The following is a 138,277-nucleotide window of genomic DNA, read 5'->3' on the forward strand; positions in this document are numbered from 1 at the left end:
TTCATTCTCACTTTCGCTTAGTTGATTTTCAAATTCTTTCACAATGAACTTGTGTTGTAAAGAAATAACAGAGGGCCAGGCGTGGTGGCTCACGCCTGTAATCCTAGCACTTTGGGAGGGCGAGGCAGGCAGATCCCCTGAGGTCAGGAGTTCGAGATCAGCCTGGTCAACAGGGCGAAACACCGTCTCTATTAAAAATACAAAAAAATGAGCTGGGTGTGGTGGCACATGCCTGTAATCTCAGCTACTTGAGAGGCTGAGGCAGGAGAATTGCTTGAACCCAGGAGGCGGAGGTTGCAATGAGCCAAGATCATGCCACTGCACTCCAGCATGGGTGACAGAGCAAGACTCCCACTCACAAAAGAAATAATAGAAGGATAAAATGTTTACAAAGCAGGAGCTAGAGCTGTGGTATCTGCCTGGATCCTTGAGGGCATTTAACTGCTTCCAAGTTCATGTGCAAGTCACTTGGAGAACCAATAATCCAACCAAAGGACTAAGAGGTTTTGGGAGCTTTAAATAAGGTTGTGGAGAAGTCAGTAATCACCCCCTACCCCTCCCCTGCTCCTCCAGTGCGAACTTCTGTGATTACTTCTCTCTCCTGAGCAAACATAGCCAGGTGCCCGCTCCCAGGGGCCTTCCTGGATTTCATGAGGCCCATCCTCTCCTGATTCCTATTTGTTCCTCAGGCAGGCTACAACTCTGCTGATCAGGCTGGGCCTTGGTAACCAGTCATCAAGCTCTGGTCATGTTCCTGAGAAGCCACCTGTCCATCTTGATCAGATGTGGGTGGTCACCAGTCCCAGCCACCCACTGGGACACTGGTCATCTTTGAAGGAATGCTTCCCCCTCAGCCTCATTGTGTTTCTGGTGTGGTGAGTCACTCTGGTTTCAACCCTGAACATAATCTTATTTTCAGGTCGTCGGGGCACTACCCAGTCACTCCCTGATATGTAGTAATAGTAAATAAAAGCTACCAAGGATTGGTGCTTATGTACTGAACACCATGCTAGGTGTGGGGTTTAAGCCTCACAACAAACTGTGAAGCAGGTATTTTTATCCCTATTTTACAGAAAAGTTAGAGAGGTTGACTTGCCCAGGAATATGCAGCAGGTAAGCCTCGGCCCTTAAACTAAGACACTGTCTCTGTAATCCACGGGTCTTCTTACCTGCATTTTCTTTTCTTTTCTTTTCTTTTTCTTTTTTTTTTTTTTGAGACAGAGTCTTGCTCTGTCGCCCAGGCTGGAGTGCAGTGGCGAAATCTCAGTTCACTGCAACCTCCGCCTCCTGGGTTCACGCCATTCTCCTGCCTCAGCCTCCCAAGTAGCTGGGACTACAGGCGCTCGCCACTACGCCTGACTAATTTTTTGTATTCTTTAGTAGAGACAGGGTTTCACTGTGTTAGCCAGAATGGTCTTGATCTCCTGACCTTGTAATCCGCCCACCTCGGCCTCCTAAAGTGCTGGGATTACAGGCGTGAGGCACCGCGCCCGGCCCTTACCTGCATTTTCTATGTCCCGAAATTAAGTCTAAGTTATTCACTGAAGTTATGTTATTCATTTACGTTCATGAAGTTAGCAAGTGGGAGGGGCTAAAATCTGAACATTTCCCTGACACCCTCCCCTTTTTCCCACTTGTGCTCTATCCTCACTCTCCCCCCACCCACTCGTATTCTAAGCTGCAGTGAACACTTCAACTCTTGACAGTTCTAAGAACCTGTAATAATGTGCTGTCTTGCCCTGGGGCCTTTGGACAGACTGTTCTCTCCCATGCATTTGGCTAGCACAGCCTAATCTAGACACAACCTCCTCCAGGAAGCCACACCTGACCACCGTAGTCTAAGTACCCTCTTAGGAGCTTCCTTGGTTCACTATTGCCTGTATTGCATGGCATTGCGGTTGCCTGTCTTCTTTTCTTGCTCCTTCGCCTGCAAAGCCAAAGGCCAAAGCAAGGACTGCCTCTTGCTGTTAGCAGCCAGCACCTTAGCTGGCACAGGGTAGTTACTCAGTAAGCATTTGTTAAATGAATGATTGGCTCTAAGAGCTGCATTCTGCTTTTTTGGAGGATACAGCTTGAGTGTACTAAGTGGGAGGATGCAGGTGATGACGGAAATGTGGCTTCCTGCAGGACCTGGGCAAAGGCTCTGGGGTCATTGGGGGCTCAGGGTGCTGCTGTTAAAAAACCATGGTGTCCCTCTTGTTGAACCAAACTCTCAGGCTACTGTTTTCTCACTCCTAGTCAGAGACAAATGTGTTCTGAGTGACTGGAGTCATAGCTCAGAGCACCAGGAGCTGGTTTAGGGTGGGGTGAGGGGCCGTGGCCTTGGGGCTCTCATTTCTGAAGGCCCAGGGCTCAGGGCTGGGGGGAGGGGGGAGGAGTGGCAGGTCCTGTCCCCAGGAGGCTGCAGTCACTGGGGGAGAGACAATGGGGCTCAGCATCTGCTCCTCCCTGGGAGAAGGGACCCTTCAGTGAAAAGCCAGGGAGAGCAGGGAAGTGTGGGAGGAATTGATGAGGAGAAGGGGTGGAGCCAAGGAGATGCAGCCGGGAGGAAGGAAGGGAAGGGAAGGAAGGGAAGAGGGAGGGGAGAGGATCCAGGCTTTCCTTCCTCCGGGTGACCTGGTCCTGAGCCGCAGCTTCCCCTGCATTGTTCCCTGCGTTTGCTCTCGGGGCCCACCAAGACTTCACGTTTCTTCCCCTACTGTAGCCCCAGTCCGAGGGCCCGGCATCCAGCAGGTGCTCAGTACTTACTTGGGAAAATGAGAAATGTGACCAACTTTGCTCTGGGAACTTTCCCCCGTCTTCTCCCCAGTCCTCCGGAGAACCCGAGGACAGAGCAGGTCTTGGGAGCACGCCCGGGCGCCCCATGAATAATTGACCCTTCCTGGCGGCACTGCCCGGCTCCGTCCGAGGGCTCCGGACCCGCCCTGCGTCGGAGTCGAGAAATGGCTCGGGGTGGCGGGTGTTCTGAAGGTTGGAGGCCTGGTGTCCGGCCTGCGCCGGAGCTGGAGGGAGGCCAGGCTGTGCCAAACCCCGCGGCCCCTCAGGGAGCAGAGAGGGACCTGACGGCCGCGCTGCCAGCGGCCACGCCTCGGCGCCCCCCAACACTGCGCCCCGGGACCTAGGCCCAGGCCCTGGGCTCGGGGACCCCGCCAGCCCGCCGATCCCAGCAGCTTCCCTGAGCCCCTTCCCCACCCAGGCCCTGGCGCTCGGAGCCCGCGCCGCTCCCTCGAGTCAGGCCGTCCAGGGCTCTGCTAACAGCTGTTTAAAGGCTTTTGCTGTTCAGTGCTCTGCGGGGATGTTTGTTCCAAGCCCATCTGCCTACTTTAAAAATACATAAGTGAAGCACACACACCCAGCTTGCCACCTCTGGCTGGGGAGGGGGCGGGCTCGGCGGCCCTCGCTCGCACTTCGGAAGGAACCGGCGCCCAGGAGCCGCACCCGTGCCCCACACCCCCACCGGCTCTCCTCTCCAGAGGACGCCCCTGGCTTCCCTGGGGAGGGGGGCGGGGCGCAGGGCCCCCGGGCCCCCTTTGTACCGGACAGGGCCGGGCCCCCCATTTCCAAGCGAGGTTCTGCCTCTCCCCTCTCCCCCGCTTCAGTTAATCTTTGTTCCCCTTTTCTGCTGAGAGGAGAAAAAAAAAAAGAGAAAGAAAGAAAAGAAGGAAAAAAGGCGTGACTTGATTTTCAAACGAAACTCCCACAGCAAACAAAACCCTTTTAGAGAAATAAGAAAGGAGGAAGAAGGAAGAAAAGAGGGAAGAAAAAAACAGGAGAAAGAAAACCCTTCAGGCTTTCAATTCGAGTGGGAGAGTTGAACCGAAAGAAAGAGAAAGAAAGGAAGAAAAATCCTCTGCGGTAGAAAGAGAAAAGAAAACTTGGGCTGACAAGAGGGGGGTGTTGGGGGTGGAAGGAAGTGAGAAAACAAAAGAGAGATAAAAGGGCTGCTTTTCTGTTTCTCTCTTCCTCTGCGAGCTGGCTTAGGAGGAGCTGTTTTGCATCCCTTCACGTCAGCCCTGCCTCATTCCCTTCTTCCAGGGAGGGAGAGAGCGCGAGGGAGAGAGCGAGCGAGAGGAGGGGGGAGAGAGAGAGAAAGAGAGGAGCCGGAGGGAGGGCGGCAGGAGCAGGCGGCGGGCGCGCGTGGAGGCGGGCGGCGGGCGCACAGCAGCAGCCCGGGCGGTGGGCAGTCAGGAGCCCCCGGTCCGGCCCGGCCCGGCCCGCCGAGGGCCCCAGCGCAGGAGCCGCGCCCGGACCCAGGGTGAGTGTCCCGCGCGGCCCCCGGCCCCAGCCCCAGCCCCGCAGCCCCGGGCGGCCGGCCGGCTGGGGCGCGGGGGGCGCGGGGGTGGGTCGCTGCGGCCGCGGCCGACCCGCCCCCCGCCTCTCCCTGGGGACGGCCGCGCGCAGGCCCGCGCCGCGCTGCAAACATGTCGTCTTTTCCTTTCACTTCCACATTCCCTCATGCCGGAGAGCTGGAGGGAGAGAGGGAGAGCCGGGGAAAGAGGGAGAGATGGCGTCTGGGGGTGGGGGGGAGGGAGAGGAGGGGGAGGGGGAAGGGAGAGGGAGGGAGCGAGCAAAGAGGGCGAGAGGGAGGAGAGCGCGCGAATGAGAGAGAGAGGGAGAGAGAGAGAGAGAAGCAAAAATGAAAGGAAAGCGTCGCGGCGGCGGCGGCGCGGGAGGCCCGGGAGGCGACAGCGGCGGCGGCGCTCGGGCCCGCACGTGGGTGTCCCGGTGCTGGGTGCGCTCCCCCCCACACCCGGCCCGGGACTCAAAGTTTCACCCCCTCGCCGCCCCGCCCCTACGGCTGCCCACAAACTTTATTCTCGGAGCGGGTGGGGTTGCTGCGCGTCCCAGCCGGCCGGGGGTGGGGGAAAGCTGAGCGCGCCGCTGGGGAGGCTGGGGGCGTCCCCGAGGGGCCACCGGCCGCCGCAAGCTGGGCGCCGCGGGACCCCCGCCTGGATGGCGTCGGGGCGCCGCGGGCCGGGGACTCAGGACCAGCGCTCGCTGGCTGGGGGCGTGGGGGTGGGGGGTGGGGGTGGGGGTGGCGGGCGGGGTCCCCACCGCCCGTCTTGAGCCTCCCGCGGCTCAGCCCCCCCTTCCTCCTCGTCGCCTTCTCTCCGTCTTCTCGCGGTCATTTTCCTAATTGGATGGAGCTGTGGGGCGTGATCACCGGCGTCAGATCGGGGCCCTCAGGCTACCAGGTGGGCGCGCGGGCTCGGGGACCGACGGGGCAGCCCCAGTCTCCCCACACTAGGCGCGCAGATCCCGCAGATCCGGCCCTTGGGCCACCGCCCCCTTCACCGCGGACTTGCTAACTAGTGCGTATCGGGTTTTTTTCCAACTTGCCTTTTAAGATGACTTTTATGGGCGCTGCAACTGCTTCCCTCCAGTCTGAGCTGTAGTTTGGAAAGATTTAAGAGGCCAGGGAGGTGCTTGTGTGGATTTTAACTAACCCGAAAGGGTCATTCATGTATCTCTAGGCTTTGCGAGACGGTTAGGGCAAGTCGTAGCAGTATCTTGGGTGCCTTTTCTTTTTTCTTTTTTTCTTTCTTTCTTTCTTTCTTTTTTTTTTTTTTTTTTTTTTCTTGCTCTGTCGCCCAGGCTGGAGTGCAGTGGCACTGCAACCTCCGCTTCCCGGGTTCAAGCGATTCTCCTGCCTCAACCTCCCCAGTAGCTGGGACTACAGGCGCACGCCACCACGCCCGTTTAATTTTTGTATTTTTAGGAGAGATGGGGTTTCACCATATTGGCCAGGCTGGTCTCAAACTCCTGACCTCGTGATCCGCCCGCTCTGGCCTCCCAAAGTGCTGGGATCACAGGGACACCTCGAGGTGCTCATCCTACCGGGTCTGAAGGGAGCCTGCTGGGCAATCCAGTGAGGGAGCAACGTCACGGCCCACCCTTGAGCTGCAGACCGAGTGCCCACCTGCAAAGGGCACCCTGAGCACCTTTCTTGCTGTGCAAAATGGGAACTCCCGGCCGGTATCGACTTGCAGGGTACATAACTAGTCCCTGTGGGTGCCTGGGAAATTCACAAAACTCTCCACAGGTGTGCGGAGAAGGACTTTGTGCTCTTGGGGGTCACTCAGCCAGCTTTGAAGCTGCCCTCTCAGTCCTGCATTTGTACACGTGTAAGTAAAACCAAAGTTCATTTTTGCCAAGTAGAGTACTGGGGGTCTGTGTCCCTATTGCGTCTTCTTCAGGGGGCCTAGAGAACCAATGGGGCCACATGGAAGAAGGGAAGAAGAAAACTGTTCTTAACTCATTAGATAAGAGAGAATGTATTCCTAATGTGATCAAAGCCGATGGAGCTATCTGGTTTTGACTTCAGAAACCTAGAGTGGCCATTCCTTTCTCGTTTGTTTTAAAGAGAATGTTATTTTCTATACTTTCTCGGTGGTTTTATCAGCTGACCCTCAGGACTGGGTAATTCCATGCCGGATACGTGCCAGTCTCGGAGCAGAGCCTCTGATTGGTCATCTGTAGCTCCAGAGAGGTGCCCATCTGGTGCCCCAGTGATCTTCTGGAGCTGGCTTTCCTGCATGAGTGCCGTGGGGATAGAGCTGCTTTCTTTTGGGTAGGGGGAATTGGATGTTTGGGTCACATTTTCTTTCTCTAGCCTGGCCTGGTTGCCTGTGTCTAGGTGGAGGGGGCTGCAGGGAGTTGGGGACCCAGGCTCACTTGCTTGTCTTCTCCTCAGAGCTGATACCTGGGTGAGTCTTCAGCCCACGGTGTGTGGTCAGCGGGTCATTTTTTCAGGGCTTGGGTCATTTCCATTCCAACCAGGCATTTCCTACCAGGGAGACTTATTTTAGGCTCACTGTCTAGAGACAGGGAGACAGACAAGGTCTGGAATGGTTTTTGAGTTGGAGGAAGGGAGACTAATGGGACCACCAGAGATTTTGCACTTCTATTTTAGGTTTGCCTTGTGGCCCAGAGATATTTCTAGCAGAGTTGTGTTTGGAAAGAGGCACAACTTCTTTCTAGAAGGGAGTAAATAAATAAATAAAAGGAGGAGTCCAGCGCATCTTGGAGGAGACAGGTGAAGGCTCCCTGGCCCCACCAGTGCTAATGCTTGGCACAGGCTCATCATCTGGCTTGCTGACCCGTCCCATACCCCCATTCCTCAGGCCTAGCCAGGGCCTAGCCCAGGGCAGGACTCATTGTGTTGAAATAAGGGATCTGTGAATGTGCTGGGTCTGGTGTTAACGGTGGTTGATCCCAGCCCTTTGACTTCAAAGCTGGAAGAAGACCTTAGAGATTGTATGAAAGCAACTGAGGCAGGAAGAAAGCTCTGTACCCAGGATTACACAGTAAGTGGCAGAGCCAGCACTCAAACCTGAGCTTTCAGAACCTGTTCCCAGTGCTGTTTCTACAAGGCCACTGTCTCTGCTACTGCTGGGGATCCCGAATCAAGCTCACTTCAAAGAATGTATCTATGACAGCATGAAACCGTGGGCTCGTGCTGCACACATGAGACGCAAATGGAGCGCCTAATTTTCCAGATGTGTTACACAAACTATGCTGGAGGATGTGACTGGCCAGTGAGACAACTAGGGGGAACTGGGTGATTCAGGCTGTTTCAACACTGACTTCTTCAAAGTCCAACAATCAGAGAAGCAGTTTAGTCATTGGGATTTTCTCACATCACACCATTTTTTGATCTGGAATGCTTTCTTCGTACTTTGACTTGTATGTGATTTATTTAGGATTGGTTAGGAGAGAAGAGAAGGAATGTAAGGACCCAAGACCTGAACTGATATCTGTCTGTGGGTTAAATGTACTACAACGTTCGTGAGGGTAGACGTCTTTGCTTTGTTCATTGCTGAGTCCCTGTGCCTAGAATAGGGTCTCATCCATAGTGGGCCCTCAGTAGATACTTGCTGAATGAATGTACTGGACATTAGGAAAGGATTTACCTCCCAGAAGGAACCCATGAATGACACAGGCAGGGACAGGGAGGTGATTGATGGGAGCTGCAGAGTTGTGCTGTGAGTCATTGCTTCAAACAAGCTCTAGACAGGTGAGGCAGGAGGGGGCTGGGAAGAGAGGATCCTGAATGAGGTGGAGCCCCTGGGTGGAGACTTGTGCAAAACAATAGGTTTTTTTAGACTTTTTTTTTTTTTTTTTTTTGGAACGGAGTCTCGCTCTTTCACCAGGCTGGAGTGCAGTGATGCAATCTCGGCTCACTGCAACCTTCACCGCCTGGGTTCAAGTGATTCTCCTGCCTCGGCCTCCTGAGTAGCTGGGACTACAGGCGTGCACCACTACACCCAGCTAATTTTTGTATTTTTAGTAGAGATGGGGTTTCACCATGTTGGCCGGGATGGTCTCGATCTCTTGACCTCGTGATCCGCCCGCCTGGGCCTCCCAAAGTGCTGGGATTACAGGCGTGAGCCACTGTGCCCAGCCTAAAACAATAGGGTTTGAATTGGACTCAAGATATAGAGAGAATAATAATAATCATGTGTCTTAGGCCAGAATTATGCTACGTGCTTTGTGTATTTGTCTCTGTTAGTCCTTGCAGGTGCTGGCTCTTGCATTCTTATTCTCATTTGGCAGAGGAGTTAAATAACTTGTCCAAGGGCACAGAGCTGGTATCTAAATCTAGGCTGTCTAACTTCAAACTTTGCCTCCCAGGAACAACAATGTGGTCATATATCTCTGCCCATGCCAAAGAGTTGGGCGTTCAGCACTTTGGGGTTCCTTGAAAGGACAGCAGCAGAAAAACTAAAGAAATTGTGGGTCTGCAGCAGAGGGAGGCTGGTCAGGGAGTGTGCCTGAAGAGGGTTCACCCAGTGAGGCCTATAAGGGAATGCTTATTTTAGGGGCCTAACTGTTCCTCAAGCAGAGTGGCTATTGTGAGATCAGGGCTATTTTGCACTTGATAAAGATGTAGGAGATCTTTTTATGGGCAAAGATTGCTTTTCAGCTTAAAGTTTAGTTGTCATATATTTGAAACTAGTGGGAATTTTAAAGCTAAGAAATGTCCTTGTTGGCCTTGATACCACCAGAGGCTGTTTCCCACATGTGTAAATGTTACCTGCCTACTCCAGGATGCTGGCCCAGCCTGTTCCAGACCACAGCAGCTCCTCGTTCATTGGCAGTCTGTGATGTGCTAGACACTGTGCAGGTCCTGTCCTTGTGAAGCTTTCAGTCTCCCTGGGAGGCAGGCATTAAACTAATAATTACACAAATACTCTTTAATTACAGTTGTTATAAATGCTTCACAGGAAAAAGTACGGAGGCATAGAAGCCAGTAATCATGGAGAGGGGGAAGGGAAGCTTTCCTGAAGAAAGGGCATTTAAATAGCCACCTGCAGTGTGGATGAAGAGGCTTTAACCAGGGTGGTACAGTTCATTAACCTTGATGTGAACCTTGCGACTCCATATGTGGTCCATGGACCAGCATCAGCATTACCTGGTAGTGAGTTAGAAATGCAGAGCCCCCGGCTTCTCAGCAAACCTACTGGATCTGCATTTCAATTCACATGCATGGTAATGTCTGTAAAACACTGATGGACTCAAAAGTACTGAAATGAGAGGTTCTCAGCTTCGCTGGGAGCTCATTGGGTGACCCAGGGAAAGTCACCCGGGGTGACTTCTTTGATCTTTGGCTTTTTCCAGTTTGTGCTGTCTCCCTGCTTGTTGAGGGTGACCCACCCCTGTATTGCTGTTGGCGGAGACCCTGCAGACACTAGTCCATGCTCTGGTCTGACTTCTGTAAGCACTGAAGATGGGCTGAACCATCAGAGCTTTTGATAAGGATCAGAATAATTCCCTAAAAGTGTGTGGAGCTGCGCACAGGGATTGTCTTAAGGTGACCCTGGGAGGATTTGGCCTGAAGCAAGAGAAAAACTGGCAAGGGTCAAAAGGGCTTTGGGGAAGAAAGGTGTAATGTTTCTGCCAAAAGCGAACCTAAAACGGGGAGAGAGAGGCACCTGCTCAATAGTTCCATGCATGGGAACATAATACTTTTAAGAATTGCCTCAGAGTTTTATCCCTGAGACTGTCACATTACTGTAGAGAAGACCAGAGGGTTGAAATCGGGGGTCCTGGACTCTTGCAGTGTGTGGGTGGGCTTCGAGGGTCAGGGATACTTGAAACTGTGCAGAAGGTTACATGTGTGCGCTTTTCTGGGAAGAGGACCCATAGCTTTCACTGGCCAGCTCTAAGAATTAGTCGAATGTCTTACTTGACTATCCTCACCCAGCTCTTTTGTTATACAGCACATACTATATGCCAGGCATAATTGTAAGCACTCTACACATACTGTTAGCTCATTTAGGTTGAATACCTTTCTGGAGGTCACAGATCTAGTAAGCCTCAGAGCTAGGGTTAGAACCCAGGCTCTGGGGTCCCAGAGTCGCTGGTTGCAAAGCCTACCCTGGTAACAGGGCAAGCAGGACTAGGGGTGAGCTCTTTTTGGTAGCACAGATGAACAGGCTCACCCCCACCCCCACTTTACAAGTAAGCGTCTCCCCAGTTGTTCATGTAAAACAGAAAGGATTTTCCCAAGGAAGCACGTTGTGAATAGCTCCAGGTTGCCAGGCTAGCCCATGAAAGCCTGTATCACTATTGAGCCCAACTCATGCTTGTTTGCAAAGAAAGTAATTAGAAAATAAAACTGCTGCTGCACTAAAGGCTAAATTAAAAATTCTAGAATTGGAAAGAAGGCACTTGAAGAATTGCACCCTTAAATTAGGGAGGTAAGGTGGCAACAGGAAATTGGGGTTGATTCTGAAAGGGAGGGATTAAAGGATGTTACAGCCAAAGCACAGCCAAATATATGTCGAATCAGCAGCTTCAAAAGGTAAAATAACTGTTTTTTATTACCTGCTAATTAATGTGTATAGTTCACAGACCTGACCCTTCCCCCATCCCTAGTGCCTACCCCAAGTACACAGGCCTTTTTTCTTTTCTGTCATTCATTTTTTATTATTTGAATTTTTATCCAGTATGTGTTATCTTTATTTTATATATAATATATATGTGTGTGTGTGTATATATATATATATGTAAGTGAAGTAAAAGAACTATTAGAAGTGGGTTGGAGGCCAGACACAGTGGCTCATGCTTATAATCACAGGACTTTGGGAGGCCCAGGCTGGAGGATTGCTTGAGCCCAGGAGTTTGAGAACAGCCTGGGCAACATAGTGAGATCCTGTCTCTACAAAAAAATTTTAAAAATCAGCCAGTGGCATGTAGCTGTAGTCCCAGCCACTTGGGAGACTAAGGTGGGAGGATCGCTTGAGCCCGGGAGGTTGAGGCTGCAGTGAACTGTGATGGCATCAGTGTACTCCAGCCTGAAAACCCTGTCTCAAAAAAAAAAAAAAAAACAGTGAGTTGGTCTCTTTTGCAATCACCATTGTAAAGGAGTTTCTGATATTAACTACATATGCTCTATTGTGTGTTTATTTCTGGGAGAACTAAGAAAACTGTTGGAAATGTGAGGATTTTTAGTGTAGTGGGAAGCTGAGAATAAGTGTATCACATTGCGACCCAACTATTTTCCCTTTCTTCTTTCCCTGCCCCCAACATGTTATGTATATGGAATCGAAATGAAGTTAGAGTGGTCACTACAGAAAGCAGGAATGTCTACCCTTCACATTTAAATAGGAAACTATAACTTTTGTGATAACTCTTGGTTATGTGTGGTTTCGTCTTCTGGATGGTACCTGGAATGACATCCTGGGCCCCATCCCATTCTGGGTGGGACAGCAAGGATGCGGGCTTCCAGACTGGGAAGGCTGTCCTGCATGTGTTTGGTAAAAGACAGTGGCTAAACTTGGGGCACATCAGAATGTCCTCACAAGGACCAAGTCCAAGCTGGCCCCTTGAGAAGCATCAGGTACCCTTTGGAAGCTGGTAGTGCTGGTCAGTTTAATCTCACTCTGTGATGTCTGATCCTCGGGCCCTGGGCTCACAAGCCATCGCTTCCCATCATGGCTCCATTCTCTAGCTGCAAATCACAAGATCATTTGTAGACTTGCCAGTACCCAGAAGCAGGTCACCTCTGAAATTCAGAACTCTTCCTGTCTTCCCACTACACAGCACTCCTTGAAGCAGCCCTGCCCATCCCTTCCCCAACCTGGGAAATCTGTGCCCACTTCCCTGGTCCATTCCCCATGTGCCCACCATCAACCCCACTGCTTGTTCCTCTGTGTCCTGCACTGGCTTGCTCCCTAGGTCTGGGCACCCCACATCCTCCTATGCCTTAATTCTCCACCTACAGCTACAGTCAAACACCTCTCTCCCCGTCCCCAACCCCAACCTGTGTCACTTCTCTTTACCTTAGGATTTCACGAAGAGTCCACTCCGTCCCCACTTCCTCTCTCCCCCTCTCCTCCTTGCCAGCTCAACAACAGTGGAGCATTTCACCCCAGCCCACTCTCACTCCAGCTGGCTCTCCTAGAGGTCCCTGGCCACCTAATCATGCCCGGTGGCCCATCTTGTGAATTCCTTTTACCTGACTGCCTGGTGGCCCATCTTGTGACTTCCTCTTACCTGACTTCTCCATAGCAGTTACTATCATGAACAGTCTTCTCCACCTTGGGTCTGGCTCATCACTCTGGGTCCTTTTCCTGTCTCTCATCTGCTTTTTGTGCCATTCTTTCCTCTTGCCATGCTTTGGTGACTTGGTCATGGTTCATTGCTATTTACTTACCTACTACGACTGTGGTTTCAGCCTGTATAGGCCTCTTGGCCATGATCCCTGTCCTCATGTCTCCCATAGACAGCCTAGGGCTGGATTTCCTTTTGTTTTTAATCTAGTCTGATATCTATGCTCTTTAACCAGAGAGTTCAAGCCATTTGCATTTGTTATGGTTTTGGAAATAGATGGATTTCTTTTCTTCTTCTTCTTGTTCTTTTTTTTTTTTTTTTTTTTTTTTTGAGACAGGGTCTCACTCTTGTCACCCAGGCTGAAGTGCAGTGGCAGATCTCAGCTCACTGCAACCTCCGTCTCCCATGCTCAAGTGATCCACCTCAGCTTCCCAAGTAACTGGGACCACAGGCATGCACCACCACAGCTGGCTAATTTTTATGGGTTTTTTTTTTGTTGTTTTTTTTGTAGAGATGGGGTTTTTCCATGTTGCCCAGGCTGGTCTTGAACCCTGAGCTCAGGCTATCCACCTGCCTCAGCCTACCAAAGTGCTGGGATTACAGTGTGAGCCACTGCACCTGGCCAAAACAGGATGCAGATTCCTTTCTACCATCGTGTTTGGTGTTTTCTGTGTGTGCTTTTCCTGATTCTTCTGTTCATTATTTCGAATTGATAGAAAGTTTTTTTTTCTTTCCTTCACTCCATTTTTTCTCTACTGCTTTGAAACTTATATACTATTTTTTAAAATTTTTTATTTTTAGAGGCAGGATCTTGCTCTGTCATCCAGATGGGAGTGTAGTGGCAGGATCATAGCTGACTGTAACCTTGATTTCCTGGGCTCAAGTAATTCTCCCACCTCAGCCTCCTGAGTAGTTGGTCTTGAATTTGAACTTATGTTCTTGAACTTCTGTTTTTTATTATTTTTTGTTTCATTTTGTTTTGTTTTGTTTTGAGATGGAGTCTTACTCTGTTGCCCAGGCTCGAGTGCAGTGGTACAATCTCGGTTCACTGCAACCTGTGCCTCCTGAGTTCAAGTGATTCTCCTGCCTCGGCCTCCCGAATAGCTGCAATTACAGGCGTGTGCCACCATGCCTGGATAATCTTTGTATTTTAGTAGAGACAGGGTTTCACCATGTTGCCCAGGCTGGTCTTGAACTCCTGACCTCACGTGATCCACCTGCCTCGTCCGCCCAAAGTGCTGGGATTACAGGTGTGAGCCACTGCGCCCGGCCTAGCCTCCTGAGTAGTTAGGACTACAGGCACGGAATCACCACTCCTGGCTGTTTTATTTTTTAGAGGCAGGGTCTGGCTATGTTGCCCAGGCTGGTCTTGAACGCCTGGCTTCAAGCCATGCTCCTGCCTTGGCCTCCCAAAGTGTTGGAATTACAGGTGTGAGCCACCGTGCCCGGCCTGAAACACAGACTGCGTAATGTTCAGTTGGTGTCTGTATGTTTTTTTCAAACAATGTAAAGACCTTAGAATGCTTTATATAAAGTCACCACTGTCCCTCCCCACATTCCATTGTCATACAGTAGTTTATGTTTCTGTCTTTAATCCCATAAATTGGACTCTAATTTTAATGTTGTATACACTTAATCCTTTGTTTTTATTTTTCACATATTTACCTTTTACTCACATTTTTCCTTTCATCTCAGGTCTTCTTTCTGGGATCAGAACATCATGTGGCAAAGGTCTTTTAGTCATAAGCTTTCAGTTTCTGTTTGGCTGAAATATTATTTCATCCTTATTCTTTTTTTTTTTCTTCTTCATCTTTTTTTAGTCTAGAATATATATAATAATGGCTTTATCCTTACTCTTAAAAGATAGTTTTGCTGGGTATAAAACATTAGACTGACCATTATTTTCTCAGTATTTACGGGCATCATTCCACTGTCTTTAGACTTTCATTGTTGATATTAAGGAGCTGGGGGCCAGGCGTGGTGGCTCACGCCTGTAACCCTAGCACTTTGGGAGGCCAAGTCAGGCGGATCATGAGGTCAAGAGTTAGACACCATCCTGGCCAACATGGTGAAACCCTGTTTCTACTAAAAATACAAAAATTAGCTGAGTGTGGTGGCGTGTGCCTGTAGTCCTAGCTACTCAGGAGGCTAAGGCAGGAGAATTGCTTGAACCTGGGAGGTGGAGGCAAGATGGCGCCACTGCACTCCAGCCTGGCACCAGAGGGAGACTCCATCTCAAAGAAAAAAAAAAAAAAAAGAAAGTTGGTAGCCCAATTATTGTTCCCTTAGGTAAATTCTTCTCTGAAGTTGTGTATTTGTATGCTTATGTTTTGTACTGTGCAATTCACTGTAATGTACTGAGGAGTGGATTTTATTTTATTTGGCTAAAGATTCACTGGGCTTCCTGAAAGCAAAGATTGGTGGCTATCATCTGTTCTTTTTTTTGTTTGTTTGAGACAAAGTCTTGCTCCGTCACCCAGGCTGGAGTGCAGTTACACAATCTCGGCTCACTGCAACCTCTGCCTCCCGGGTTCAAGTGATTCTCCTGGCTCAGCCTCCTGAGGAACTGGGATTACAGGTGCCTACCACCATGCCTGGCTAAGTTTTGTATTTTTGGTAGAGACAGGGTTTCACCATGTTGGCCAGGCTGGTCTTGGACTTCTGACCTCATGTGATCTGCCCACCTTGGCCTCTCAAAGTGCTGGGATTACAGGTGTAACCACTGTGCCTGGCCAGGTGTTGTGTGATTTTTGATTGCAAGCTTATGTTTGCTAGGATTCTATCTGTGAGAATTCTTTGAGGTATAGGATGAGTGTACCTTCTTCCAGGGAGGATGTGTGTTTCCTTCTGCTACGTACCTGAAGGCCCTACAGATGGATTCATTTCTCTATAATTCTTAGCTTGCAGTTTTGACAACTAGAACCTAAACCCACATAAGAGCCTGCCAATGACCACAGATTCTCAGAGGAACCTTTTTTTTTTTAAACCCCACCCACAGCTAACACTAAGATTACTTCCTTCCTGAATATATATCACCAGACGCTCCCCTTTGTCCCATTGTCACTTTATTGCCAAATGCCTTCTCTCAATTTTTGGTCAAAGTCCTAATCATTTCAGGCCCAATTAAAAACTCAGTATCTCCTGAGCCTTCCCCACACCATATGTTGCAAAATTATCTTTCCACATTCACAGGCCACTGTTGCATTACCTATTAGTCTGTGAGTATACGCGTTCGGACCCCATGCTGGATTCTGAGCTTTTTGAAAACACAGAGCTATATCATTTATTTCTGGAGCCCCAGTCCCTGGCTCACTGTTGCACAGAGTAGTTGTTCCATAGATATTTATTAATCACATCGAATTTATGGCAAAACCAGTACTTCTCTTCTTTTTGAATAGTAATAATAAAAAAAAAATCACAAGCACTAACCTGCCCCCTGGTCTTAGACAAAGCCAGTTCACCTCTTTGGATCTCAGTATCCTTAGCTGTAAAATGAAAGGATGCTCTGAGGTCTCTACTTGTTCTAAGACACTGAGATCCAGTGCAGCTGTGTGGCTGTCAGTCACAATACCATGGATCAACTCTTGACTCACAAATTGAATGAAGGGATGGGAGGGCTGTGGTGAGAAAGGGTGTAATTCTGAGGTAACTGGGCATGAGTTGGAAGAGAGGAAGAAGAAGGGACTTCAAGATGGGTTAATATAAAATAAAGATGGCAGAACCAGGCATGATGGTGTGTCCCTGTAATCCCAGCTACACTACAGGCTGAGATGGGAGGATCAGTTGTACCCGGGAGTTTGAATCCAGTCTGGGAAACATAGTGAGATCCTATCTCTTAAAAAAAAATGGCATTTAAGAAATTATGACTTGATTTAACTAGGTGGCTATCTAAAAAATTAACGCATTAAAGCAATATAAATTTCAGTTGGGTTATAGATGCTAAATATTTTTTTAAATGAACTTGGAGAAAGTACTTTCTAAGAATGACTTAAAACCCGGAAGTCATAAGAGAAAAAATTAATACATTTGACCCTATGCGTGTAGAGAATTTCTTCATGGCAGAATCCATCATAAAATCAAAGGAGTCTCCCAGTTCTCAAAATTGGGAAAACATTTTTGCAACATATATCATAGAGCTCATTTCCTTAATATCTAAAGAGTTCCTACAAATCAGTAAGAAAAAGACCATCAACCGAATTTTTAAAGCAGGCTAAAAACACGGACAGTTCACAGAAAAGGTTCTGAACCATATGAGAATGTGTTGAGCCCACTAGCAATAAGAGAAACACAAGTTTTCTGTGGAGATGTGACGGTGGGGAACAGATACTCGCATAGTTTTTGATAGAAGTGTAGATCAGTACAACTTTTACATGAGCAATTCCACTTTTGGAAATTTCTCTTTACAGATAAATTGTACAAGTGTGAAATGATGCATTTTTTTCAAGGTAGTTAATTGCATCATTGCTTGTAAAAGGAAAAGAGAAAGGAAACAACCAGAATGTCCATCACTAGAGAACTGGTAAATAAATTATCCTGCCACCATACAATGCAATTCTTTATTATTATTATTATTATTATTTATTTTTTTGTTTTGAGATGGGGTCTTGCTCTGTCATCCAGGCTGGAGTGCAGTGGCGCAGTCACAGCCCACTGCAGCCTCAACCTCCCAGGCTTAAGCGAACCTCCCACCTCAGCTTCCCAAGTAGCTGGGAACACAGGTGCATGCCACTACACCCAGCTAATTTTTAAATTTTTTGTAGAGATGAGGTCTCACTGTATTGCCCAGGGTAGTCTCAAACTCCTAGACTCAAACAGTCCTCCCCCTTCAGCCTCCCAAAGTGTTAGGATTACAGGCGTTAGTCACTGGGCCCAATGCCATACGATGCAATTCTGTGCAGTTGTAAAGAATGGACTCGCCCTATGTACCAATGTACACTATGTACCAACTAAGACATTTTAAGTGAGAAAGTGAGGGATAGAATGCCTGGTTATGCAGTAGCTCTGCAAAGATAACTCGGAGGCTGGTAACAGTGGTTTCCCACAGTGGGGGCAAACTTTTTACTGTGTATCTTCTTCTGTATTTTGAATCTTGTACCTTGTGCACATACTACCTAATAATTTTTTTTTAAAGAAGGAAAAAAGGATGAGTAGAAAGAGAGGAGGGTAGGCTGAGGGGGAGAAGAAGGCTTTCACCTTTGCTCTGCGTTTTCACATAGACGATTTCAGTTTATACTCTCCAGAAACTGGTGCAAGGTTATCGTTTTTAGACCAAGAAACTGAAGCTCAGAAGTCTGAAATGACTTGCCCAAGTTCATGGAGAGAGTTAGCTTTGGAACCTGGCATGGAATTCAGTCCTGACTCCAGAGCCATTGGGCTCCTCTCTGTCAGTTTTCTTTTCTTGCTCTCTTCTTATATTTATTTTACTTTTTTGAGACAGAGTCTTACTCTGTCACCCACGCTAGAGTGCAGTGGTACGATCATAGCTCACTGCAGCCTCAAACTCCTGGGCTCAAGTGATCATCCTGCCTTGGCCTCCCAAATAGCTGGGACTACAGGCATGTACCACCATGCCTGGCTCATTTTTAAATTTGTTGTAGAGCTGGGGTCTGTGCTGGTCTGAAACTAATGACCTCAGTGATTCTTCCACCTTGGCTTCCCAAAGTGCTGGGATTATAGGCGTGAGCCATTGTGCCTGGCCTCTTCTTTTTTTTAACCAACATTTCACTGGTCAAGGACAAATGGCCATACACCATGGCCTAGACCCATCTCTGCAAAGGGAGTGACTGTAAAGAAACTTCCACTCCCGCCTCTGCAGCTAGCTTGTGCCTATGAGCCAAAAGCTCAGGCAGTAGATGGTGAAGGCAAGCCCAGAGCCCAGCCAGCCACATCAGACACATCGAGGAGGATTAGGGATGGGCTCTGCAGTCCTGCCTTTGAAGTTCCCAGCTTTTATCAGAATGTCTGAACCTTAGTGTTATGTCAAGGGAGCTTTTATTTCTGTCTATAAACTGGCCTCAGGTAGGTGCCAGCTGTTGCCAGGTGCCAAGGGAGCATTTCCTGGCTCCCTAAGCTGGTGCCTTCACTTTGTTTTATGGCAGGGAACTTTTTAGGGGTAAAGGCATTGGTACTTGGAAGATTCTGGGAGAATAACTTTTAAAAAATATTTTTCTATTCAGAAGTGCCATTGGATGGCATCTCTTTAATTAAAGGGACGGAGAGGTGCATTTTTATTATTTGTTTCCCAGAACTACCTGTGCTGTTTTTCAAAGTAGGGTGTTGACTGCTTCCTCCTTGCTGATGAGAAATGCTGTATGGAGAACAAAGCTGAAAGTGTTGGCCATATATAATACGAGGCTGTAATTTATAGGCTATAGCTTCACCAGGGGAAGAATTTGATGTCTTTAAGAGATACAAAATCATCTAGCTCCAGCTGTCCTTGTGTGTGGTGCCACATTTATTTTCTAACTTGGAGTCATCATTCTTTTAAGAAAGAGGCAGGGTTCTTTTGGGCTGAGGAATGCTCTCGGGAGTAGGAAGTTTTCAGGATCTGCGGGCCTGAGCTGGCATGTCCAACATCCTGTCACTATACTGCTTGGCATCTTACAAGGGATGCATCCTAATGACCCACCCTGTCCACTTTTGTTTGGTTGCTTGTTGAAGGTAGGAGTGTCTTGAACAGCATGGTGCTGTTCCCCTGTAAAGTTTATACCCATCAGTGCCCAGTTGTTTGCAGAATTCGAGAATGGATGGGAAGCACCCAGGAAACGGTTCCCAAATGGATGCATTTTGATATTTGAAGTAGACTTTAAAGCTTTTGGCTTTTGATCATAAAGGGACCGGAAACATTGAGACACCTTACCACTGCTCCTCAGGTTTTCCGGGTGCTTGAATAATTAGGGCCATGCCCTCTGGAATCTCCTTCCTTGGGCTCCAGGGCATCTGTCTTAGCAAAGGCTAGCTTCTCACTCACAGTGCGCTGTGAGTGCTCTGGACGTCCTCCCCAGCATTCTGTTCCATCATCATCTTGTGTTCTGTCTCACTATCCAGAAAAACTTCTGTGTAACATCAGCTGTGTTCTTTCGCTTCAATTACAGAGCTTGTTGGAATTTCTCTTCCAAATCCCTGTTTTGGGGTTTTGGGGCTTTTTTTTTTTTTTTTTTTTTTGAAATGGAGTCTTGCTCTGTCGCCCAGATTGGAGGACAGTGGCGTGATCTCGACTCACTGCAACCTCTGCCTCCCGGGTTCAAGCGGTTCTCCTGCCTCAGCCTCCCGAATAGCAGGGATCACAGGTGTGTGCCACCACACCCAGCTCCTTTTTGTATTTTTTTTTTTTTTTTTGAGGCGGAGTCTCGCTCTGTCACCCGGACTGGAGTGCAGTGGCCAGATCTCAGCTCACTGCAAGCTCCGCCTCCCGGGTTTACGCCATTCTCCTGCCTCAGCCTCCCGAGTAGCTGGGACTACAGGCGCACGCCACCTCGCCCAGCTAGTTTTTGTATTTTTAGTAGAGACGGGGTTTCACCGTGTTAGCCAGGATGGTCTCGATCTCCTGACCTCGTGATCCGCCCGTCTCGGCCTCCCAAAGTGCTGGGATTACAGGCTTGAGCCACCGCGCCCGGCCTCCTTTTTGTATTTTTAGTAGAACCAGGGTTTCACCATGTTGGCAGGCTGGTCTTGAACTCCTGACCTCAGGAGTGCTGAGATTACAGGTATGAGCCACCGCAACCAGCTGGGGTTTTTCTACCTTGGTGGTAAAAATTAATTTCCTTTCGCCACCTAGATGAACAAATCTCAGGTTAGGAACTGGCCTTTTTTCCCCTTCTCTTTGAATTCACTGTCTAAAGAAACAGCCACTGCCCTTTCCCTAAACCAGGACGGAGGTCATGTCTGCTTTGCCTTTTTGCACCTTGGCCCCTGCCTGCCCCTTACCTCCCGGCTCCAGCTATAGTGACTGGAAGGGCCCGCACAGGAAAGCTGGGCCCTGGATATTCATGGATGTTGCTGGAGGATGTGTCTCCCTGCTGGTGGCTCTCACTCTTCCTGTGCTCAGTAGGGCCTTATGGAAGATTCTAATTCCCCTGTCTTGGAAACCACCTTGAAAATATTCTTAAATATTCTTAGGTGGATTTAAGATGTCTCTCTCTAGTGTTTTTTTGTTTGTTTGTTTGTTTTCAAATCCAGCTAAGATTTGAAAGCCCAAGGAATGAACAGTCTCTTGGATTTTGTATCTCTTCCTTTTGTTTTTTAGAAAATAGCTTTTATTGATTTCTTTTCTTGCTACAAAGAGGTTGATGATTATTGCAGAAAATTTAGGGACTCAAAGTAGGCAAAGAAGATAAAAACCACCTATAATTATTAATATTTTAGTATATTGTATAGCCCCCCCAGAATATTTTTCAGTTTAAAAAGATGAGATCATACTGTTTATACCATCTTATTACATTTTTCTTTTTTTTTTTTTGCTTTTACTTTACAACATGTGATTAAAATTTCCATCAGGTAAAGCAGCCTCCGTCAAGTCAGTTTAAAGGGTTGTATAGTTCTTTTTTTTTTTTTTTTTTTGAGGCGGAGTCTCGCTCTGTCGCCCGGACTGGAGTGCAGTGGCCGGATCTCAGCTCACTGCAAGCTCCGCCTCCCGGGTTTACGCCATTCTCCTGCCTCAGCCTCCGAGTAGCTGGGACTACAGGCGCCCGCCACCTCGCCCGGCTAGTTTTTTTTTGTATTTTTAGTAGAGACGGGGTTTCACTGTGTTAGCCAGGATGGTCTCGATCTCCTGACCTCGTGATCCGCCCGTCTCGGCCTCCCAAAGTGCTGGGATTACAGGCTTGAGCCACCGCGCCCGGCCTGTATAGTTCTTTTGAACAGATGGACTATCATTTATTTAAGCAATCTCCTACATGTAGCTTGTTTCCTCTGTTTCTGTCTTGTAAAGAATGCCGTGGTGAACATCCTTGGGTATATTTGCCCAGAAACTTGATTATTTCCTTGGGATACATCTCCAGAAGAGAATCACTGGGCCAAGGCTGTTGATCTAGATGGGTAAATTGCCCCCTGCACGCATTGTATCATATTTGGATTCTGTTTAACCAAATACTAACTCCTATTCTTTTAAACATGGTTGTGAGTCTTTCAGACCTCTGTTTCCTAATGTTTCTCACAGGTCATACAAGTTGGCTGAGAGTAAATGGCAAGGAAGGGCCTGAGAGACTCTGGGCATAGCTGACCTAGGAAAGGGAGTCTATCATCCTGGCCCCTCGCTTTACCATGGGAGTGCAAGGGCTGGGCCCCGAGACCCTGTCTTGCCTCCCGTGACCCCAGGAAGCTGCAGGCCTGTGGTTCCCCAGGGAAATCTTCTCTGGTGCCAGCCGTTAGGGTGCCCAGGGCAGAGAGCTGGCTTTGAGGATTCCAGAGTCTATCAGAGAACTTAGGCTGGTCTTTCTTCCAAGACAATGCTCCTAAACAAACATCCTGCCCTAATCCAGAGACTAGGTTGGTGCTTATGCGGGGGCGGTAACTGGGGGAGCTGAGGATTTCCTGTGCAGGCCTCAGACTCTGGCCCAGGAGTCCAGGCCAAGGAAGTGCCTCTGCCCAGACTTTCAGCCCCTTGAAGCCCAGTTCTTCGTCATCACTTGGTGGGGGGAACAGAGGGAAGTTTGATGGAATTACTGAGGAAGTAGCATTTACGTGGTCTAAATCGGACCTTCCTGTTCCCACTCCTGACCAGCTCTTCCTCCTTTTCCGCTCTCTTCCTCCTGCGTGACAGCGCATTCTTCATGGCGCCCCTGGGGCCCTTCCTGTCTGCTGAGCTGCTTTCTTCCCTTTTCTCTCCTGCTGGGACCTAGACTGGTGCCCACCTTCAGGACTGGGCACATCCAGGCACCTCACTGCCCCTTCCCTCCTCCAGCTCTGCTCCCAACCCCCCTGCACCCTTCCATCCAGGCAGGGCTGTCCCAGCTGAGGCCCCAGCCCAGCCCACCCTTTTTTCTCAGTTCTGCCAAGAAGGCCATGGGGGCTGGTGGAGGCCCGAGCTGCCTCCCCACTGGGAGACACAGCATGCCAGCTGCTGCCCGGATGGGTTACAAAAAACAAAAACACAAACTCCAGCCCCTTGAGATGAGGGACGTTTCGGTTTCTGTGAACCTGACGACTCATGTGTGTTGGAAATGAGAGGCACAGGTTGGGAGAGGGAGGCTGCGTGTTTCCCCTGGGGTGGGCTTTGTTTAAATTTTAATATGCTCTTCCTTTTTCTCAAAGTGTCAGCAACGGCTCCCAGCTCCTTTGTCATTTTAGCCCCGTTATCTGTCTAGTGGATGAGATCTCTTATCTGCCCGGTCCTCCCATCCTCCCTGAATGGTGGGTTCCTCACCGCCTCCCCGCAACTTGTGACAGTGTTACAGATCCCGTTCTGCAACCTTAGATTCAGATGAAACTTGTCACTTTGCTTCTTTAGTTGACTAAGATTTGGGGAAAGCAGGACTCCATTTGTGATACTGTTGGACCCACCAAGAACACGAATAGTGGGCAACTTTGGTGTCCTGTGAGAGAGGGTGTGGCACCCCACCCTTAGCAGCCTGGGGGGCATCAGCTCCAAGGGTGAGGGTTTCAGCCCTGGGTTCCTTGCGATGGAGTCAAGTGTTTGCTCCAGTGTGTGTTCAGACTTCTGACCTGGCCCCGCCTCAGCCTTGGGGAGCTCTCTCAACTGTGTCCTTTGTTGGATGGAAATTGCATTAGACGCAGAAACACAGAGCTTCTCTTTTCCCCACAGGTAGGTGCAGATCTGAAAGATCCCCGCAGATGCGGCTTAGAGGCAAGGGGAGGACCTCATCCTTAAGTCACGGGGCTCAGGATTAGAGGACCCATGGCTTTCAGCCTCGGCTTGCCATCTCCTAGCCTTGATGACCCACAGCCTCCCCGAGCCTTGGTTTCACAGCCTGTGAAGTGGGTTCATGAGCCTGCTTTTCATAGTTATGCCGCGTATTTGTATATAACCCATGGTTATCACTATTACCTGCAGACCGTGGGGCTATGAAGTCAGGAGAAAGGCCTGCACCATCCTGAATCCTCTGTTCTCTGAAAAATCTCCCTTTGTCATCTCTTAACTTCATTCAATCAGCAAACATTTACCAACTGCCCACCCATGTGCTAAACTCTATCATATTAAGGTGAATGGCATGGTCTTTCTCCCCAATGAGCCCCCATTCCAGAAGGGGTACTAGATGTTGGATATAGACACAAAAGCACAGGAAGTTAGCTCTTCAAATGTGTTGGAGGGGTGGGGGCTGTAGGGAAGACTGCTTGGTGGATGTGGTGTCTAGCTGAGTCCTAGCAGACAAAGGAGGGATGGGGGACCAGGCGTGGTGGCTCACACCTGTAATCCCAGCACTTTGGGAGGCCTAGGTGAGCAGATCACCTGAAGTCAGAAGTTCAAGACTAGCCTGGTGAACATGGCAAAACCCTGTCTCTACTAAAAATACAAAAATTAGCTGGCCATTGTGGCGCATGCCTGTAAGTCCCAGCTACTTGGGAGGCTGAGGCAGGAGAATCGCTTGAACCAGGGAGGCGGAGGTTGCAGTGAGCCAAGATCGAGCCACTGTACTCCAGGCTCGGTGACAGAGCGAGACTGTGTCTCAAAAAACAAAACAAGGCCGGGCACAGTGGCTCATGCCTGTAATCCCAGTACTTTGGGAGGCCGAGGCGGGCGAATCACCAGGTCAGGAGTTCAAGACCAGCCTGACCAATATGGTGAAACCCCTTCTCTACTAAAAATAGAAAAATTAGCTGGACATGGTGGTGCGTGCCTGTAATCCCATCTACTCGGGAGGCTGAGGCAGGAGAATCACTTGAACCCGGGAGGCAGAGGTTGCAGTGAGCCGAGATTGCACCACTGCACTCCAGCCTGGGGGCAGAGTGAGACTCCGTCTCAAAAAAGACAAAACAAAACAAAAAGGAGGCATGTGGGACTCAAACATGCAAAGGCAGCAGGGGACACGTTTGAGGAGTCAGGGGGGGATTGTGGATGAGATGGCAGAAGATGAGGCTGCAGGTGCCCCAGTGAAGCATCTTGTTTTCCGGGAACGCTCACCGCCTGGGCATGGCTTAGGTAAGGGGTGGGAAGGAGGGTTGCATCATGTGGCCAGGGAAAAGAGCCACAGACATCCTTTCTCTATAAACCTGGCCCTTACCCCATCCCTACTCAGGTGGGGACCAACTGAGAATGTGTCAAAAGGCTCGGGCTTCATCCTGAAGCCTGGGAGGCCACCAGTGGGTTCTGAGCAAAGAAACAATATGGCGGATCACTCTGGCATAAGCTGGGAGACTTGGGGCTTGTGTTGTTAAATCCCTATGGGGAAATCCATTTGGAAATGTTGACCTGAGAGATGAGAAACCCCTTGAATACATATGGCACTTTTGCTTGAATTCCTTTTCATTTTGCCTAGAATTTCTGCTTTGCACCAGCTGTTTACAGATACTTTACAAAAGTACATTAATAGGCTTGATTGTGTTTCTTAAAACTCACTGAGAAGTAACCCCAAGTAAAATTTTTCCACTGGGGCATGTTCTTAATACATATTTATAGTTACTGAATCCATTTGAGAATGTAGAAAGCTCTTTTGAAATGTTGCAGGAGTACATGACATCTTCAGGTTGGGTTTTCCCCAGTACTGGCAAGGGGAAGAGAAGGAGAATTAATGTCTGTAAAGAAGCTGCTATAGGCCAGACACTGATCTAGATTCTTTGAATTCAGTGACCCACTGAGAAATAGCATTCCTCTCCCCATTTTACAGACAGGGAAACTGAGGCTTATGAAGGTGGCTGCTTTCCCAAGGCCTCACACCTATAAGGGGTGATAGTGGGATTTGAACCCAGAGCGATGAGTCCAAAGCTCACACTCCATCCATTGAATGACTCTGCCACCCAGCTCCTAAGACCTGCCAGAAAAGTAAAGCAGGAGCTACAGAGGTGGTTGAGCCACTGGAGAGCCTGGTAGCGTCTAGATAAAAATCAGAGCTAAAACACTGGCTTATTTCCATTCTCCCTGCACAAGTTCTTCTGCTGACTGACAAACTGGAAGCCAGCTGTTCTCTGGGTAGCACTTCCAAAGAGTGATGACTGCAAGCTCTTGGCTACATTCTGAGTTGGAGGTTCAGCCCACTGCATGGAGCAGCAGGTAGGAAGTTGGTACCTGTAGGTGGCATCAAATTGAACATAAACACACTTGTAGGAGAACCAGGCATGGTGGCTCATGCCTGTAATCCCTATGACTCAGGTGGCTGAGACAGGAAGATCCCCTGAGCCCAAGAGTTCAAGGCTGCAGTGAACCATGATCACACCACTGCACACCAGCCTGGGTGACAGAGTGAGACCCCAACTCTATTAAAAGCAAAATAAAACAAAACTATGCTTGCCTGGGCATGATGGCTCACGCCTGTAATCCCAGCACTTTGGGAGGCCAAGGCAGGTGGATCATCTGAGCTCAGGAGTTCGAGACCAGCCTGGGCAACATGGCAAAACCCGGTCTCTACCAAAAATACAAAAAATTAGCTCGACATGGTGGCACACACTTGTAGTCCCAGCTACTCGGGAGGCTGAGATGGGCGGATCACTTGAGCCTGGGAAGTGGAGGTTGCAGTGAGCCAAGATCATGCCACTGCACTGCAGCCTGGATGACAGAGTGAGACCTTCAGAAAACAAAAGGCATGCTTGAAGGTGACAACCCAGAACACCCAGCCATGGAGTAGGGATGGGGTAAGGGCCAGGTTTATAGAGAAAGGATGTCTGTGGCTCTTTTCCCTGGCCACATGATGCAACCCTCCTTCCCACCCCTTACCTAAGCCATGCCCAGGCGGTGAGTGTTCCCAGAAAACAAGATGCTTCACTGGGGCACTGGGCATCCCAGCATCTCTGCCCATCACTGCAGTTCTTTTGGCCCATGCCATATTTCATTGGCCATCTTAACACATCCCCCTCAGAAAAGGGCACCTCGGTCAGGATGCTCTTCCCCTGACTTTCTAGGAGTGTCTTCCTCCCTCTTGACTCCTATGGACCCAGACCCCACCAGACTGTGTTGGGGGTGGGAGGGTCATTGGATGCCAGCTGAGACAGCTGATGGCCCCCCACCTGTGCTCCTTCCTCCCGTCTGGTCCAGAGGATTCAGATCCATGAGGATGGGCGGCAGAGAAACAGAGGAGGAAGACCCCATTGCAAGACGACTCCCAGTAATGGCAGTAGATGTGTGGGGAAGGGAGCGCAGGTGGCTGCAAGGCCGTGGCGCCTGGGCAGTGCATTTGCCCGTTGCCTGCTTGTGAAATGATGGGTCCCCAGGAACTACTCTGTCTGTGGCTTCCTTGCCACGCCCCCTCTTCCTCTCATACTTTATCATCTCTGCTGCCTCTCCCTCCACCTGCATCCTTGCTTTCTTCTGAGGGTGGGCAGGTAGATCCCCCTGCTAGATCAGGCTGCTACATCTCCCTGGAGTTTTTGGCCACCTCCTCTCCAGAGCTGCCGGTGTTGGGGTGGGTGGCAGGAACTGATAGAACATCCAAGGTGAACATCGGCCACCCTTTCCATTAGCAAGGGCCCGCACCGGGGATTTGGCCAGAGTTCCTCTGAATTCACTTAGTCTCTGGCAGTTGACCTTGGGTTGAAAATGCAGTTTTTTGAGTGGGCTTTAGAGATCATGTTGAGGAAGAAAGAAAATAGTCTGCACGAATATGTTGCTGTGGTTGGATTTCACTGGCTATTTTTCATATACCTGTCTTTTCCCTGTGAGAGAAAACTCAGCCATGACAGTAAGTGGGGGAAGCTCATTTGAGAGTAGGGGACGTGGAGGGATGAGGGCAGTTCTCTGGGGTGCCCCTGAGAATGAATTTCCTCCACCAGAGCCGGGGTGACCAAGTCCCTCACAAGGCCACCGTCTTCAGGCATCAACACTCTTTTGGGTCTAAATCCAATTACTCCTCAAGTTCTTCTTTGTGGCTTCCTTCACTCTCTGGCCAGGGGGAGCTTTGCAGAACTACTGTTCTAACAGCAGAGCATGTCTGTGACGAGACCTTGGGCAAATACATATTTAAAGAAATCTTATTATTAAAATAGTCAACCTTATGGCTTATGTAGAAAATCTGATAAATACAGACGACAGTAAAGATAGTACAAATTGCCCCATAATCTCACAAGCTGGAAATTACCAACACCATTTAGTACTTTTGTGTATTTCCTCACAGCCTTTTTCATTGCATGTATGTGAATACACTGCATTTTAAACATGGTTACAAGCACATTGAACTTTATATCCTTTTTCTTTTTCATTTGACATAACATTATGGCAAACAAAAACTTTAAAAAAGCACATGGGCTTTACAAGTGAGCATATGCTTTGCAAACATTTCTGTCAGCTACCAGTAACCAACTGCAAAAACTCACATTCTACCCAAAACAGAAATTGTGCCAGTCGGGGAGTCCTTTGATCACCATGCAGTAAACCTCGCCAAAATATTGTAAATTTAAACAAACTAAAACTAAAACCCAACCACTTGAAAAAATTTAAAGCACTTAAATTGCTGTTGGTTCAAGGAAGAAATAAAGAATGTACTGACAAATATTTAGAAAGCATTGAGAACTAGAATGCCACATACCCAAACCTATGGGAGACAGCTGGCACTATTCTCATAGCCTTAAATGCTTTTATTATTAAAAAGGGAGAGAGAAAAAGCAAATAAACTAAGCATTCAGCCTGAGTGCTTAGGGAAAAAAAGAATAAAAACAGCCCCTAAGGAAAACCGGAGGGGAAAAAAAATAGTAAACATAAAGGCAGAAATAAATGAATTAGGAAACAGAAACACAGTAAAATTAGCAAACATATCCAAGAACTGATTCTGTTTTTAAACAAACAGTAAAGTAGACTAACCCCTGGCAATTCTATTTGAGAAATAAAAGGGAGAAATGAAAAAAAGACAAACAAACAACAAAAACAAGGGAATGAGAAGGGACATTGCAATAGATACAGAGGAGATTTTAAAATAATAGAAATTTATGCAAATCATAGGCATAATTTCAAAATCTCAATTAAATGCATGCTTTTCTGAAAATTTATATGTTGCTAATTGAGAAAAATTTTCAATCCTTATCAAAGCACTGCCCCTCTACCCACCAAAGACACTGGTCCCAAGTGTTTTTGCTAGTTAATTATTTCAAATTTGATAATACTGATAACGCTAAGCTGTTCCATAGCTTAGCAAAAGATGGAGAGCTCTCCAATTCATTCTACAAAGCAAAATAAGCCTGATATTAAACATGGCAAGGAGACTATTTTGAAGCATAAAAATGCTGGGTAGGAAATAGAATTCAATAATATATTAAACAAGTCATCCACCATAACCCAGTGGGGCAGGAGGAAAGAATAGTCAATATTAGGAAAGCTTAATATAGTGACTACATCATGCTAATGCATTAAAAAAGTAAAACCGTATTGTTTCCAATATGTGCTGGGGAAAAATGATTAAATTGAACAACCATGTCTACCTAATCAATACAGCAAAAAAAGGAACAGAAGCGTGCATTCTTAGCATAATCAAAAATAATCTATTTCAAACCAATAACCAATTCTATAATTAACTTAAACACTAGAGGCATTCTTGTAGAAACCAGTAACAAAATAAGGAGGCCTGCCATCACCATCACTATTTAACATTGCTTTTTAACACTCTAGTCAGCATCATAATACTGAAACAGAAACATGTAAATATTATAAAGAAGTAAAAGTATTAAATAACAATAAGTACAATTTACCCTCTACGAAATCATAGGCTAGAGGTTGATTTCCAAAGTTTAGAACGAATAGCAGAAATCATCAAAAAATTCAACAGATTTGACTACATTAAAAAATTGTAACTTCTTTTTCTTCTTTTTTTTTTGGAGACAGAGTCTTGCTCTGTCACCCAGGCTGGAGTGCAGTGGCGAGATCTCAGCTCACTGCAACCTCCACCTCCTGGGTTCAAGTGATTCTCCTGCCTCAGCCTCCCAAGTAGTTGGGATTACAGACATGCGCCACCAACCTGGCTAATTATTGTATTTCATATTGGTCAGGCTTGTCTCAATCTCCTAATCTTAAATAATCCACCTGCCTCTGCCTCCCATAGTGCTGGGATTATAGATATGAGCCACGTGCCTAGCCACTGATATTTTAATTCTGCCAAGATCCTATATAGATTAGTTTTTAAAAATCAAGATTTAAACTTGAAGGCCTTGCTCATGCCTGTAATACTAGCACTTTGGGAGGCCAAGGCAGGCTGCTCATTTGAGGCCAGGAGTTCAAAACCAGCCTGGCCAACATGGCAAAACCCTGTCTCTACTAAAAATACAAAAATTAGCTGGACATGGTGGTGCATGCCTGTAGTCCCAGCTGCTCGGGAGGCTGAGGCATGAGAATCACTTGAACCTGGGAGGCAGAGGTTGCAGTGAGCCGAGATTGTGCCGCTGTACTCTAGCCTTGGTGACGGAGTGAGACACTGTCTCGAAAAAAAAAAAAAAAGATTTAAACTTGAAGACAATATGCACAGACAATATAATCAGCAACCAAATGCCTGACCTAAAGAAAATGCCAAATGGTAAGCTCCCTGAGGCTAGGAACCAGGTCAGTTCTGCATAACAGATACTATATTGAGTTAATATTTGTTAACTCTATTGAATTAATATTTGTTGAAGAAATTAATGAATTCAGTACAAGTTTTGAAAGTATACCATTTTTAACTTTTTAAATTAGAAGAGTTTTTGGAAGATTTTGTTATGAAAGAATTTCAACTATTGAGAAAAACTGAAAGAATATTACAGTAAATACCCTTACACCAATGGCTGAGATGTAATAGATGTTAATGTTTGCCATATTTGCTTCATCTGCACAGGTATATTTTTTTTTCCTGAACCATTTTGGAGAAAGTTACAGAGCACACATCATTTCTCCCTTCAATACTTCGGCATACAAATCCTCAATCACCCATAACTTAGCAATCTGAATGCAGGGTATGGGAAGCTGCTGCACTGTGCTCCAAGGGTGTCTCTGCAGATTGTCCCAGTCCTTGAGAGGGTATTTAGGAGTCATAGACATGACCTTCTGATGTGTAAGAGAAAAGAATACATGCATTTATAATTGTGTATCATGCCCTGTGCTGGGAATTTACCAATAGTCTCCTATTTAAATCCTTTTTACAATTCTACCCATATTATGGGAAATTGAGGTTCAGAGAGGTTAAGTAACTTGCACTAGTTGACACAGTGTCATTATTCACCGAGTCCCTTCTGACACCATCAAATTATATGATATTTGCCTCTTCCCTTTATCTTCTCTGTGCATGAATGCATGGAGGTGATTTGTTGGGCAGTGTGGACAGACTGGAAGCAATCTGAATGTCCTCCAGTGCAAGAATTGGCAGGCAGATGGGGATCTGTGTGAATGGTCTATGAACATGGGTGATCGATTACAAACATGCAAGTTGGAAAATCGCTTGTGGCATCCAGGTAAGGGAAAACCAGTGGGACACCAGACTGTATACACTGATCAAAACCATGTGAAAAACACATGCATGAAGAGGACCAGGAAGAAATACACAAGAAGTGGTTACATTAGGGTGAGAAGGTGTATTCATGTTTTTCTCTTCCATCTTTCTTTCTCAAACCTTTTGTAACGGGTGGTTTTATTAATTTTATAATGGAAAATGTTAATTTAAAAGCAATTTATTTCCAGTTTAGTAAGCTCATGGCAGGGAAAGGCTGTGCTCTGTTTATTGCTGTTACTTTTTCCCAACACCTACTCCCATGCCTGGCAATTATGGAGATAATAAATGTGGGTGTGGAACGAGTGCCCACTGGGAAACCTCTCAGAGGACTTTGATCCAGGAACATATTTGCACAGGGTTTCCCTCAGCAGGGGAAGGTTTCCCCGGGAGAGCACCAGCCAGGTGTCTGTCATGGGGTATATTTACAGGGTGGTGAACTCTTCTGGTCCAATCAAAAAGGCCCCAGCAATGAGTAGGGGCCATTCTGGCCATTTGGCATCACCAGGGCAGTTAGTGCTGATACGAACCACAGAGAATGAACAAACTCCAAGTCAAACCAGAATGGATTTTATGTCATTCTGGGACTTTCAAACTTGATAATAGACCAAGTATAGTGGCTCACATATGTAATCCTAGCACTTTGGGAGGCCAAGGTGGGAGGATCGCTTGCAGCCAGGAGATTGAGACCAGCCTGGGTAAGGTAGCAAGACCCAGTCTCTACAAAAAAAAATTTTTTTGTTTTTGTTTTTGTTTTTGTTTTTTTGAGACGGAGTCTCACTCTGTTGCTGGGGCTGGAGTGCAGTGGCTGGATCTCAGCTCACTGCAAGCTCCGCCTCCCGGGTTCACGCCATTCTCCTGTCTCAGCCTCTGAGTAGCTGGGACTACAGGCGCCCGCCACCTTGCCTGGCTAGTTTTTTGTATTTTTTAGTAGAGACGGGGTTTCACAGTGTTAGCCAGGATGGTCTCGATCTCCTGACTTCGTGATCCGCCCGTCTCGGCCTCCCAAAGTGCTGGGATTACAGGCTTGAGCCACCGCGCCCGGCCTTTGTTTTTTTTTTGAGACGGAGTCTCAATTCTGTCATCCAGGCTGGAGTGCAGTGGTGTGATCTTGGCTCACTGCAACCTCCACCTCCTGGGTTCCAGTGATTCTCCTGCCTCAGCCCCCCAAGTAGCTGGGATTACAGGCACACGCCACCATGCCTAGCTAATTTTTCTGTTTTTAGTAGAGATAGAGTTTCACCATGTTGGCCAGGTTGGTCTCGAACTCCTGACGCCCACCTCGACCTCCCAAAGTGCTGGGATTACGGGTGTGAGCCACCGTGCCTGGCCAAAAAATTTTTTAGTAATTAAAAAGATCAAGCTTGACAATCAAGATCATATGAGCAGTTATTAAGTGCCAGTGTAAGTGCATTTACAGACATTCCTCATTTAATTTTCATAACAACCATTAGAATTAGCTATCGGCCAGGCACAGTGGCTCACACCTGTAATCCCAGCACTTTGGGAGGCCGAGGTGGATGGATCGCCTGGGGTCAGGAGTTTGAGACCAGCCTGGCCAACAGGGTAAAACCCCATCGCTACTAAAAATACAAAATTAGCCAAATGTGGTGGCACATGCCTGTGATCCCAGCTATTTGGGAGGCTGAGGCAGGAAAATCGCTGGAACCTGGGAGGCAGAGGTTGCAGTGAGCCGATACCACGCCATTGCACTCCAGCCTGGGCAACAAGAGCGAAACTCCATCTCAAAAAAGAAAGAAAGAATTAGCTATTAGCTCCATTTTATAGATGAGCAAACTGAGGCACAAAGGAAGGAGGGATGGGTTTCAGGGCCAGTCTTGGTTTTGCCAAGAACTTGACTTTAAGCAAATCATAAGCCTTCTGGCCTTTCATTTCCTCGTCTCTGAACAAAACAGCTGGCAGGAGTTGAGTGCTTATGTGCCAGGCCCTGGCTGAACACTCTGAACATGTGTGCACAGAGTGTGTGTTAACCAGTGGGGGAGGGGACACCAAGCAGGCCCAGCTGGGTGGGAATATGAGGCCACCTTCCCAACGGGGCAGTCACACATGCCCAGCAGGAAAGGGCCGTATCTGTGCTGCAAAGAGGATCATTTCAGATTAAAAAAAAAAAAAAATTGACTGGGCGCAGTGGCTCACGCCTGTAATCCCAGCACTTTGGGAGGCTGAGGCGGGCGGATCATGAGGTCAGGAGATTGAGACCATCCTGGCTAACATGGCGAAACCCCGTCTCTACTAAAAAAAATACAAAAAATTAGCCAGGCGTGGTGGCGGGCACCTGTAGTCCCAGCTACTTGGGAGGCTGAGGCAGGAGAATGGCGTGAACCTGGGAGGCAGAGCTTGCAGTAAGTGGAGATTGCATCACTGCATTCCAGCCTGGGTGACAGAGCAAGACACTATCTCAAAAAAAAAAAAAAAATTGCTTAATAGATTGTTTGGTAACAAACGGATACCAACAAACACGAAATCTACTTTTCTTTTTCTTTCTTTAAATAAACATTTGAATTGGAAGCTTAGGCTCATCTCAAGAGGTTGTGGACCCGACAGTTGGTGGTGATGGGTTTTGTTCATAAATGAGAATGATGGTCGTGAGTTTAGTCCAACACATTGAAGTGAATGAAAAAGAACACATAAGCTGCGTGAATATAGTGAGTAATCATAGACTCTAGGGATTGAAATGTACCCTGGGGGGATCCAGGATGCAGCATCGCCCAGGAGCTTATTAATAGAAATGAAGTGTCTCTCACAGCACCCTAGACCTGCTGAACCAGAATCTGCATTTTAGCAAGATTCCCCAGGTGATTCCTCAGCACATTTGAGAAGCATTCCTCTCATTTGTCCTGTCTTCTTTGAGGAAATCGGAAGACTAGAGAGGTTAAGTGAGGACACACAGGAAGTTCTAAAATACTGTAACTCTGGTCTCTCAATGCCAGGTCTTTGCACAGCACTTGCCCCATGGGAGAAACCCAGTTGGTTTTGTTTTTGCTTGTTTTGCATTCCGAAGACCAATTCTTGTGAGCCACTGGTCATAGCCCATCTCGCTTGTTTTCATGCAGTGGGGGCATCTTCAGTGGCCACGTCATCTCTTACTCTCTGCTGGGGAGCTTGTTAAAATGTAGTTGCCTGGGTCCAGCCCCAAATGCACTGGATCTGGGTAGATGGGAACCAAGTGCCTGCATCTTAAAATACCCTCAGATATTCCTAGGTGCTAGTGTTGTTACGGCCAGCCTAGGCCAACTATGAACTGTTACAGTGGCCTTTTATTCTGAAATTAAACCTGCAGATGCTTGGGCTAGTAAAAACTAAAGCCCATTTTCATCTGAAGGAAGCCATCCAGTTACGAACATTATATTGTGTACTGAGTATTGACTGTGAATTTCTTTTTTTTTTTGAGACGGAGTCTCGCTCTGTTGCCCAGGCTGGAGTGCAGTGGCGCGATCTCAGCTCACTGCAACCTCCGACTCCCAGGTTCAAGCAATTCTCTTGCCCTCAGCCTCCCGAGTAGCTGGGATTACAGGCGCCTGCCACCACGCCCAGCTAATTTTTATATTTTTAGTATAGACAGAGTTTTGCCATATTGGCCAGGATGGTCTCAAACTCCCAACCTCAGGTGATCCTCCTGCCTCAGCCTCCCAAAGTGCTGGGATTATAGGCGTGAGCCACTGTGTCCAGCCACAGTGAATTTCTCATTAACAGAACGTTCTCTTTAAACCTCAGTTCCGTGGAACTCAGCAGATTACATGTGGTTGATTGTAAATTCCAGGACACTTAAATGTATTATTTTCTATTTTTAAGAGAGAAGAGAGGCAGACTGGATGAACTTGGAAAATTAAATGGCCTCCAAAAAGTAACAAGAATGTGTGTTTGGGGCCAGGCATGGTGGCTCACGCCTGCAATCCCAGCACTTTGGGAGGTCTAGGCAGGAGGATCGCTTGAGGTCAGGAGTTCAAGACCAGCCTGGCCAACATGGCGAAACCCCATCTCTACTAAAAATACAAAAATTAGCCGGACATGGTGGTGGGCACCTGTAATCCCAGGTACTTGGGAGGCTGAGGCAGGAGAATTGCTTGAATCCAGGAGGCAGAGGTTGCAGTGAGCTGAGATTGTGCTACTGCACTTCAGCCTGGGCAACAGAGTAAGATTCCATCTCAAAAAAAAAAAAAAAAAAGAATGTGTGTTTGGCCTGTATAGTCTTAGCTACTCGGGAGGCTAAAGCAAGAGGATTCCTTGAGTCCAGGAGTTCAAGGCCAGCGTGGACAACATAACAAGAACTTGTCTCTAAAAAAAAGAAAAAAAAAAAGTATGTGTTTGAAATTTGAGGCTCTGTGACTAGAATTTTCATTTAAGAGGAAATATATATCTGCGTTTAAACTTCTTTAATTTATCAACATTCTTGTGTATTCTTAGGCTAGTGCCCCACAAAAGTACGGGCCATGCACCAGTGCTGTTCTGGACAATGTTAACCAACCAAGAGGAGGAGCTAAACACAGAAAATGGGATTGGTGTTTAGAAATTTCTGTAGTTTGACATTGGCAGGATGACATCCAAATGGGCGATTGGTGGCTTCATCTCGAACAGGGTGTGGGACAGGGTGGGCACCTTTGACCCCACGTGGCAGGACTCAGGACTAAACTGCCTGTTGATGTTAGATCTGAGAGGGATTAAGGATTAAGATGAATCAAGCTGACCTTTCACTACAGAGTTTGAGAAGCACTGGGGATGTTAAAGGTTGGGAAAGTTTGCAGCGGGAGGTGTGCTTTTAAGCTTAGGAAGTGGAAAGCGGGAGAAGAGTTGGACAGGCAAAAGACTTCTCACTCCCACTTCACCCTCGAGATCCCAACAGACCAGTTCAGGCAGAAAGGGGTTGGCTCCTAGACTAGCTGGCTACTCCACGTTGAGCCTTGTCCCATAGGTTCCTTTTTCCTGTTTTTTAGAGACAGGTTCTCGCTCTGTTGCCCAGGCTGGAGTGCAGTGTTTGTTCACAGGCATGACCATAGCTGACTGCAGCCTTGACCTCCTGGGCCTGAGCGATCCTCCTAGCTCAGCCTCCCAAGTAGCTGGGGCTTTAGGCATTCGTTACCATGCCCAGCTTGTCCCATAGACTTGGTTTGACTCTGGTCACAGAGCCTGAGGAGAAATTCTTTGATTCAAGGCAGAGCAAGGTGGTTTAAGAGATGGCCTTCTGAGTCCTGCCTGGCCTGGGTATGGAAACGTGGGCACTACCAGCTGTGCAAGCTTGGCCCACTGTCTTTCTTTGCCCCTCAGAGTTTAGAAAACGGGAATGGCTGGACGCGGTGGCTCAAACCTGTAATCTCAGCACTTTGGGAGACCGAGGCAGGCAGATCACTTGAGGTCAGGAGTTCAAGACCAGCCTGGCCAACATGGTGAAACCCTGTCTTTACTAAAAGTACAAAAATTAGCTGGGCATGGTAGCTAGCACCTGTAGTCCTAGCTACTCGGGAGGCTGAGGTGGGAGAATCACTTGAACCCAGGAGGCAGAGGTTGCAGTGAGCCGAGATCGCACCATTGTACTCCAGCCTGGGTGACAAAGTGAGACTGTCTCAAAAAAAAAAAAAAGAAAAGAAAACAGGTGAATGACAGTCATTCCTGGAGGGGTTCTTCTGCCAGATATAAACAAGATATCACATACAAGAGGCTCCACACACAGTCTGCACTCAGGAAAGGGAGGAATTCTTTGTGTTGTTTTGTCTATGTTATTTGAAAAAGTGGATTGCATTGTGGGTCCTCAGGAAGTTGCCAGCTGTCCTTCCTGTTTCCAAATTCCTGTGTGTGTGTGTGTGTGTGTGTGTGTGTGTGTGTGCGCGCGCGCGTGCGTGTGTGTTCTGTGCCTGTGGTGGTGGTGGCCATGGTGTCGGCAGCAGCAGGGTTGTCAGGAAACAACCATCGGTTTCCTGCTGATTAACTCAGTTCCTGGAGGGCCCTCCCTGGCAGCAGGGGAAGCCTGGCAGCTTAGCTGGGCCTCCTCCGGCCTCTGCCTCACCCGCCTGCTCTTCTCGCCCTTTCCAAGAGGCCTGCCTGCCCTCCTGCTACCCTAGGGCCCAGGACACCCTTGCAGGCCTTCTGAGCCTTCTTTGTTCTGGCCATGGGTGGGGCACCCGGCCCCACCTGCCTCAGGTTTTGCCTGCAGGTGCATTTCCTTTGCACACCTGGCACCTGTCGGGGACTTAGACCTCTTCCACGTCGCCCCCAGGTCGGGCTTAAGAGATTTGGATCTTTTGAGTTGCAAGCCCTTAGAAAAGATGCTGTGATGCTGTTATAGCCCTCTGTTCACTCAGAGAAGGAGGCTTGATGGCAGGGGCCCCAGGGCTTCCCTGCTGGTAGAAGGGGTGTCTGGAGGGCCTCTGCTTTCAGTCATCAGAAGGAGGTTCTGGCAAGGAAAAGAGGCCTATACAGTACTGGAATTTTGGATCCCTTGAGTGAAGGACCAGGCAGAGAAGGGGAGCACTGCTGGGGGATGTGGGGTGCCTGGCACAGGCCCGTGGCCATGGTGATTGGCCGCATCTGCCTCACTTCACGTGGGGACTTGGCAACCACACAGTGGCCCTGGGGCACGGTGTGGGGGCTGAGACATGAGGCAGTGGTCTTGGTCTCAAACACCCCCGCTTCCGGCTGCTGGGTGCCAGTGACTTGCTGTGGCTTCCTGCCCTGGCTCAGCATTGGCTATCCAGCTCCTGCAGCAGTGACATCTCCACTCCGGACCCATGAGCCCATCAGCTCCTGGGTGTGGACAGGTTTGCACAGTTGCCCCTGCTGCCTCTGTAGTGAGCTGGCTGCAGAAGGCAGGACTCCCAGGGCTGAGAGGGTGTTAGCAGGCTGGCTTTTGGGCCTTAGCACCATCGTGCTTCTTATGTTCTGGGAGAGGGTCAGGACCATGTTGTGCCTAGCATCCGGCAGACCCTGGTAGCTCCTTAAATGATAATGCTTTCCAGCACTCACATATCTCATCTGAGTTAGGCTGGGCTCTCTAGCTGGGGTGGGAAGCCCTGCACTTCCTAATACCTGGTGGCTGAGTCAACAACACGGGGACGTGTATTTGGATAGCAAACAGCGATCAGTAGCGGAGCCAGCCCACTGCCTTCCTGCACCCGCCTTCTAGCAAAAATGTCCTCTGGAAAGGTCAGCCAGGACTGGCTACATAATTTTCAGGGCCAGGTGCAAAATGAAAACGCAGGCCCCATGTTTAAAAATTAGTAAAATTTAAAGAACAGCAGAGCACGAAACCAAGTGCGGGCCCTTCTACACGTGAGGCCCCAGGCAAGGGCCCCGGGCAGTGGCACCGTTGCACATCCCCAAGGCAGCCTGGAGTCAGCATTTCCCAGCCTTGTGAAGTCCTGATGCTTCCGAGGGTGGAGGGATTGGGTCCTCTTTGGTAGAAGAGCCGCTTGGTAGAATATCCTGAGACGCACTCGCCCCACCCGGCCCCACAAGCAGCTTTCTCAAGGGCTGGAGTGACTTCCACTTCGAAGCGCAAGCACTTCACCTTCTCCTTTTTGTTCTTCTCTACCCTGTTTCCTTCTTTCTTTGTGAACTCAGAAAGCTTTGAGACTCCCCTCCCATTCCTCCTTTCTTCCCCTTCACTCTTGCCGCCCGCCCCCCACCCCCATCCGCCTCTGTTTCTCTCTTCCTCTTTCCCTTGCTTTTATCTGGGGGAACCCCTTCACAGGTTTGCTGTATAACATTTCTCTTCCATTCACTTGGCGCCGTTCAATTTTAATGTTCCTTTGAATGACACCAGGCGAGTGCTCCTTGGGTTTCCAAAGCCTCTCTCTGAAGTGGCTGGAGCCAGCGTCTTCCCCACCGAGGGACGTCCCTTCAGTGGCCTCTGGCTCTGTCCAGATGGTCTCTCTCCATTGGGAGCCTGGAATGAATTCTCATTGTGAGCATTCATCACTAACCACCTCCTCCCCACATTCAGCTGTCAGTTCTACTGGCCACAGTGGAAAGAAAGCCAGCTCCATTATTTCTAGTGACAGACCTGGCCATCATTCCCAAGGTCTGTGGCTCCCATGCAGGCCTCGAGCTGGGGGTGGGGCAGGGCATGGGAAAGGGTTAAATAGATAAGCTCAAGACACAGTCCTGGCCCTCCTTGTCCTCTTCACACAGGAACCAGAAGGGTCTTCAGCAACATGCATGGGATCATGTTACTTCCTGGCTTCCCATGCCTGAGAATGGCATCCAGACATGGCCTTCAAGGCTCTGTCTGCCCCATCTCCAGCCACTGTTCCCAGTTCCACGTCAGGGAATTCTCCGGCCCTCCTGGAGAGGCAGCCCAGGTTGCTAAAGAGGCACTTCAAGCACATTTCAAAGAATGCAATAATTCTGGAGAGGTAGGGAGGAGGAGAGCAGCACAAGCAAGGGCCGCCTTCAGGGTCAGGCTAGAGATGGGAGGTCAGGCATGGTGGGGAGGAGGGGAAGTGGGACTGGGTTCGAAGCCTGACTCAGCTTGGAGGACCTGGCAGGGGCTCGGGTGGGGGGGCGGGGGTGGAGCATCTCAATCCTGGTGCACACTGAAGTCATTCGAAGGGCTTTTAAAAATTATCAGAGTTGTTCCAGGTTCATTCCCTGGGTGGGCCACACACTGTTTTTAAGTTTAGCTCTCCAATCCTTCTTCCTGGTCCTCCCCTCCCCTTGGAAGAAAGTCCCTGGGGCTAGGTCCAGCCTGAGTGTTGGCGCTGGCATTTGCCCTCCCAGGGCCACCGGGACTGGGAATCCCCAGGAGGGCTTTAGAAAGTGTCAGGAACTGCTCTGTGCACTGGGGCTTTTCTCCAGTGATGGGAAGGCTGCCTTGCTCAGTCAGCCCCAGGCCCCTGGACAGAAGGAACTAGGGGAGCACTAAGCACAGATGTCCCTAGAGAGTCTGCTGGAAGGGACCTAGTTCAGAAGAGGAAAGTGAGTCTCAGTCACCAGCGAGTACCACCACCAGGTAGCAGAGCTTGGGCTTTTCAGCTTTGGACACCACTGGCTAGGATGGAGTGAGGGCTGAGCTGGAACACTTCTGAGGAAATGATCTCCGACCCGAGCATGCCACGATTATGAGAGCATCTTCAGCACTCATAAGCATCGCAGGCTGGATCCCTTTCTCTGACCTTTGGATGTGGCGTGCCAGAATCTGTGCTTAAAGATGAGGGAGGCCAGGTGTCTGCCCTCAAAGAACTCTGGATCTCGAGGGGGCAGTGGGCCTAAGCATAGAATATTCTAATACGGTCCCTAGGCTTCCAGAGCTATAAGAGACAGGCTTGAGCAGGGAGAGACGAATTCCCCGAAGGAAGCCTTGATGAGGAGGTGAAGAGACAAGTGAGGGTCTGGTGTCTACTCCCTTTTAACCACAGGCCTGGCCTTCCAGCCAGGGTGCTGTACCAAAGTGAATGCTGGGGCCGCTGAGTGGTGCCTAGGCACTGATTTCCTCTTGACCTTCAGTCGGCTGAGGTAGGTGGGTCTGTGGATGGTTTGGACCAGCCTTGCCCAATTACCCCAGTATATGGTCCAAATATGATTTTCTAGGTGTGCCATGCAGATCAGGAGCACTGTCGCAGGCCCCTTCCTCTATCACCAGTGCATCACTTTCATTGTGGAGCAGGTTGGGGAACAAGCCAAAGGCTGGCCCCACAGACGCAAAGAATAAGTCACAACTCACCCACGTGGTGTGTTTCCTCCCAACTCCTTAGTTGGAATTTTCAGACTTGACAGAAACGTTAAGAACCTTCGTCCAGATTCACTCATTGTTGCCATTTTGCCACCTTTTCTTTATCACACTGTCTTTCACGTGGTTTTGCTGAGTCATTTGAAAGTGAGTTGCAGACAGCCCACCGTTGAGTACGTCAGCAGGTATATTTCAGGAGTGTGGACTTCCCCATTTGCAACCACGGTGCCATCATCCTACCTAAGAAATTACCATTGTCCAATAATATCCAATCTACATCCCATTCATATTTCCCCAGTTGAACTCCAAAAATGTGTTTTGTATGGCTGTTTTCCTGATCCAAAAAGCTTCATGCATTACATTTGGGTGTTGTGTTTCTTTACCTTCTTTTAATCTAGAACAGCCTCCCTGCTGTGTGTGTGTATGTGTGTGTGTGTGTGTGAGAGAGAGAGGGGGAGAGAGAGAGAGAGAGAGAGAGAGAGAGAGAGAGAGAGAGACAGACAGACATTGGCTTTGAAGAGCCCAGGAAGGCCAGCTGTGTTACACAATAGATTCGTGTAATCGAATATGTTCAGGTTAAGTTTGCATAGTTTCAAAACTTGCCTGATAATTGCTTCATTGTGTCCAGGAAAATCCTAATGCAGAGAGGCTATCTCTTTGGCTCTCTGTCCTTGTGTGAGTCGTGGGGTATCCTGTCCAGCCACCTAGAAAAAACGATGGCTTTGGTAACATGACATGTTATGTATAAAATGCTTCCTGCCAGGTGAGGTGGCTCACGCCTATAATCCCAGCACTTTGGGAGGCCAAGGCGGGTGGATCACTTGAGGCCAGGAGTTCGAGACCAGCCTGGCCAACATAGTGAAACCCCATCTCTATTAAAAATACAAAAATTAGGCCGGGCGCAGTGGCTCAAGCCTGTAATCCCAGCACTTTGGGAGGCCGAGACGGGCGGATCACGAGGTCAGGAGATCGAGACCATCGTGGCGAACACGGTGAAACCCCGTCTCTACTAAAAAATACAAAAAAAAACTAGCCAGGCGAGGTGGCGGGCGCCTGTAATCCCAGCCACTTGGGAGGCTGAGGCAGGAGAATGGCGTGAACCCGGGAGGCGGAGCGTGCAGTGAGCTGAGATCCGGCCACTGCACTCCAGCCTGGGCGACAGAGCAAGACTCCGTCTCAAAAAAAAAAAAAAAAAAAATTAGCCAGATGTGGTGGTGGGCGCCTGTAACCCCAACTACTCAGGAGATTGAGGCAGAAGAATCGCTTGAAACCAGGAGATGGAGGTTACAGTGAGCTGAGATCGTGCCACTGCACTCCAGCCTGGGTGGCAGAGTGAGACTGTCTCAAAAAAAAAAAAAAGTGCTTCGATGTGTAAAGATGATTTCACTGGGAGGGCAGATATTCTCTTCATTTAGTGGGTGGGATTCTTTTTTTTTTTTTTTTTTTTTTGAGATGGAGTCTCGCTCTGCCACCCAGGCTGGAGTGCAGTGGCCAGATCTCAGCTCACTGCAAGCTCTGCCTCCCGGGTTCACGCCATTCTCCTGCCTCAGCCTTCCAAGTAGCTGGGACTACAGGCGCCCGCCACGTCGCCCGGCTAGTTTTTTGTATTTTTAGTAGAGACGGGGTTTCACCATGTTAGCCAGGATCGTCTCGATCTCCTGACCTCGTGATCTGCCCGTCTCGGCCTCCCAAAGTGCTGGGATTACAGGCTTGAGCCACCGCGCCCGGCCTAGTGGGTGGGATTCTGAGAGGTCGAGGCTATGCCCAGGTCCGCTCTCTCAGGCAAAAGTGGACTAGAGCCCTGCCTTGTGACCCAGCGTGGGGCTCTCTGCAGTGACAGCTGGGAGTCTTGCCCCACGACTGTATGACAGGTGGTCTCACCTCATTTCACTCCTGGATCCAACGTGTGCTTGGCTGAGTGCTCAGCCGAGTATTGAATGTAATTTAATACAGTCCAATCCATCTTGATGACTGCAAGTCATGAGTAGGAGCCCTCGGTGCTGAGCTGAGGTATGGAGGTGTCCGAGCTGCTTGCCCCATCCCTAATGGCCCCAAACTATCACTGGGTCATTTTCAGCCTGCATCCTGGCCAGCCATCGTCGTAGCCTCCAGCAGCGAGTGGCACCCCTTTCACCTCCTTGGGTTCCCTCTGCATCTGCCATGGTCTGGGAAGCTGGATAACCATGCTTGTTAGAACTGAGTCCAAAGCCTCCAAGCAAGGGGCGCTGTCCCATAAAGAGAAAAGTGCCTGGGACACCAAAGGCCCCTCTTCAAGTCACCCACATCTGTTTCATTCTGGACTCTCAGCTTTTTGATATGCTCTGCAATTCTCTAGTCTTTTGGGGGAAATTTGAGGTGTCCAGAGAAGAGATCTCTGGACAAGTGTAATCTTGCTGTCACATATGAGGAAAGACCATAATGTACAGCAGAGGTGCCTGATAAGGAAACAGCACGCGGTGAGAGCCAGAGCCTGGGGGCACTTTGTGGTGGCCATGCTGCCGGATGACCATGCCAGCTTGGGCTGTGGCTTAGTGAGGACACCCAGGTCTCAGGCCTGTGCACTGTGGCCACTGCCTCCTATGCATGTAGATCATGCCACCTTAGTTGAGGAAGTTGTATCTGAGGATCTGGTCCTCAGCTCTAGGCAACAGCAGGAACCCTGGTACCCAGATCCCCCAGTCTCCAGGGAAGTGTCCTTAGTGCTCCGGATGGGGTTGTTAAAGCCACATGTGAACACTCTGCAGATTTTCCCTGCGAGGTACAAGCCCTCCAGCCTCTTCCACCCAAATGTGTCACCATGGGCAGCAGCTCCCTGAATTCTGTTCTTTCTTGAAGGAATTTCTGTTCCCATCAATTCGTAAGCACAGTGCCCCTTCTATTTCTTGGCTCAATGCTCTGGGGAGTTCACATTGATCTCAATTTGACTTAACAGTGACACCTTTACCAAGCCTTTTTTGCTTGTTTGCTTGCTTTGAATTTTGTTTTTTATCAGAGTAATATATGCATCTTTTTTTATATCAAACAATACTGATGGGCGTCTAGTGCTAACACAGTAGGCCCCGCCCCACCTCACTCCCGACTCCAGCCCTCCAGCTAGTTAACCATTTGCAAACTGCTTACTTCCTCCTTCCTGTTATTTACCTCCATGTTCTGAAATAATATGTTACTCTGATTACTTCTTGATTTATCAATTTTGGACATTATCTTTTGCCTCCATATTCTTGTAAGTGAGGACTCATCTCTCCACCACCCTATCATTCCTCCTCCTCCTCCTCTCTTAGTATTATCATCAGGTCGCAATTTTGGGTTAAGCCCACAGTGTAAATACTATTCACTGCTAAACATGTCACTGGACTACTATTACTTCTTCAAAAAAAAGAGTTTATTATTGTTTCTGTTGTTCTCACTGCATTACTTTTCTCTGTGCTTCTGATTCCTCCTAATATACCAACAGATTAGGAAAACATCATTGGATATTTATCTGTTGGTTCACTGATCAATTCTGTTTTTTTTTCTAGACACCTAGGTATCTTGCCAGTGAAATTCTTTTCTTTTGTTTGTTTGTTTCTTTGTTTGGTTTTTAGAGATAGGGTCTCACTCTGTCACCCAAGCTAGAATGCAGCAGTGTGATGACAGCTCCAACATCTGGGCTCAAGTGATCTTCCCACCTCAGCCTCCAGAGTAGCTAAGACTACCAGCATGCACCATCATGCCTGGCTAATTTTTTAATTTTTTGTAGAGGTTGGGTCTCACTATATTGCTTATGCTGGTCTCAAACTCCCAGGCTTAAGCGATCCTCCTGCCTTGGGCTCTCAAAAGTGCTGGGATTATAGGTGTGAGCCACTGGGCCTGGCCACCAGTGAAATTCTTTAAATCTTTTTCAAAACAAATGAAAATTTTGTTCACTTTAATATATTAAAGTAACTCCATACCACCTCCTCTGAAAGAGCTTCTCTGACCCCCCCAGCCTCTCTAAGGCTGCCCCTCCTCTGTTCTTACACACCAAATTAAAATTGCCTGTTTTCTTGCCTGTTGCTCTCACAACACCGTAAGTTCTTAAGGGCAGGACTGAGTCTTGTGCACTGCCATCTCCCTAGGAACGCACAGGAGCTGGCTGGCACATGGTAGGTGCTCAAAAAGTATTTGTGGGATTTGCCTTTGTAAAATGGAAGTGCAAGGGTGATTTTATAGGCTGCTGGTGGCTAGGTTAAATATCTGCCCCATGCCTCTTTGTTTTTTATTTTTTTTATTTTTATTTTTTTTGAGATGGAGTTTTGCTCTGTTGCCCAGGCTTGAGTGCAGTGGCATGATCTCGGCTCACTGCAACCGCTGCATCCCAGGTTCAAGTGATTCTCCTGCCTCAGCCTCCCAGGTAACTAGGATTACAGGCGCCCACTACTACATCTGGCTTATTTTTGTATTTTTAGTAGAGACGGGGTTTCACCATGTTGGCCAGGCTGGCTCGAACTCCCGACCTCAGGTGATCCACCCGCCTCAGGCTTCCAAAGTGCTGGGATTACAGGTGTGAGCCACGACGCCTGGCCCCTATGCCTCTTTGTATTTTCCATGCCCCCCTTCTCTCCAGCCTCCTTGTTGGGTTCGGAGGCCCTCCTGGGGCCTATTCCAAGAAATAACAGCCTTTTCCAGATAAAGATAGCAAAGGAAGGGTTTTCTTTCCCTGATCCATGTGTCTCCCTGCATCTCCTCCAGGCAGCATTAGGTTGGCCCCAAGCACCTCAGGGCTCTGGACTGGTCCTTGTCGCTTTATAATCCCAGCCCACACCACTGAGCTCGGCACAGACTGAGTGCTCAATAGATGAGTAAGGTTGAGACTCGCTCAATCAATCAGTCAATAAACCAATCAGTCTTCCTCCACTCAGCCTCTCTGCTCCCAGGCATTTCTCATTATCTACCGTTTGGATGATCAGAAGGAAAAAGGAGCCTTTGCGTAAAGGTGACCCCATTTCAGGTTTCCTCATGACTCGATAGGTACTGAGAGACAGCAGGAGAAGGGAAGACAAAGAAGGGGGACGGGGAACGCTCACCTGTGAGCGCAGAGGGACATTTTGGGAGACACTCGGTCACTAGACTGAGGGCTGTGTGTGGGCATTTGCCGGCATTATCTGGTGTGTAACTGAGGCCCAACCAGGAAGGACAGGAAATCTAAATCCAGGTCAGGGCACGTATATTGTGCGTAGTCTTCGGGTCTTGGCTAACTCAGGAAGGTGCTGGTCTGCAGTGACCCGTGATGTAAGAACACGCCTCAACGTCCACAGAGGCCCTCCCCTGTGAGTGACATAGACCCAACAGCTGGTGGCCTGTAAAAAGAGCCAACCTACCCGCTCACCCTCCTGGAGTGAGGGCCCAGCCCGAGCAGGCGGCAGGCTTCCTTGGAGCAGTCCCTCGAGGGGACAGCCCATCCCAGGGCTGACTCAGAATGTCCTTCACCGCACACATCCACCGGGGACCGTGCACCTCCTGTGTGCAGGCAGCCGGAGAACCAGGTGGACATGGCCCAAGCAGGGTGAGTTGCCATGGCTTTCACCTCCAGCCAGAGGAGCTGTCTCACTGAGACCCCTCTCATCTGCCCCCCGCTACCTGGTTAAGGGCCCAAGGGCTCTGAGAGAGGAGAATCTGCGGGCACCCAGAGGTCCGAGCTGCCTTTGGAGACCGAGCCTTGTGCACAGCATCACAGGCTCTCTCCCTTGGCTCACCCAGGACCCTATGGGAGGAGGCCACAGCCGGGCGGCCAGGGCAGGGAGCAGCCGACCCTGTAATAAAGCTGATGGGAGCACTCCCCTTGGGGCTGTAGCCTGTTTGGGGGAAGCCTTTACAGCAGCTCTTTGATGTTTCTCCAGTGGAACTGAATTTATTATTTGTACTTTTAGAAATTAACTTGCAGTGTTCAGCCTCTCCCTCCCCAGAAAGGAGAGAAGGAGAAAAGAAGAAAGGGTTTGCATTGTCACCGTGATTGGCACCGCCTGTGAATGAGGGGTCACTGCTTCAGGCTGCTCCTTTTCAAGCACGCCTTTCTCCCCTGCACGCTGCATTCACGCTAGAACATTCTTTCTTTCAAAGCTTCTGTCTTTCTCTCCCCTGCCTTTTGTGTCTCTGCCTTCCTTCCCTTCACTTTTGCCTTTCATTCCAAGCCCTCACCACCTCCCTCGGGGTTCACTGTCTTCTCCCTCTCTTTTTCCCCCTTTTTCTTCTTCTATTCAGTTCCTTTTTTTCCCTCTTGCCTCTCTCTCTCTTTTAAATTTCTTTTTTCTTTTTCCTTTTGAATAGTGCTTCTGTTTTCAAGGGAAGAGACCAGTAGAGAAGTGGGTTTATTTGAGGAAGGGAGAATAGTTTTTTTCTCCATTGCTCTAAATGTGTAAAACAACAACAACAACAACAACAAAACCTGTTGAAGGCACTGTTTTCTTTTAGGCTCCTGCTTTAAAGAGGGAAGAGTGTTTGGGGGTCTCCACCAGCTGGAGGGACCTGTTTGTCACACAGGAGGAGTCCTGAGTGGGTCAGCAGGGATAGGTGACTGAAGGCCTGGGGTAGGACTGGCAGGATCTAGACATGGCCTTGGGATCCCTCCCTTCTGCCTGGCCCAATATGGGGCTCGAGGTGAGGGTGAAGGCAGAGATGGATGTGGTCCCATGGGCCTCCCCACTCTGGCAGAGCCTGGTGTCACCATTCCCTGCCAAGGAGGGCTAAGTGGCATCCGTGTGAACATGACACAGGGGCTGAATGTGAGGAAGGGGGCCAGTCCACACTACACAAGCTGGACCGATGGCCGAGCTGGATAGCCCTCACCAAATAAGGGGCCCGCCACCTTGGGTTTGGCAGCCTGTGTTGACACATCCTTTGTGGCAGGGACACATGTGTCCCACGCATCAGAGGGATTTTAAAATGTCACTTGGGAGCTACAGAGAATATTCACTCAGGTTTTCCTAAATTATCCAAACAGAACAGTTTGATTCTTTCCCTGTAGGCCTCTTTATTTTTCTTTAAACCTGTGGAAACGAACCTCTTCTGAGAGCCGACATACGCTTGTCAATCAGGCATGTGCGTATGCCTGGTTAGCACATTTACTTTACCTGCTAAGCAGTGGCTCCTCTCCTGTGTGCGTGGGTGAGTGGATAGGACCACAGCAAGGCCTCCACTTTCTACATCCCCAGGGGCCACCAGTCGCTGTGGTCTGAGGAGTAAAGGTGGCCCTGCCTACTCTTGAGGTGTGTTTATACCTGTGTAGGCCAAACCCCTGCACTGTGTCACACTTCCACATTACAATCACTGCTCCCTCCCCCGGAGTGCCTTTCTTCTGTTAATCCACCTGCTGAACTCCTACACAACCTACAAAACCTTGCTCAGGTGCCACCTCCCCCTTTGACTCCCCCACATAGACTTAATCACATCTCCCTTTATCTACCTTCTGGGAGTTGTATGTCATAGCTATCAACTCACTAAGGTAATCATCCATTTACTGTGGCTGCTGGAGGGCGGAGACTGTTGTCTTCATCTCTCTAGCTCCTAGGAGAATGGTGTGCTGTCCGTGTTTGCCAGGCAGAAAAGCCTTGCAAAACCTCAGTCACTTCTACAGTGACCTCAGAGCTTGAGCCTGGTCAACTGGAACAGCAGAGAAGGAAGCTGGAAATGGCAGATGGCTTCAAGGACACGAGCCATGGAGAGGTTAGACAGTGACGGCTGACAGCTTTGCCGTCTAGGAACCGTTGCAGACCTGGGTAAGGGTGCAGCTCTAGTGAGGTCAACACTGAGGTGAGCGCAGAAGCCATGAGAGATGGTTTCTCTGAGGGAGCCCACTCAGTCCAAGGCCTGAGCCCAGGGGCTGCTGGGATGCGGGAGGCCAAGGAGTGGGCCGAGGTAGAGGGTGGTGCTGCGTGGCCTGTGAGCCCAGAGAGGGTTGTGTGGCTCCTGCCAGATGAGGAGGCCCAGCTCAAAGCTCCTGTGTTTGGCAAAGGGCTGCCACGTTCCAGAGGACAGTTGAACTCTGGTGGAGGGGACAGATATCATAGAGTAGAGCTTGAGGAGGTGATGGAGGACATAGATCTGGCCCCAGTTCAGGGGTTGGAGAGAAAACAAGAAATTGGACATTGCCAGGGTTGCAGCGGGCTGTGGTGCAGGCAGGGAGACTAAGTGTGCATGAAAGCTTTGAGCTGAAGGCCAGAGAGGGAAGAGACGCGAGGGAGCAGGACCCAGGTCTCTTCAGGAGGACCTACCTGCATGTCTGGGCACATTTCTGCCCTGCAGAAGGGGCACGTCGGGCAGTGGGTCTGGAAGACCCTGGCTACCTCCTCAGAGCACAGAAGAAGGGACCTGGTCACACTCTGGGTCCCCCAGGGCCACAGAGAAAGCTTGTGGGGCTCCCGTCCAGCCAGGGTTCCCGGGGGCCGCAGGAAAAACCATGGTCTCTGGGGGGGCACAGGGCTCTCTGCAGGAGGAAGCTCCCTCTGGGAGGGAGCCCTGAGATGTGAGTGGCCTGGGCTATGTGAGCTGAGGGCTCCAGGCCCAGGTGTGCTGGCACAAGCCATCAGGCCTGGAGGTGTGGCCGGCAGGACCCTCCCAAGGCAGAACCCTGTGTGCCCTTCCTCCTGCGCACCCAGCTCAGTGCCTGGCCCATAGTAGGTGCTTCATGAATGTTTGCTGATATGTGAATTGCATGTGTCGTTAACAGATGTAGAGTGGAAACAGTACAGCTCACAGCCAAGTGCTGTGTAAATTGTAAAGCCTCATGCAAATGGGAGTCCTATCGCTGCCCCCGCAGAGCACAGGGCCTCAGGGAAGGGGCCATATCCTCCCCAGGGAAGACTAGAGGAGGGCGGAGGAGGGCGGAGGGATAAGTCAGTGCCAGGTACAGAGGGCGGCAGGAGAAGGAAGGACTAGTGACCAAGCCAGACACCCAGACGGGTGGGGACAACGAGCCCACTCATCAGTAGTGACCAGACCCAGGTAGAGGAAGAATGTCAGTCGGATGTGGAAATGAGGGAGGTGGATCTGAAGTCCCAGATGGTGCTGAGTCCCTACTATGTACAAGCTGGGTGCTAACACCCACTTCCCAGGAGGAGGGTCTGGGGCTCCAAAAGGGTTGGGGAAAAAGCTGTCCTCCCTTTGGGTCTGGGTGACCAAGACAAGATGGACTGTGGGTAAAGGTAGCAAGGAGTCTGCTTATCTAGGGACATTTGGGATTTATGCTCCAAGAAAGGGATCAAAATGGCTTTGGGGCAGGCACCATAGAGATTTGAGCCTGGGCCCAGGGGAGGAGGCCACCACTGCTCTTCCTGGCCCCACCTGCTTCTCAGGATACTACTAGCAACCCGGAAGCTGCCAGGGCGGGCCTGCCTGGCCATCAGGTTTTTCCGGTTTGGGCAAGAACATCTCCTTACACCCATTAAGATGCCCACCCACAGCTGAGCTGGCGTAGAGATGGAAGGGGGGTTGGAGGCGGGTGGGGACAGGACGAGGGTCTGAGTTTGTGGACAGGCTTTAGTGGCAGGCATGTTTCTGGGGCCCCAGTTTCCCAGGTGGCAGGGGACCTAGCAGTCAATTCCCCACTGAGAACTGGCATCAAGGAGTCCAGCTCCTCCAGTAGCTACTGTGTGGCCCCAAGCGAGCTGCTGAATGCTAATATAGCAGTAAACGCCATAGGCGCGCCAGGTTCTGCTTTCAGCACTTCACATATTTTAACTGGTAAGGCAGGTGCTCTTGGTACCACCCCACTTTAGTAAGGAGAAAGAGTCATGCCGTTGGGAAGTAGCAAAGGATGCAAACTCAGGCCTTCAACTCTAGAGTCTGGATCTAAACCGGTGCTTCGAAACCTGGTGGTTTTTTTTTTTAAGTCCATTTTTAAGCCTCACAGACTAATACTTTATCAACCTGGCTCAGATGTCACAGCGTTGTCACATTGCTATACAAGTTTCTTTTCTCTTTCTTTCCCTCCCTCCCTCCCTTCCTCCCTTCCTCCCTTCCTTCCTTCCTTCCTTCCCTCCTTTTTTTGACAGAGTCTTGCTCTGTCACCTGGCTGGGGTATAGTGGCGCAATCTCAGCTCACTGCAACCTCCATCTCCCGGGTTCAAATGATTCTTCTGCCTCAGCCTCTGAGTAGCTGGGAGTACAGGGGTGCACCACCGCGCCCAGCTAGTTTTTGTTTTTTCTAGTAGGGGCGGCATTTCACCATGTTGGCCAGGCTGGTCTTGAACCCCTGACTTCAAATGATCCACCCATTTCAGCCTCCCAAAATGCTGGGATTACAGGTGTGAGCTGCCGCGCCCAGCCAAGTTTCTAAGGCTTCCCTTATCTATTTGGAAGCAGTGCCAGAGCTCAAGGGCCATGCCGCGAGGAGCAATGTTCGAAAGCTCGTAACCTTTCTGTGCCTCAGTTTCCATATTTGTAAAACAGGGTGATGGCACCAGTACCAACCATAGGCTGCAGTCAGGATTAAATGACACACTGTACTGAAAGTTGGCCAGGCTGGCACTGTCACTCTCAGGGCAGCCAGCCAGTCTGTGAACGTCAGGTTTTGCCATCAGGAATAAGAGCCCACGCAGGTGCTGCCCATTCAGATGCCAGTGCAGAACCTGGCAGGGAACGTCCCATGACTTCATGCCTGGGAAGGGTTTTGTAAACTGTAGAGGGCTGTGGCTGTGTGAGCAGGCCTGCTCATTCTCTTGCCCAGCCTGTCTTTCGGAGTCCCAGAAGACCTTGTGTTTCCTTCTTCACTTTGGCACCCAGAGCTGGGGGCATTTGAAGGAGGGAACCCACCAACGCTCCCAGGGGCAGGCCCTGAGTACTTCAGAGCCAGGACACAGCCCAGCCCGTCCTTGCGTCAGCACAGGGAGGAGGGTGACTCTTGTCTCCTGGATGCGCACACATGAGTGTGTGTGGGCTTCACACAAGAAGCTTCTGGGCGTTTTGGTTTCAGGGGTCGGGGCTAGCATGGGGCGGGGTGGGGGTCCCATTCTTGGACCCAGCCCTTCCCTCTGTGACCCATCTGAGCTGCGTTTGTTTGCTGAGGAGTGGGTCATTCTAGGTGGCAGGAGTGTGATCCCAGAAAGAGGTTATCTACACTCTGATGAGGAGAGTTGGATCTTGTACTTCATTTAGGAATGCGGTCTTCTGAGCTACCTGGATGAGTTGTAAAATTTCAGAGAAGAGGTAGCATCTGTGACGAGACTTCTAGAGGCCCAAAGAAGATGCCTTTCCACCTCTCCAGCGTCCTCCTCAGGTCCTGGGGCCCAAGGGACCCTCACAGCCCCACAGGCACTGGGGTTGAGACTGCCCATTTCCTGGCAATCCAGGGGCTCCCATGTGGACAAAGGACTTGAGCTAGAACCTTCCGTGGGACTGGGTCCATTCCCAGCATCTCTGTCCTTCCTCACACCTGATTTCATTACTTTTTCCAAGTGTTCATCCTTTCCCAACTCCTTCATGGGATTTAGATATTTTTAGTGATAGTGAGAACATGCCAAATATTTAGGGGCTCTGGGTGACTCATATTGTATGTGTACATATATTGTGGTATAAAAGCTAAAACTGACCGTTTATCAGAAGCCAGCCCCCAGCTCCAGGTGTATCCCCTTGCATTATCTTATTGAATCTTCTTCCCCATCCTGTGGGGAAGGCAGCTGTTACCCCCATTTTACAGTTGAAAAAACAGAGGCCCTGAGAGATGAAGTAACTTGCCCAACACAGTAGAGCAAAGAGGTGGCCATGCCAATTCTAGAGCTTCCCATTGCTGAGGGGCCCCACCCGGCCTCCATGGCCTGCCCCAAGGGACCTCAACCCCACAGGCAGTCGCACCCCAGGCAGAGGGGATGGAAACCCTCACACTACTAGTCACGGCCAGGCATTTACTAGTTTTATTATCATCCCCTCTGCTAAAGTCACTTTCGCCCTTGGTCACACATGCGTTTGGATTCCAGCATCTGGGACACATGGCCCAGAGCCCACCACCCTGCAGATAGGGCTTCCAAGCTCCTACAGGTCATCCTCTGTGATCCAGATTGGAGAGGAAACTAGTTCCTGCTCTGGGCTGAACCGACCACGTTGGGTACCCTCCCCGCTGACATCCATGGTCCTGCCCTTGAGACCCTCTTCTGCCTCCCCTTCCCAGGCCCCACTGTCCTCTGGTTCTCCTCCCGCCTCTCCTCTACCCTGCATCCAACAGGCTGCCTTGGCCTTCTCCTCTGTGAGCTCCTGGTAATGTGCAGACCCAGGAGCTCCTGGCTGGGATGCCCATCATGCAACTCCTGCCTTCTCTGAACCTCTTATCTGAGGCGTGCATCTCCCTCCAGCTCGACTGCAGGGTCAAGTGTGGGTACCCGAGCTTCCGCCCCTTGCATAGGTCCTACCCCTCGGCTCACTACATGAAAGTATCGTTGTCAGGTGACTGAGGAAGGCATGGCTTTTCACGCCGCTCCTGCCTGCCTCTATGAGAGCCTGTGTGGACGGCAGCATGTGTCTGATGTCTGCGTGTATACGCTATCAGCTGATATGCTGCACCAGCCTTCCCTCCCCCCAGGAGATACACGAAGGCATTACGTGAATGAGAGAGGCATTCTTTACTCCTCCTGGCATAAATCCGTACTCGAGCTGGGTGTGTGGGTGACTGCAAAATAAATGTTGATTACAGTAGTAGCTTCGGGAGGCAGCCACTGCCAGGGGCTCTGCTGGCATGGAGGCCCAGGGAGGAGTCATAACGCTGCTGTGAGAACGGAGAAGGCTTGTGCCCAGGCCATACTCTTCGCCTGCCCTCAGACCTCAGCACCTTCCCTACCTCCTGCGCTTCTGTCCGCTTTCCCTTCCTTTCTCCATCTCGTGCTTCCAGCCTGGGCAGGCCCTCCTCTCTGGCTGGGTCTGTGGGGGAAGGGGTCTTCCTAACCAGCTTCTCTTTTCTCTAGACCTCCCCATACCCCTCCACCCAACCTTTGGGTAATAAACACCACAGATCATACTCATTTGTCTAATGGGTTCAATTAAACCCCCTAACAACTCCAGGAAGTGAGAACCATTATCTCATACCACAGATGAGGAGACTGAGGCACACACAGACCAAGGTGTGAGTGATGGGGCCAAACTGCATTCTGACTCTGTGGCCCATGGCCTGAGTTTATCGCCTCCTAACGTGCCCATTTATATGGAAGAACATTCCTGATCCCTTAAATTTTTTTTTTTTTTTTTTTTTTAAAGCACATTTATTTACTGCTATTTCCTATCTGATACTTTCCACTACTACTTTGTAGTTCTTAATCTTGTCTCTAGCCAAATTGTGAGGTCCTGAGACTGGGGATCTTTGTGCCTCGCCAGCACCCAGCACCAGCCTGGCTGGATGATAGGAACAATAATAATAGCAATCGCACAGGCTGGGGCACCGTGGCTCATGCCTGTAATCCCAGCACTTTGGGAGGCCAAGGTGGGCGGATCACTTGAGGTCAGGAGTTGGAGACCAACCTGGCCAACATGGTGAAACCCCATCTCTACTAAAAATACAAAAATTAGCCGGGTGTGGTGACACACACTTATAGTCCCAGCTACTTGGGAGGCTGAAGCAGGAGAATCTCTTGACCCTCGGAGGTGGAGGTTGCAGTGAGCCAAGATGGCGCCACTGCACTCCAGCCTGGGTGACTCAGCCAGACTCTGTCGCAAAAAAAAAAAAAAAATTAGCAGTCACTCCCAGTAGCTGGATCCTTACTATGCACCAGCCCTTAGGAAACACATCATTTCCCTTATGTCCTTTATCTTAAAAGTACAGGCAGACTAGGAGTGGTGGTTCACACCTGTAATCCCAGCACTTTGAGAGGCCGAGGTGGACTGATCACCTGAGGTCAGGAGTTCAAGACCAGCCTGGCCAACATGGCAAAACCCCGCCTCTACTAAAAATACAAAAATTAGCTGGGTGTGGTGGCGTGCGCCTGTAATCCCAATTATTTGGGAGGCTGAGGCAGGAGAATTGCTTGAACCAGGGAGGCAGAGGCTGCAGTGAGCTGAGATGGCACCACTGCACTCCAGCCTTGGCAACTTCGTCTCAAAATAATAATAATAATAATAATAATTAATAAATAAATAAAAGCAGAGGCATTTAAGTTAGACCCAACTCCACTTATTCTCTGGTGTACCTGGTGACCGTGGGTGAATCGCTCAACTCCTGTGCTCTGGTTTCCTCCTCTGTAAATAGGTTTTGTTGTCAAGATTACGTGCTGTATAAAAATGATCTCAATAGGCACAACTCCAGGCTGAAAGGAAGGGCGCAGTGATTAGACCCTTCTCCTGTCACTATACAGACAAGGAAACCAAATCCCAGGGAGGAGGTTGAGACACTTGCCTGAGGGTATGCAGCTCCTAAGTGGCAGAGCTGGGGCTGGAGGACAGGTCTGCTGGGCTGAGAACCATGTACCCCTCCCTCCTACCACTTACAGAGGAAGGGGCTGTCCTTCCCATTTCCTCCCCACCTCTGCTGCTTCTCATCTCCCCCTCCTCAGACCCTGCCCCTGGGGTCCAGGAGGTGCTGAGCCAGCCTTTTAGTGGAGGACTACCAATACCATAGCCTCCTCCCTGGCCTGATCCCTGGCACAGCAATACTTCTCACCTGCAGCCAGACACTCACACAGCTCGAGGGCTTCTGAAGACCTAGGGCCCCTTTCTTTATCCCCATGTGACATTTTTTTTTCGCAGGGGATCTCTTCTCTTGGTCATTTTGAGATGCTGGGGCCACAACCATAATCGGTTTGCTTCATTTTCTGCAGTCAATCTCCATTCCCGGATCTTTGTTTCTCCTGTCATTTCTGATCGCTCGAGATTAAACACAGCAATGGAGAAGCCAGGATGAGGCTGAGCTAAGGAGGACTCGGAGTGATGTGACCTCACTCCTCCCAAGAACACAGGAAGAAGAGGAGTAAATGGGGAAGAATGTGATTATAATCCGCTCCAATCCTGCCCTTATCTTTTACTGGCTCTGTGACTTAGACAAATCATAGCTTCTCTAAGCCTCAGTTTGCTCATCTGTAAAATGAAAACTAAAATGTCTATCTTGGGCTGGGTTAAGTGGCTCACGCCTGTAATCACAGCACTTTGGGAGGCTGAGGTGGGCAGATCATCTGAGGTCAGGAGTTCGAGACCAGCCTGGCCAACATGGTGAAACCCCATCTCTACTAAAAATACAAAAACACTAGCCAGGTGTGTTGGCGCATGCCTGTAATTCCAGCTACTCAGGAGGCTGAGGCAGGGGAATCGCTTGAACCAGGGAGGCGGAGGTTGCAGTGAGCTGAGATCGTGCCACTGCATTCCAGCCTGGGCAACAGAGAGAGACTCTGCCTCATAAGATAATAATCATAAAAATAAAATAAAATAAAATGTCTATTTCCCTGGGACAGCCTGTCTCTTGTGCCTGATCCATAATATGAGCTCAGTAAATGATGACTGAAAAGAAATTAGAAAGAGCTGGCAACCTTTCATTCTGCCTTAAACTTGGGGCACAGAGACATGGGTGGGAAAGCCCGTGAATTTTGCTTCCTTTACTCAGAGGCAATTTAGGAACATAGAAGAGTGAATTGTGGAGAATTGGTGAACCTCACCATCCTGTTTGGAGTGAGGGAGCTGCGCACCCTGAGCATTTGTTGGGTGCCTCAGCCTGGGGCCAGGCCCTGTGTCTCATTCACACAATGCAAGGTAGGGCCTGAAGAGGCAGCATGGGGCCGTGAATGGTTGGGTTTCCCTGGACAGCAGTGAACTCCTTTTTTTTTTATTTATTTTTTTTTTTTGAGACATGGTCTAACTCTGTCACTCGGGCTAGAGTGCAGTGGTGTGATCATGGCTCACTGCAACCTCGACCTCCCAGACTCAAGCCATCCTCCCAGTCAGCCCCCCGAGTAGCTGTTACTACAAGCACGTGCCATATGGCCTGTTAATATTTTGTAGAGATGGGGTTTCACAATATTGCCCAGGGTGGTCTCGAACACCTGAGCTCAAGTGATCCTCCCGCCTTGGCCTCCCAAAGTGCTGGGATTATAGTTGTGAGCCACTGCGCCAGTCAGCAGTGAATTCCTGCCTGGGGCTGGTCATGGGGGATTTCTGCACCTGGCCACCCCCTGTTCTAGATCCTGCCCTTGCTTCATCCTGAGGGAGGTGCTGGCTTCTCCCCTATCCTGACCTCAGGGAAGCAGGGCCAGACTCTCTGGGATGCCTCCTCCCAGGGAGCCCCCCCCAGCACACACTTCCCACCCATGTGTTTTCTTCCTCCCCTCCCTAGGTGAGGTCAATAGAGAAGCTTCCCTGTGGCAGGCAGGGGTCCATTCTGGGGTTTGTCTCCCCTCTCCTGGCCCCCGTAGGGAGTCTGACCCTTAGAGATGACTGAGAGAGAGAAGGCCGGGACTGATCTGGAGAAGCCCTGGCTGATGGAATGGGGTTTCTTTTTCCCTCCTTTCTTCCTTCTTTTCTTTTTTATTTTTAAGCAAGAGATAAATAAATGTCACCCTGAGATGACAAGAGAACATTGAAGGAGATAAAAGGAGAGTAAAAGGGAGCGAGAGAGCAGAGGCAGAGGACAGAGGGGGATTTGGACTGTACACTGCGATGAGGGGAGAGATGAAAGAGGGAAGAAAGAGATGAGATGGGAAGGCAGGACTGAGTGGCGGAGCGGAGGATGGGGTTGCCACGGAAACCGAAGGAGGGGAGGAATGGAGGGAGAGGAAGATGGGATGGAGAAGGCGGAGGGTTTGGTGCAGGAGGGGTCTGAGGCGAGGCTTGGTGAGGAGGAAGGGAAGCCATGAGGGGCTCCCAAGTGTGAATTAGGCCCCGGTGTGGGAAAACAGTTTGGCACAGGAGGAAGACAAGACCCAGAAAGCCCATCCCTGGCAGCTGAGGTAGAGAGGGCTGGGTCTCGGCCCTGGGCCTGCTCTATCCTGCCTGCGGGGAACTGCCTCAGTTTCCACGTGTGTATAGTGGAAATGGTACGCCCCATCCCAGAGGACTGCCCTGCGGGCTAGAAATGGTGTGCTTTCATCCCAGGCCCTGATGAAGTTCAAGCCCAGTGAATGGTCCTATTGTTACTTCCTTTGATTCTTATCTTTGTCCCCTTGAACTTGTGAGCTGAAGTTGTGTCTGTTTTTCCCGTTACATAAAGCTGGTGATCTCTGGGTCCAGGATAGTGTACTTGTTTGGGGAACAGATATGCTTCTTTGCTTCCGGACTTGGAGGAAAGATGTGGAGCCCTCTGGAAACATGAGGCCTGCTGTCCCTCCCCCTCAGAACAGGAACTGGCCCTAAAGCTCAGGGAGAAGAGGCGGGCAGGGTCTATCTGGCTGCTGTCCAAAGCTGGGCTTAGCAAGGGGCCTCTTTTTTCTTTGCCCTTGAATATGGGTGTTCTCAAAAGGGCAACAATTTATTCTATCTGTGTACTCTGCTAGGGATGCAGTAGTGAGCAAACAGGCAAGGTCTCTGCCCTTGGAGAGTGTAATCTAACTGGGATGTCAGAATCTAACTGGGATGGTAGCTATTAGGCAAGTAATTCTATAAATAAATAAATCATTAACAAATGATTAAAAGTTAAAATAAGGTCCAGGAAGGAAAAGTATGAAACTTGAGACTGCTCAGGACCTGGGGTCTAGACCTGGTCAGGGTGGGGCACGGGGTCAGGGCAAGTTTCCTGAGGAAGTGATACCTGGGCTGAAAGTTGAAGGGAGAAGAATGAGGAAGAGCATTCCAGGTAGGGGACAGCATATGTGAAGAGGTCGTGTGCAGGCAAGGTCTATTAAAGAACATGGATGAAGTCCATGTGGCTTCACATGGAGAGAGGGGACAGCACGCTGTGGACTTGTCATGGAGGCAGGGACCAACCAGGCAAGTTCTGGAGGCCTTTGGTGAGCTGTTTGGCTTGATTGCAAGAGCAATAGGAGGTGACTGGGATGTGGAGCAGGTGGGATGTCGTGACCGATTGGTACAAGCACAAGGCTTGCTTCAGTCTTCTCTCTTTTGACTGATTATTAGCATCCTAGGGCAAGGGACAGCTACGTGGCAGAACTCTTGAGAGCTACGTGGCAGAACTCTTGAGAGCTCAAAACATTTCCATCAGGTGGGTTTGAATGGTGGAAATTCCTTGCCCCATACAATTTCCTGTGCACACCTTCACGGCCTCCACACAGTAGAAGGTAAACACCCTGGTGGGAGAGCCTGAGTTGGGGGGTGACCCCCATGTTTGACATGGATGGAAGGAAACACAAGGAGTCAAGAGCTCCAGAGGCATGGTGGCTCACGCCTGTAATCCCAGCACTTTGGGAGGCCGAGGCGGGCAGACCACCTGAGGTCAGGAGTTCAAGACCAGCCTGGGAAACACAGTGAAACCCCATCCCTACTAAAAGAATACAAAAATTAGCCAGGCATGGTGGTGCATACCTGTAATCCTAGCTACTTGGGAGGCTGAGGCAGGAGAATCGCTCTGCTACTGGAGGTTGCAGTGGGCCAAGATCACACCACTACATTCCAGCCTGGGCAACAGAGCAAGGCTCCGTCTAAAAAAAAAAAGCCAGACGCAGTGGTCACGCGTATAATCCCAGCACTTTGGGAGGCCGAGGCGGGTGGATCTCCTGAGGTCGGGAGTTTGAGACCAGCCTGACCAACATGGAGAAACCCTGTCTCTACAAAAAATACAAAAAAAATTAGCTGGGCTGTGGTGGTTCATGCCTGTAATCCCAGCTACTCTGGAGGCTGAGGCAGGAGAATCGATTGAATCCGGAAGGCAGAGGTTGCAGTGAGCCGAGATCACACCATTGCACTCCAGCCCAGGCAATGAGAGCAAAACTCAGTCTCAAAAAAAAAAAAAAATCAAGAGCTCCAGATTAGTCCTCACTGAGGGGTGGGGGCCTTGGGGTCTTTGTTTCCATATCTGTAAAATGATGGCATTGGACAGGAGAGTCCCCAAAGTTCCTTTCAGCCCTGCCGGTGAAGATTCTAAGACCCAGAGCCAAAGTGGCTGAAGCAAAGGGTCTTCAGCAAGGCCACCATCCTGCCATGGGAGAGCCAAGCGTCCCTCCCTTGCAGTAAAGAAACACGCATGCGTTTACTGGGCATGTGAGCTTCGAGTTGGGAGGATCAGGCCCATGGCTTCTGGGATCCTGGTGTCTTCAGATCACAGGCGGCGCATTACTCCTGTACTTAGCATTAAAGAAAACCTACCATGGGCTTTTTATGCAGCTCTGCAGGCAGCTCAGCATTTGCCCACAGTAATTTGTGCAGCAGACGCCCTGTTAGTTTAGGCAGGCTCATTTCTATAAGAACCAGAGGCCCACCCAACTCACCTCAGGGCTAACGGGGGTTGATTTCCAGTGAGGGTCCCCCAGGTTAGGGGCAGGGGCCGGGCACCATCTGGAATCCAGGTGCCCTCTGGGATCAGCGTTCCCTTGGGCTCTCCTCAGACACCCACCCCGCCACCACCACTTGCCCAGGCTCTCTGCCTCTTCGCGTTTTGGCCTCACTCTACCCCATGGCGCTCCTTTGTGTGTTCTTTGCCCATCTGCTCCTGTGGTTGATGGACGACTGAGGCTTAATGCAGAGCCATGTTTCCAAGAGAGGAAAGTTTGGCTCAAGTTCTTTCAGGGGATGGGGAGGGCCAGGCCATAGGTCTGGGCCCAACTTCTGTATGAACTGCCCTAGATGGTAGGGGTGTGCTATGCTTGGAGGTATGCTATGCTATGCCAGGGGTGGAAGTGGGGCAGCTGCCATCAGGGGAAGGTGAGGAAGAAGGCACCTGGTGTGGGGAGGGGCCTCCCGCTTGATTTACCAGGCAAGGCCAGGTCACTGATAGTATGCATCAACTCTTGCTAATTAATTTCAAGAGGCCGGGCACGGTGGCTCACGCCTGTAATCCCAGCACTTTGGGAGGCCAAGCTGGGTGGATCACTTGAGCCCAGAAGTTTGAGACCAGCCTGGGTAACATGGCGAAACACCGTCTCTACTAAAAAATCCAAAAATTAGCCAGGCGTGGTGGCGCACTCCTGTAGTCCCAGCTACTCAGGAGGCTGAGGCACAAGAATCGCTTGAACCCAGAAGGTGGAGGTTGCGGTGAGCTGAGATCATGCCACTGCACTCCAGCCTGGGTGACAGAGCAAGACTAAATAATAATAATAATTTGGAGAATCAGAATCACTTGAGAAGCCTCTAGAAAATCCTGTGTCCAAGCCCTGAACCCAGAGATTCTGGTTTAACTGGTCTAGAGTGAGACCCTGGTATTGGCATTCTAATCAAACAATACCAGTTCTGGAACTCTGTGGACCCAGGGTCTCTGTCTTCACAAGAGTTTGTGTCTGAGAAGTCACATCAGAATAGTTCAGGCCTTGCCATGGGGGCTCCACTCCTCATTTCCTTGGGTTTTAGGATCACTGTGACCTCTTAGAGGAGGGAGATCCTCACACAGGGGCCACCCTGTGGCAGTCAGGCCCACCTCAGCCCTCAGCTTATAGAAGCAGAGGCATGGCTCCCAGGTCAGGTGTAGGTGCACCTGGGCCTGGGGGGTGGATCAAGAGAGCTACCGTCGTCAGAGCAGGCCCTGTAGGAGGGGCTCTCTCTCCTGGGAGGGCGTCAGGTGAGAAAGAACTCAGAGCTCCTGGGCCTGAGCTCCTGGAGACTCTGCCATTAGGGGAAGGCAAGGAAGAAGGTACCTGGGGTGGGGAGGGCCTTCTGGCTTGATTCACCAGACAAGGTCAGGTCACAGAGAGTGTGTCTGTTCTTGCTAATTAATTTGGAGAGGCCCTTCCCTATGCTGCCTGGAGACCACTCCAAGGAGGAGGCAGGACTGTCCTGAGAGTGAGGTGCACAGAGAAGAGCAAAGCCTTGGTAGAACTCTCAGGCAAGGATTTACCTCTCCATTTCACTTACTGCATTCAGTCTTGGTCCCTTGGTGACTGTCAGCTTCCTTCTCTTCCCTTTTCTGTACCCTGGTGTCTTTCTCTAGAGACATTCCCCCGCTGGGCCCCCTCTGTTCCTCTGCAGTCACTCTATAGGGGGGGCCTGGCTGTGGGGGGAGATGATCCACAGTGTGATCGTATCAGTCAGGGTTCTAGAGAGAAATAGAACCAGTAGGAGATACTATATATATATACACACACATATATATATATACACACACACACATACGTACACATGCACACAGATATATATACAGAGAGGTCTCTTTTAAGGACTTGGCTCCTGTGATTGTGGGGGCTGGCAAGTCCAAAATCTGCAGGGCATACCTGGGGGCTGGAAACTCAGGCAAGATTCATATGTCAAGGCAGAATTCTTTCTCTGGGAAACCTCAGTGTTTGTCCTTAAGGCCTTCAACTGATTGTTTGATGCCCACCCACATTATGGAGAGTCATCTGCTTTTCTTAAAGTCAACCAATTGTAAATGTGGGTCACATCTACAAGATACCTTAATAGCAACATCTAGCTTAGCCAAGCACACAGCCAGGCACCATAGCTTAGCCAAGATGACGCACAAGATTTACCATCACAGTGATGGTCTCAGGCTGGGAGAATGGTCCTCATCCTGCCCTCGTGTACTTCAAGGGAGGCAGTGCCTGCACTAAATCCTCAAAGATGATGGGAAATTCACCCAGTTCGAGGGAAGGGCAGTCCTGGCAGGGCAATCAGCCTGTGCAGAGGCCCCGAGATAGGGAACATCAGTGAGTTGGGGGCAGAGGGGCCATGGAGCCTGCCTGGGAGCCATCTTGGCCAGCAAATGAAGGCATGGGCAGTGTATCCCACCTACCAAAAGGCTGTGGGGGCTGCAGGACTGGAGACCTGCATTCTAGTCCTTACTCCCTCACTGTCTCACTGTGTGACCTTGGACCATTCCCTTCCCCTCCCTGGGTCTCAGTTTCCTTATCTGTTAACAGGGCTGGGCACGGTGCGCATCACGGTGATTTGTGGGTTGGTGGCCCTGTGTCAGGGGCCCAGCCACCAGAGGCAGGGCTCAGTGAATCTGTCCATAGAGAAAGGGGAACCAAGGCAGAGACAGGATCCCAGGAGGAAGAGACTCTGGAGCTTCCCCTGCCCCTCCCCTGTGCGGGTGGCAGCTCCCTGGGCCCCTGGCTCCTGAGGCCTGTGGGCTGGGCAGAAGTGAGACTGTGGCAAGGGGCCCCGAGGTGTGCACAGGCCTCCCAGCTCTCGCTTCCTCTTCCCTTCTGCGCATGCGAGCAGAGTTTCCCTTGAAGCCTCCTGCGAGGAGGACAACAGGGGAAACCAAGAGGCTGGTTTCCTTAGGCGGTGAAATCCCATGCATGTTTTTCATAGCTGTGTACAGGCCTAGAACTTCCTCTTCTCCTCCCACCTGGTTACCTGTCCCACCCACTCCAGCTTCAGCCTCTTCAGCCCCAGGGCCCTGGACTCCGAGGGGCAAAAGGCCCCTCGTCACATCCTGGAGGACTTGAATGCCAGACCCAGGGTCAGGAGTCCCCTCCCTGCTCTTGCTCTATTGGGTCCTGAACTGCCTCCATGGGACCCAGCACTCAGTCCTGTCCCCACTCCACCCCCATACTGCAGCCCCCACATCCCAGAGATCCTGGTGCTTCATGTGGACTGATCTCATACAAGTCAACTCCCCAAGGGTGAGAACTTTAATTTGCCCCTTCTATGTATCCACAAGCAAGCACCTAATAGGTGCTTAGTAAATGTGCATTAAATCAGTGGCTCAAGCCTGGCATAGTGGCTTATGCCTGTAATCCCAGCACTTTGGGAGGCCAAGGTGAGAAGATCACTTGACCCCAGAAGTTCAAGACCAGCCTGGGCAACTTAGCAAGACTCCACCTCTACAGAAACAATGTAAAATTAGACAGGTGTGGTATCATATGCCTTTAGTCCCACCTACTTGGGAGGCTGAGGTGGGAGGATCGCCTGAGCCCAGAAGTTTGAGGCTGCAGTGAGCTATGATGGCACCACTGCACTCCAGCCTGGACAACAGAGGAAGACCCATCTCTTAAAAAAATAAAAAGTTGGCCGGGCGCGGTGGCTCACGCCTGTAATCCCAGCACTTTGGGAGGCCGAGACGGGCGGATCACGAGGTCAGGAGATCGAGACCATCCTGGCTAACCCGGTGAAACCCCGTCTCTACTAAAAAATACAAAAAAAAACTAGCCCAGCGAGGTGGCGGCGCCTGTAGTCCCAGCTACTCGGGAGGCTGAGGCAGGAGAATGGCGTCAACCCAGGAGGCGGAGCTTGCAGTGAGCTGAGATCCGGCCATTGCACCCCAGCCCGGGCGACAGAGCCAGACTCCGTCTCAAAATAAATAAAAAATAAAAAGTCAGGCCGGGTGCGGTAGCTCACGCCTGTAATCCCAGCACTTTGGGAGGCCGAGGCGGGTGGATCACCTGAGGTCAGGAGTTCGAGACCAGCCTGGCCAACATGGCAAAACCTTGTCTCTATTAAAAATATAAAAAAATTAGCCGGGCATGGTGGTGGGCACCTGTAATCCCAGCTACTTTGGAGGCTGAGGCAGGAGAATTGCTTGAACCCAGGAGGCAGAGGTTGCAGTGATCCAATATCACGCCACTGCACTCCAGCCTGGGCAACAGAGTGAGACTCTGTCTCAAAAAAATAAATAAATAAATAAAAAGTCAGAGGTTCAGCTGCAGGGCTGGAGACTGCAGTCTCTGAGCAACCTGGTAATTCAAGGCCAAGGTGAGGGAGACAACAGGCAAATCTGTCCTTCCAGCATAAGTTCGAGGCACTGCTGAGGCTGTGTCAGGGAGCATGGGCTCACTGGGCCCTCAGGAAATAGTCATCAAATTACATGGATCGGGGTACTTGGTGATGTCCCACGCCTGGCCTGGCAGAAGCCCCAGACTTCTGTCTGTTGGTTGTTTTGTTTGTTTGTTTTTTCTTTATTTCTATACTTTTGTTTTGTTTTGTTTTTTGAGACAGGGTTTCACTCCAGTCACCCAGGCTGGAGTGCAATGGCGCGATCTCAGCTCACTGCAACCTCCGCCTCCCGGGCTCAAGCGATTCTCCTGCCTCAGCCTCCTGAATATCTAGGGCTACAGGCATGCCACCATGCTTATCTAATTTTTGCATTTTTTTTTTTTTTTTGTAGAGACGAGAGCTCATCATGTTACCCACGCTGGTCACAAACTCCTGAGCTCAAGTGGTCCGCCTGCCTTGGCTTCCCAAAGTGCTGGGATTACAGGTGTGAGCCACTGCACCCACCCTTCAGTTGGTGTTTGAGATCTCCCTAGTGGTGGGAATTAGTCAGAGTATCCAGGTGGCCACAAGGTCCTGTTGGTTCTTCCTTCAAAATGGCTCCTGTCGTGCCAGACCAGGTTTTGGGTGTCTTCACCTACTCTCTGCCCTGAGATCTGTGTCCCAAGGGACACCAGCCACCCTGATCCCACCCGATCCTCCCCTGCTCCTAGAGCAGGGGTGTGATGGGGTCCCCATGAGAGGAAAGGAGCACTCTTGTGAGCAGTGTGGGATGAGAGGAGGTGCTGTCACAGCTTGGGGAAGGGACCCTGGCAACCAGCAGGTAGGTCAGTAGTTTGCCCGCCTCCGCGTTCCAAGTAGGCTCTTGTGCCCATTTTACAGATCAGGAAACAGACACGTGGAGGAGGCCAGGTGACTTGCCCAGCCTTTACAGGACCCATGAGGCAAAGCCATAGAAGTCACAGTGAGAGATTCCAGAGCTCTGAGGAGCCTGTGTCTCTGCTTGGGTGGGGAAGGTCCCCTGCCGGCCCCCAGACGATGAGTCTTTGTTCCCTCCCCAGGGGCTGGCCTGGCCCTCAGGCCTGGGAGATGGAGGTGCCGAGCCCTGGGAAACAGGGCAGTCCTGGGCTTCCAGTGTCACTGCACGCCCCTCCCCCTCCCGCCTTTGTTTCTTGGCCTCCACAGCCTCATTCTCTCTCCCTCCCCCTCACTCAGGCTCCTCCTCTGCTCCCCCTTCCCTGTCTCTTCATTTCTTCTCTCTCTCTCCCTTTCTCTCTCTCTCTCTGATATGGCCTCCCTTCCCCCACTCCCAGCACAACTACAATCAGGCAGCTCATCTGCGTCTCTATTTCCCCGCCTTTCACATTGACTTTCTCCCCACCCTGGGGACCAAGGGCATCCTGGTGGGAGGCCACGCCACATCCCAGCCAGTGGACGCCCCTCATCTCGCCAGCCTGGGGCAGTCTGAGCTCCCCTTTCTCCTGGACCTGGGGGGAGCTTTTGTTCTGAGTCCTCAGCACAAGTGGTGGAAGAGGCCCTGCTCTAAGAAGGGAGGGGCCACAGTAGGGCCCCAGGCAGATGACAGAGGGGCCTTGGGGTGGGTGGGGAGGCAGCCCTGGCACACAGGTGACACACACCTGGCAGGCTCTCTTCCTGCCCTGGACGGCCCTGTGCCAGGACATAAACAGAAGGGTTTAGCCTGGGAGATGGAACCAGAGCCGGTGAGGAGACACGAGCCACAATGCTGGCCCAGGAGGAAGAAGAACAGAGCGATACCGGGGCTCCCCACTCCTCATTTCCGTGTGTCATAGCCAGGCAGAACACACATGCGAAACACAGGTAAATTAGATTCCCTCCTCAGCAGAGCCCCTTCTGCACACACGCACGCACGCATGCAGAGCCTGCCTGGAGTCCCCAGTGAACAAGACAACATGGACACAGGGCCTGCCCCCATAAGCCCCACAAAGTGAGCATTACAGGGTGGTGTGTGTTCTACTCAAGCAAGTGTCCAGACCAGTGTAAAAGAAAGCATGGGGCCAACTGCCCAGGTGGGCGGTGGCTCAATGAAGACTTCTAGTAGAAGGAGAGACCCCAGTTCCCCCAACCGGCTGAGGCCCTGGACCAGCCAGCCAGGAAGGAGCCCAAGGCTTCGTGTTGCAGTTTGCCCAGGTCTTGCCTATGTGCCCCTGCTGGCCCGTAGTGACCCAGGACAGCTCCTGAGAACTGAGGAGCTGGGCTCAGATGTGACCTCTGCAGGTGCATAGCTGCAGGAGCACAGATGGGACCCGCTGTGGGGCTAGACGGGCCTGGCTGCAGACCCAGCTCTCCCTTCATTGATGAGGCACTCGAGAGTATGTTACTCAAGCCTGGGTTTCCTGGGGCATGAGGTGGGGAGCGCACTACCCCACCCCTGCCCCCCGGGTTGTTTCTAGTATTAAATGACTCACTGGGGACCTGGTAACTCTCTGTAATGAGAAGCTGTAGCTCTTCCGTGGTGTTCGTCGTCAGTTGTTGGCAGCTCTCTGTGCCGCTCTCCTGTCCCCACTTAGGCACAAACCCTCAAGAGCAAGGACTCTGGGTTAGTCCCTTTCTATAGCCAAGCACAGGCTCCTGAGACAGACGCACCTTCTCAAGTCCAAACTACCTGTTCATATGGGAAGGGGTTTGCTTCTGGTGTCCTGGTGTGACTATAAGGAATGGCTCCTTGTAGAAGGGGTCCCGGTGTGGACAGTCAGCTCCATGGTTACCCTTGCTGTAGGGAACCACATTTCAGCTCCCATGGGCAGTTCGTTGGCTGACATTTTTGCCCTCTCCTCGCCTCTAAAGCAGTGTTAACTGTTTCCTTGTGCCCGCGCTCGAGGTTGGCAGGAGGGGGCTGATGCCTGGTATTAGGCTGCAGGGGAAAGGAGAGGAAAGGGAACTAATGACACTGACATTCTCATCTCACTGTCCCATGAGTCAGGAGCCTTTTCCCTCCATAGAGATGAGAATCACCTGATGTCACACGGCTAGTAGACAGCAGGGCCTAGATTGAACTCAGCATCCAGGGCCAAGGGGGAAGCACTGGCTTGGCCACTGATGCTCAGTTCCTCCTTCTTGCTGGTCCTGCCTTTGGGGAAGTTTACAAAAACTGCTGAACACATCATTTGCCCAAACCCCACAACAGACAGGAGGGTTGCCACTGGGTGCTGTGTCAGACAGACCACAGTGACAGGAGGCAGCCACATTCCTCAGCATGCTCTACAAACCTGACAGTGGCTGCAGGGCACTGGGGGTGGCTGTGGTGGGCCCCGAGGGGCAGGACCCCTACCTCATTCACCTTGCTGTCTCCAAGCACAAGCCCTAACCCATAGCAGGGATTTAGCAGCTATTTATTGTACAAATGAATGAATGAGTTCTCAGTCTCTAGCAGTTGTCCTCAGAATCACTTAAGCTTTGCTGAATTTGGGGCCCAAGAATGGAAACATCTCTTGGCTCTGTGACTTTTTTCAGAAAAGGCTTCTCCCAGAGATCTGGGCAGATAATAATGGGGTTTTTTTTGTTCGTTTTTTTTTTGTTTTGTTTTGTTTTGTTTTTGTTTTTTCCTTTGAGACAGAGTCTTGCTGTGACGCCCAGGCTGGAATGCAATGGTGTGATCTCTGCTCGCTGCAACCTCCGCCTCCTGGGTTCAAGTGATTCTCCTGCCTTAGACTCCCAAGCAACTGGGATTACAGGCACTTGCCACCATGCCCGGCTAATTTTTGTATTTTTAGTAGAGATTGGGTTTCACCATATTGGCCAGGCTGGTCTCGAACTCCTGACCTCAAGTGATCCGCCCGCCTCAGTCTCCCAAAGTGCTGGGATTACAGGTGTGAGCCACCATGCTCCGGCCAATAGTGATTCTTTACAGTTGGTTAGGGCTTTATAATGAACCAAGCCGCTTCACTTGTGTTAGGACCCTGGGCTCTCACAACCTTTCCATGGGTGAGTGTTTTCATCCCTGTTTTTCAGATGGGGAAACTGAGCCACTGGTGTGACTTTGCTTAGTCACTTGCAAGTGACTGAGCTGGGACTCCAGGTCCTCGCTGACTGCATTTCCCAGCAGCTGGACATTGGGGTGGGGTGTGGTGGTTTGGAAGCAGGGTTAGCCCCTCCAGCTTATTTCAGATGCACCCTGACCCCCAGGCCGAGGTTTCCTTCTATCTGATCCCTTCCACGAGAGCCTCACTCTAAGCTTAATAGTTTAATCTTTGGTGTCCGTTTCAAGGAGGCTGAATTCCTGTCTGGGGTATTTTTAGCCGTCCTCAGGAAGGGGAAGCTCCGCTGGGCGCTGGGGGGAGGGGGACGCCTTGCCCAGAGCCGGTTTCCTAAGGAAGGGCTGCTGACCGTGTGCCTGACCGTAGCTGTGGGAGAAGCTGGTAGTTGGTTGGTTGGGAGCCCTGGGAGCAGCGCAGGCGAGAGTCACCCCAGTAATGCCATCCCCCCTCCTCTGATGTGCCAGGTGTTGAACCAGGGCAAGGGGTATAGACCCAGGAGGAAGCCGCCACCCCCTATGGGCACACTGCCTGGCGTGCTGCAGTCCTTGGAAGCCTGGAGAGGGCACGAGGGCAGGCCGGGAGAGCCAGGGAGGCCCCAGGAGCAGGTGGACCTCGAGCCATGCCTCGGAGGCTGGTGGGAGGAGCAGAGGTCAATGGGGTTGGGAAAAGCCTGCCCCAGGTGGGAAGACCCATGGGTGCAAAGACCAGGCTCCACAGAGGGCTCACGGAGCAGGTGCCTCCATATGTGGCACAGCGAGGGAAGAGGCTGCTGTGCTGGGGGTTTGTACCTGGGCAGGTGGGCACATTGGCACTATTTAGAAGATCATGTTAGGGGCAGGTACAGTGGCTCATGTCTGTAATCCTAGCATTTCGAGGGGCTGAAGCAGAAGGATCACTTCAGTGCTGGAGGTTGAGGCTGCAGTGAGCCATGATTGTGTCACAGTAGCCTGGGCAACAGAGCAAGACCCTATCTCTAATCAAAAAGAAAAAAAAAAACCTGTTAGATGAGAGACTATGAATGTGAACCTGGGAGCCTGTTTGAGCATTCAATTCGGATAGCGGTCTCAAACATGTTAGCTGTCAAGGAGCCCTTCTTTCAAATCAGATCTGACATGAAACTCCAATGTATAAATCAGATAAAAGTGATATTTTTATCAGTAAAAATTTAGATATTTAAATGTATAACATTTAGTTAATGAAGAAAAACAACAACCAGTTGTGATAGATGCATATGTTTAGCATCGGGGCTGACAAGTCATAGCCAGTGTTTGAGATCGGCCTCAGCACCTATTTTATTTTTTTATGTTGTGTCTTTTTGCCATACATTCTCATTCATACAGCTGAGTCATTACAAATAATGACAGTTAACACCTCACCGCACGGTCCCAAGGTCTGTGCAAATTAATTACTTTGGCACCAAAGCCAGTAGGGCTACTGAATGTGTTAGAATGTGGCACATACTACATTTGAGTAGGTGGGCCTTTTAAAATCAGTTTTTAAATAGTAGAATCTTTATTTTTTGCATTTTTGAATCCAATTTTTAAGGATTTTTTTTCTTTTGAGACAAAGAGTCTTACTTTCCTGCCCAGGTTGGAGTGCAGTGGCGCAATCTCGGCTGACTTGCAACCTCCGCCTCCCAGGTTCACACGGTTCTCCTGCCTCAACCTCCTATAGCTCGGATTACAGGTGCCCGCCACCACGCCCAGCTAATTTTGTAGTTTTAGTAGAGACAGGATTTTACCATGTTGGCCAGGCTGGTCTTGAACTCCTGACCTCAGGTGATCCGCCCACCTCAGCCTCCCGAAGTGCTGGGATTACAGAGGTGAGCCACCATGCCCGGCCTTTTTAAGGAATTCTTGAAGGACCTGTAGAACACAATTTGAGAACCACTGAGGAAATCCCACCTCCCTGTTGTACAGATGGGAAGACTGAGGCCAGCAAGGGGGCAGAGCTTACTACCCAGGATCCCCCAGGGAGATGGAGGAGATGGTCAGATACACAGCGGGAATCATTGCTCCCTGTAATTACAAGTGTGCACTGTTTCCAAGGCAGGAGTAGAAAAGACATCAGGGTCAGACACACCCAAAATCAGCCAAGCTCTTGTCCGTGCTGTGTCTGTTGTCTGTCCGTGCAGCAGTGAGCCAGCAATATTAACTTTCCCTTCTCCACCCACAGCGATGCCCTCCTAGCTAGCCGTCACGGGATGGAGGGCTTCATGGACTCAGGGACACAGACGGACGCTGTGGTGGTGCTGTCCTTGGCTCAGGCTGCCGTGCTTGGCCTGGTCTCCGAAAATGAGCTCTTTGGAGCTACCATAAGCGCTGAGGCCTTCTACCCGGACCTGGGGCCCGAGCTTTCTGGAGCAGCCATGGGAGAGCCCGGGCCACCAGGCCCCGACGTCTACCAGCTGGCCTGCAACGGGAGGGCCTTGGAGGAGCAGGCAGAGGAGGAGGTGCTGGAGGTGGAGGCAGCCCTCGAGAAGCACACCCGGCGGAAGACGCGGCCACCTGTGCGCCTGGTGCCCAAGGTCAAGTTCGAGAAGGTGGAGGAGGAGGAGCAGGAGGTCTATGAGGTTTCTGTGCCGGGTGACGACAAGGAAGCAGGGCCAGCAGAAGCCCCGGCTGAGGCAGCCAGTGGCGGCTGCGAGGCCCTGGTGCAGAGCAGTGCCGTCAAGATGATCGACCTCAGCGCCTTCAGCCGCAAGCCCCGGACGCTCCGGCATCTGCCCCGAACCCCGAGACCGGAGCTGGACGTGGCCCCGTATGACCCTCACTTCCCGGCCCCGGCCCGGGATGGCTTCCCCGAGCCCAGCATGGCGCTGCCTGGGCCAGAGGCCTTGCCCACAGAGTGTGGGTTCGAGCCACCCCACCTGGCCCCACTGAGTGACCCCGAGGCCCCCAGCATGGAGTCCCCGGAGCCTGTCAAGCCGGAACAGGGCTTCGTGTGGCAGGAGGCCGGCGAGTTCGAGGCTGACGTGGCGGGTTCGACCGTGGAACGCCACAAGAAGGCCCAGCTGGATCGGCTGGACATCAACGTGCAGATCGACGACTCCTACCTGGTGGAGGCGGGTGACCGCCAGAAGCGCTGGCAGTGCCGCATGTGCGAGAAGTCCTACACGTCCAAGTACAACCTGGTGACACACATCCTGGGCCACAACGGCATCAAGCCACACTCATGCCCACACTGCAGCAAGCTCTTCAAGCAGCCCAGCCACCTGCAGACGCACCTGCTGACGCACCAGGGCACCCGGCCCCACAAGTGCCAGGTATGCCACAAGGCCTTCACGCAGACCAGCCACCTCAAGCGCCACATGCTGCTGCACTCGGAGGTCAAGCCCTACAGCTGCCACTTCTGTGGCCGCGGTTTCGCCTACCCCAGCGAGCTCAAGGCCCACGAAGTGAAGCACGAGAGTGGCCGCTGCCACGTCTGCGTCGAGTGCGGCCTGGACTTCTCCACCCTGACCCAGCTCAAGCGCCACCTGGCCTCTCATCAGGGCCCCACCCTCTACCAGTGCCTCGAGTGTGACAAGTCCTTCCACTACCGCAGCCAGTTGCAGAACCACATGCTCAAGCACCAGAACGTGCGGCCCTTCGTGTGCACTGAATGCGGCATGGAGTTCAGCCAGATCCACCACCTCAAGCAGCACTCCCTCACCCACAAGGTAAGACCATCCCCAGGGCCTGGGGATCTGCCTGCCCCTCCTGCCAATTTTTCATCCAGTACTTTCCAGAGTCCCAGATGGGACCATTTAGGTGGTCTCCTAGTTTTATCATTACATACTTATTTTGGTGAGTATTAGAAAGAAATGCTATATAATTGAAATTAAGTTTTTAAGTAGTAAAGCTTTACGCATTCAAAAACATGTATTTGGCCAGGCACAGTGGCTCACGCCTGTAATCCCAGCACTTTGGGAGGCCGAGGCAGGCAGATTGCTTAGTCTTGGAGTTTGAGACCAGCCTGGGCAAAATAAGGAGACCCCATTGCTACAAAAAAATTTAAACATGGCCGGGCATGGTGGCTCATGCCTATAATCCCAACACTTTGGGAAGCCAAGGTGGGCAGATCACCTGAGGTCAGAAGTTCAAGACCAGCCTGGCCGATGTGGTGAAACCCTATCTCTACTAAAAATACAAAAATTAGCTGGGTGTGGTGGTGGATGCCTGTAATCCCAGCTACTTGGGAGGCTGAGACAGGAGAATCACTTGAACCCAGGAGGCGGAGGTTGCAGTCAGCCGAGATCACACCATTGCACTCCAGCCTGGGCAACAGGAGCGAAACTCCATCTCAAAAAAAAAAAAAAAAAAAAAATTTTAAACGTTATGTGCCACCACCTGTAGTCCCAGCGACTTGGGAGGCTAAGGTGGGAGGATCACCTGAGCCTGAGAGGCTGAGGTTGCAGTGAGCTGCAATCACGATACTGCACTTTAGCCTGGGCAACCAGACTGAGACCCTGTCTCAAAAAAAAAAAAAAAAAAAAGTTTTCAAATGAAATGTTTATGGAACGCCTGCAAGACCCAAGGAACACAGTTTGAAAATCACTGAAATAGCCTACCCTCCCTATTTTCTAGATGGGAGGACAGAGGCCAGAGAAAGGCCAGGATGCAACAGGGAGGCGTCCTAGCTCAGTGGTCAGAAGTAGAGAGGGTGTCCTTTGTTCCTTGTCATTACAAAAGCGAATCAAAACCTGTGACTTCCCTTTAGGAACAGGCTAAATATATTTAATTTTCAAAGCAGAGAAGATGTAAGGAAAAATATTTGTTACAGAAAAGTACAAGTCGTTCTAGAATATGGCTAAACTAGAAACAGTGGCTCGGGAGGGCAGAAAATTGAGCAGCACTTTCTAATCTACCATGTCCCTAAACCCAGCCTTAACCCATACTCCCCTGCCCTCCATTCCCTGCCTTCAGCCACTAGTCTCCCCACTTTTCAGCCAACATCACCTCCTCTGAGAGGCCCTCATATCCCGGTAGGTGGAATGAGGCCCCTTGGGTCCCACAATCCCACTCTGGTAGTTGGCTGTCCCATGGTTTCCACCAAAATCCCATCAATTTTATCCCTCAAAGCTGAATGTACATGGAGCTTCCTCTCCCCATAACGTTGGCCTATGAGTGATTCTCCAGGTCAAATGTGTGACCCTGTCTCTCACAGTAGACACTACAGGGAGTCGGGGAGCTGTTAACACCCGGCCAGGCCTAGAAACCAGCAATTTGTAGATTTCATTGCAGAGGCTCCTCCAGTCAACTGGTAGTAGCTGCCTAAAATGTGATGTCAAGAAGGATTCTAGCCAGGCATGGTGCTGCACACCTGTAGTCCCAGCTACTCAGGAGGCTGAGGTGGGAGGTTTGCTCAAACCTGGGAGTTTGAGGCTATGATTGCTCCTATTGATAGCCACTGCTCTCTAGCCTGGACAACATAGCAAGACTTTAAAAGAAAAAAAAAGAAGGATTCTGGGCCGAATGCAATGGCTCACACCTGTAATCCCAACACTTTGGGAGGCTGAGGCAGGAGAGTCACTTGAGCCCGGGAGTTTGAGACCAGCCTGGCCAACACAGTGAAACCCTGGCTCTACTAAAAATATTTTTTTAAAAATAGCTGGGTGTGGTGGTGTGCACCTGTAGTCCCAGCTACTAGGGAGGCTGAGGCACAATAATTGCTTGAACCCAGGAGGCAGAGATTCCAGTGAGTTGAGATTGTACCCCTGTGCTCCAGCCCAGGTGACACAGTGAGGCTCTATTCAAAATAATAATAATAATAATTAATAAATAAATAAATTAGCCAGGCATGGTGGCGCACACCTGTGGTCCAGCTACACATGAGACTGAAGCAGGAGGATCGCTTGAGTCCAGGAGGTCAAGGCTGCAGTGAGCTGTGATTGTACCACTGCACTCCAGCCTGGGCAACAGCAAGGCTGTCTCCAAAAAGAGAAAAGGACTCTGAAACTGAATCTAGGCCTGGCAATAAAACCTTATGATTGATTGTTAATGTCTGCAAGGAGTGATTGTGCAGGGTGACAGCACATGTGCTACACATTTGCCATCTTTCTCCTCTACTAGGGGACTTAAAAATTCCAAGTCCAGGGCCCGGCACAGTGGCTCACACCTTTAATCTCAGCACTTTAGGAGGCCGAGGTGGGCAGATCACAAGGTCAGGAGTTCGAGGCCAGCCTGGCCAACATGTCTCTACTAAAAATACAAAAATTAGCCGGGCGTGGTGGCGGGCACCTGTAGTCCCAGCTACACGGGAGGCTGAGGCAGGACAGTTGCTTGAACCCAGGAGGCAGAGGTTACAGGGAGCCAAGATCATGCCACTGCACTCTAGCCTGGGCAACAAAAGCAAGACTCCGTCTCAAAAAAAAAACAAAAAAAAATCCCAAGTCCATAGAGTGTTAATACTGTGAAGAAAAACTGAAAGCAAAATCCAAAGGCTAATAAAACTGAAAACGTCCCTATTATCAGCCTAACCTTGTACAATGTGCACATCATGTGTTTTATAAAATAAACTCCTGAATGGCAGGGCCCCCTGGTGGTCATACACATCTGCGATGTGTCAAGAGGGTATACAACACAAGTCCCTGCTGCTAAGAGACATAGACACGGGAACTGTTAAGTTATAATACAAAGTTTTATACCAAACAAGCAGTTAAGACAGCAGCTGTGACCACAGACACATGTCCCATTGGGTTCCTACTAAATTACTAACTCATCAAAAAGAAAAACACTCCCATAAATTTTTATTTATTTTTACTTTTTTTTTTTTTTTTTTTTTTGAGACAGGCTGTCACCCAAGCTGGAGTGCAGTGGCGTGGTCTCGGCTCACTGCAACCTCTGCCTCCTGGGTTTAAGCAATTCTTCTGCCTCAGCCTCCTGAGTCGCTGGGATTATAGGTGTATACTACACTTGGCTAATTTTTGTATTTTTAGTAGAGATGGGGTTTCACCATGTTGGCCAGCCTGGTTTCGAACTCCTAACCTTATGATCTGCCCGCCTCAGCCTCCCAAAGTGCTAGGATTACAGGCATGAGCCACCATACCTGGCCTTTTTCAGATTTTAGAGATAGGGTCTTGCCGTGTTATCCACACTGGTCTTGAATTCCTGGCCTCAGGTGATCCTCTTGCCTCAGCCTCCCAAAATGCTGGGATTACAGGTGTGAGCCACCGTGCCCAGCCCAGCTCCCAGCTTTTATCCTAACTTTCCTTCATGGATAATAAATTGGACCCTTTTGCACACAACACCCTGTCCTGCTCTGGGAGTGACCTCCAAACCATAGAAAAGCATGTTCACAGTCCAAACCAGTGGGTTTTCCCCTGGAATCCATGTCTCCTGGGGGTGAATAGCCCAAAGTCCATCAATGATAAGAATCATCTGGGGGCCCTGTTGAGAATAAAAATTCCTGGGCCCATCCCAGGCCCCACAAATTAGACCCTCCAGGGAGCGGCCTGCAAGGCTGTATGTTGGACAGAACTACAGGTGGCTGTTATCACCATGGAAGTTAGGAAAACACTTTCAAGAGGTCAGTGGATAGGCTCCAGGAGTTTAAGACCCTTTGAAATTCTACATAGACCTAAGTGCCATTTTGGGGGGGGGGGGTGTCTATATCTTCAATCATATTATCAAAAGGGTCTGTGAACCAAAAAGGCCACCAAGAGACAGCACGGAAGATAAAAACACATACACATGTCTTTGATCTGATGAAATAGTCCACAGACAGCAGGCAGACCCTGTGTCTTCTTGACCACAGGCCCCTGCCACCTAGTGTGGTACTGGCTTGGAGCAGGTGCCCAGTAAATGGTTGTTGAATGAATAAGCACGCATTTGCCTTAGTGCACTAGTACAGACCTTATGTACACATCCACCCTGGGGGCAGGAGACAGCAGGTATCTGGATTGTTACAGTAAGGCACAGCCTATTTCTGTCTATTACTGAAAGGCTTCCTGGAGTAAGTGGCTCTGCCCCAACATTCTTTGGTGGTTTTAGACAAGTGTTACCTATTTTGGAATACCCTCAAAAAGAGACATTTCCCAGAAACTGTGCCTTTGTGATGCTGTGGCCCTGCACCTACCTGGCTCCCCACTGAGGGTCACTGCCAGAGGTTGTGCCCATTGGGTGGCCCTGACCATCACCCCCCACCCCACAGGGCGTGAAGGAGTTCAAGTGCGAGGTGTGTGGCCGGGAGTTCACCCTACAGGCAAACATGAAGCGGCATATGCTGATCCACACCAGCGTCCGGCCCTACCAGTGCCACATCTGCTTCAAGACCTTTGTGCAGAAGCAGACCCTCAAGACCCACATGATTGTACACTCGCCCGTGAAGCCATTCAAATGCAAGGTACCAGGCCATCAGGCCCCGGGGCTGGGACCTCCCCAAGGGTGGCCTGGAATCAGCATGCCTGCAGCAGCTGTGGCCCACCAAGTGCTGGCCTGGCCAGTGTGGGCAAGAGGAGCCCCGGCTGGGTGAAAGAGCATGGGCTTTGGGGGTTGAGAGGGCAGGTGGGGATTCAGATCCTGAAAGCTGCTGAAGTTGGGTTTTTATGAGAGCTGGGGAGGGGGTGAAGGGTCATGGTGCAGCCACAGAGAAAGGACCCCATCCTGGGGGCTTAGTGCTGCTAGAGATCCAAGCCCTGGGTTTCTGATAACTCTGGCTCACAGAAAGTGGGGCGGACCCACAGGAGCAGTGACCCGCAATGGATGGCTTGTGTCCCTGTCTCTCGGGTGTCTGGGGTCACATGGAAAAGCATAAAGAGAGAACTGTCCATAAAGAACAGGATTCTGGGCCGGGCATGGTGGTGCATGCCTGTAATCCCAGCATTTTAGGAGGCTGAGGTGGGTGGATCATTTGAGGTACGGAGTTCGAGACCAGCCTGGCCAACGTGGTGAATCCCCTTCTCTACTAAAAATACAAAAAATTAGCTGGGCATGGTGGCACATGCCTGTAAAACCAGCTACTCAGGAGGCTAAGGCAGGAGAATCACTTGAACCCAGGAGGCAGAAGTTGCAGTGAGCCAAGATCACGCCACTGCAACAGAGTGAGAGTCTGTCTCAAAAAAAAAAAAAAAAAAAAAAGAATAGGATTCTGGCCCGGCCATAGAGGTGGGAGTGGGCTGGGGTCCAGGGAAAGCAGGTTCCCCACAGGCTCAGGACACCGGGTTGATGTGTTCTAGGTGTGCGGGAAGTCCTTCAACCGCATGTACAACCTGCTGGGTCACATGCACCTGCACGCGGGCAGCAAGCCCTTCAAGTGCCCCTACTGCTCCAGCAAGTTTAATCTCAAGGGCAACCTGAGCCGGCACATGAAGGTCAAGCATGGCGTCATGGACATCGGCCTGGACAGCCAAGGTGGGTGGGCCAAGCGCAATGGACAGAGCAGGAATGATACCAACATGGCACACTCAGGAGCCTCCTGCCCAGTTAGAGGAGTGGGGAGGCTGGCCAAGGCTGAGACTTCATTGGGATGGGCTCAGGTCTGGAGAGGGGGGGACCCTGGAGGGCCATGATGACAATAACGATGGGATATTTATGTCTTCTTCAAAGGACTTAAATGAGCTCACATAAACAATAAAAATCATAACTAACATTTATTGAGTGCTAACTGTGTGCCAGGCCTTTATTAACTCGTGATCCTCAGAGCAAGGTTGGCTCTGTTATTATCGTCATTTTACAGATGCAGAAACTGAAGAACAGTGAAGTTAGGTAGCTCATACAAGATGACAACACAGCAGGAGGTGACAGACACTTTATTTCGTTACCGCAAGATAATATTTCAAATAAGTGGATGGGAAAGAAAGTCAAAAAGGGGAAAAAATGGCAGCTGGAAAGATAAGGGAGAGCCAGGTGAGGTGCCAACTCCCAATTACACCATGGGAAGTCCTAGGGAAGGGACATGCAGAGGGGAGATCTGAGCTTCCCAGCAACCGAGGCAAAAAAGTGTCAATCAGTCACACTCTTCACAAGTGCCTGCCGCAAACTATAAGCCACGTACTCATGAAAGGGCCAGATGGGCCTGACGTTAAGACCTGGGAGAAATTTTGGGAGAGGATCCTACACCTCAGCAGTTCATAGAAGTTTCAGAGGCTGTCAGAAAACATGCCAAGTATTAGTGGTAGCCTTTCCCTCCAGCAGTGCTCAGTACTAAAAGCATTTCTGTTGGGTGACAGCAAAGCTATTAGCCTCTCTGGCCTCATGGTGGGGAGGGACTGCTGTGGAGACTCCACAGGAAGGAGGGAGCCGACAGCACCACAGGGAGGCTCCTTCTACAGTTTGGCGATATTTCTGGTGCTCTGGCTGGGCATGATGGCTCACACCTATAATCCTGGCACTTTAGGAGGCCAAGGCAGCAGGATCACTTAAGGCCAGGAGTTTGATACCAAACCAGACAACATAATGAGACCTGGTCTCTACAAAAATATTTTAAAATTAGCTGGGTGCAGTGGCGTGTGCCTATAGTCTCAGCTACTTGGGAGTCTAAGGCAGGAAGATCACTTGAGCCCGGGAGCTCAAGGCTGCAGTGAACTGTGATCGGACCACGGCACTCCAGCCTGGGTGACAAAGCAAGACCCTATCACCAAAAAATAATAATACTAAAGAAATTCCGGTGTGCCTCTGAGTCACACCAGCTGGGAACATGCCTTGGCAGTAACCAGGTGAGCTGACTTGCCACGTGGGATTATTTACTGGAACGCAGTCAGGCACGCAGGGGACAGCTACAGTAGCCTTAACTCTGGTTTTGGAGCAGCTGACCAGTGAATGACCTGGGTTTTCTGGCAGAAACAGGTATCTCAGTTATTTTGTTTTTCAGTTGTCTATTAAGGTTGCTTCCAGTAGATGAGAATGAAACCCCGTCGGCTGCTCTTGGTAGCTCCTTGCTACTCAAAATGTGGTAGGAGGATGAGCAGCGTCGGCCCCCACCTGGGATCTTGCTGGCCTCTCAGCTCCACCCACACCTGCTGAATCAGACTCTGCACTTCAAAAAGATCTCTGGGCCATTTGTTGCACAGTCAAGCTTGAGACACACTGGACCAGACTAGTGCCTCCGAGTCTCCTGGAGGGCTTGTTGAAACAAAGTGCTGGCCCCACCCCCAGAGTTTCTGATTCAGTAGGTCTGGGGTGGGGTGTGAGACACTGCCTTTCCCACAAGTTCCCAGTTCTTAGCAAAAGGGCCGCTGGTTCAGGGACCTCACATTGAGAACCTTTGATCCAGACTCCAGAGGGCTGGCTGGCAAATCAGCTGCATGTTGGGAGTCACCTGAGGAATGTTTTAAATGCTGATGCCTGACTTTGGACCTGAGGTTCAAATGTAAGTGATCTGGAATGTGGCCTGGGATCAGGATTTTTGTAAAGCACTTTGGGTGATTCCATGTGCAGTAGATTTTGACAGCTGTGTTCCAGTGGGTCTGCCCTGTTGCTAACCCACCAGAAGGAAGCAGAGCAGACCATGCCCTTTTGGAAATAACTGGGACCATGAAGAGACTGTCAATGTTACAGCTCTTTTAGAATTTGTTAGGCTGGGTGTACTGGCTCACGCCTGTAATCCCAACACTTTGGGAGGCCAAGGTGGGCAGATCACCTGAGGTTGGGAGTTCAAGACCAGCCTGGCTAACATGATGAAACCCCGTCTGTACTAAAAATACAAAAATTAGCTGGGTATGTTGGTGCATGCCTGTAAACCCAGCTACTCAGGAGGCTGAGGCAGGAGAATCGCTTGAACCTGGGAGGCAGAGGTTGCAGTGAGCTGAGATTGTGCCACTGCACTCCAGCCTGGATGACAGAGTGAGACTTTGACTCAAAAAAAAGATTTTGTTTAGCAGGTTTTCCAGTTTTTACCAGAAACCCAGCCCCCTGTAAACAAGATTTTTTAAAAAGACTATCCCTGAACACCTTGTTCCTAGGGGTGGTGAAGGTACAACCTCTTTCTATATGAGCTCAGTCACCAGGGATGCTTAGAATTGCTCTATTCCCTGGCTGTACCAGATGACAGAATGAAGCGATTGGCTCTGGAACGACTGGCCTCCAGGTCCCCACCTCCCACATAAAGCCTTGGTCTGGGAAGCCCAGGTTTGATGCGTATGCAGAAGGCAGGCAGCATACATTCTAGACAGAACAATCTCGTAACTATGGGGCTGTCATTTGGGGAGGTGGATCAATGTCCTTATAAAAAATGCTACAGACTATTCTCTGGGGCCCACAGGACAGGACCAATAGACTTGATAAACAAAATGGGGATGACGTACAGAGACCCACAGGTAGAAATTTTCCCAAGGTGCTTTATTTAGCTTGTTTTTAAAACCAGCTATGTAACATGAGGGTGTGGCACTAGGACCGAGGGAAGAAACAGCCCAAATCTATAAGATATGGGACAGGTGACCTTGTTTTATAAAGTCCGGCAGACTCACAGTGTGTTAGATGCTACAGGCACACATAACAGATGCCCAGTCAGACTGGCCTAAACAATAAGGAAATTAAGAAATGGCTCAAGGCCAGGTGTGGTAGCACACACCTATCATCCCAGCTACTCGGAAGGCTGAGTTGGGAGGATTGCTTTGGGGTGAGGCTGCAGTGAGCCGTGATTGCACCACCGCACTCCAGCCTTGGCAAAAGAGCAAGACCTTGTCAAAAGTAGAAAGAAAAGAAATGTCTCAAAGTCTAGGCCCTCTTCAGAGCTGGCTGATTCAGCTCGCCAACAGTGACATATCAGGGTGAGGCTTCCTCTGTCCACGGCATTAGCTGGGAATATCCTCATGGTCACAAGATGGCTGCCAGTGGCCATCAGGGTGTGTGCTTCCTAGTTCACAACCAGTGGAAGAGTAACAGCCTGCTCCCCTTAGCTCTCTGACATCAATGAGAAGGTGCTAAGAACTTACTAGCAGGCCTTTCCTCATGACCCACTCAACAGGATTGGGTCACATGCCTATTCCTGAACTACTAATTGGCAAGGGATGGGATTACCCTTAGACCAGTGGTTCTCAACTGAGCATGAGTATGTCTTCCAGGTGACATGTGGCCGTGTGTGGAGACATTTATGGTTGTCACAACTGGGGTGATGCTACTGGTATCTCATGGGTAGAGGCCAGGGATGCTGTTAAACGTCCTACAATGCACAGGACAGCCCCACAACAAAGAATTATGGCCCTAAGTGCCAAGGCTGACAAAGCCTGCCTTAGACCTGCTAGGGCTGCCCCCAGCCTGGGGTCTGTTTCCCCCACAACACACACATCTCAGCAGACAGGGTCAGAATGCACTTTGGGGGCCAGCCACAGCCCCTGCCAGCCTCCCAGGTCCCCCAGATCGTACCCTGGGCTTCCCCTGTAAGAGCTTTATAATTACAAAATTACAAGGGGCCTCTTCAGAGTTTTTGCCCAACATATCTTTATGAACCTACCCTGAGTGTTTGTCTGTCCCTGGAGAGCCAGGCCCAAGGATACCAATGAATAGAACCGATAGAAAAGCACAGATGCTGGCAGGAGGCCAAAGGAGGAACAGCACCCTCCAGCAGTTTGAGGTGGAGCAGCACAGTGGCTCAGGACAACAGCATGTGCTGGGTGACCTTTGGCAAGTTGATTCACCTCTCTAAACCTCAGCCTTTTGAGCTGCTAAATGGGGTTGTTGTGACTGTTGGATGAGGCAAGGCCTGTGAAGTGGCTGGCATGCAGCAGGTACTAATAAGTGTTGCAAAGGTGATGTGCAGGCAGCTTCCCGTGGCCAACGAGAAACACTGCAGAGAAGGAATAAGTAGGGCTTAGTGACTTTGATGGGTCAGTGGAGGAAAGACCCAAAGAAGACTTCAAGGCCAGGCCTGCAGTTCTCACAAGGGCCCTCACTGATAGCACCCACTCCCCCACACTCAGCTTTACGGCCTAGGTCTGGTGACCCAGCTAGAAGCCACAGGACCCTGAGGCGTCCAAGGGTGGGAAGGCTGAGAGGCAGCTGAGGCTCCTGGAGGCTGTGACTGGGAAGCCCTCTCTTTAGAAAGGCCATCAGCTTCCTGCGTGGGGGTGACTGGCTCCTCCCATGAGACAGTAGCCAGGTCTGACTGTGCCCCTCTCTTACAGACCCCATGATGGAGCTGACAGGCACTGACCCTTCTGAGCTCGACGGCCAGCAGGAGATGGAAGACTTTGAGGAGAACGCCTACAGCTATGCGAGCGTGGACAGCAGCGCCGAGGCCAGTGTCCTCACTGAACAGGCCATGAAAGAGATGGCCTACTACAATGTGCTATAGCACAAGCTGGGCCATCCCCAACGGGGACCAGGGGGGCCAGGGAATGGGGGTGAGACCCATGGGCTGCAGGCTGCACCTCCTGCAGCCAAGAAACAAGCTACTGCCCCACTGTTCTGAGCCCTCCCTCCCCAAGTCATTTGCACCACTAGGGACCTTTAGACCAAATGGAGACTGTACTACTGGCCCCGGCTGTGAGCCAGCACAGGCCCAGGCATCCCAGCAAGGGAAGGAGAACACATGAGGCCCAGATCTGAGTCTCCCTGGCCTGCTTCCATGGGGGGTGGGAGAAGTGGGGCCACTGGGGACAGGTCACAAGGGCACAGGCCCTCGGGGTCTCTCCAGGCCCAGCAGAGCTCTTCAGGGGTCCTGACACTGGAAGAGGAGACCACTTGAGCCATGTCTTTTTCGCGGCCAACTCCTGCCTCTAAGGATGTCTGAGCTCCCTTCTGGCCAGTACTGCCCACCCCTCCCTTGTCCAGGCCCCCTTCTCTGCCCTGTCGACAGACTGCCAGGCAGAGCACTCTGCCTTCTACCTCCTGGGGTCTCCCACGTGCTCCTCAAGCCAGGCATGCACGTGGCCCTGGCCCTGGCCTGCAGGACAGCTGGGGGGAGCCCAGCCCCCAGTAGACCCCTGTCCTACATCCCTTCCTGGAAGCGGGTGTCCCTAAAGTGGATTGCAACACGTCATCCACTTCGGCCCTAGCTGGAACGCCTCACCAGGGGGCCCCCACCAGGAACAAAGCCGGGACAGGCCCTGCGTCGGGCACACACTAACAAAACCAGAAGCATGGGGCAGAGCAGGGCGGAGTGAGGGCACCATAGGGGACCAAGAAGAGTTGTCCTTGGGGAAGGCCCAGGACCACCTGCGGGGGAGGGGGACCGCAGTCATTTCTTATTCCTCAGTGTCCACCTTGTGACGGGGATAACCACAAGTCAGCAGCTCCCCGGAAAGAGCAACGTATTTAAAAAAGGAAAGTGAAGCCCACAGAGGGAAATCAAGGGTTTTTTTGAGCAAAGGGGGTCTTCTGAAGGTAACTTATTTTTTTCTTTCCAACTGTGTGTCACCTATGACCTTTTCTGATGGAGATGCATTTTCTTTTTCCGAGCATAAGCTTCCTCGTGTGCTGTGCGTGCTTCCTACCCACCCACCCCGAGCAGCCTGGCCGGGCAGGACCGGGGCTCCATGGGGACTGTCGCACTGGCCCTGGAGGTGGAGCCACTGGCAGCAGCCTCAGCAGGCTGGGGTGGAAGGCAGGAGAAAGCAGAGCTGGAAAGCCCTCCACGCCTGCCTGGCTCCTGCAGTTGCTGATTTGCTCCATCCCATGCCCCATCCTCAGCTGTCAGGGCTGCTGACTCTGACAGCAGCCAAGAGCTAGCTCTCTCGCTCACCTGCTCTCTTCCCCTCTGTTCCCACGCCAGCTCCTGCCCCTGGAACCAGAGACGACAGGCCCAGGGCAGTGAAATATCACATTCAGGAACTCTAGGGCACCCGGACCCCCACCCACTTGCCTCCTGAGGCCTCAGTGGGGAGTGGCAAGCAGGAGTCGTCCCCAAAGGCACAGATGAGGCCACTAACTTCAGCCTAGAAACCCAGAGAGGGGAACAGCCTGGGGTGGGAGGAACCAATCTGCAGCGCAGCCACCCCCAAGGCTGGATCCTTAAGTCAAGGACCAAGCCAGGCCTCAGGGTGACTGTGATCAGGACTGAGGATGGACAAGGTGGCCCAAGTGTGGCTCCCAGACCCCAAGGCCCCACGACCTCCCAGGTGCCCGCCATGATGACCCTCAGGTGGCAGTGACCCCGTCACTGCACAAGACATTTTCTCCTGCTGAGCAGAAGGCATCATCCCCTGCAACTACCTCTTCCTACAACGTCTTTCTCCCCTGGTACCAAAAAGAACCCTGTACCTCCTCCTCCTCCTCCCACCTGCCAGTGCAGTGGCCTTGGTCTTGGAAACCAAAGGGAGAAGGTCTGGCCCCCGGGGTGGGGCTCTCCTTTCCCTCCCCCAGCCCCACTGTCAGCACTGGCCCTTTGTGAGGTTCGATACTTGAACGCCCCCTGCCCTGTGCCTTGGACCTGGGCAAAGCTAGGAGGAGGAAACAGCACAACTCACAGTTTGAGCTGGGGGGTGGTCTCGGCAAGGCTCCTGTCTGCACTCCTCCCTACCCTTAGCAAAAGAGGTGCACAGCCTCTCGGGTGACTTGGAAACTCCTGGACAAATTCCATTCTAACTTATTTTGACATGTATACAAACCAACTGTTTAGAGATTCCACTTGTGCAAAGCCCTACTGTGTTTTTATGTTCCTGTTTAAAAGAGAAGTTTACTTAGCAATAATTATAAATAAATGAATATTCTTTAGTGAGGTGACTGCAAATGCTTCTTTCCCCAGCTCTTGGGGACGTGGCCCTCACCCCTAGTAGGAACTTCCAGCAGAACTTCCCAGCCCCCCATACAGCAGGGCTGCACTCTCCAGGGGCGGCCCAGGGGAGGCTGAGACCATCCTCTACACTGGAATGGCCACCTGCGGGGCCAGGCGTCTACAGCCACTGCCCCGGGCCCAAGAGTCAAGCCGGCCAAGGCCCCTGCATTCCCAGCACTGGCAGAGAAAAGCTGCTTCCCCTCCCTACCCACCCACATGGCTTCAGGAAAAAAGCCAGCTCCCCATGCCAGGCTGGGCTTCAGAAGCTGCATTCAGCAGAGCTGCCAGCCCTGTGCTGATGACAGGCAAGAAGAGGCAGGAAACCTTGAGCTTCCTCCCAGGGGCTGGGCCTGCTGGAGCCAGCAGTCCACATTTCTTCTTACAGCCCTGAGAGTTTCAAGGCATTACTCAGGAAGAGGAAGCGGGGGGTCACCAGTGTGGGTGGAAGGCTAGAGCCCTTCCAAGGCCACTCAGTCTACAGCAATGGTCAGGTTTCAGGAGCCATAGGAGTCCCCCCAGTATTTAGGAAAGGGACTTGGTAAGATGGGATTTTGAGAGATGGGGTCTCACTCTGTTACTCAGGTTGGAGTGCAGTGGTGCAATCATAGCTCACTACAGCCTCAAACTCCCGGCCTCCCAAAGTGCTGGGACTGTAGGCATGAGCCACCACACCTGGCCAGGACTTTATAAAGATTATACAACTCTTCTCCAGGACATTTTAACACCAAAAAGTAGAAGCTTTGCGGAACTTACTATGCAGAAGACAGTCCTTTTGATTATATGTAGCTTTAGAGCAACTTTTATTTTTCCTTTTTACATGGGGCTAAAGAACTTGCATAGAGCAATTTTTGTTTGTTTTTGAGACAGTCTTGCTCTGTCACCCAGGCTGGAGTGCAGTGGTGCAATCTCGACTCACTGCAACTTCTGCCTCCCAGGTTCAAGCCATTTTCCTGCCTCAGCCTCTCGAGTAGCTGGGAATACAGGTGTGCATCACCATGCCCAGCTAATTTTTGTATTTTGAGTAGAGATGGGGTTTCACCATGTTGGCCAGGCTGGTCTCGAACTCCTGGCCTCAAGTGATCCACTCACCTCAGTCTTCCAAAGTACTGGGATTATAGGCGTGCACCACTATGCCTGGCTGAGAGCAATTTTTCACAAGCTTACTTTTCTAGTTTTTCCAACGCATGGTGAAAGTGAACCCAAGCCTGGGAACCGCTGGCCTAGACAATGCGGGGCCCTCGTTCACCCACACCCAAGCCCTGCCAAACTCAGTCAGCCTTGGAAAGGAGAAGTGTGAGGCAGGTGTGGGTAGGACTTGTTTTTAGTACCTAGAAAAAGGCTAAGAAAGTGATCTGGAGATGTTTAGAAGGTTAAAACCAACGAAGAAAACAATCAATGACAACCTATCAGGGACTGATTGACTCTCAGAATGCAGAACTGGACACAGAAACTGGATCATGCTAGAAATTTCCAGGGAACTCACAGGCCTGTGCCCTGAGTGTCTGAGAGCTCCGCAGGGGGCCCCTGTGGAATGCGGGATCCCAGGGCTGCCTGGTCCCCTCCCTGCGGTGGCAGCCCCTTCCTGAGGTGCTCTGGTCTGCCCTAGGGGAACCTGCCAACTCTAGCAGGGCCTCTGCCTCAGGGTCCCACAACTCCTCCCCTCAGGGACAAACACAGCAGACAGTTTTGTGAAGAGCTTTTTAGTAGCTAAATATGGCACCATGTGTTCCAAGGGCAATATAAATTACAGTATGCAAAACATACTGACTGGCTGAGGTAAAACACACTGCTCCTGCCTCACATCTCCATGAGGGGAAACATACATATGCTTTTAAAAACATCTCGCTTACAAAAAATCCCCTAGAAAGGCCTCCAGAGAGGGGCTGTGAGGCTCACCCTCTGCCGTGCTCAGGAGGACCCGCCGGCTCGGCCCTGGCCCATCCACTGCAGCCATGGGTGGCGCCTCCCTCTACTGCCTGCCCAGGGCTCTGTCCAGGTTGCTCTTGATGGTGTCGAGGAAGTCTGTGGTGTTCAGGAAGTGCTCGTTCAGCTTCACACTGCAGAGAGAGCACCACTCACATCAGGGGCGGCTCCAGGCCCTTCCACGGAACAGCCTGAGCTTGGGCATCAGAACAGCCATCTCCTGCCACCCAGGCTATAGGCTAGAGGCCAGCTATAGCCCACTGCCATGAGGCCACAGCGATTCGGCAGGCACTGGTAGGGTCTGTCTTTTCAGGTAACTGCTCTCCTGAGAGAAGCTGGGAGAGGGGTGTGGGCAGGGTCAGAAGGAGCTCTGAGCAGCCAGCCTCAGGGATGGGGAGGAACTCACTAGGCCTGGTCTGCAGACGCTGGCCTAAGCAATCTCTTGGGGCTATGGATATGTCCTGCCCCAGGCCCCCTGGCAGCTAAGCTGACTCATGAGGGGAACTTTAGGAAGGGTCCCCTGGCTTCCTCCCACCTGGCCCCAGGGTCTGCCTACCACCCCAGGCCACGCACTTGCTGAGGCCATGAATGCAGCCTGCCAGGTCCTTGGTCATGGCTCCGCTCTCCACCGTCTCCACGCACACCTTCTCCAGCGTCTGGGCAAACCTACGGGGGATGGGGCAGAATGAGACCCCATCTGTGCAAGGGCAGGACCCAGAGCCTGTCCTGAGCAGCTCCGGCCTTTCCCTCCATGCTTACCTGATGAGGTCCTGGTTCCCATCCAGTTTCCCTCGGTGCTCCAGACCACGCGTCCAGGCAAAGATGCTGGCGATGGGGTTGGTGCTGGTGGGCCGGCCCTGGGGACGGGGGTCGCAGGGGGATCAAGAGCCGAGCCAGCTAGCGAGGAGGCTGCCCAGATACAGCTGCCCACCCCTGGACTGGCGGGTCAGGCTCGTCCTTCCAGCCCTTAGTCCAGTGGGCTAGAGGTAGAAGGGCATTGTGAGGCCCCATGCCCTGCACTCACCTTCTGGTGCTCCCGATAGTGGCGGGTGACGGTCCCATGAGCAGCCTCAGCCTCAATCGTCTTCCCATCAGGGCAGACCAGGACAGACGTCATCAGGCCAAGAGAGCCAAAGCCTGGAGGGTAGAAAGCCTTTCTCTCAGGGCCTTGCCTCTCCTGGGGCCACCCAGCTGAGCCCTCCTGCCCTCTACAACCCAATATTGTAGCTGTCACAGTTTGTGGCTCTACTCAGCCTCCCCCAACTGCAACTGGGAGGACAGGGACTGTTCCAGCCCTCTCCACCCTGCTGTGGGTCTCCAGGGCCCAGCACAGGGCTGGAGGGCACTAGAGGGTGGCTATCACCAGCACGTTAACATTCATCTGTGTCACCAGCTCCAGGCACCCCACAGCCTGTGGCCCACAGGGCCCAAGACCCCACAGAGTCCTGTGGTCCCCCACAGCCCCCACCCAGCCTGGCTCATGACCTGGAGGCACAGTCAAGCAAAACAATAAAGCTGTGGTCAGCTATTTCCCGACAATCACTTTTGCAGCTGCTCTCTTAGGCCACTTTCAAGCTTTTTGATTAATTTCCGAATGTTCCCAAATCCACATGTCAACTCCAGCAAACTTTTCTATTGTCAAGGGCTCCAGGGCTTCAAAGGCACCCCCATGACACCAAAATAAGGATTGAAGAAAGAAAACATGGACAACATCTACAGGAAAATGCTTTATCTATGAATTCTAAGAATTTTGCCTGTGAGCAATCCCTTCTCCATTTTACCTGCACCTTCACACCATTCCTTAGACACTTAAGGTTAATTTTCACGCCTCTGCCTCATCTGCCACGGCGTTTCATCCTTCTGTTCTACATGGGAATTGTTCTGGTGAGAGGATCCCCACTGAACTTTCCAAAGTAAAGCCAAAGGTTTACACAAAGTAACGACTCTGCTTTTCATCAGAACCGGTCCCGGGCTTCCCTTTTCCCCTTACCAGGCGCTGCCCTGGTAAACTTAGGTTTCTCTTTCACTCTCTATGTCCTGCCTGTTTCCCATGCCTACCACCTTTCCTGCTCTTGTTCCCAACACAATTGGCCCATTTCTCGCTGTTCTTCTCTAACGGTCTCACCTATTTTTTTTTTTTTTTTTTTTTTGGAAGACGGAGTTTCACCCTTGTTGCCCAGGCTGGAGTGCAATGGCGCAATCTCGGCTCACTGCAACCTCTGCCTCCGGGGTTCAAGAGATTCTCCTGCCTCAGCCTCTCAAGTAGCTGGGATTACAGGTGCCTGCCACCACACCCGCCTCCACGCCCGGCTTTTTTGCATTTTTAGTAGAGACGGGGTTTCGCCATGTTGGCCACACTGGCCTCAAACTCCTGACCTCATCACCTATCTTTTTACTGCAATCTGATTTGTCTTGTAGGACACCCTAGGGCTTGGGGGTTTGCAGGCTTCCTCGACATTCTCTTCCATCCATGAGGTTCACTATGCAAAAAGCATTCGCTGTAGTTTAAAGAACCTCCGGTCCTGCTTGATCCCATTTTCCTACTGGAATCAGTCATGAGGCTCCATCATGGACTGGAACAACCTAAGGCTGACAACCTAGCCCTGGAATTCCTGTGCCCTCCTTTCTCTCTAAGAGCAGCCTCAGTAATACACCAGTCCACACCTAATTTGTGATCCTCTCTCACTCAGATGCCAGGGAGCTCTTGCCCCCTGCTGTCCACAGAGGACCCTGCAATGAGTCCTGCTGCTCCACTAGAGTTTTCTACCGAAAGGGTCTGAAAATCCCTCCAGCCAGAGAAGACCAATAGTCCACCCCCACAGGGAGCAGCATCCTCCCAGCATACCCTGGGCCAGGATGTCTGACTGCACATCTCCGTCATAGTTCTTGCAGGCCCACACAAAGCCGCCCGAAGACTTGAGGACCTGAGCCACCATGTCATCAATGAGCCGGTGTTCATACCAGATCTTATTCTTGTCGAAGTCGGTCTTATAGTGCCTGGGAGTAAAAAGGTCTGTTATGGGGAGAGGGCAGAAGGCTGACAGGCTGGGGATCCCTCCCTGAGCCTCGGAGCTGAGCCAAATGCATTCTAATAGTGACCTCCCAAGGGTATAGGATGGGAACAGCATGAGGGGAAGGGAAGAAAGGCCGCAGAGTACATGGATGAGGCTTTACTTGTCAAAGATCTCCTGGAAGATGTCCTTGAAACGCCCATCGTAGGCTTTCAGTATGGTGTTCTTGGTGCTCATGTACAGCGGCCATTTCTTCTGGATGGCATACTGGAAGCAGCTGTGCGCGAAACCCGAGATGGACTGCAGGGGGAGAGACAGGGCCCTGGCGTGGTGCCCTAGCCTGGAGATTGCCAGCAACCTCCCACCTCCCAGGGCAAGGCCCAGACCTCCAGGAACGGTGCCCCGCTGCCCACACGACTGTTTAACACCAGCCTCCCTGCAGTGAACAGGATGTTTCTGCTGGCCCAGCCTCTCCCTCTCAACTTCCCAGGGGCAAGAGGCCCCTCAACTTTGCTTTGGAAAGCACCGCCTTTTCCCCAGTTCTTAGACTAGTGGCTGGGCAGGGCTAATTCCTGGGCCTAGCACTGGGGTTGACAGTGTGTCCCTGGCTTATCCAATCAGAAGCCTTTCTCCCCCAGGCCTCTGTGATTGGCTCAGAGGTGGTCATGTGACTCAACCTGGCCTTTGAGCTGCAATTGAGGGTAAAGAGGCACTGCTCTTCTGATAGGGTAGCCAAGCAGGCAGGAGTACGCCTGGAGCTGTTCATGGCCACTTCTTTTCTTTTCTTTCTTCTTTTTTTTTTTTTCCCAAGAGATGGGGTCTCACTGTTGCCCAGGCTGGTCTCAAGCTTCTGGCCTCAAGCAATCCTCCTGCCTCGGCCTCCCAAAGTGCTGGGATTACAAGTGTGAGCCACCATGCCCAGCCCTGGTGGCCATTTCTGCCTCTTTGTGGCCTAAGAATGAGGCCATCACAGAAGAAAGGAAAACCACGAGACAGAGATGAAGAGACAAGCTGGGAGAGGAGGGGCCCAGGATGCCGGAGCCAGCCTCACCTCATCGGTGTTGTACATGCCCATGCCCACACCGCCTGCGGGGAAGTTGTACACTTCCCACTCCTTGACACCGCTGCCATCTTTCGGGGTGAAGACCATTTTGAACGTGCCAGCCCGGTCTGCCACAAAGTCTGTGGCCTTGTACTGCAGAGACAAGAGAATGGCTAGGCCAGGAGCTCCGGTCGGGGGGTACCCAGGTCAGTGGATCCCCTCTCCCACCCTGGCCTACCTGGTCGCCATGGGCGTGCCTGCCAATGGTGATGGGCTTGGTCCAGCCAGGGACAAGGCGTGGGATGTTTTTGCAGATGATGGGCTCCCGGAAGACAGTCCCCCCCAGGATGTTCCGGATAGTTCCATTGGGACTTTTCCACATCTTCTTCAGCTTGAACTCTGTGAGGACAGAGATAAAGTGGTCCCACTGCAGCTGCCACCTTTGAACCAGAATTTGAACCCCAAGCAACAACACAGCCAGATGGCGGTCCTAAAATTCTTCACGAGGGAGGCAGTGGAGTCTAGAGTGCAAATGTGTGGGCTCTGGAGTCTGCCAATTTTTTTTTTTTTTTTTTGAGACGGAGTTTTGCTCTTATTGCCCACGCTGGAGCGCAATGGCGCGATCTCAGCTCACCACAACCTTCGCCTCCCGGGTTCAAGCAGTTCTCCTGCCTCAGCCTCCCGAGTAGCTAGGATTACAGGCATGTGCCACCACACCCAGCTAATTTTGTATTTTTAGAAGAGATGGCCTCAGCCTCCCGAATAGCTGGGATTACAGGCATGTGCCACCACACCCAGCTAATTTTGTATTTTTAGGAGAGATGGGGTTTCTCCATGTTGGTCAGGCTGGTCTCAACCTCCCAACCTCAGGTGATCTGCCTGCCTCAGCCTCCCAAAGTGCTGGGATTACAGGTGTGAGCCAAGTCTGCCAATTTTAATGGTGAGGCTTACAAAAGTGACTCAACTGAAGCTGTAAAAGAGAATTACTGGAAAAATACCTAGCCTATGTGTTGTCATAAGGACTAAATGAGCTCGTGTGTAAAGGGCCTAGAACAGTGCCCGGTCCATGCTAAGTGCTCTGTTGGCCATTATGATTCCCACATCACACATGGAGGGAGTGCAGTCCGGGAGAAGGGCTTGTCTGACGAAGCCTGACAACACACTGCCCCCCCCGCATGCTCCAGTCCTGGCCCCAACGCCGCCCCAGTTCCTAAGGCTGTGACCCTCTCCTGCCTTGTCCATAAATGGGGATACATAACTCCCAGGGTTCAGGCGAAATGAAGAGCTCAGCACTCAAATGATCCCAGTGCTGTGGGTCAGGCATGACCTGCAGGACAGGGGCAGGCTTGGGGAGTTTGCAGATGTATCTTGAGTGCTTCCCACCAGCTCCCTCTGACTGTGGAAAGTAGGAAAAGAGAGCTCAGAAAACTCCTCAATCATCCTTTCTCGAATTATCCAAACCTAGCCTCTCTGCCCACACACTGCTGTCTCTTCATGGAACCCTCGAGAGCGGCCCCAACAGCGAAGGACCAGAAGCCAGTCCAGGCCTGGTGGGGGCACCTCTCAGGGATCCTGCATAACCATGGGGACGGAGCAGACCTGCAAGGCCAAGCTAGCGGCAGGAGGGCAACAGCGATGTTCCCCCAGAGGCTGTTGAGGCTCTGAAGGACACAGGCCTTACACACAGCACTCCTCTGCACAATCTCTCTGCAAACCTGCCTGCAAGATTGTCCATGCCAGAATGGACTGCTGCCCAAAGAAGCCATCATTACTGTGACTACATCAGCATTACCTTCCTCCTCCTCCTCCTCAGCCCTGTCACCAATGACATCTACCACTGTCAGAGCCCTAGAGTGCAGCAGAAACATCACTGTCCTGGGAGATGGAAGACGTAGATTCTGTCCTCAGCTCTGCTGTGCCCTAACTGTGGAACCTGAGGCCAGCCCCTTTCCCATGCCTGCCCCAGCCTCATCAACAGTGACCTCTGAGGCCCCACTGTCCACCAGGCACACACAGGGAGACTAGCCTCAGGTGCAGTTGGCCTCATGAAAGCCCCAGCTCTACAGCCTCCCAACCTCCTAGTCCCGAGATGAGTGAGGTGGCCAACTGCCCCACCCCAAGTCTGGAGAGGCAGGTGGGAGAAGCCTGTGACCCTCCCTGGCCCGCCCACCTCCACACCCTCGCACCTTCCACACGGGCCTCATCAGGGGTGATGGTGGCACACTTGACAGCCACACTGTACTTCTGGGTGGCCAATGCAGAGTCAATGGTGACCTGGTCATCGGTCTGGTCACGGTTTGGAAGCCCGAGGTCAAAATACTTTAGCTGGATGTCCACGTGGGGCAGGATGAGCTGGGGACAGAGGGTCAGAGCAAGGCGTCACCCCAGCGATTCAGGGACACGACAACAAAGGGCAGGATAGGAAGTCTGCAGGCCACGGCAGGAGACAGTCAGAACAGGGATGAGTGGAGGGGCGCAGCAGAAAGCTGGAGTCAGCCATTTCTCAGTGGGGCCTGGCTAGAGCTGGCAGAGGCTGGGGCTCTGGAGAGAGGTTGGCAGGCCAGGCTGCAGCCTTTTGGAGGGTTCTTCCCCCATTGTGCCTATCTGCCCGCCTCACACAGCCCACCGACTCAGCCAAAGCCCAACCCCAAGTGCATCTAGATTTCTCCACACAACTGGTCTCCTCCTCTCCTCAAGTGCTTTGAGATCTGACAATCGGAAGTGGCAGTTCTCAACCTGTGTCCCATGAATGCACACACAGTGTGGCGCCTTCACAAGGACTACATGCTCTCCTGGACATACACAGACCACGGCAACTTTGGAGACGCCAAGCAGCCATGCTGGGACCCCTTTGCCAGGGCGGCACACCACAGCTGCAGGCCGGGGCACTGCCCTGCACACCAGCCCTGTTCCCCTTTCACTCCTTTTCAAGAAGTGAGGTAAAATGTAGGGGATCAAGACGGAAATGATACAGGATTAACCTTGAAGCTGCTCAAAGTTGACACAACATGTGGGATTTGGCACCAGCACAACACAGATTGCTGGGGACAGGCCCCTGCCTGACGACTTCCGAACAATTAGCGGACCAGATGTGAAAGAAGGGTAGACAGAGGGGAAGAAACCGCTGCTGCTGCCCAACCAGGACAACAGGGGAGTCCTAGGGACCTGCAGTCCAGAAGACCCTGTGGGACAGAACACTCCCTGGCCAGCCCACCTGAAGAGCCACCCACTTCGGGAGGGGGCACTACCTTCTCCTTGATGAACTGCCAGATAATACGGGTCATCTCATCACCATCCATCTCCACCACAGGCTTTGCCACCTTGATCCTTTTGTCAGCATCTAGAAGCGGGGACACACAGTGCATCATGCCCCTGGGGAGGCTGGAGTGGGGGGACCTCTCCTCCCGGCCAGGCCCACCCTTCACCAGGAGACGGTGGCAGAAAGCCAGGGCTCCAACTGCCCAGCGTCCACTCCTCCGTCTGCAAATCAGCTCCCTGACTGCTTAGAGCAGGGGCCCCCAACTCCCAGGCCATGGACTAGTACGGTGGGCTCTGGAGAGAGGTCAGCAAACCAGGCCACAGCCTTTAATGCAGGTACATGGACTGTTAGGAACTGGGCCACACAGCAGGAGGAGAGCAGCAGGCGAGTGAGCACTACCACCTGAGCTCATGCCTGGGAACTGCGCACGCAAGGGATCTAGGTTGCGTGCTCCTTATGAGAATCTAATGCGTGATGATGTCACTGTCTCCCAGCACCTCCAGATGGGACTGTCTAGTTGCAGGAAAACAAGCTCAGGGCTCCCCCCGATTGTACATTATGGTGAGCTGTATAATTTTTTCATTATATATTACAATGTGATAATAATAGAAATAAAGTGCACAATAAATGTAATACACCTGAATCATCCCAAAACCATCCCCGCTGCCCACCACCCTGCTACCCATGGAAAAATTGTCTTCCATGAAACTGGCCCCTGGTGCCAAAAAGTTTGGTAACTGCTGGTTTAGAGCACCTGGATCCATCCTCACTTACTTCCTTTCCTTTCCTTCCTTCCTTCCTGTCCTTCAGTCCTTCCTTTCTCTCTCTCTCTCTCTCTCTTTCTTGGCAGGGTCCTGTTCTGTTGATCAGGCTGGAATGCACTGATGCCATCATAGCTTACTGCAGCAGCAACCTCCTGGCCTCAAGTGATCCTCCGACCACAGCCTCCCACGTTGCTGGGACTACAGGCGCATGCCACCACACCCAGCTATTTTTAATTTTTTTTTTTTTTTGAGACAGTTTCACTATTGTCCCCCAGGGTGGATGGAATACAGTGGCATGATCTCAGCCCACTGCAACCTCCACCTCCCAAGTTAAAGTGATTCTCGGGCCTCTGCCTCCCAAGTAGCTGGGATTTCAGGTGTGTACCACCACACCTGGCTAATTTTTTTATTTTTAGTAGAGACAGGGTTTCACCATGTTGGCCAGGCTGGTCTCAAACTCCTGACCTCAAGTGATCCACCTGCCTCGACCCCCGCAAAGTGCTAGGATTACAGGCGTGAGCCACTGCACCAGCCTAATTTTTAAGTTTTTGTGTGTGTGTGTGTGTGGAGATGGAGTCTTGCCCTGTTGCCCAAGCTGGCTGGACTCCCCACCCCACCCCTACTTTAATCTGGCTAGGTAGAACTACCCAAAAACATGCCCAGCCCACCAGTGGCCAAGAGGGTGGGGGCCAGCCTGGCCAGTCAGATCCTCTCCCCCTGGAATATGAAGGCAAAGGAGATCAACACAAAGAACGCCGGCTAGCTGCGGCTGCCTCATCCAGCACCAAATCAGAGGTTGTCCAGGGGCTCCTGCCATCTAGATCCTAAGGAGGGCCTGGGCTCCCCTTCTATGTATTTACTTATTGTATAGAGACAGGGTCTCTTTAGTTCTCTATGTTGCCCAGGCCAGGCTCAGACTCTGGGGCTCAAGCAATCAATCCTTGCACCTCAGCCTCCTTAGTAGCTGGGGCTACACGCCCATGCCTAGATATTTCTTTTGTCCAAGACTTAGTTCTTTACAGTTTTCCCTGCAATTCTATGAGCTACCCTGTGTAGCTCATAATAAAATCCTCTCCAAGTTAACCAGTCACTTTGTCTGTTGCTTGCAACCCAAGAGCCCTTAACTAACTTGCAGTGATAAAGGAAATGGTATCTAGATAGGTAGTGAGTGCCTACTATGTGCCTTACAGGGTACCAATGCTATATAATGTGATTCCATTTAATCCCAAAAATAACCCCAAGAAGGTATCATTACCTCCATTTTATTTATTTATTTATTTTTATTTTTATTTTTTGTGACAGAGTCTTTGCTCTGTTGCCCAGGCTGGAATGCAATGGCATGATCTCGGCTCACTGCAACCTCCGCCCACCTCCCACGTTTAAGCGATTCTCCTGTCTCAGCTTCCCGAGGAGCTGGGATTACAGGCACATGCCAACAGGTCCAGCTAATTTTTGTATTTTTAGTAGAGAGGGGGTTTTGCCATGTTGGCCAGGCTGGTCTTGAACTCCTAACCTCAGGTGATCCTCCTGCCTTGGCCTCCCAAAGTGCTGGGATTACAGGCGTGAGCCACCACACTTGGCCATTATCTCCATTTTAAATGTGGGAAACTGAGGCTCAGAGAGGTTAACAGCTTACTGCCCAAGGTTACAGAGCTTGAAAACAGCAGAGCCACGAGGACTGACCTTATTCAACAGGAAGGACAGGCTTACAGCACCTGCGAATGGAACTCTGAACCCTTGATCCCAGTCAACACAGGTCGGTCAGTCCTACCAGAGAAGCATCAAAGGACTCAATGAGGGGCTGATCAGAGGTCCAAGGAGACAATGGAGGGTAGGGAGCAGGAGATGCTACTGAAGGAGAGTCTGACTTGCAGGAAAACCCAACAGTCTGGTAAGTGCATTTCAAAGAAAGCTCAGGAACTGGCCACCTAACAATGAATCAGTACAGCTGCCTTGGACAAGGTTTGTTGAACCTCAACCTGCAGCAGACAGGGGCACCGGAGCACCAGCCTGCTCCTCTGCCCACAACCTGGGAAGAAGCAGCAACTGCAGAGCAGGGAACAAGATCTACTAAAACTTCAGTCACAGGGAAATCTCACCAGCTCGGAACAGGATGGCTGAGAGCTGTGCCCTTCCCCCAAAGCAGCATTCCTCAGCCTCACTTACAACCTGCTTACTCTTGTGTTACACACAGTCCTTAGAAACGTAGTGATGTGTCTTCCAGCTCCACTCTAGATTAGACACAGCAAATGAAGGGAAGAGAATGCTTATTTGAAAACACTGGGTTGGGGCTGGGTGCAATGGCTCATGCCTGTAATCCTAGCACTTTGGGAGGCTGAGGCAGGTGGATCACTGAAGGTAAGGAGTTCAAAACCAGCCTGGCCAACATGGTGAAACTCCATCTGTACTAAAAATACAAAAATCAGTTGGGCGTGGTGGCATGTGCCTGTAATCCCAGCTACCGGGGAGGCTGAGGCAGGAGAATCGCTTGAACCCAGGAGGCGGAGGTTGCAGTGAGCCAAGATCACACCACTGCACTCCAGCCTGGGCAACAGAGCGAGATTCCGTCAAAAAGAAAAGAAAAGAAAAGAAAAGAAAAGAAAAGAAAAGAAAAGAAAAGAAAAGAAAAGAAAAAGAAAAGAGTCGGAAGATCTGACAACTGCTAAGTTGACAAGGGACAGAATACCTGTGAAAAGCAGGCCTAGAAACCACCACAGCACATTTAAAACAAAAGTGACTAAAGCCTAACAGACCTCAAACAACTCACTTTCCAAAGATACGCAGAGGTGTTTTTTTTTTTTTAATCTAAAAATAATCTTAGAGATCATTTAGGGGGAATAATGAGACTCAGAGAGTGTGGTCTGCATCAGAGGCAAGATAGAACCCAGGTCCCTGACCCAAATGCGGTCTCTGGAAGACCTGTGGGTCAGATGTAGGGACGCAGAACACAAACACAGCCTTGAACTGTTGCATTCCCTAGAGAACAAAAGGTGGCTGGCTGCTGCTGACTCTGCCACTTTTCCCAAGATGCGATGGGGATTTTGAACCCAATCTACAATATTCTTTCACTTTTCTCTGAAGCTTGAGTGGAAAGAGCTGCAGAACCTGCAGAAAGTCTGTTGAGCTGTTGCAGAGCTAGTTTAGTTCTGGGGAGCATCTCCTATGAGTTCATTTGAGGACAGCTAATCAAATTTGTTTAAAAAAAATGAACTATCATAATCTGGAGCCCTAAGAAGAGATTCACTTGGGACCAGTTTTACAGGTTTCAGCCTCAGCCTGGGCTCCACGGTTGGGCTTCAGGCAGGCATAGCTAGGAGAGTTCAAGGTCAAGATCAAAGACCTGGTGTGTCAACCCTCAGGGACCATGGGACCTGCTTATTTACTCACCGGCAAGTGCTAACTAAGCACTTATCCAGTACCCCACTGGGATACTGAAATGCCTAAAACACATGAGCCGAGGCCAGCATAGTCTTGTTCTGCTTGTTCCAGGTAGTGGTTTTTTAAAAAAAATCTTAATTGGTGACCAAGTTTTAAAAATCAGTAAATCTCAACAATAAAACAAATAACTCCTTGTTAACATGCACAAAAGACTGGCTGGGCGCCGTGGCTCACACCTGTAATCCCAACAGTTTGGGAGCCCAAGGTGGGCAGATCACTTGAGGTCAGGAGTTCAAGACCAGCCTGGCCACAATGGTGAAACTCTGTCTCTACTAAAAATAGAAAAAAAAAATTAGCCTGGTGTGGTGACACACACCTGTAGTCCCAGCTATTTGGGAGGCTGAGGCAGAAGAACTGCTTGAACCCAGGAGATGGAGGTTGCAGTGAACAGAGATCACGCCACTGCACTCCAGCCTGGGTAACAGGAAATAAATATAATGGACAAAAGACTTAAATAGACATTTCAAGTCCAAAGATGATATACAAATGGCCAACAAGCACATGAAAAGATGCTCAACATCACTAATCATTAGGGAAATGCAAATCAAAACCATAATGAGATATCACCCCACTATCCCCTCATAACCACTAAAATAGCTACTATCAGAAAAAAAAAAAAAAAAAAAAAACAGAAAATAAAGTGCTGGCAAGGATGTGGAGAAACTGGAACTCTTGTGCCCTGTTGGTGGGAATGTGAAATGGTGCAGCTGCTGTGGAAAACAGTATGGGTGTTCCTCGGCTAAAAGAAAAAGAATTACTATTATGATCCAGCAGTTCTGCTTCTGGATATACATCCAAAAAAAATTGAAAGTGGGATCTGAAAGAGATATATGTATGCCCATGTTCATAGCAGCAATGTTCACAATAGCAAAAGGTAGAAGCAACCCACGTGTCCATCACAGATGAATGGATAAAGACAATGTGATATAGTCCCCCCTTATCCAAGGTTTTATTTCCATAACGTCAGTTACCTCTGGTGTCAGTTACCCATAGTCAACGATAGTCCGAAAATAGTGAGTACAGCACAATATTTTAAGAGAGACTACATTCATGTAACTTTCATTATAGTATATTGTTATAATTGTTCTATTTTATTACTAGTTATTATTGCTAATCTCTTACTGTCCCTAATTCATAAATTAAACTTTATCATAGATCTGTATGTATAGGAAAAAACATAGTATCTACAGGCTCTGCAGTTTCAGGTATCCACTGGGGGCCTTGAAATGCATCCTCCAAGGATAAGGGGGACTACTGTATCTACAATGGAATATGATTCAGTCTTGAAAAGGGGGGAAATTCTGACACCTGCTACAAAGTGGATGAACCTGGGGGGCATTATGCTACATGAAATAAACCAGTCACAAAAGACAAATGCCATATGATTCCACTTACATGAGGTACCTAGAATAGTCAAATTCATAGAAACAGAAAGTAAAATGGTGGTTGCCAGGGACTGAGGACCGGAAATGGGGAGGTGTTATTTAATGGGTAGACAGTTTCAGTTTTGCAAGGTGACAAAGTTCTGGTGATGGATGGTGGTAATGGTTGCACAACAGTGTGAATGTACTTAACAATACTGTACACTGAAAAATGATTAAGATGGTAAGTTTTATACATTTTTTACCAAAATAATAAAAATTTAAACCAGTCAAAAAAAAAAATCAGGAGATTTTATATAAAAATCTAGATGTGCAGCAGGCACTCACTCATGGCAAGGATGGGCTGGGCTGAGGGGGGCCTCTCACTTCACTCCATGACAGCTAAGTGCCCTCCAGTGTGGCCCAGGGCACTGGAGTTTGAGACCCCTGTCTGCTGTTCAGCCTGTATGGTGGAGATACAGCCATGGTCTGCCCTTCTCTGGGAGACAAGTGGTGACAAGCTACCCTGAAATACATGGAGCAGCAGTTAGGCCTCCCTGAAAACCTCTGAAGTGACAGCCACCGTGAATCTTCAGCTGATGCACAAACACTGGCCTCTTGGCAAGAGTGCAGGATGGAATGACACCGCTCACCAGAGGCCCATTAGGCCGACTCTCCTCCCTGTCTGGGGCTCCTAGCACCCAATACCAAGTAAGGATTTCAAAACCCATCCCTGGCTTCCTGCTGCTCCCAGCAGGAGGCTACAGGTCCAGTCACAGGCAGCCAGCCCCAGGCATAACTGCTCCCTCCACATTCCGACCCATATTCTCAGCAGAGAGGCTGCTCAGTCAGCATGTCCCAGCAAAGGATCAGAAGTGGGGAAAGGTTCCAATTCCTGGGGGCTCAAGAAGGCTGGACAGCAATTTTGTATAACTTATTTTATGTATGTATGTATGTATGTATTTATTGAGACGGAGTCTCACTCGTTGCCCACGCTGGAGGGCAGTGGCATGATCTTGGCTCACTGCAACCTCCACCTCCCAGGTTCAAGCAATTCTCCTGCCTCAGCCTCCTGAGTAGCTGGGATTACAGGCGCCCGCCACCACACTCAGCTAATTTTTGTATTTTTAGGAGAGATGGGGTTTCACCATGGTGGCCAAGTGGGTCTCGAACTGCTGGCCCCAAGTGATCCACCCGCCTCAGCCTCCCAAAGTCCTGGGAGCCACCCCACCCAGCCAGAACAGCCAATTTGGAACAAACTCTAGTAGTTTCCTTGGTGTCATCCTTCATTCCTTCTCTTCTTTCCTATCCATATCCAAACCACCAAAACCAGAAGCCACCCTCAGACAAGCCCATCCTTGCCATGAGTGAGTGCCTGCTGCGTATCTAGATCGTTATGTAAAATCTCCTGAACTGGAACCTTTCCCCACTACTGGCTCTTCCTTCAAAATATCCAGAATCCAACCACTTCTTCACCATCCCCAGTGCCACCATCCAGATCCAAGCCATCATCCTCTCTTGCCAGGTCATGAAGCTACAATGCTCCTGATAAGATGGAAATCAGATCACAGCACTTCTCTCAAAACCCTGCAAAGTAAAAGCCAACGTTCTCAAAAACGGCCTGTGAGCCCTCTACAGACCCTACTGCTGAACCTCATCCCGTCACTCAACCTGGTGCCTGCTGAGCCAGCCTTCACACCATCCTCTCTGCTCCTCCATCATGCCCCTGACACCTGCAAGTCCCTCTTCCCCTGCTTCCAGAAAATGGCCTGCTTCCTCCCCTCCTCAGCAATTCCTTCAGTGAGGACTTTTCTGGCTGCCCTATCCAAACTTTTGTGCACATACCTTTCTTGTCTTTTTCTCCTTAGCTCTTCTCGTTTTTTGGGGGGAGGGGAGGCAGGGTCTTGCTTTGTCACCCAGGGTAGAGTGCAGTGGCACAATCATACCTCACTGCAGCCTTGACCTCCTGGGCTCAAGTGATTCTCCTGAGTAGCTAGACTACAGACACGCGCCATTGTGCCTGGCTAATTTTATTTTTATTTTTGTAGAGACGGGGTCTCACTATATTGCCCAGGCTGGTCTGGAGCTCTCAGCCTCAAGCAATCCTCCCACCTCAGCCTCCCAAAATGCTGGGATTACAGGTGTGAGCCACAGTGCCTGGCCTTCCTTAGCTCTTGTACCCATATATCATGCTAGTCAACGCCTATCTTGTTTACTGTCTGCCCCTCCCACATCAGAGTTGGAGCTCCTAAGGGTTTTGAAAGAGTCTCTGCTGGTTTCATTTCCAGCTCTATCCCCAGCACCCGGCATGGTGTCTGGCACAAAGTAGGAGTACACTACTTTTGTCAAAGACATAAATAAAGGTCAAGTTGAAGTCAACGCCATCTGTGGTCAGGGCTGCCCTGCCCCTTACCTTCTGTTTCACTAGATGTGCTTCCTCCCCTCTCACTCATCTGGTGTGCATTGCCACACAGGGGCCAGTGAATTCTTACCAGCAGCCTGCACCAGATGTACACAGGTGGCATCTCTCACCAGCACTGGGCCCCATGCCCTGGAGAAGCTTACAACCTACAGTGTACTAATATTTGTAATCTGCTGGTATTTTTAACATGGGTTTACAGAGTATAAACCCCAGAGAAGGCCATAGACCCCAGCTTCCAGTAATCCGAGAGCAGTTTCCAGCACCTCATACCCTGAATGGAACCAGCCCAAGAGCCCTCAACTTCACACAGTAGATGTGGGAGCAGGCCTCAGCCATTCCAAAGAGGCTTTTCCTCAGTACCTACTAGGCCTAAACACAACCACCCAAATCAGCTCTGGCAGGGCAGCTAGGGCCTTATCTGACATGGCAGAAAGATCTGCACACTTAAGGGACAAGAATTAAGAAATTTCTGGGTTAGGAGTGGAGTAAAGGAAGGTTAGATAAGTAATTCTCCCACTGGGCGGTTCACAGAACTGGCCCCCATTGCCCCAAGCTCTAACTTACCAGAAACATCACCAGCAGTCGCTGGAAGCCTATGGCGTTGCAAAATAGGAAAAGATGTATGCAGGAATTACCAGGCAGCAAAGACACGGGGTTCTTTTAGCCCAAAAATATTCTTTCCTTGTCATCAAGAGGAATGCCAAGTATTCTGTCTCCAGCTGTGTTGCCAGGTAACAAGCTGGCAGAGTCGCAACTGTATAGTCTGATGTCCAACTCAAAAACCAAGCAATTTCCCCATTCATAACCAACCCACATGGGGACTTCTAGAAGGACCCACAACTGACTGTTTTTTCTGCATCCAAATTCAGGACCCTTAAAAGGGGCTTTGTGTTCCTGTTTGTGTTGTGTTTTTTGTTTCTTTTTTTTTTACCATCAAGGCAGAAAAGAAGGGAGAATTAAAGGTTGTAGCTCACTTCCACCGTATTTTTGCTGAAGGTGGTGTGCTATATGGGAATCTTAGGGGCCTGGAACACTTGGAACCTGGGAGTTGCTGGGCTGATCCCTGAGACAGATTCCCAGAGGTGCAAAAGCAGACATGCCCCTTTCTCCTTGGCAGGGGAGGCAGGACTGGGGCCCAAGCCTCCCTACCCCCCAGCTCTAGTCAGCTGCTCCCACAATCCGGTTAACCATTACCTCCTCCGGCCAGGCCAGGGCCGGCGGGCTCCACCCCCTCTTCCTCACTCTCCTGGCTCACTGCAAGGGGCTCCTGGCCAGATTAGGATAGGGGTTTCCATGACAACAGGCATCAGACAGGGCCAAGGGACCTACAGTGTTCCCTGCCTTTTGTAGCTGTGTTGGGTAGCCAGGGTGAGGGGGCAGGCCGATGCCCACATGCCAGGCAAGGCAGCCTGCGCTGGTAACGGAGGCTCGGGCTAAGTCTTGCTTATCACGACCTGACTAGTCTTCTCTCCTAAGCAGGGAGCTAAGGGTACCCAGAAGCCGTGGGAACAATTCCGCAAAGTGACATTTTGCGCGGGCTGCCAGGTCTCTGCGGCGAGTGAGCCAGGAAGGGAGGGCATGTGCCTGCCAAGGCAGGTCAAGTCAAGGAGAGGCCCCAGGATGGAGCCTCAAGTGCAGCGATGAAGGCGAAGGGGTGGGGGTGGGGGCGGCCAAACAAAAGGGGAAAATTAAAAAGGACGCTCCTCCAGCTGTGTAAAAGGCTCCAAAAATAGCTGACGTGGGCCTGGTATCAGCGCGCGCCTGGCTGAAAAGGAAGGGGAAGTGCATGCCTCCCGCCTCCCAGTCTTTGTCTGAGCAGGGGCCGCGCCACGACCCTCCCTCTCGCCAGGGGAGCGCGCGGGGTGCTCCAGCCCCCAGCGGGTGCTAGTCTCGTTCCAGGGGCGCAGGGCGGGCAGGCCACCCTTCGGGTCCGGGACACTCTCAGGACCCCTTCCCGAAATATCTAGGGGCGCGCGACAGCCCCGAGCCCCCGCCCGCGCAGAACTGGCCGTCGCCCGGGCCACCAGTTGCCACCGTCCCTCAAGTCCCACCCCAGCGCCTGGCCCGGCCAGGAAGCGCCAGGCGGGGGAGCGCGGAGCGAAGCTGCCCCCCGGCCCTTTGAGCGCCCGACCCCGCCGTCCCCTGGCTGCGGGCTGGCTGGACGCACTCCCCGGCCCCAGCCTGGGAATCCGCCACGTCGCAGCTGGGGGCGCGCGCCCGCCTGGACCCTCCGCGCGGCACTCACAGTGGCGCCGCGGCTGCTCTTGCGAGGTAGGGGCTGTCAGGGCCGCCGGCGCCCAGGCCGGCCGCGAGCCTGAGGCTCTGCAGAGCGAGCGCACGACCCGCAGGTAGCCGGCCATCCCAAGCAGGAGAGCGAACGAGCAGGGCGGGAGAGGTCCGAGCGCGCGTCGCTCCTCCCAGCTGCCTTGCCGCGGGCTAACGCTGGGCCTGGCGGGCGCGGGCCGCGCGGACACCACCGGGGCGGGGCTGCCGGGCCCGCCGCCCCATTGGGCCTTGCCGGGGAGGAGGCGGGGCCAGGGCCTCCGACGCCTCCAGTGTCCCGCGGAAGCCGGGACCCAGCTGCCAGGCTCGGCGGGTGCTTCTCTGGGCGCCGCTGAAAGCCCGGCTCCGCAGGAGCTACAGGCGTGAGACCCACCGGGACCCGCTAGCGGAATCGGGGCTGGGTGATTAGCAGAACCGCTTGCGAGGCTGACCCTCTCCAGGATGCCCCATGTAAACCTGGATGTCAGTTACTGACGCTTTAGCTTAAACCCAAAGGTCAATCTGAGCGAACCCTTGCTTCCCTCGCCTGCAGGGCGGAACCTCCAAGGCGCATTAGCCCAGCACGGCTGCTGCATTCTTGAGCCAAGACCACCGGCACCTGCGCCTCCTCGAGTCCGCTGTCACGTCCAGCTGGTGTAGAGAGTTGAAATCCCACGATGGGCCGGGCGCGGTGGCTCACGCCTGTAATCCTAGAACTTTTGGGAGGTCGAGGCAGGCGGATCACTTGAGGTCGGGAGTTCGAGACCAGCTTGACTAACATAATGAAAACCCCATCGCTACTAAAAATACAAAAATTAGCTGGGCATGGTGGCGCGCCTGTAATCCCAGCTACTCTAGAGGCTGAGGCAGGAGAATCACTTGAACCTGGGAGGCAGAGGTTGCATTGAGTTGAGATCATGCCACTACACTCCAGCCTGGGCAACAGAGCGAGACTGAGTCTCAAAAACAAAAACAAACAAACAAAAAAAACCGAAGAAAGAAATATAATTGGACCAGAAGGCCAATAACCTGAGTGGGGAAACCCAGCAAGGCCTGTCCATGTAGATTCTTGGCCTCTCTCTGCAGCATTCCTTCCTTCTGAGTATGGGGCAGGACTCTCTCTGGGATGGAGGGGTCTTAGGACCTGCAAGCAAACGAGGTAGGTCAGATAATTTATTTATGGCCAGTTTTTACCCAGAAACGTGTGGGAGAAAGTTAGAGTAATATTTTTGGGTTCAATATCTGGCTTTGGGGGAGAAGGGCTCTGGTTTCTATGACCTGCATTGAGGAAGAAGGATTCTAGTTTCTATGGCTGGCCTCCGGGGAGAGTGAGGGGCCAAAGACAGGAGGGAGGGAGAGGGTCAGAGAGAGCTGCTCCTGAGGCCTGCATTTTGGGGTATTCTGAGACCCTAGAGTAATCAAGCAGCCACAGTAGACAACAGTTCCATTTTTTTCCTGTTTGCATAGAGAAGATGGTTTTTTGTTTTGTTTTTTTTTTAATTAAAAGTAAAGATGGGGGGGTCTCACTATGTTTATGTTGCCCAGGCTGGTCTCTAGCTGTTAAGCTCAGATGATCCTCCCGCCTAGGCCTCCCAAAGCACTGGGATTACCGGTGTGAGCCGTTGCATCTGGCCACAAAAGACGGTTGTAATTAGTTCTGCCACAAAGTTTCTTTCTTCATCTGTTTTCTTAAACTAAGACACTAGCTGAGGGCTGGGTTTTATTTGGAAAAATCTGACCTCTTTCCCTTCTCCACTTTCCCAGTCACACTAATTCATTCCAAATAGGAGCAACCTTTCTCTTCTGTGTTCTCAGCCCTCCCCTCCACTGCCTCACAGTCAACATTGCCAGGTGGAGCTGGGCCAGGAAGGTGACCTTCAACTAGTGACTTCAAAGCTCCCCTCACCGAGTCCTAGCCGGCAGAGCTACTGCTCTGGCCCTAGGATCCAGAAGGCTGAGCCCAAGGGAGGGCTGCTTTTGGGCCCCCCAGAGTCTGAGACCTCTGTCAGAGGCCTGCTCTTGGGCCAGCTTGTGCCAGAAAAGACCCCTTATCCCTTTGACTCTGTTCAGAATTCTGTTGCTCCAAACACAAGTAGAGACCATGGAAGCCTCTGGCATTTGACTTTCCTGCCAGCCTGGTATTATCAGGTGTCTGGATCTCAATGTCCACACCTGTAAACTGGAAGACTGGACCCCTGAAGACCCTTCTGGTTCAAACAATGAGACTTATGTATGTCAGCCACCCACACCACCACCTCTGAAATGGTGGTAATGAAATTACTGCCCTCCTCCCCCCACCAAGGACTTGCCCCTTCCTCTGCATGGTGGACTGGCATCTCAGAGGCCTGGCCAGAGGCAGCACTGTAGGTGTGTTCCAGAGTCTGGCCTTTACCTGCTGAGGGATCAGAGAGGGAGCACTTGTGTTCCTTGTAAGCACAGCAGCAGCTGGAGGCAATTGAAGCAAAATCTTTAAACTGCCTCTAACTGCCTGCCTCCCAACCCCCAGCTCCATGCCAGCCTTTCCCATACAATCCCTGTTTGGTGAGGCAGCTGATACCAGCTCCATTGGCTCATAGAGGTTACCACAATTGCTCAATGTCGCACTGCTGGGAAGTAGTAAAACTCCAGTTCAAATCAATTCCAATCCTGTTTTTTTGGTTTTTTGTTTTTTTGGGTTTTTTTTTTCTAAGACAGGGTCTTACTCTGTTGCCCAGGCAGGAGTGCAATGGCGTGATCACGGCTCCCTGCAGCCTCAACCTCCCGGGCTCAAGTGATCCTCCCACCTTAGCCTCCTGAGTAGCTTGGACTACAAGAACATGCCACTATCACCATGCCTGGCTAATTTTTTTTCTATTACTTTTTTAAGGAGAAAGAGGGAGAAACTACAGCCCCTATTTATTGTGCTGGTCTGGAATTCCTGGTGATGGTAACTATTGGCCCTGAAAGCTGCTGCAGAGAAAGATGGTGTTTAAAGGAAAGGGGCTCAGATCCTCCGTTTGGGGTCAGTGGAATTGAAAATTTCCACCCTTCCACATTTTCAATCAAACCCTAATTTGTCGTTGAATTTAGGTCATGTGCAAGTTCCCTGTGGAGGCACAAAAATTTGTATTACTCCGTCCCTACCCGCTGGGAGCCGGACACACATGTATACAATCACCATAAATGCAGGCACAAGAGGAAAGTGTCTGCTGGGTGTGGTGGCTCACGCCTGTAATACCAGCACTTTGGGAGGCCAAGGCAGGAGGATCCCTTGAACTCAGGAGTTTGAGACCAGCTTGGGCAGCAGAGTGAGACCTTAATCTCTATTTAAAAAAAAAAGAGAGAGAGAAAGAAGGTGTCCCAAGAGGAGTGTAGATGACACTTGAAGCATCTGGCAAGGAGAAAAACACCTCGGGTGCAGGAGCCCCTGGAGAGCCTGGGGAAGGAGCATCCATCTAGCTGCCTCTTCAAAGAGCTCTAAGTCTGGGGGGACGCTGGACAGGACAGCTGGGAGTGGTCAGGGACTCACATTTCTTTTTCTTTTTTCTTTGGAGACAGAGTCTTGCTCTGTTGCCCAGGCTGGCGTGCAATGGTGGGATCTCGGCTCTTTGCAACCTCTGCCTCCCAGGTTCAAGCAATTCTCCTGTCTCAGCCTCTCAAGTAGCTAGGATTACAGGTACGCACCACCACGCCCAACTAATTTTTATATTTTGAGTAGAGACGGGGGTTTCACCATGTTGGCCAGGCTGGTCTTGAACTCCTGACTTCAGGTGATCAGCCCGCTTTGGCCTCCCAAAATGCTGGGATTACAGGCATGAGCCACCAGTGCCCAGCCTCCTTTTTTTTTTTTGAGATAGGCTGGAGTGCAGCAGTGTGATCTCGGCTCATTGCAACCTCCGCCTCCCAGGTTCAAGTGATTCTCTTGCTTCAGTCTCCCAAGTAGCTGGAATTACAGGCACAAGCCACTGCGCCAGCCTTTTTCTTTCTTTTCTTTCTTTTTTTTGAGACAGGGTCTCACTCTGTTGCCCATGCTGGAGTGCAATGGTGCAGTGGTGCAATCTCAGCTCACTGCAGCCTCGACCTCCCGGGCTCAAGTGATTCTCCCACCTCAGTTTCCTGAGTAGCTGGGACTACAGGTGCATGCCTGGCTAATTTTTGTATTTTATGTAGAGACAGGGTTTCGGCATGTTTCCCAGGCTGTTCTGGAACTCCTGGGCTCAAGTGATCCTCCCACCTTGGCCTCCCAAAGTGCTGGCATTACAGGAGTGAATCCCGCGGGTACTCACATTTCATCCAGCCAACACTCCAGGACATTCATTTTGTGGTGTGCAATAGACAGACGGTAACATCTGGCAACAGTGGTGAGAGGGTATTGGGATCGAGCCTGGGGAAGGGAGACGAGTTCCTGAGCCAGGGACAGGCCTGACACAGGGTGCTGGCGGAATCCCCAAGAGAGGCAGGACTCCAGAGATGGTGTAGAAGAGATAGAATCAGCAGGAATTGTAGCTGGTTGGACAAGGGGCATGGCCGGGGGAGGAGTCAGAGTGACTCAGACTTCCATCCCTGGGGCTGGAAGAATGGCACAGCCATTATTAGAAATTGGAGAATAGGAGGAGGAGAGAGTTGTGGGAGAGGTGTTGACAGCAGAGCTATTTATGGTCATCTCCAAAGTTATTTCCCTGCCAGCTGTCTGTGTCCCCTCCCCCACCCAATCTGCCCTACCTGCTGCTTCCAGCACTGTCCTCCTAAAGCCCAATCCTGAGCAGCTACTCCACAGCTCAGATACCCACAGGAGCTTCCCACGCCATACACAATCAACTCTGAACAGCTTCTAACAGTCCATGGCCTCCACCTCCCTCTCCTCTCTTCTCTTCTGCTATTTCCCCCTCCCTAGGATCCCTAAATGTAACATTCTCCTGAATTGTCACTGCCTCTGTGCCCTTGCATTGTGCCCTCACTCCACCAAACAGGTTCTCTACTGCCCACAGCCGGACCCAACTCACACTTGGTGGCTGCTATGGACTGAATTTTTTTTCTTTCTTTCTTTTTTTTTTTTTTTAGATGGAGTCTCACTCTGTCACCCAGTCTGGAGTACAGTGACATGATCTCAGCTCACTGTGACCTCCACCTCCCAGGTTCAAGCAATTCTCCTGCCTCAGCCTCCTGAGTAGCTGAGATTACAGGTGTGCACCACCATGCCCAGGTAGTTTTTGTATTTTTTTTTTTTTTTTTTTTTTTTGAGATGAAGTCTTGCTCTGTCGCCAGGTTGGAGTGCAGTGGCATGATCTCGACTCACTGCAACCTCTGCCTCCCAGCTTCAAGTGATTCTCCTGCCTCAGCCTCCTGAGTAGCTGGGACTACAGGCACCTGCCACCACACCCAGCTAATTTTTGTGTTTTTAGTAGAGATGGGATTTCACCATGTTGATCAGGCTGGTTTTGAACTCCTAAAGTGCTTCGGCCACCTCTACCTCCTAAAGTGCTGAGATTACAGGTGTGAGCCACTGTACCCAGCCAATTCTGTTTTTTAAGCCACCCAATCTGTGATATTTTTGTTATAGCATCCTGAACTAAGACAATGGCCAAGTCCAAGCCCACCTTCACAAGCCTGCACTGAGGGTAGGGTGCTACAGGGACAACAGCATTCATTTACCTGAGTCATCATGTAGGGTATCCAACCCCCCAGACCCCTCCAATAAAAGAGCACAAAATCTATTCTGATTTTAGCTTTGGAAAGTGGACATCAATGGGGTTGAGAAGCAAATTTGAAAGATTTTGAAATACTATTTAATTTCTTGAAATGTTCTCTCATTGCTTAAGTTAATCCTAAAAAATACTAATATTCTTAAAAATTCCTGATATTAATAAAACTAGGGAGCCAAGAGCCTTTTGCAGTGGCATGCACCTGTAATCCCAGCTACTGGGGAGGCTGAGGCAGGAGGATTGCTTGAGCCCAGGAGTTTGAGGCCAGCCTAAGCAACATAGCTTAATCCAGTTAAAAACCAGAGAGCCAGAGTTGGGGCCACAGGAAATGATTAAAAGCCATTAAAAAGAACCAGGTGCTGGCCAGGAGTGGTGGCTCATGCCTGTAATCCCAGCACTTTAGGAGGCCGAGATGGGTGGATCACGAGGTCAAGAGATCAAGACCACCCTGGCCAACATGGTAAAACCCCATCTCTACTGAAAAAAAAAAAAAAGAAAATTAGCCAGGTGTGGTGGTGGCACCTGTAGTCCCAGCTACTTGGGAGGCTAAGGCAGGAGAATCACTTGAACCTGGGAGGCGGAGGTTGCAGTGAGCCGAGATTGCTCCACTGCACTCCATCCAGCCTGTTGACAGAGCAAGACTCCATCTCAAAAAAAAAAAAAAAGAACCTGTTGCAACATTATCATATTGCAGCAGATTCCTAGAGTATACAGATTTCATCCAATTTGCAGAGATAATTTGTATGATTCAAGGTCTCATTGCCTGGGCAAGTCAGTAGTTAACCTCTCTGAGCCTCAGTTTCCTCATCTGCAAAATGTGGATAATAACAGCACCTACTCCTAGGGTAATTCTGAGAATTAAATGAACTCATGCAAATAAAATGCTTAGAATGGCACCTGGCACACATTGAGGGGATCTGCTGCTAGTGGTGTTAATATTATCAGATCATTCATGTCTTATGATGCACCAGTTTTTATTGTTGTTGTTGGTTTGGTTTTGTTTTGAGACAGAGTCTTGCTCTGTCACCCAGGCTGGAGTGCAATGGCGTGCTCTCGGCTCACTGCAACCTCCACCTCCCAGGTTCAACCAATTCTCCTGTCTCAGCCTCCGGAGTAGCTGGGATTATAGGCATGTGCCACTATGCCTGGCTAAGTTTTTGTAAATTTTTTTTATGGGGTTTAGCCATGTTGGCCAGGCTGGTTTTGAACTCCTGACCTCAAATGATCCACCCGCCTTGGCCTCCCAAAGTGCTGAGATTACAGGTGTGAGCCACTGTACCTGGCCTACATGGCACCAGTTTACTGAGCCCCTGTGACATGCCAGGTCCTAACCAAGGGATGGACCAGAGGGCATGTTCCTTTCCTGAGAGGACCTCAGTCCACTGAGAAACATGGGAAATGAATGTGTCAACAGATATTTCAAAACAGTGGATTAGCCAGGGATGATGGCTCATGCCTGTAATCCCAGCATTAAAGGAGGTCAAGAAGGGAGGATCGTTTAAGGCCAGGAGGTTGACACCGCAGCCATATTTGTGTCACCACCCTCCAGCATAGGTGGCAAAATAAGGCCCTGTCTCAAACAAGAAGAAGAAAGAATGAAAGAGAGAGAGAGGGGAGAGGGAGGGACGGAGGGAGGAAGGAGGAAAGGAAGGAAGGAAGGAAGGAAGGAAGGAAGGAAGGAAGGAAGGAAGGAAGGAAGGAAGGAAGGAAGGAAGGAAAAGGGGAAGGAGAAGGGGAAGGAAATGTAATGGTGGTTACATGTTATTACATTGTCACAACCCCCTAGAACTGTATAACACAATGAACCTTAACGTAAACTATGGACTATAGTTAATAATATATATCAATGTTTTTTCATCAATTGTAATAAGTATAACATGGGTAAAATATTAATAGGAGAGACTATGAAGGATGGGCTAGGGTAGTAGGATGGGTATTTGGAACTCTGTATTATTTTGCTCAATTAGTCTGTAAATCTAAAGTGTACTATTAATAAAAAACAAAATATTAATTATTTTTTATACTTTTTTTCAAAAGGCATTAACAATAATCTAATGGTGCAGGGCATTCCTTTTGAGCGAGGAAAGAAGAAGGTAAAATGATTTAAATAGTTATCCTTGTGAGATTTTGATTTGTGGTATGTTTATGAAGTGTTGGACAACGGGTGAGGGTGTTGGATTTGAGACATAGAATGAGGCCAGGCATGGTGGCTCACACCTGAAATCCCAGCACTTTGGGAGGCCAAGGTGGGAGGATTGGTTGAGGCCAGGTGTTTGAGACCAGCCTGGGCAACACAGCAAGATCCCACCTCTAAAAACAATAATAATTTAATTTAATTTAATGTAAAAAAATAAAAAGAATGGGCCGGGTGCGGTGGCTCATGCCTATAATCCCAGCACTTTGGGAGGCTGAGGCAGGTGGATCACCTGAGGTCAGGAGTTCGAGACCAGCCTGGCCAACATGGCGAAACCCTATCTCTACTGAAAGTACAAAAATTAGCTGGGTGTGGAGGCAGGCAACTGTGGTCCCAGCTACTCGGGAGGCTGAGGTAGGAGAATCGCTTGAACCCGGGAGGCAGAGGTTGCAATGAGCCAAGACTGCACCACTGTACTCCAACCTGGGCAAAAGAGTGAAACTCTGTCTCAAAAAATAATAAAAATAACAAAAAATAAAAATAAACTATTTAATTAAAAGAATGGAATAAAACATAAGGAAGACATCAAAAAAATAAAAAAAATGAGGTAGGTCAATATTTGTTGACATCAAAAGATGTTCTGTGTGCCAGGTGTGATGGCTAACACCTGTAATCCCAGCACTTTGGGAGGCTGAGGAGGGTAGATTGCTTGAGTCCAGGAGTTTGAGACCAGCCTGGGCAAAATGGTGAAACCTAGTCTCTACAAAAAATACAGAAATTAGCTGGGCATGGTGGAATGCACCTGTGGTCTCAGCTACTCGGGAGACTGAGGTGAGAGGATTGCTTGAACTCAGAGGCAGAGGTAGTAGTGAGCTGAGATCACACCATTGCACTACAGCCTGGGTGACAGAGTGAGAGAATGAGACCCTGTCTCAAAAAAAAAAAAAAAAAAAAAAAAAAAAAAGTTATATGATATAATACATAAAAGGAGAAAATTGCAGAGAAGTAACCATATGTACACACACACATGCGTGAAAAATTGAAGACACTTAAGCCAAAGAGTATGAGGGAGGGGTGGGATTACGCAGGACTCTCAATTTCTACTTTATACAGTTCTGTGGGGTTTGAATGTCATGTAACAAGCATCTATTACCTTTATAACCAGAAAAAAAAATTGAGATATATATTGTTTATTTTAAAAACAAACAGACACAGCCAGTCTCAGTATCACATGCCTGTAATTCCAGCTACTCAGGAAGTGGGAGGATTACCTGAGCCTGGGAGGCAGAGGTTGCAGTGAGCCAAGATCATACCACTGCACTCCAGCCTGGGCAACAGAGTGAGCCACTGTCTCAAAAAAAAAAAGATTTAAATGTAATACAGTACAAAATACTCATTATTTCAAATTCTACCTTGCAAGTAACTTTTAAGAAACTATCACTCGGCCGGGCGCGGTGGCTCAAGCCTGTAATCCCAGCACTTTGGGAGGCCGAGACGGGAGGATCACGAGGTCAGGAGATCGAGACCATCCTGGCTAACACGGTGAAACCCCATCTCTACTAAAAAATACAAAAAACTAGCCGGGCGACGTGGCGGGCGCCTGTAGTCCCAGCTACTTGGGAGGCTGAGGCAGGAGAAAGGCATAAACCCAGGAGGCGGGGCTTGCAGTGAGCTGAGATCAGGCCATTGCACTCCAGCCTGGGCGGCAGAGCGAGACTCCGTCTCAAAAAAAAAAAAAAAAAAAAAAAAAAGAAACTATCACTCGTGCATTTTGTTACAGAAAATGAGTGCAGTCAGTTCTCTGTAACCAAAGGGGTCTGCATCCGTGGATTCAACTAACCATGCATGAAGAATATTCAGACAAAATATTGCTTCTGTATTGAACATGTACAGACTCTTTTTCTTATCATTTTTCCTAAACAATATAGTATAACAACTATACAGCTATTTACATTGTATTACATATTATAAATAATCTAGAGATAATTTAAAGTATACAGACAGGGCTGGGTGAGGTGGCTGATGCCTGTAATCCCAGCACTTTGGGAGGCCGAGGTGGGCGGATCACCTGAGGTCGGGAGTTTAACACCAGCCTGGCCAACATGGTGAAACCCCATCTCTACAAAAATACAAAAATTAGCCAGGCGTGATGGCGTGTGCCTGTAATTCCAGCTCCTCGGGAGGCTGAGGCGGGAGAATCACTTGAACCCAGGAGGCGGAGGTTGCAGTGAGCTGAGATCCTGCCACTGCACTCCAGCCTGGGCGACAGAGCAAGACTCCGTCTCTAAATAAATAAATAAATAAATAAATAATAAATAAATAAATAAAAGTATACATACAGATATTTGTTGGTCATATGTAAGTACTACACTATTTTATATCAGGGACTTGAGCATCCTGAGATTTTGGTATCCACAGGAGGTTCTGGATGAATCCTCTATGGATACCAAGGGACGGTTGTATCCTCAATATCTGAAAAAACTATGAAAATACTCCCCCCCACCGCGTCCTTTTACAGCTGTGTGAGGATGGGTTTTCTTCATATGCTTCAACCCAAACAACATAACAGCAACATGAATGCAGAAGCAGCTATGAGAATCCAGCTACTTTCATTAGTCAGATATTGAGAGAATTGCAAAAATGTAAACAATGCAGTTCTTCTCATGAAGTTTTTTTGGAAACTGGTTATTTTAAAATAAATAAATATTTCTTTGTTTGTTTGTTTGTTTGTTTTGAGACGGAGTCTCCCTCTGTTGCCAGGCTGGAGTGCAATGGCGCGATCTCGACTCACTGCAACCTCTGTCTCCCGGGTTCAAGCAATTCTCCTACCTCAGCCTCCCGAGTAGCTGGGACTATAGGCGTGTCCCACCACGCCCTGCTAATTTTTATATTTTTAGTAAAGACAGGGTTTCACTATGTTGGCCAGGATGGTCTTGATCTCCTGACCTTGTGATCTGCCCGCCTCAGCCTCCCAAAGTTCTGGGATTACAGGCGTGAGCCACCGCGCCCAGCCTAAATAAATATTTCTAAAACATATTCAATTTTAACTTTTAACTTAGTAAATATGGTTATATATAACCCATAAATGCAAAAGCTCTTTGGAATCCTCAAAAGCAGTGTATGTAAAAGGATGCCAATAAAACCACCTCTGCAAAACTTATAACGGTGAGAGAAATGCAATATAACTGACTTCATCTTGCTTCTAACCTCACAAGCTAACTGCCCTTGCTCATTCCTGGGCATAAGCCAAGCTAACTATGGGAAGAATTTTGTTTATAGTTTAACCTTAAAGCAAGGATTAGCCTGGCGCAGTGACTCATGCCTGTAATCTAAGCACTTTGGGAGGCCGAGGCTGGAGGAATCACTTGAGGCCAGGGGTTTGAGACCAGCCTGGGCAACAGAGTGAGACCCTGTTTCTACAAAAAAAAAAAAAAAAAAAAAAAAAAAAGGAGAGAGAGAGAAAAGAAAGAAAAGAAAAGAAGGATGAGGTTGATAATAATCCTTTCCCAAAACTAACCCCCATCGTGTTTGGAACTGAAACTGCCTTTGTAAAGCTAATGAAAGACCTCGAGTTTAGAATCATGGGAGGGGTCTGAATTATGCTAAACTGTAGGCTTACTTGCTTTTCTATAATTGCTTACTGCTCAGAGGTCATATAGATTTCTAAGTAACTGCTGGAGGTCACAAGATTTGTAACTTCGCTAGTTGTTCCTATAGATAACATCACTATTGTAAACCTAAGGCTGGTCTGAGATATTTCTCACACTTTTGCATTCTGGCAGACCAAATGACTTCACTGAGACCCATGACCCACACCAAGAGACTGACTCCACCAGTCCTGTGACCCCACCCAGAAACTGACTTAGCACACCAAAACAGTTTAAACATTCCTATTATTTCATCCCCAGCCAATCAGCAGCACTAATTCCCTAGTTGTCCCCTGACTGTCAAATTGTCCTTAAAACCGTAGCCTCTGATTTCTTGATGAGATGGATTTGAAGAACATCTCCGGTCCTCCTTGCTCAGCACCCTATGATTATTAAACTCTTTCTCTACTGCAGCACCTTCTGTTTCAATATACTGGCTTTTTCTGTGCGGCAAGGAAGAAGAATCTGTTGGGTGGTAACACCGAAATAAACATTTGAGAATAATTATACTAGAACAGAGTAATTGCATCTCAACAAAAATGGAGGCCACATGATCATACACAAGATATTTAATATTTATACATGTCAAAAGACAAAATTACAATAAATTTATAATAAAGATCTCAATTGCCTTTACGTGTGATTCTAGAATCAGGCAACACTTAATTCCATAAAATAGAATAAAAGTGATATAATGAGCTGAGCAGAGAAGGTTGGCTTTTTTTTTTTTTTTTTTTAGACAGGGTGTCTGTCACCCAGGCTGGAGTGCAGTGACACAATCACAGCTCACTTAAACCTCGATCTCCTGGGCTCAAGTGATCCTCCCACCTCAGCCTCCTCAGTACTCCCCAGTAGCTGGGACTACAGGCATGCAATACCATCATACGTGGTTGTTTTTTTTTTTCTTGGTAGAGATGAGGTCTTACTTTGTTGCCCAGGCCTGGGCTTGAACTCCTGAGCTTAGGCAATCCTCCTGTCTCAGTCTCCCAAAGTGCTGGAATTACAGGCATGAGCCACCACACCTGGCCATGGAGACTGGCCCTATAGACAGAGAAGGGCTGAAGAAAGCAGATACAAAGAACAAAGAGTGCATTACAGTTGAGGCTTGAACAACACAGGTTTGGACTGTGCAGTTCATTTATTTGTAGATTTTCTTCTTTTTCTTTTCTTTTTTAGACTGAATCTCGCCCAGGCTGGATTACAGTAGTGCAAACTCAGCTCACTGCAACCTCCGCCTCCCAGGTTCAAGTGAATCTTGAACTAACACAAGAGAATCGCTTGAACCTGGGAGGTGGAGGTTGCAGTGAGCTGACATTGCACCATTGCACTACAGCCTGGGTGACAGAGTGAGACTCCATCTCCAAATAAATAAATTCATTAAAATAAAATCAAATTACTGTTTCTTGTAAGGCAGGGAAAGGAAGACAGAACAAAATAAAAATAACTGATTAGTTAACAGCAGATTATTTTAGGCTACTTTTTTGTGTAAGGACTTTATTATATCAATTAAAGATTTAAACTGGTCTGTTTAGGAAATCCACTATCCCTTCCTTCTGATTTCTTCAAAGGTCAACCAACAGCTTAGTATGGGTGTGGTGAAAATGGAACTGTAGCGTGGGTGACTCCATTTTGATTTTCAATCTGGTCTGTTAGTGCAGGAACTTTGTCCAAAATAATGGGCTCCTATAATTTTTATTTAATATACTGTATAATATATAGTCCATATTAAGTTTCCTAAATTGTCCCAATAATTAATGTAAGCATATTTTTAAATTACAAACACGTAGGATTTAGGAGCTCTCTTTTTGATAGTGATTTTATATTTTATTGCACTAAGTCTTGCTAAAGAAAAAATGAAAAAAAAAAGAAAAAAAAGAAAAAATGATTCATGACACTTGTTAAAGATGGCAAGGCAGGTTTTATCCAAGGTGAGCTATGGTGATAGGTATAGGGACCTCTGTAATGGGGTCTTGTAGTGGGGGAGAGAGTGAACTCAATTCCAACTCCAACAAGAACAAGTGGGGATCTATAACCAAGGAGTCGGGGGTTGGGTGTCAGTGGATGGAAAACTAATACAAAGAAACATCGAGGATAAAAGCGCTTCTGTTCTGGCTAAACTGACTGGTAGCATTATTGCTGAAGGCAGGCCAGGGTGATAAGATATCAAGGGGGGTCAGATACCAAGGTTGAGACTGGCCTGTCTTTCTTTCCTTCTTTCCTTCTTTCTTTCTTTCTTTTTCTTTTTGAGACAAGGTCTCACTCTATCACCCAGGCTGGAGTGCAGTGGCACGTTCTCTGTTCACTGCAGCCTCGACTACCTGGGCTCAGGCGATCCTCCTGCCTCAGCCTCTGAGTAGCTGAGACCACAGGCATGCGTCCTAATTTTTTTGTATTTTTTGTAGAAATGGGTTTTTGCCATGTTGCCCAGGCTGATCCACCCACCTTGGCCTCCCAAAGTGCTAGGATTACAGGCACAAGCCACAGTGCCTGGCCTAGATTTTGTTAAACTGACTTAGCAGGTCATTTGCTCAAACTGGATTCTACAAAGAAAGAGAGAGAACCTGAGGTCAGGCCTGTGGAGGCGGAGGACTCAGAGGAGGCTGACTGAAGTTTTGGCCAAAGGGAAGTCTTTGTTAGTTTATAATATGTCCTCTTGAACATGTATTGACTCTTCTTTAGTGGTCCAATGTGTGGTCTAATGTGTAAGTTCCAGGTGTTTTTGTTTCGTTGTTGTTTGACATATGGTCTCATTCTATCACCCAGGCTAGAGTGTGGTGGCATGATCTCGGCTCACTGCAGCCTCGACCACCTGGACCCAGGCGATCGATCCTCCCACCTCAGCCTCCCAAAGTGCTGGGATTACAGGCGTGAGCCACTGCACCTGAACTTTGTGTTTTAAGAGATAGAGCCTTGCTATGTTGCCCAGGCTGGACTTGAATTCCTGGGCTCAACTAATCTTCCTGCCTCAGCCTCCCAAATGGCTGGAATTACAGGTTCATACCACCACACCCAGTTCTAGGTATTCCTTTATTTGTTTTTTATTTTATTTTATTATTATTCTTTTTTCTGAGATGGAGTCTTGCTCTGTTGCCCAGGGTAGAGTGCAGTGGCGTGATCTTGGCTCACTGCAACCTCTGCCTCCCAGGTTGAAGTGATTCTCCTGCCTAAGCCTCTGAGTAGCTAGGATTACAGGCATGAGCCACCATGCCCGGCTAATTTTTGTATTTTTAGTAGAGATGGGATTTGGCTATTTTGGCCAGGCTAGTCTTGAACTCATGACCTTAGGTGATCTGCCCACCTTGGCCTCCCAAAGTGCTGGGATTATAGGTGTGAGCTACCACGACCAGCCGAAAGTCTCTGTCTTTTATAAACATACTTACACTGTTCACATTTATGGAGATTGCTGAATATTTTTTACATTTCTATCTCTTTATTTTGCACTTTTTATTAGCCATGGTTTTCTTTTGCTTATCTATTTATTTATTTATTTTAGAGACAAGGTCTCACTCTGTTGGCCAGTTTGGAGTGTAGTGGTGTGACGATAGCTCACTGCAACTTCAAGCTTCTAGGTCAAGGGATCCTCCCCCCTCAGGCTCCCAAGTAGTCAGGACTATACACCCATGTTACCATGCCTGGCCTCCTTTTGCTTCTTTTTACATCCTTGTAAGCTTTCTATAGGATCAGCCAAGATTTCTTTATTCTCTTCTACCTCCCTTACTGGTATGGAAATGATATGTTCTATTTCTACCTGTTTAGTTTAAATTCAGACTTGGGAACCCACATCTATAATCTCAGTACTTTGGGAAGCTGAGGCAGGAGGATCACTTGAGGCCAGGAGTTTGAGACCAGCCTGGGCAACATAGCAAGACCCTATCTCTACCAAAATTGAAAAAATAATTAGCCAGATGTGATGGCACACACCTGTAGCTACTCAGGAGACTGAGGCAGGGAGATCCCTTGAGCTCAGAAGGTCAAGGCGGCAGTAAGCCATGATCACACCACTGCACTCTAGCCTGGGTGGCAGAGCAAGACTCTGTATCAAAAAGAAATAAAGAAAAAGAAAGAGAGAGAGAGAGAAAGAAAGAAGGTGGGAGGAGGGAGGGAGCGAAGGAAGGAAGGAAGGAAGGAAGGAAGGAAGGAAGGAGGGAAAAAGAAAAGAAAGAAAAGACAAGAGGGAAAGGAAGGAGAAATTAAATTCTTGACTTTACAAAGTTTAAAACTCATTTTATTTATCTTTCTTAAAAATATGAGAAACTTAGATTATTTCTCTCCAGTTCTCCCATTTTTCATGTTATTAGTCCGTAATATTTTAGTTCCAGTGGGAGTTCTAAGCCTCCTCATTTTTTTTGTTCAAGTAGATTTATAAACATGTTTGCACCTTTCTTTCTTTTTTAATAGAGACAGGGGTCTTCCTATGTTGTCCAGGCTGGTCTCGAACTCCTAGGCTCTAAGGGATCTTCCCACCTCAGCTTCCCAAAAGTGCTGGGATTACAGGTGTGAGCTACCACACCCAGTCACGCCAGCTTCTTTACTCAGCATTGTGTCTTGAATTTCACTCCTGCCTCCTGGGTTCAATTTCCTAATAACCAAAAGGTGTCATTCAACAGGTCTTTTAACAAAAGCCTGTGAGTAATTAAGCTTTTCTGTTTCAACTTGTTTTATTTTACTCTCACCGCTAAGGTCTAAATGTCTCAGAATTCATGTGTTAAAATTTAATGGCTGGGCCAGGTGTGGTGGCTCACGCCTGTAATCCCAGCACTTTAGGAGGCCGAGGCAGGCAGATAACTTGAGGTCAGGAATTCAACACCAGCCAGGTTAACATGGCAAAATCCCATTTCTACTAAAAATACAAGAAAAAATTAGCCAGGCATCATGGCACACGCCTGTAATTGCAGGTACTCTGGAGGCTGAGGCAGGAGAATCGCTTGAACCTGGGAGGCAGAGGTTGCAGTGAGCCGAGATCATGCCACTGTACTCTAGCCTGGTCAACAAAGCGAGACTCCATCTCAAAAAAAATAAATTAATAAAAAATAAATTAATGGCCAATGAGATGGTATTAAGAGGTGAGGCCCTAAAGACTGAGACAGGAGAATCGCTTGAACCTGGGAGGCAGAGGTTGCAGTGAGCCAAGATCGCGCCTCTGTACTCCAGCCTGGGTGACAGAGCGAGACTCTGTCTCAAAAAAAAGAAAAGAGAAAACATAACATTACCAGCACCCCAGAAACTGTCCTTAAGTGTTCTCTTAGACATTATTTTTCCAAGTTCCCCAAAGGTCACTACTACTATCCTAACTTCTACTAAAATGATTGATTTTTCTCATTTTTATTTTTATGTAAATAAAATCATACAGTATATACTCTGTTGTGTCTTTTTCTCCATATTACATCATAAAATTCATTCATGTTTTTGCATGTAGCTGTAATTCACTAATTCCGTTGCTACCTAAAATTGAATTTTATGAACCTGCCATAATTTTTTTCTACTATTTGCATTCTACTATTGATGAACATCAAGTGTTTACAGTTTGGGGCTATTACTAATGATGCTTCTATGAACGTTCTTACACTTATCTTCTGTACATATATACAAAATTCTGTGGGATAATACTTAGGAGTGAATTACTCGGTCATAGGCCATATACATACACATATAAAGTGTTTAGCTTTAATAGACACTGCCAATTTTTCAAATTGATTGTCTAATTTATATTCTACCAGCAAAGTATGAGAATTTCAGTTTCCCTACAGCGTTGATAACAGTTAGCATTGTAATTCTTTTCAGCTTTAGTTATTCTGGTGGGTATAGTGGGAGCTCAGTGTGATTTTTTTTTTTTTTTTTTTTGAGACGGAGTCTTGCTGTGTCGCCCAGGCTGGGGTGCAGTGGCTGGATCTCAGCTCACTGCAAGCCCCGCCTCCCGGGTTTACGCCATTCTCCTGCCTCAGCCTCCCGAGTAGCTGGGACTAAAGGCGCCCGCCACCTCACCCGGCTAGCTTTCTGTATTTTTTAGTAGAGACGGGGTTTCACCGTGTTAGCCAGGATGGTCTCGATCTCCTGACCTCATGATCCGGCCCGTCTCGGCCTCCCAAAGTACTGGGATTACAGGCTTGAGCCACCACGCCTGGCCTCAGTGTGATTTTTTTTTTTTTTTTTTTTTGAGACGGAGTCTCGCTCTGTCGCCCAGGCTGGAGTGCAGTGGCCGGATCTCAGCTCACTGCAAGCTCCGCCTCCCGGGTTCACGCCATTCTCCTGCCTCAGCCTCCCGAGTAGCTGGGACTACAGGCGCCCGCCAGGTCGCCCGGCTAGTTTTTTGTATTTTTAGTAGAGACGGGGTTTCACCATGTTAGCCAGGATGGTCTTGATCTCCTGACCTCGTGATCCGCCCGTCTCGGCCTCCCAAAGTGCTGGGATTACAGGCTTGAGCCACCGCGCCCGGCCAGTGTGATTTTTAAATTGCATTTCCCTGGGGACTAATGAGATTGAGTTCCTTTTCATATGCTTATTAGCCATTTAGTAGCCATTTGGATATTCTCATGTGAAGCGCCTGTTGCAAATCTTTTGCCTACTTTTCCATTGGCTTTTCTGCTTGTTTGTGATTTGTAGGAGTTCGATATGCATTTCTTTCTTTCTTTTTTTTTTTTTTTAGACGGAGTCTCACTGTGTTACCCAGGCTGAAGTGCAGTGGTGGGATCTCGGCTCACTACAACCTCCGTCTCCCAGGTTCAAGCAATTCTCTTGCCTCAACCTCCCCAGTAGCTGGGATTACAGATGTGCACCGCCACGCCCAGCTAGTTTTTACATTTTTAAGAGACAGGGTTTTGCCATGTTGGCCAGGCTGGTTTTGAAGTCCTGACCTCAGGTAATCCGCCTGCCTCGGCCTCCCAAAGTGCTGGGATTACAGGCCTGAGCCACCACACCCAGCCTTGATATACATATTGATATGAGTCTCCTTATTTATTTATTTATTTTTTTCGAGACGGAGTCTTGCTCTGTCACCCAGGCTAGAGTACAGTGGCGCGATCTTAGCTCACTACAACCTCCATCTCTCGGGTTCAAGTAATTCTCCTGCCTCAGCCTCCCAAGTAGTTGGAATTACAGGCTCACGCAACCATGCCCAGGTAATTTTGGTTTTTTGTTTGTTTGTTTTTTTAGTAGAGATGGGGTTTCACCATGTCGGTCAGGCTGGTCTCAAATTCCTAACCTCAAGTGACCCATCTGCCTCAGCCTCCCAAAGTGCTGGGATTACAGGCGTGAGCCACTGTGCCCAGTTGAGTCTCCTTTTTGGATGTATGTGTTGCAAATGTCCTCTTACTCAGTGGCTTGCTTTATTTTTTAACACATCTTTCGATGCACAAAAACTCTTAATTTTAATGTAGTCCAACTTATTGACCTGAGAAAAGAAAAATAGCTCAGAACAGTCTATGTGAGGCATACGAAACTGATCAGGCCCAGAGAAACTTGAGTATGGGACTTCAGTCACAGCTCCCCATGCCCTCCCACATTCATGCCTGGGGCGACTGTTTAAAGGCATTTTTGCTTTTTTTTTTTTTTTTTTTTTTTTTGCCTTTTCTGTTATCTTCATGTCCTGGAATTCCTGATACAAAAAAATCAATGGATAGCCAATCAATAGCTTATGTTATTTTAATGTAAATTCTTGGTAGACCATTTAGGGACGGCTTCCCCTTTTTTCCTTTAAAACCCCATCTGTAACGACTGCTAATTGGAGCATTTATTCAGGGCAACTTGAATCTGTGCTCCTGGATTACAGTCCTCAACTTGGCCCAAATAAACTCTCTATTTTTATAAATGATTTTCCCTCGCTTTCTTCCTCTAGGTCAACATATCTTTTGTTTTTGTTTGTTTGTTTTTTGAGACAGAGTCTTGCTCTGTCGCCCAGGCTGGTGTGCAGTGGCATGATCTCAGCTCACTGAAACCTCTGCCTCCCAGGTTCAAGTGATTCTCCTGTCTCAGCCTCCTGAATAGCTGCGATTACAGGCATTTGTCACCACACCCAGCTAATTTTTGTATTTTTAGTAGAGACAGGATTTCACCATGTTGGCCAGGCTGGTCTCAAACTCCTGAACCTCAGGTGATCCACCTGTCTTGGCCTCCCAAAGTGTTGTGATTACAGGTGTGAGCCACCATGCTCAGCCAACGTATCTTTTATGTTTATTATTTATATGTCCTATGTAATAAATCTTTTCCTATCCCAAGATTGTGAAGGTATTCTCCTACAGTATCTTCTAGAAGACTTAAGCCTTTTTCAGAACTCCTATAGGCCAGGTGTGGTGGCTCACACCTGTAATCCCAACACTTTGGGAGGCTGAGGAGGGCGGATCACGAGGTCAGGAGATTGAGGACCATCCTAACTAACACAGTGAAACCCCATCTCTACTAAAAACACAAAAAATCAGCCAGGCGTGGTGGCAGGTGCCTGTAGTCCCAGCTACTCGGGAGGCTGAGGCAGGAGAATGGTGTGAACCCAGGAGGTGGAGGTTGCAGTGAGCCAAGATCGCGCCATTGCACTCCAGCCTGGACGACAGAGTGAGACTCTGTCTCAAAACAAACAAACAAACAAACAAAAAAACTCCTATAATATCTTCCTAAAGTACAGAAGCTTTGGAATTTTAAAAAAATTTTACAATGATACCTATAATCCATCTAGAATTGATTTTTATTCACCCTGATTTCAGGTATGTTTAAATGTGAAAAACAATGTGTTCTCAAGAATTGATAAAATAGCAATTTTTTTTTTAGCCTTCATTTGTTACTTAATACTTTAGGGCATTTTTCTCTGCCATTAAATATTCTTCTACAAGATATTTTTAAATTGTAAATTGGCAAATTGCCATTGTATATGCTTATGGGTTACAAAGTGATGTTATGGGTCGAGCTCCAGTAATTTCAACACTTTGGGAAGCCAAGGTGGGAGGATTACTTGAGTTCAGGAATTCAAGACCAGCCTGGGCAATATTGTGAAACCCGCATCTCTTAAAAACAAAAAACAAAAACTAAAGTATGTTATGATTTATGAATACAATGTAGAAAAATTAAATCAAGCTAATTAACATATCTGTTACTTCAAATGCTTATAATTTTGGTAGTGAGAACATTTGAAATTTACACTTAGTGACTTCAAAATGTATAGCACATTATTATTTACTATATTCACCATGCTGTGCAATATATCTCAAAAAAAAAAAAAAAGAAAAAACTTATCCTTCTGTCTAATTGAGGATTTGTACCCTTTGACTATCATTTCTCCCAAGGTTTTTTTTTTTTTTTTTTTTTCACTAGAAGCCTAATAGTCCATCATCTGCCTCTCCCTGGAGCAGGGGCTCTGGAATCAGTCAGGTTAATATTCTGTCCTCATCTCTTACGAACTATGTAACTTTTACCTTTTTTTTTGAGACAGAGTTTCACTCTTGTTGCCTCCCAGGCTGGAGTGCAATGGCTTGATCTCGGCTCACCACAACCTCCGCCTCCCAGGTTCAAGCGATCCTCTCCTGCCTCAGCCTCCCAAGTAGCTGGGATTATAGGCATGCACCACCACGCTTGGCTAATTCTGTATTTTTAGGAGAGACAGGGTTTCTCCATGTTGGTCAGTCTGGTCTCGAACTCCTGACCTCAGGTGATCTGCCCGCCTCAGCCTTCAAAAGTACTGGGATTACAGGTATGAGCCACCGTGCCTGGCCGAACTATGTAACTTTTGACAAGAATTTTACTCTCTTTAGCTCTTATGGGAGATGGCCAGGTCTTGAACTCAGTTAGTTTCATAGTTGGATCTCAACCCCTAATTGATTTAGAAGCCCTACATCAACTGAAATAGTGGATCATTAACTCTAGAACAGTCTTATTTACTCATAAAAGTCTCCTAGGCCGGGTGCGGTGGCTCAAGCCTGTAATCCCAGCACTTTGGGAGGCCGAGACGGGCGGATCACGAGGTCAGGAGATCGAGACCATCCTGGCTAACACGGTGAAACCCCGTCTCTACTAAAAAATACAGAAAACTAGCCGGGTGAGGTGGCGGGCGCCTGTAGTCCCAGCTACTTGGAGGCTGAGGCAGGAGAATGGCGTAAACCCGGGAAGCGGAGCTTGCAGTGAGCTGAGATCCGGCCACTGCACTCCAGCCTGGGCAACAGAGCGAAACTCCGTCTCAAAAAAAAAAAAAAAAAAAAAAAAAAAGTCTCCTAAAGACCTAGGATAGGCCACATTTGAGAGTCCAAAGTTTTATTGTCTGTGACTAAGAACAATAAAACTACATGAAACCATGCCCTGTGGTGTTTGAAAGCTGAAGTCAGGGTTGGCAGCATGAAAGAGTGGCAATTGAACCACTTAATTAAATTCCCTTATCAGATGATCAGACTATTGTTTATCAGTAGAGCTAGTGGTTAAGTGAGAGGCCTCCAACCTTGTCCTAGCCGGTTGCCTTGGGAGAGTTTCCAGATTTCTTTGTGGCTCACTTTATCATCATCTGTAGAATGGGCAGAGTAACAGCTTAGTACCAAACTCATGGTAATGTGCTGGTTAAAATATACTCAGCTGGCTGGGTGTGGTGGCTCATTCCTATAATTCCAGCACTTTGGGAGGCCAAGGTGGGTAGATCACCTGAGGTCAGTAGCTCGAGACCAGCATGACCAACATGGTGAAACCCCATCTCTACTAAAAATACAAAAATTAGCCAAGTGTAGTGGTGCACACCTGTAATCCCAGCTACTCAGGAGGCTGAGGCAGAAAAATTGCTTGAACCCAGGAGGCAGAGATTGCAGTAAGCTGAGATAGCACCATTGCACTCCAGCCTGGGCAACAAGAGCGAAACTCTGTCTCAAAAAGTAGTAATAATAAATAAATAATACTCAGCTGGCCGGGCGTGGTGGCTCATGCCTATAATCCCAGCACTTTGGGAGGCCAAGGAGGGTGGATCACTTGAGCTCAGCAGTTCAAGACCAGCCTGGCCAACGTGGTGAAACCTCTTCTCTACTAAAAATACAAAAATTAGCCTGACATGGTGCCATGTGCCTGTAATCCCAGCTACTTGGTAGGCTAAGGCAGAAGAATTGCTTGAACCCAGGAGGCAGAGGTTGCAGTGAGCCGAGACGGCGCCGCTGCCCTCCAGCCTAGGTGACAGAGCAAGATGCCATCTCGTGGGGAAAAAAGAAATCAGTTTGTCCAATGAGGTGCTGGTAAATGTTTAGCAACCAGTTCCAGTAGGATGTATGTGTGTGTATGTGTACTAACTTGTAGCATTTGCTGATTTCAGTAGTGTAAATATTTCCACCATGGCTAATTTCAAACTACCAACATGGCATCACTGAACAGAGTTGTATATTCCCATCTATGATATTTCCATCATATAGATGCAACAGACATAAATGTCCTCAAATGCACAGATACTAGTAAAAAATAGTAAAATAATTAGAAAGTGATGAGTTTGAGTCTTTTAATATAATCATAAGTTTATATAACTTAATTTTTAATAATGACTGTGTGTAACAACTGGCTTGCAAAATTATTGAGAATTTAACAACTGGGCTCTCATGAACCTGTACAAGCTGGCTCCAGACACCACTCCAGCCACCCCACGTGCCCTTTTGGATCCTGTGGAGTATAACCCAGGACCCGGCAACTGCACAAGTGCTCAGGGCAGCTTCAATATCCTTCTTAGGGACTCCTTTCCTCTGGCAATTGTGTCCCCCTCCCCAAGGACACAGCCCCAGAGGTGACCTTTTCCCTTCCAGGCTCCAAGCTGTTTAACATTCTCATCTACCAGCACCTCTCCCCACTGCAGGGCGGCTATTTCAGGAATGCTGGGACATGCACGTAGGGCATCCTGGCCAGTCACTCACCGGCCAGCCACTTGCCGAATGCACCCCGTCAGGTGCTCGCAAGGTCATCCAGATGGCTAGAAAGAGAGCAGCAGCCTTAGGAAGGGGCTGCCTGCTCCTAGGCTCACAGCCCAGTGATACCTGCATTCTCGAATTAAGAATGCCTGGGCAAACAGACCCTAGAAGTCCACTGCCCTCATGTATTTGAAAACCTGAATCCAAACTACCATTTCTTAGTTTAATCTCACTCCTGTCCATTGCTTCTCTACCCCTGCAAGTGACAACAGAGACAGTCATAAATAATGTTGGCAACTTCACGCACGGGGTGCTTGCTCTAGAATTATCCTACTTAATCCTCATAACAACCCTATGAAGTAGGTACTATTTTTATCCCAGTTCCGTAGATGAGAAGTCCAGGACTTGGGGTGGTATATAGTCATATAGAAGGACTGTCTGGGGAACTCAAGTGTCTTATCAGTGTTTTTTCCTTTTTTTTTTTTTTTTTTTTTGGTTTGAGATGGAGTTTTGCTCTTGTCGCCCAGGCTGGAGTGCAATGGTGCAATCTTGGCTCACTGCAACCTCCGCCTCCCAGATTCAAGTGATTCTCCCACCTCAGCCTCTCAAGTAGCTGGAATTACAGGCACCCACTACCATGCCCAGCTAATTTTTGTATTTTTAGTAGAGACAGAGTTTTACCATATTGGCCAGGCTGGTCTCAAACTCCTGACCTCAACCTCAGGTGATCCAACTACCTCGGCCTCCCAAAGTATTGGGATTACAGGCATGAGCCACTGTGCCTGGCCCGTTTTTGTTTGTTTGTTTGTTTGTTTTTTTAGATGGAGTTTTCACTCTTGTTGCCCAGGCTGGGGTACAGTGTTACCATCTTGGCTCACTGCAATCTCTGCCTCCCAAGTCCAGGTGGTTCTCCTGCCTCAGCCTCCTAAGTGGTTGGGATTACAGGCACACGCCACCACACCCGGCTATTTTTATTATGATTATTTTTAGCAGAGATGGGGTTTCACCATGTTGGCCAGGCTGGTCTCGAACTCCTGACCTTGTGATCCGCCCACCTCAGACTCCAAAGTACTAGGATTACAGGCGGGAGCCACTGTGCCCAGCCTATCAGTGTTTTTTCTTTCTCCCTCACCTGTCTTCCTTTACACGGTATCCTTGGTTCATACGTGATTATTTTGCATGTTTGACATGTTGCTTATTACTAAACATTCTCAACACAGAGGCAGTAGTAGAAGCCATGAGTCTGATAAGTTTGCTCAAGGAGAGAGTGTTCTATGAGGAGGGATCATTGACAAGACCCTGGAGGACATGAGGACCTAAGAGCCCCTAACAGGAGACAGAGAAGGAGCTGTCCCGCAAAGTGCGAGATGTCCCAGGAGAGAGGTGTCCAGGGGATGACTGTGGGGAGAAGCTACAAAGTGGACAAGTAAACGAGCACCAGAAGGTGTCCCAGGGATCTGGCAATCAAGAGGCCATCAGTGACCCGGGCAGGGTCTGTTTCTTCATTTCTTTGCCAGTGGGTGAGGAGGCTGTAGCGGGGAAGGCAGGAGACCCAATACGTGGGTGGAGGAAAGGTAGGGAGGTCGCCAAGTGGGGCCACCCAGTGTAGACTTCCCTTCCAAGAAGGAGAAGGAGGGAGAGAGACACTAGGTGGAAGGAGGGCTTTCGGGATTTGGGTTTCAGTTTTTGTTTTTTGTTTTTGTTTTTTAAAAAACACAGTTTCGGCAGGGCGCGGTGGCTCACTACCTATAATCCCAGCACTTTGGGAGGCCCAGGTGGGAAGATCACTAGGTCAGGAGATCAAGACTACCCTGGCCAACATGGTGAAACCCCGTCTCTACTAAAATACAAAAAAAAAAAAAAAAATTAGGAGTGGTGGCACATGCCTATAGTACCAGCTACTCAGGAAACTGAGGCAGAGGAATTGCTTGAACCCAGGAGGCAGAGGTTGCAGTGAGCCGAGATCCCGCCACTGCACTCCAGCCTGGTGACAGAGCAAGACTATGTCTCAAAAACAAACAAAGAAACATAAACACAGTTTCACTCTGTCGCCTAGGCTGGCGTGCAATGGCACCATCTTGGCTCACTGCAACCTCCACCTCCCAGATTCAAGCAATTCTTGTACCTCAGCCTCCCAAGTAGCTGGGATTACAGGCACACGCCACCATGCCTGGCTATTTTTTGTATTAGTAGAGACAGGGTTTCACCGTGTTGGCCAGGCTGGTCTCGAACTCCTGACCTCAAGCGATCCACCTGCCTCAGCCTCCCAGTGTTGGGATTACAGGCGTGAGCCACCGCGCCCTGCCGAAACTGTTCTTTAAAAAACTAAACTAAGGCACTCTGCCTTAGTTTTAGTTTTGTTTTGTTTTAAGCTGGGAATGCCCTTAGCAAATTTCTATGCTGAGGAAAGGGAGCTAGCAGAGGTGAGGCTGAAGATGCCAGCAAGAGGACAGTGATGGCTGACACCACAGATGTGGAGGGATCCAAGTCCCAAACCAGAGAATACTATACTCCCCTCCCCTCCCGGTTTGGTGGGAGCTGCGTGGCTCCTGCCTGGCCACCTGTATTTTCTCAAAGGAGGAGGCAGAGGGTGAGGGGATGAGTAGTTGGGGGACTGAGGGTAGTGGAGGAGGCATATAACAGCCAGTCTGAGAGGACAAGAGAAGGGGTTGCCAAGAGAAACAACTGAAATAGGAAGTGATACAGATGCTCCTCGATTCACAAGGAGCTACAGCCCCATAAACCCGTTGTATGTGGAAAATACATTTATTGTGGGCAGCACAGCAGACGGTCCCCTGACTGATAATGGTTGATTTCAGATGTTTCGACTATATGATGGTGTGAAAGCATTACACCTTCAGTAGAAACCATAACCCCATCGTAAGTCATAAGGAGTTCTTTGACTTAGGTTGGGGCTACATCCTAATAAACCAATCACAAAGTTGAAAAATCTGGAATGGAAGCATTGGAAGTCAGAGACCATCTGTACAGGTGCAGTGGGACCATCTCTGCAGGTGTCAGCACCTCAGCAGCCGAGACTAGACTTGGCAGATGCTGGTTACAGGTTCTGTCTGCAGCCCATAAGCTTGTCCATCGTCTCCTTTTTTACTGCTTTTGCCACCAGAGAGGGACACTCTCGCTCCAGGTTCTGGGAACAGTTCACCATGGTCCCCCATTTAAAACCCCATGAGGCTGGACACAATGGCGCACACCTGTAGTCCTAGCTCAAGCAGGAGGATGGCTTGAGCCCAGGGGTTCTGGGCTGCAGTACACTATGCCAACTAGGTGTCCACACTATGTTCAGTATTAATATGGTGACCTCCCAGGAGCGGGGGACCACCAGGTTGCTTAAAGAGGGGTGAACCGACCCAGGTCAGAAATGGAGCAGGTCAAAACTCCTGTGCTGATCAGTAGTGGGATTCTGCCTATGAATAGCCACTACACTCCAGCCTGGGCAACATAGTGAGACCCTGCCTCTAAAAAATAAAATAAATAAAAAAATTTTAAAAAGGCTGGGCGCAGTGGCTCACACCAGTCAGCCCAGCACTTTGGAAGACTGAGGTGAGAGGATTACTTGAACCCAGGAGTTCGAGACCAGCCTGGCAACATGGTGAAACCCCATCTGTACAAAAGATAAAAATTAGCCGGGTGTGGTGGTGCATGCCTGTAGTTCCAGCTACCCAGGAGGCTGAGGTGGGAGAATCACCTTGAGCCCGGGGAGGTAAAGGCTGCAGTGAGCAGTGATTGCACCACTGTACTCCATCTTGGGTGACAAAGTGAGACCCTGTCTCAAAAAAAAAAAAAAAAAAAAAAGCCCATGAGGATATCTCTGGATTTCTTTCTTCCTTTTCTTATGAATGGTGCTTTATCACCCTCACTGTGATGGTTAATATGAGTGTCAACTTGATTGGATTGAAGGATGCAAAGTATTGTTTATGGGTATGTCTGTGAGGACGCTGCCAGAGAGTAACATTTGAGTCATTGGACTGGGAGAGGCAGACACACCCTTGATCTGGGTGGGCACCCTCCAATGGGCTGCCAGCACAGCGAGAATAAAGTAGGTGGAAGGCGCGGAAGGAGCTGACATGCAGAGTCTTCCAGCCTTCATCTTTCTCCCGTGGTGCATGCTTCCTGCCCTCAGACATCATCCGGTTCTTCAGCCTTTCGACTCTTGGACCACACAGTGGTTTCCCAGGTGCTCTCCAGCCTTTGGCCACAGACTGAAGGCTGTGCTGTCAGCTTCCCTACTTTTGCAGTTCTGGGGACTGCGCCTCTACTGGCTTCTTTGCTCCTCAGCTTGCAGCCTATCATGGGACTTCACCTAGTGATGGTGTGAGTGGATTCTCCTTAATAAAGTCCCTTTCGACCACATACGGTGGCTCATGCCTGTAATCCCAGCACTTTGGGAAGCTGAGGCAGGCGGATCACCTGAGGTCAGGGGTTCAAGACCAGCCTGGCCAACATGGTGAAACCCTGTCTCTACAGAAATACAGAAATTAGCCAGGCATGATGGCGGGTGCCTGTAATCCCAGCTATTCAGGAGGCTGAGGTGGGAGAATCACTTGAACCCAGGAGATGGAGGTTGCAGTGAGCTGAGATTGCGCCATTGCACTCCAGCCTGGGTGACAGAGTGAGACTCAGTCTCAGAAAAATAAAAAATAGTAATAAAAAAAAACCTCTCTTTCATATATACATCTATCCTGTTAGTTCTGTCCCTCTAGAGAACCCTCACTAATCCACTCACTTTATTTTATTTTATTTTATTTTATTTTTGAGACGGAGTCTCGCTCTGCCGCCCAGGCTGGAGTGCAGTGGCCAGATCTCAGCTCACTGCAAGCTCCGCCTCCCGGGTTCACGCCATTCTCCCGCCTCAGCCTCCGGAGTAGCTGGGACTATAGGCACCCGCCACCTCGCCCGGCTAGTTTTTTGTATTTTTTTAGTAGAGACGGGGTTTCACCGTATTAGCCAGGATGATCTCGATCTCCTGACCTCGTGATCCGCCCATCTCGGCCTCCCAAAGTGCTGGGATTACAGGCTTGAGCCACCGTGCCCGGCCTTCTTTTATTTATTTATTTATTTTTAGATGGCGTCTTGCTGCGTCACCCAGGCTGGAGTGCAGTGGTGCAAGCTGGGCTCACTGCAAGCTCCGCCTCCCAGGTTCACGTCATTCTCCTGCCTCAGCCTCCCATGTAGCTGGGACTACAGGCTCATGCCACCACGCCTCGCTAATTTACTGTATTTTTAGTAGAGACGGGGTTTCACCGTGTTAGCCAGGACAGTCTCGATCACCTGACCTTGTGATTCGCCTGCCTCAGCCTCCGAAAGTGCTAGGATTACAGGCGTGAGCCACCACACCCGGTGCCCACTCACTTTCTCAAGATCACTTAACATGTGTAGTAATCCCCCATGCAGAATAAGGAGGTTATTCATTTTGCCCAGAACAGAGCAGGACTTCCAGTTCCAGGTTAGTGATTATCCCATTTTGTCACAGGATGTACCACAAGATCTCCCGAGGCTTCCCCTTATTTGATCAAATAGAAAATACATTCCTAGAGGCCGGGGAATGGTGGCTCACACCTGTAATCCCAGCACTTTGGGAGGCCGAGGCAGGCGGATCACAAGGTCAGGAGTTTGAGACCAGCCTGGCCAACATAGTGAAACCCTATCTCTACTAAAAATACAAAAAATTAGCCGGGTGTGGTGGCGGGCACCTATAATCCCAGCTACATGGGAGGCTGAGGCAGGAGAATGGCTTGAACCTGGGAGGCAGAGGTTGCAGTGAGCAGAGATCACACCATTGCCCTCCAGCCTGGGTGACAATGCAAGACTGTCTCAAAAAACAAAAAAAGAAAATACATTCTTAGAATTGACCTCCCTGTAGTCAACATAGATGGAATTTATTGCAGACATTGGTCCTTTTCCCTTGAAAAAGATTTGCCTGTTCAATAATTTAGATCTGAGTTTCATTAGGAGGGAAATAGGTTTCCATTCTGATCTATCAGTAGTGATTGCATAGGAGCCCACCTGGAAAGAGTTCTGTGATCAACTAGTCAGGCCTGCCAAGGGCCAGGCAGTGGGACAGTTTAAGCTTGTGTGCTAAACACGGTGCTTCAGCCCTCAGTATCTGTGGGGGATTGGTTCCAGGACCTTCCTTGGGTGCCGAAATCCATACATGCTCAAGTCCCTGATATAAAATGGCTTAGTATTTGCATATAACTTACCCACATCCTCCCATATACTTTAAATCTCTAGATTTCACACATAATACCTAATACAATCTAAATGCTATGTAAATAGTTGTTACGTTGTATTGTTTGGGAGATGATGACAAGGAAAAAGGTACATGTTCAGTACAGGCACAATGTTTTTTTCAATTTTTTCCAATTTTTTTTTTTCTGGAGACAGGGTCTCACTCTGTCACCCAGCCTGGAGTGCAGTGACACCAACAATAGTTCACTTGAACTCCTGAGCTCCAGCAGTTCTCTTACCTCAGCCTCCCTTGAGACTACAGGAATGCGCCACCATGCCTGGCTTTTTTTTTTTTTTTTTTTTTTTTTTTGTGGTAGAAATGGGGTCTTGCTATGTTGCCCAAGCTGGTCTCAAACTCCGGGCCTTAAGTAATCTTTCTGCCTCAGCTTCCCAAAGTGCTGACATCACAGGTGTGAGCCACTGTGCATGACCCTTCAGATATGTTTGTTTTATGCTTGGTTGAGTCCATGGATGCAGAATCCACAGATACAGCACCCACAGATACTGTCAGGCCTCTGAGCCCAAGTGAAGCCATCATGTCCCCTGTGACCGCACGTATACATCCAGATGGTCTGAAGCAACTGAAGATCCACAAAAGAAGTGAAAATAGCCTTAACTGATGACATTCCACCATTGTGATTTTTTCCTGCCCCACCCTGATACGATATATTCTCCCCCTCCCTTAAGAAGGTACTTTGTGGCCGGGCGCGGTGGCTCAAGCCTGTAATCCCAGCACTTTGGGAGGCCGAGACGGGCGGATCACGAGGTCAGGAGATCGAGACCATCCTTGGCTAACACTGTGAAACCCCGTCTCTACTAAAAAATACAAAAAAACTAGCCGGGCCCTCGAGGTGGCGGGCGCCTGTAGTCCCAGCTAGTCCGGAGGCTGAGGCAGGAGAATGGCGTGAACCCAGGAGGCGGAGCTTGCAGTGAGCTGAGATCCGGCCACTGCACTCCAGCCCCGGCGACAGAGTGAGACTCTGTCTCAAAAAAAAAAGAAGGTACTTTGTAATATTTATTCTCCCCTGCCCTTAAGAATATACTTTGTACACCTATCCCAAACCTATAAGAACTAATGATAATCCCACCACCCTTTGCTGACTCCTTTTTTGGACTCAGCCCGCCTGCACCTAGGTGAAATAAACAACTTTATTGCTCACACAAAGCCTGTTGGTGGACTCTCTTCACAGGGACGCACGTGACATTTGGTGCTGTGACTCGGATTGGGGGACTTCCTTTGGGAGATCAATCCTCTGTCCTGCTCTTTGCTCCGTGAGAGAGATCCACCTATGACCTTGGGTCCTCAGACCAACCAGCCCAAGGAACATCTCACCAATTTTAAATCGGGTAAGCGGCCTCTTTTTACTCTCTTCTCCAATCTCTCTCACTATCCCTCAGCCTCTTTTTCCTTTCAATCTTGGTGCCATCCTTCAATCTCTCCCTTCTCTTAATTTCAGCTCTTTTCCTTTTCTAGTAGAGACAGAGGAGACACATTTTATCCGTGACCCCAAAACTCTGGCGCCAGTTACGGACTCAGGAAGACAGTCTTCCCTTAGTGTTTAATCACTGCGGGGATGTCTGCTTGATTATTCACCCACGTTTCAGAGGTGTCTGATCACTGCGGGGAAGCCTGCCTTGATCCTTCACCCTTAGTGGCAAGCACCACTTTCCTGGGGGGCAAGGACCCCCCACCCCTTCTCTCCATGTCTCTACCCTCTCTTTTCTCTGGGCTTGCCTCCTTCACTATGGGCAACCTTCCACCCTCCATTCCTCCTTCTTCTCCCTCAGCCTGGCAAGAACTTAAAACCTCTTCAACTCACACCTGACCTAAAACCTAAACCCCTTATTTTCTTCTGCAATGCCGCTTAACCCCAGTACAAACTCGACAATGGTTCCAAATAGCCAGAAAATGGCACTTTAGCCGGGCGCGGTGGCTCAAGCCTGTAATCCCAGCACTTTGGGAGGCCAAGACGGGCGGATCGCGAGGTCAGGAGATCGAGACCATTCTGGCTAACACGGTGAAACCCCGTCTCTACTAAAAAATACAAAAACTAGCCGGGCAAGGTGGCGGGCGCCTGTAGTCCCAGCTACTCGGGAGGCTGAGGCAGGAGAATGGCATAAACCCGGGAGGCAGAGCTTGCAGTGAGCTGAGATCCGGCCACTGCACTCCAGCCTGGGCGACAGAGCGAGACTCCGTCTCAAAAAAAAAAAAAAAAAAAAAAAAAAAAGAAAATGGCACTTTCAATTTTTCCATCCTACAAGGCCTAGGTAATTCTTGTCGTAAAATGGGCAAATGGTCTGAGATGCCTGACGTCCAGGCATTCTTTTACATGTCAGTCCCTTCCTAGTCTCTGTTTCCAATGCTACTTGTCCCAAATCCTTCTTTCCCTCCCGCCTGTCCCCTCAGTCCCAACCCCAAGTGTCACTGAGTCTTTTCGATCTTCCTTTTCTACCGACCCATTTGACCTCTCCCCTCCTCCCCATACTGGTCCTCCTCAGGTCGCTCCCTGCCAGGCTGAATCAGGCTCCAATTCTTCCTCAGCCTCTGCTCCCCCACCCAGTAATCCTTCTATCACCTCCCCTCCTCACACCCTGTCCGGCTTACAGTTTTGTTCCACAACTAGCCCTCCCCCACCTGCTCAACAATTTCCTCTTAAAGAGGTGGCTGGAGCTAAAGGCATAGTCAAGGTTAATGCTCCTTTTTCTTTATCCAACCTCTCCTAAATCAGTTAGCATTTAGGCTCTTTTTCATCAACTATAAAAACCCAGCCCAGTTGACGGCTCATTTGGCAGCAACCCTGAGATGCTTTACAGCCCTAGACCTTGAAGGGTCAGAAAGCTGTCTTATTCTCAATATGCATTTTATTACCCAATCCACTCCCGACATTAAATAAAGCCCCAAAAATTAGATTCTGGCCCTCAAACCCCACAACAGGACTTAATTAACCTCACCTTAAAGGTGTACAATAATAGAATAGAGGCAGCCAAGTAGCGACATATTTCTGAGTTGCAATTCCTGGCCTCCACTGTGAGAGAAACCCCAGCCACATCTCCAGCACACAAGAACTTCAAAATGCCTAAGCCATACATGCCTAAGCCACAGCAGTCAAGCATTCCTACAGGACCTTCTCCATCAGGACCTTGCTTCAAGTGCCAGAAATCTGGCCACTGGGCCAAGGAATGCCCACAGCCCGGGATTCCTCCCAAGCCATGTCCCATCTGTGCAGGGACCCGCTGGAAATCAGACTCCCCAGCTTACCCAGCAGCCACTCTTAGAGCCCCAAAAGTTCCGGCCCAAGGCTCTCTGACTGACTCCTTCCCAGATCTTCTTGGCTTAGCGCCTGAAGACTGACGCTGCTCAATTGCCTCGGAAGCCTCCTGGATCATCACAGATTCTTTGGGTAACTCTTACAGTGGAGGGTAAGTCCATCCCCTTATTAATCAATACGGAGGCTACCCACCCCACATTGCCTTCTTTTCAAGGACCTGTTTCCCCTGCCTCCATAACTGTTGTGGGTACTGACGGCCAGGCTTCAAAACCCCTTAAAACTCCCCCTTTCTGGTGTCAACTTGGACAACATTCTTTTATGCACTCCTTTTTAGTTATCCTCACCTGCCCAGCTCCCTTATTAGGTCAAGACATTTTAACTAAATTATCTGCTTCCCTGTCTATTCCTAGGCTACAGCCATACCTCATTGCCGCCCTTTTCCCCGGTTGAAAGCCTCCTTCGCATCCTCCCCTTGTATCTCCCCACCTTAACCCACAAGTATAGGACACCTCTACTCCGTCCTTGGCGACCGATCATTCACCCCTTACCATCCCATTAAAACCTAATCACCCTTACCCCGCTCAACACAAATATCCCATCCCACAGCATGCTTTAAAAGGATTCAAGCCTGTTATCACTCACCTGTTACAGCATGGCCTTTTAAAGCCTATAAACTCTCCTTACAATTCCCCCATTTTACCTGTTCAAAAATTGGACAAGTCTTAAAAGTTAGTTCAGGATCTGCACCTTATCAGCCAAATTGTCTTGCCTATCCACCCCATGGTGCCAAACCTATATACTCTCCTATCCTCAATACCTCCCTCCACAAGCCATTATTCTGTTCTGGATCTCAAAACATGCTTTCTTTACTATTCCTTTGCACC

At 49.7% G+C, this 138,277-nt stretch overlaps 2 protein-coding genes and 1 non-coding gene across 10 annotated transcripts; 2 read left to right on the forward strand and 1 right to left on the reverse strand.

The window, feature by feature from the left end:
- The first annotated feature begins 3,533 nt into the window (after window positions 1–3,533).
- ZNF710 (zinc finger protein 710) lies at window positions 3,534–85,042 on the forward strand. 6 transcript variants are annotated; one of them, XM_030931194.1, is made up of 6 exons: window positions 4,139–4,255; window positions 6,044–6,125; window positions 70,638–72,123; window positions 76,596–76,787; window positions 77,620–77,794; window positions 82,504–85,042. In XM_030931194.1, exons 3-6 carry the CDS (start codon window positions 70,666–70,668, stop codon window positions 82,671–82,673), a joined length of 1,995 nt encoding a protein of 664 aa, XP_030787054.1. In that variant the 5' UTR covers window positions 4,139–4,255; window positions 6,044–6,125; window positions 70,638–70,665; the 3' UTR covers window positions 82,674–85,042. The 6 variants fall into 6 exon arrangements, with proteins under 6 accessions (XP_030787052.1, XP_030787054.1, XP_030787053.1 ...); XM_030931193.1 differs by lacking the exon at window positions 4,139–4,255 and adding an exon at window positions 5,073–5,312; XM_030931192.1 differs by lacking the exon at window positions 6,044–6,125 and having other exon boundaries at window positions 3,534–4,255.
- On the forward strand, window positions 79,929–79,991 carry LOC115897850. The gene has a single exon (XR_004057629.1). It is a non-coding gene; the product is annotated as a U7 small nuclear RNA (small nuclear RNA).
- A 1,736-nt stretch (window positions 85,043–86,778) lies between the features above and the next one.
- IDH2 (isocitrate dehydrogenase (NADP(+)) 2) lies at window positions 86,779–104,832 on the reverse strand. Of its 3 annotated transcripts, XM_030931196.1 has the most exons (11): window positions 104,560–104,832; window positions 94,319–94,410; window positions 93,257–93,422; window positions 91,309–91,469; window positions 91,080–91,223; window positions 90,192–90,328; window positions 89,863–90,014; window positions 88,042–88,154; window positions 87,777–87,874; window positions 87,591–87,683; window positions 86,779–87,151 (listed from the first exon to the last, which is right to left on the reverse strand). In XM_030931196.1, exons 1-11 carry the CDS (start codon window positions 104,672–104,674, stop codon window positions 87,064–87,066), a joined length of 1,359 nt encoding a protein of 452 aa, XP_030787056.1. In that variant the 5' UTR covers window positions 104,675–104,832; the 3' UTR covers window positions 86,779–87,063. The 3 variants fall into 3 exon arrangements, with proteins under 3 accessions (XP_030787056.1, XP_030787057.1, XP_010376918.1); XM_030931197.1 differs by lacking the exons at window positions 93,257–93,422; window positions 94,319–94,410 and having other exon boundaries at window positions 104,560–104,782; XM_010378616.2 differs by lacking the exons at window positions 93,257–93,422; window positions 94,319–94,410; window positions 104,560–104,832 and adding an exon at window positions 92,398–92,418.
- Between the last annotated feature and the right edge of the window lie 33,445 nt (window positions 104,833–138,277).

Source organism: Rhinopithecus roxellana, chromosome 5, assembly GCF_007565055.1.
Source record: "Rhinopithecus roxellana isolate Shanxi Qingling chromosome 5, ASM756505v1, whole genome shotgun sequence".
Classification (NCBI taxonomy): domain Eukaryota; kingdom Metazoa; phylum Chordata; class Mammalia; order Primates; family Cercopithecidae; genus Rhinopithecus; species Rhinopithecus roxellana.

Excerpts from the sequence above, each read along its gene's own strand:
- ZNF710 (XM_010378618.2), top strand. The coding sequence starts at position 66,188 with ATGCTGGCCCAGGAGGAAGAAGAACAGAGCGATACCGGGGCTCCCCAC. Across the intron at positions 66,286-70,637 it reads AACACACATGCGAAACACAG|CGATGCCCTCCTAGCTAGCC; the intron begins GTAAATTAGATT and ends CTCCACCCACAG. Across the intron at positions 77,795-82,503 it reads CATCGGCCTGGACAGCCAAG|ACCCCATGATGGAGCTGACA; the intron begins GTGGGTGGGCCA and ends CCTCTCTTACAG.
- IDH2 (XM_030931196.1), bottom strand. The coding sequence starts at position 104,674 with ATGGCCGGCTACCTGCGGGTCGTGCGCTCGCTCTGCAGAGCCTCAGGC. Across the intron at positions 91,224-91,308 it reads GGCACGCCCATGGCGACCAG|TACAAGGCCACAGACTTTGT; the intron begins GTAGGCCAGGGT and ends TTGTCTCTGCAG. Across the intron at positions 87,875-88,041 it reads ACTATCGGGAGCACCAGAAG|GGCCGGCCCACCAGCACCAA; the intron begins GTGAGTGCAGGG and ends CCCCGTCCCCAG.